Source organism: Cibotium barometz, chromosome 56 (assembly GCF_041138505.1).
Source record: "Cibotium barometz isolate CiBa-2024 chromosome 56, ASM4113850v1, whole genome shotgun sequence".
Lineage (NCBI taxonomy): Eukaryota > Viridiplantae > Streptophyta > Polypodiopsida > Cyatheales > Cibotiaceae > Cibotium > Cibotium barometz.
In genome coordinates, this window is record NC_141101.1 from 2,263,753 (window position 1) to 2,407,931 (window position 144,179).

The 144,179-nt window shown below is 41.7% G+C and overlaps 2 protein-coding genes and 1 pseudogene across 4 annotated transcripts; 2 read left to right on the plus strand and 1 right to left on the minus strand.

Annotated features, from left to right (window-relative positions):
- Positions 1-28,124: 28,124 nt before the first annotated feature.
- LOC147606790 (calmodulin pseudogene) lies at positions 28,125-28,536 on the plus strand (annotated as a pseudogene).
- Positions 28,537-54,372: 25,836 nt separating this feature from the next.
- LOC147606791 (exostosin family protein) lies at positions 54,373-103,760 on the plus strand. Of its 3 annotated transcripts, XM_086791450.1 has the most exons (14): positions 54,375-55,005; positions 55,239-55,332; positions 55,669-55,855; positions 67,384-67,621; positions 67,728-67,955; positions 68,036-68,122; positions 74,751-74,885; positions 75,263-75,376; positions 75,514-75,761; positions 97,057-97,137; positions 97,238-97,469; positions 98,256-98,354; positions 98,451-98,636; positions 103,409-103,760. In XM_086791450.1, the coding sequence occupies exons 1-14, from the start codon at positions 54,577-54,579 to the stop codon at positions 103,502-103,504; spliced, it is 2,454 nt and encodes an 817-aa protein (XP_086647576.1). In that variant the 5' UTR covers positions 54,375-54,576; the 3' UTR covers positions 103,505-103,760. The 3 variants fall into 3 exon arrangements, with proteins under 3 accessions (XP_086647578.1, XP_086647576.1, XP_086647577.1); XM_086791451.1 differs by lacking the exon at positions 74,751-74,885; XM_086791452.1 differs by lacking the exons at positions 98,256-98,354; positions 98,451-98,636 and having other exon boundaries at positions 54,373-55,005.
- A 21,625-nt stretch (positions 103,761-125,385) lies between these two features.
- LOC147606792 (uncharacterized) lies at positions 125,386-127,881 on the minus strand. Its single transcript, XM_086791453.1, has one exon. The coding sequence runs from the start codon at positions 126,960-126,962 to the stop codon at positions 125,496-125,498; it is 1,467 nt and encodes a 488-aa protein (XP_086647579.1). The 5' UTR covers positions 126,963-127,881; the 3' UTR covers positions 125,386-125,495.
- Positions 127,882-144,179: the final 16,298 nt, after the last annotated feature.

Below are 144,179 nucleotides of genomic sequence, written 5' to 3' on the forward strand. Positions count from 1 at the left end.
GCGTTAATGCTATCCAGATGATAATTTTGAATGTGGTTGATATGATTTTTAATTCTGTTTAAGAATTGATGAATTGATTTGGATTCTGATTGAAAAATGATGATTTTTAAATTTGGTTGAAATATAATGAATCCACAATGATGAGGAATGGGACGAGTCCCTGTGATGATATTCATAACTAGAATGATAATAATGAATTCAGCAAATCACTATGAGATTAGTGGGTTGTGCTGTCAGATTGCTACTGTTAATACTTGACCGGTAGATCAAGTTAAGGGATGTCAAATTGAGAACTTGCTTAACTGAAATTTCTGTGGAGGAATGTTCCGAAGGAAACTTTTCGATCTAATGGACCATTATCATGTTAAAGATATAAATGATATGATCTGAATAAATTATTATTTAATGATGAGTTCTATATAAGGGATATTTATCCCAGTGTTCTGTTGGGTTGACCAGAATATAAGGAACCCCAGAATAAAATTGGATCTTAAGAAAAAGAGCTGTCCTCTACCTTGCGAGATGAGGACATCTCGCACTTTTTAAGTGGGGTAGAATGTAAGATTCCTCCCCAGCCTTCGAGGTATACAGAAGTAAGAATCTTCCTTTCTGATCTTATAATTATTGCCTCTCTAAAATAAAAGAAAGTTTCTGTTTAAAAAAGGAAGACCCTTTCCCTAGAATACTTCTCAGGAGTCACGCCTGTTTTAAGGATTCAGAACAATGAATTCAGAAGTAAAAATCGGTGTTTTGGATACCAAGGTTTTGGTTTTCATTCGAGTATGACCCAAAAGAAGTTCTTTATCTCTTGGGAAGTATAAGAAGTTATCCCCCAGATATTGTGGGCCTTATATCTGAATTCAATGAAAGTAGGTGACTTAACCTACAAGCTTCTTTTACCTCCTCATCTCAAAGTTCTTAATGTATTTCATAGAAATATGTGCCAAATCCAAATCAAGGAAAGACGGTAAAACTTCAGTGGCAAGATACCGTTGGCTTCTAAGTTACGCTAGCTCCTTCCTTTATATAAGTCGTAACTTTTAACTGTCGCTCACAGTAATCTTACTTCAATCGATCTCCCTTCTTCTTAATCTCCTTCATGGCTTGGCAACAGGAATTAGTTTTATCCATGATGATTTCTCACCTTCAAGACGCAAGAGAGTCTGTGAAGAAAGATTTTATAGAACAGTATGAGCGCTCACTTTTTCCTCACTTGGGAACTTCTGTAGCACAGACCAAATGGCGGACCTATCAAGACATAACTAGGGTAACACCCTGGGGTCAACAGCACTTTCGTAACAATGTCCGCTTGGCCATGATTATTGAAGCCTTAGGTTTGGGTCCCCGATACTACTGCGTCATGAGATCAAGGCATCTTGGGTGTTCTGAGCGGGTCTTCTTACTGGCGTGTTTTCTTCCTCATGAGAAGATATGCCTTTACCCCGTTTTTGGCTTGCCTCTCAGAGGTCCTTTTGTTGGATCACCTCATACCACTGAGATAGGTGCGGCAATAACCAGCAGAATCATTCCCATAGATGAGTTACTCTATACTTGTGCTGCTTTTGTGACCTGGATATGATGGACGGGCTTATGGAAGTGTAAAGAGTTCTTTTATCTTTACTGTATAAGTTCCGAGAATAAATAAAGTTTAAATCTTGTTCTTATTTTGAATCTTGCTCTCTTTAAGACTTTTCTTGGTGGTTAATCTTGATTAAAATTTTTCTCTAAGTCTCATATTCGTGCATCTTGCGAAATTATCCCAGTTTGCGAGATGAGAACATCTCGTATTTTTTAAGTGGGGTAGAATGTAAGATTCCTCCCCCAACCCCTTTTTTTATGTCTAGTATCTTCCCCTGTAATCAATCCCTCTTCAGAAATATAAAGACCTTGTTTCTAATTGTTTTAGCCTAGAGAGAGAAAATTATTCTAGAGAGAGAATATTCAGATTATGAATATTTTTGGATAGAAAAATAACTCATCTTATTAAAATAAGTTTCACTGAAATAGAAATTCAAAAAGAATTTTTCAATGTGCAATTGAAATTAATTGGAAATAGGTATAAAGAATCTTAGTCTAAGGGTCTAGATTTTCAGAAATTTTTGGATTATGGTCCAATTAAGGTTCCTATGGGCCAATAGCATCAATCCATGTGTAGGGAGGAGATAAATCCTATTTGTAAAAGAAGATACCCAAAAATGAGTAAATGCTCACATAAGATGAAGAGTTGAAAATGTACAAGGTTTATTAGTAAAAAACTATGAGTAATATCAAAAAAATGAGATAAATTGAGTATCCAAAAATGAGTAAATGCTCACATAAGATGAAGAGTTGAAAATGTACAAGGTTTATTAGTAAAAAACTATGAGTAATATAAAAAAAATGAGATAAATTGAGTATCCAAAAATGAGTAAATGCTCACATAAGATGAAGAGTTGAAAATGTACAAGGTTTATTAGTAAAAAAAAATATGAGCAATATTAAAAATATGAGATATTTTGGATATAATCATTCCATTTTGACACATATGTAAGGAAGGGAAGTTCTTTAAAGGAGGTGCATATTTCACATGCTTGAATGAGTTTTAAACTCAAAAATAATGTGATATTTTTATCTCTCATCTCTCTTGAAGCAAACCAAATCAAAATGAAACCAAACCGAATCAAAAAGTAACTAAACTAGGTCCAAATCTAGTCTAAATTCAACCAAATTGACTTGGAAAATTCTAGAATCAGTTTGTTTGGTTAGGAGCTCAATTTTTTCTATAAATAGAAGCCTCTCCTTGTTGAAAAAAATATAGTGTCTTATGCATTGTTACTCTTCTCCACCTAAGCCAAGAACTGTGAATTCTTTAATAATTCACTAGTTTTTGACACTTCTCTCTTTCTTCAATTCCCATTGGTGGCTCCATCAACATACTAAACCAAATGATTGGTTAGGGGTCTCTACCGTGAATAAAGAATCAAGCAAATTGTAAGGTAAGTATGGTGAATTTTGATATTTTCTATAATTTCTCAATGTTTCTCTCTTCTCAACTCCTCTCAAGCTTGAGAAGCTTCATTGGTATGGTTTTTGAATGCTATTAAAGTTAATTGATTAATGATAGTAAAGAATTACATAAATTTCTATTTATGTTTAATTCTAATGGTTTTTTCTCTCTCTCACTTAAGAAATAGTCATACTCATGACCCATTCTTAATCCAAAAGAAGCTTTTCATAAAGCTTTTCCTTAATCTATGCTTAAGAATAAATTAATGGTTTTTTTAATCTATGCTTTTAGTTTATGATTATTTTTTATTTAATCCATTAAGGATTAATGATCCTATTAGGGATCATTCTAATCATTCTCTTAAAGATAAGCCTTATCTTTTAAAATAATTGAGATTTATTAGTTATAGTAGCTGAGCTATGGTAAAATTTTATAAAAATTTACACATAAAATAATTTTATTCAAAGCATGAAAAGAGGATTTCCTACCATATTCTAAGAATTATCATCCTAGATTAATTGAAAGAATTTCATAGTAATCATGAAAAAATTAAATTTTTATATTATGCATAAAAGATAAATATTTTATTATAAAAGTGTTACTTTTAGCATAATTGAAATTCATGCATAGAGGTATGCATAAAAGATGAATATTTTATTATAAAAGTGTTACTTTTAGCATAATTGAATTTTATGCATAGAGGTATGCATAAGAGATGAATAGTTTATTATAAAAGAGTTACTTTTAGCATAATTGAATTTCATACATATAGAGGTATGCATAAGAGATGACTATTTTATTATAAAAGAGTTACTTTTAACATAATTGAATTTCATGCATAGAGGTATGCATAAGAGATGAGTTAGGATGTGATAAGATGAGTTAAGAAGTGATAGGATGTGTATGGGATGAGGTAAGAAGTGTATGTGATGGGATAAGATGTATATGGGTTGTGATAGGGTGAGAATGGATGTGATGAAAAAGAATAGATGAGAAGGCGTATGGGGTTATATGAATGAGAATGAGAAAATGGATGTATGTATGTGGATGTATGGATATATGCATGTAGATGTGGATGTATGCATGTGGATGTGGATATATGTATGGATGTGAATATATGATATGTGATGTGAAGGAATCTGAAGTGATGAGATGAAAAATGATGGGATGGGATGAGTACACATATAACTGGAATGTGGAATAAGCAATGTGGATTGATGAGGGATAATGTGAAAAAATGAGAGTTAATACAGAAACTGTATTTTGTGACTGTTTGTAAATGCTGTTTGTAAATGATTGTTTTATGTCAAGAATGCTGGGAAAGCAGAGTATTCTGATAATCGTGGATTCTACAAAAAGCCAAAAAAAATAGACACCTGCCGTCAAAGAATGAGGAAGGAAAGTAACATATCATTAAAAAAAAGGAGCATGTCTACATTTTCTGCGGGTAATGAGAGAACTAAATATAGCAGCAACTTTGCGTTGTAGCACACCCTCTTTGTGCAGTAAGAACCGGAGGAAAGAAGGGAATCTACAATATATACACGATTTTGAACATCGAATGGGAGATTTGATATAACCAAGCTGCACAAGATTACATTATATTAGTTACTTTGGACAAGCAACCCACTTTACAATCATGATGATGAAAAGGACGTAGCAAACCTTAGAACTGCTATGATAATTCTATCGCTGACCTCCCTTAAAACATTGGATAAAACATCAATCTCCTCCGCATTGAAAGGAAAAAATTACGCAGTGCCTCGTACCGGAATTCTAACGTGAAACGAGGGGACAAAATAACTCAAAGCTCTCACATTCGACATGCATTTCGACTTATGCATTTCCCGAATAGCCGATTTCTTTAACCGCAATTCTTGGAGCTCCTGCATCCTGGCTTGGTCGCCAATCCTTTGTGTGTTGAGCCTTGTGTCACGTGAATGACTAGCCTCTGTCACTTCTGTGATCTTAACTTTCTTCGTCAAAAGACAAGATTTCCAAAATTCCCTTCATTCTCTTGTCACTAAGTAGGGTAGGCTCCAGCGTACGATCATATCTGAACCTGAGCAAACGAAGCGAGTTCATGTCTTTCGGCATCACAATGATTCTATGTGCATGCGCAGCAAGGACATAGCTATCCTGAAAAAACTCGACAAGCCAGTCTTCCGCAGCCTCTTACAAACATCCTAGGGCAGAGGCCTTCCAACGCATATTAATGCCAAAATTCTCGCATATAGACCGGACTACACGCTGGAATGGCAACTTCGGAACCGCGCAATGCATATGTTTCTCCACCTTTCTTAGTTCAAGAAGGACGGATCTATGTTGGGCGTATCTGCATCTCCTCATTGAGCGCAGTGCATGCATTTTCTTTTTCGAACTAGCTTCTCTACCTAATCGAGGATCATCTGTAGATGAGAGCCTTGCAGTCTTCTTCATACGCGCCATCTAAAAATAGTCATAATGTTACATGATAAGCTTCTCAATAAATACATAAGACAATAGTACAAAAACTACTAAAAAAGTTAACTTGGATAACGAATTAGCTTCAAATCACTACAACGCGATATAGGTACTTCAAACAAAATCTACATCAACTCCTCGTGTTGTATTGATTTCTCAAAGAGACCCTTTCATTTGACAAAATAACACAAGAACAATATACCTAACAACACCTATGATGATAAAATAGGTCCAAATCACTACATCGTGATAGAGGCATATCAGACCTAATCGTCATATCCTCAATGCGCTGTAGTGATTTCTTGCACATAGCATTTCATTTCACAAAGTAGGTCATGGAAATAAGTAATAGATAACATACACGACACAGAACAATGTATAGGACAAGAAAGTATGTACAAAACACTATAACGCGATATGGCTACATCAGAAAAAATCATAATTCATTCTTCGCGTCGTGGTGGTGACTTGTCAGACATTGCCTTTCATTTGACCCAATATCTAATGAACGTAGGTAAAACATGATATATATATGATTGAATATAACATTTAAGACCAGGAGTGATTGCTTGATAACTTACCAAAGAATCACGTAGGAAAAATGTTGAAGTGATTGCTTGATAACTTACCAAAGAATTACGCAGGGAAAATGTTGAAGTGATGGACGCTTGCTTGATAAATCGTTGAGATGGCGTAGATGAGGCATGGCAGAGGAATACACGCAGCTGAAGGAGGCAGAACAAAACGACGACAAAAGACAAGGACACTTGACATTTACCAAGGACGAGTACCACATTTATCGAGGATGAGTACCACATTTACCAAGGACAAGCACAACACGCGTGCGAAAGAGCATGTCCACACGTGCCAAGGAGGACGTGGGGCCGTACTCATGATGATTACGATCAATCAAATTTTAACACGTGTCATCATATGTGCGCAGAACACGTGGGACCGTACTCATGATGATTACGATCAATCAAATTTTAACACGTGTCATCATATGTGCGCAGAACACGTGGTGTGCCATCATGCATGTCTGCCACGTGTACAGACCGTTAGTTTCCGTGGATAAAGGTGACCAACATTCATTATTCGTTGCTTCTTACTCTCATGCAATTTTTCTTACAGTCATCTCATGCAATTTTTCTCGCAGTCTCATCACCTTCACCCTACTTCTTGCTTTCCTACAGTCAACCTCGTTGGTTGCTTCTTGCTCTCCTAGTGAATTTCGCAGTATGTTTTTGAATATTTTCGTGTTTCAATTTGGCCGAAGTTGTATAATTGTTTTATAAATATTCCATCAAAGATTGCTGTTTTTAGATTTTTAAGAATTTAATTTATTTTTCCAAAATATTTCATCAAATCACTACAAGGCGAAGAGGGATCTCGGTGAGAACTAACATACCCATATCGCGTTGTAGTGATTTTGCTCACAATGGTAATTTGCTTGCATAAATTTCTTGAAAGCACTACAACGCGAGAAGAGGTCTTAATGCAAACTCTCTCAAGCATAAATCACGTTATAGTGATTTGTCCTATTGTCGTTCTTTTTTTACTTTTTCAAAGATTTCATCGTTTAGATTTTTAAGAAATTAATATTTTTCTTACAAATAATTGATCAAATTACTATAGCGCGAAGAGGAGAGTCGGTGAGAACTCTCCCACCCATATCACATTATAGTGATTTATCCTACTGTCGTTCTTGTAGTGATTTTTCTTACAATCATCATTGTCTTTGAAATATTGCATCAAATCACTATAATGTGTGAAGAGAGGGCTCCTTGGAAATTCTCCCACACGTATCGTGTTGCAGTGATTTTGGCACATTTTTCCTTGCAATTTTATTTTCTCACTAATATTTCATCAAATTACTACAACTCAACTAGAGATGTTGGTGAGATTTCTCCAATGCTTATCGTGTTATACTAATCTTGGCTAATCCTTTATTATCTTACACAGAACTTTCTCTTGACATATTTCCTGGCTGGTAGATGGAACCTTTTGGGATTGACGTTGAGTCTGATGCTGGCCTTCAAGAAACCCTAGATGAAAAGTTATTCGACTTCCTGTATAAAGTTTGACATCATCATCGCCATCCTAAAATCTCACGCATGTTTAATTTCAATTTCTCCATCGAAGACATGATCGTTTTTGCTTGTTCGTATCTTGAGAAGAAAGGGCAGCAATTTCAACAGACCACTTTGAGTGGTACAGTCATCTTTGATGGCGTCCAATACGTACACGTGAATGATATCGTGCCTTCAATCACAATCCTGAGACAAAAGTTAAACTGGGATGTTTTAAAGGTGCCAGATGATAAGAAGAAGACACACAGTAAGTGTCCCATTCACAATCACAAGTGTCGTCTCGTTGCTTACGACTATGGATTTATCTACTACCTGCATGTGCTGCTTGAGGATGAAGTAGTTGCAAATGAAAAAATCGAGGAGAAGCCAAAGGAACCTCCAAGAGCAGAAGATAAAGTTCAAGAGATTGCGGAGGAGATAAACTTGGCTGCGGAGAGGGACTTAAGTGAGCAGTTGGATATTGATGTGCTCAGAAGAGAAGACACCTTAGTGGTTACAGGTGACGAGGAGCCCTCTATGATAGAGGAAGCAGGGGACATTCCAACCCTACTACTCCCCACATTTCCTATTTGGTGACAAAGAATATTTGTTAATTACAGATATTCAAGCTGTCTTTGACATAAGGAAAGACTACTGTCTGGCCATCATTGCACAGAATCTTGAGGAAGATGAAGATTTTGTGGATCCAGATTTGGATAAGTATCTCTTATTGGATTCAAATGTCAAGGACAGTGAGTTCCATTCTGCTGTCGACACATTATCCATGATGTACAAGGATGCAAAAAGCTATGAATCCAGCCTTCCCACTGAAGGGAAATTTTAGGCTATTCAGCAAAGACTTAATATTTCACACATGGGAAGGGAAGGGGCGTCCTCATCGACGGTCCAAGACACTAACTCAACAATCAATATATGGACAAATGATTTACTTGTTAATGACAAAAATCAAAAGGTGTGTTTACTTGTTAATTACTTTTTATCGTGCTGAGTAGCTTATTCTATTTGCTGTGTTGGCTCATCGACAATATTGTTTTGCAGCTGGTTGTGTTTGAGGATGAGTTTCTCGGTTGCGGAGCAGGCAAATGCGTGGGAGGACTCAGAATGGACTCAGCACTGCGAGAGTACATAAACCGATTGAAGTTTCCACAATTCATTATATTCCACAAGAAATTCTCAAAAGACAATGCAAAATTTTCTTTGTTTGTAATCAAGACATTATCGAGATACCTTGGGGCATATCCCATCAGGTGGAATGCAGACAGTCATGTTTTTGGGGAAGCAGTTAGCATTGCGAATATTTGGGCAGGGCCTTGGAGTCTATGCACTAAGGAGTAAATATTACTTAGCCTATACTGCTTATGGATTGGCGTGTGGGATTAAGGATCCGAATATGCTAAGTGATTATGGCAAAAGAGAGATTCTGAGATTCACAAAACCGTCGAGAGTTCCTCCAGTTTGCCAGTTTATAGGATGTTGCAGAGCCATCTTCAAAAAGGGCAAGGCTTCATGCACCCGCCGAGGATGTTAGTGAGCAGGTTAAGAAATAGTAGTATATTCCTATCTCTTGTAATAATATTCTCTCTCGTGTAATGTCATGACAGTTTTGCATATGATCATTTTTTAATTTGAAATGTTAATCATGGATCTATGGGTATCCAAATCTTCCCATTTCTTTGTTTTGTTACTCGTCATTTTGCATGCTTAATACTTGCATTAGATCTTCTCCATATATCTTGTTTTCTTTCTTTCTTCACAAGTTTTACTGCTTGATTAATTTGGGATGCTTTGAATTGCTGCTTCTTTTTGGCTTTGTGTACAAGCTTTCTATATGTCCACTGATGTAATTCCTCTAAACTGTTAGCTTTTTCTACTCCTCCACCATGTCTTGTATGATTGAAATACCGGAGCGTGCTTGATAATGTGTTTTCTCCATTCCTCCCTGGGTTGACCATATTGATAAACTACCATACTTCTTTACAAACCAAGGAATATGATGGTATATAATATGCTTCAAGAGAATAAAAGAATACATTAATTAGTATATTTTTTAATATATGGTATAAAAACTAGCTCAATGCATAATCAATCTAATACCATATAGTGGGTGATGTGTTGATCCGTCCATGCATCAATCATTGATCTCTTGAACTCATCTAGTAATGTTTGAAATATCTCATAGTCCTCCTTCGTCTTCGTCCACACTTTCTTGTCACAGAACTTAAGCATAGTGTCTAGAGATTTCCACACCTTGACTTTCCATGTTCTTGCTTGACCATTGTCTGCATGGTCTACTACTGCATTGTGAACGTACTTCCATCTGTTGTATTTTACGATCTACACTGATCGTCTTCTTTTACGACCTTCTGGTGTTGGTTCAAATAGAAACCTTCTTGCTTTAATACCCCCAATGGAAGGTTTCTTAGGTACATTCTGAATTGGCACCCTTTGACACATTGTGCATACATTTCAGAGTTTTAAGATCACCCGCCATATGCCACTCCACCTTATATTGTCCCATGCCTTCCACATCCAAAATTTTGCCATTTCTCTGCTCGTTAATGATCTCGGGTATCGATGTCTTTTTATGAAAGACCCAATGCAGAACATCAAAATTCTCTGATTCTACCTGCAATACATAAGAAACATAGGAATGCAACACCCATTAGTGTTTTTTATATGTAATTCTTTTTTCACAAACATATCCGAGTCTAATAAATTTTACCTCAAATGATCCCAATGACAATATATTGTTTTCAGATTGAGTACTAAACCATCTAGGATCATCTTTTAGAATATATGTACCAAGTGCCCTGTTCATCAATGTGATGGTAATCCTTTCTAACTTTCTCTCCTTCACAATTTGACACTCATCAAGCTTTAGCACAAATTTGAGGACACCATCACTTCTTCAGGAAAAACTTCAAACAACTGAATAGCATATGATTGTAAGGCCTCCAAGTCGTAGAAAATATTATTGTATCTATTGTAGACCACATCTCCTGTTGGTGTAGCATAGATGTCTTCAATATGAAATGGGATTCCTAGTGCTTGCAGTACCTCTTCGTTTACTTGTTGACGCATTTTGTTAACCAAAGAAGAATTTGGCAATAATGATCCTTTCATACTAGAATCCTTCATCTTTTCCTACAAAGTCTTATAAATGGCTGCGTACCCTCTGTGTGATATACTAGCCTCATCAAGTATTGCCTGGATGTCCTGTGGATTGAGTTGATTATCTTTGAAAAAGTTGTCTATTTGCTTTTTTGAGACCTTCTTATATTTCTTCTCGTTCATCAGTGCTTCTACATACTGGCGATCTAAAAAAAGACTTAAATGTGCGCCAGAAGGTTTTGTCTTGTTGATTCTTTATCAAGTGCAATAATGATCTGATATCATATTGAAATGCAAAAAATGATATACATGAACATATGCAATAATGATTGCTATTCATAAAATATCACAATAGAAATAATAAACCAGTTAATAGAAAGGAGCTTACTTGATTGCACATATTCTCTTCTTGATGCCACCACCTCCTAGCTTCATTTGCTCAATATCCCTTAGTTTTTTTTGTCATCTATGGAGACCTAATGAGGTTTGCTTATGTCTTAATTTAGACATTTTTTTTTCAAGCCTTGAAATGGTTTCCTTATTGCTAACTTCTGCACACAATGCTCCATGGTTTTCTTCAAATGAATGTTCTCCTTCTCAAATAAATCTCTTTTTAATTTAAGAACATTGCTTGTTGTTTCCAAATGATGTGTATATCCTAGGAGCCCATTATATCCATCTCCAACAAAGTTAAGCAGAGATGTCGTATTCCTAAATGGGGGTGTGAAGTTTGTAAAAGGGTCTTTTGGATATAACCTCCCATCAATCCATAAATCTATGTTTTTCTTCCCTTGCATCCTCAACATTTCTTTAGAAGCAGTACACAAAGTATTAGGTTTAATATCTAGCTCCTCCAAGTGTGACCGTAGTCATAGGTACGTTAAAATCCATATGGACAAGCTGACGTGCGGTGGAAACCCTAAAAGCGGCCTCCTTGTGGAAATGAATCCTGATGTTTCTTGCCTTGTCGACAACCTGAGTAGATGCCAAACATCTGAGGTAGTCGAGGCAAGCCTTCCACCATGTGGCGGGAGAAAAGAAGCTCCAATGAAGAGAAGGGAAGGAAAGATGCCCATAGCAGGGGCATGCCAAAGAGTAGTATCCTTCTCTGTAAGAAGAGCCTGATGAGAGGCTAGAAGTTGGAACAGATGAGAGTGATCAAGATTGGGTTCCCCCTTAAAACTGGTGATCTTGTAGAGACGACCATCTTGTATGCCTCGAGCAATAATTTTGTGAGAATCTTTGTGAATGATCTCTAAAACCTGATCATTGAAGTTTAAGTTGTAGCTTTTATGGGCTATCTTGGAGACTTTTTGGATAAATTTGGAACATAAAGAACATTCTCCAAGTACTGGGGCCTCCTAGAGGGAATGACTATAGGAATCTTACCCATAATCGGTGTATCAACAGGTTGATTGTTTGCAAGTCAAACCTACATAGAGATAGAGTGAGTGTCCTCCAAGATATCCTTGTTGTGAGTCATGTGAGAAGTAGCCCCAAAATCCAAAATCTAGTCCTCAAGAGAGGTAGTAGTCAGTGCCTCAGTGGAAGAGGTGCACTCTTCAACTAGAACAAAGGCCACATCTTTGTCTTTGGGTTTGGATTCTTTGCCATCGGAGTCCTCCTTTTTCTCCTCGTCTCTCTTCTTCTTGAAGTAATCCAGCCGAATATGACCATCCTTGCCACAGCAATGGCATTTCCTCTCGAGGCTCCTCCTTGGATTTGCCACCATTTTTATTACCTCCTTTGGGTTGCCACTTTGGCTTCCCTCTAGTTGAGAAAGCTAATTCAATAGGGGAAGAGTCAAAGATCTTCACATGAGATTGAGCATGTGAAGCATGCCAATCACCACATCCATTGGGGGAAGAACAGAGAGCGAAAGGCAATGGCATCCTTAATGGATTGATAAGATGGAGGAAGTTTGCCCAATAACTCAATGACAAAGTCATCATAAGGAATTTGGACTCCCAAGATGGCTTCTTGTTGATAGATCTTCTTGAGTTCTTACACTTTGTCCATGACATCATCCATCCCAATAATCTTTAGCTCATTGAGTTGAGCTTTTAAATGAAGCTTACAGTTGTAAGTGTTCCTCTAAAAATGGGCTACAAGCGCATCCCATAATTCCTTAGAGGTTTGGGCAGCTTTATCCATACCAAAAAATTCCAAGAGATATGGCTGGTTCAAGTTGTAGGAGATGATTGTGCGAGCCCAAAGATCCATGTTGGTCGAGGAATTCACAGTCTATGGTGAGTTGGTTGCGGGGTTAAGCTTTGGAGTAGAAGCATCGCGCGGTGATGAACTGCCAAAGATCAAGACCCACCAAAAGGTTAAAGATGGCATCCTTCCACCAAGGATAATTGGAGCCATTAAATTTGGATTCTTTCTCAACTGGAGAATGGTGAAAGTATTTGAAGCCATCCTTTGCATGAAAACTCCTCCTCTAAAGCGTAAGAAAACATAGCCTACAGATTTGAGAAGGTGGGAAAGAGAGAGGGTTTAGAAGCAAGATGGAGGAAAAGGGTGGGAAAAAGAATGGTAGAAGAGGCTATTCATTTAGAAAAAATATGTCTATAGATAAGAACACAGCCAAAAACCAACCACCACTAATAGCCAAGCATAAGCTGAGGAAAAAGTAGAGGGGTGAAGATGGGAGTCTCTCCTGATGCGCGATGAAGGTTGGGGGTGGGAGTGGCAACTAGAACCTAGCATTCTGTCCAAGGTGTGGATGGCTCCGTCGGCCCTCACTAGGGAGCTCACGGACTACCGACACAAACACTAGGGTTAGAGGAAAGGGAGCGTGGATCCTCTCAGGGAAGTATACCCACCAAGGATGAGTTACCCTCATTAGCTAGACATGCAAGACCTATTCTCTCTACACTATCTACCATGCTCTCTGAGACCACCGCCTAGCGCCGCAGTATCCCTACAAGCCTCTCACTCACACCACACCCACCATTGACCGCTCACTCACCTCATGCACACACACATATAGACAAAACACCATAAGAGCATAACATTATATACCAAAATTCTGAAAAGAATGATATACAAGAGAGATTGTTCTCCAACAGAGAGAATGTCATACGCCAAAGAATGTGCTAAAGAGAATGCCCTCTCCGAGAGAATGTGGTACACAAGAGAGAATGTGCTACATGGTGGAGAGAGTGCTCCCCTTAACTCCTTGGGTGTCCCCCTCCTCGAGGTCCCAACCCTCATCATGTTGTGAAGATCTTTTGGCAAAAGGAAGATGGTGCTTAAAGAGGATCTCACCCTGCCTTGGGAAAGGGAGAGGGGTGTTGGGGATGTCAGAGGACACCAGTGGCGGCGCGGTGACAGCACTCAAAGATGGGCAGAGGCCACCTGTGGTGATGACGGTCAGAGTGGTCGAAGGTGTCGAAGGGCATCGGTGGTGACGGCGATCGGAGTGGTTGAAGGTGATCGTGGGAGGCTCTCGGCAAAGTGTGGAGGACCTGGCTTCTTGTCCACAGGTCGCCCACTACTCCTTAATTCACCGTGTCGGTGAATGCCACAGAAAAGCCAAGTGACTCTCTGGCAAGCTAGAATCCGAGAAAAACATCTAGCGGCGGGCTCCTAGGCATACCACATACGATGATCTTTCCAGGCAAACCTTCTGGAGAGATATGCAAATAATAAAAACAATTGAACTGGACTCCTAGAGGCAACTTTATCTGGCAAGCTAGCTGCGAAAAAAATAATTGAATTGAGAGCTCTTGGACACTTATCCAACGAGAGATTGTGGGTTCGTGTCCCATTGCGATCGTCAAATTTCGCCTTAGATGTGGATGACTCCGTCATCCCTCACTAGGGAGCTCACGGACTACTGACACAAACACTAGGGTTGGGGGAAAGGGAGCGTGAATCCTCTCAGGGAAGTATACCCACCAAGGATGAATCGACCTCTTTGGCTAAGTGTTGAGATTCAAGCTCGATGTCAGTGTGTGGTGCCAGCTGTGCTATGTGCTGGCATGTTAGGTAGGAACATGTGTGAGACATAAATGACTGCGTCCAGCTGGTCATAGTGTGTGGACATTAGCTAGGGTTAGATGTGTGTGGACACAACTCATAGTGTGTTGTGTGTATTATGGATTATGGCTTTATGCATTGTGTGAGAAGGGAGATGGCTTCCCTCTATGGTTAGGGTTTGCAATATACATTAGGGTTTGCTCCTATGTGTGTGTCTCCTCTCCCTCTACCTGTTTTTCAACATGGTATCAGAGCCTGGTGCTCTCTATTAGGGTTTATGAGTGAGTGAAGAGGGAGAAGAAGCTGTGAAGAAAAGCTGTGAAGCTTGCCATTGATGCTGTGAAGCTTGGAGCACACCGATTTCTATCAGATCTGAGAGCTTGGCCTACCGAGTAAGGTATTCTAAACATCCTTGAGTGGATTCCAGGTGATTCACGTAGAAACAAAGCAAATTAGGGCAACCCAAAGCAAAAGAAAATTCTGTGTTTTTGGAAGCTTTCCATTAAAGCTTGGAAGCGGTGATTTTGGAGCAATTTTGATGCAATTGAATGTGTGAAATTTACTGGTTTTTGAGCTCTCACAAAACAGAGAAAAGGAAGTCAAATTTTGATGAATTTGGAGCAAGTTTTTGGCAAAAATCAACTCATTGATGGATTGCACACATGCCTAGGTGTGTTGGGTACTTAATTACATCATCAATTAACACTACAAACACTCCTAAATCCCTCTACAGTAGGCGACGCAGGCTGGATAGAGAAACAGAGTATTTTTTTAATTTTTTGATAAGTGGAGGACTCAAATCCACTGATGTGACTAGTTAACTTCACAATTGACTTAGCAATTGGTTGCTACATACACTTGAGAAGGAGGCTATATGATTGGATTGAGCAATTATCATCTATGGAGCTAGAAATGAGCTGATTAAGTAGGCTATCTACTGGTTGCAGAGAAACAGAGTGTGATTATAGATGCTCCAAAATCAGCAAAATGCTAACTGAAATCTAAAATTTAGAATCCTCCTCAAGTACCAAACTGTCTCCAAAGCCACAATCCAAACAAGAAACCCCCTCTGCAAGTGATATGTGTCCACTGGAGAAGAAAATGCAGCCAAACAAGGGCTACAAACTTGAAAATTTAGGCCAACCAGTGTCCACACCTCCTATGAGGAAAAACACTGAAGAGAAGGTACCTTTGGGTCCAACAGATGAAGAGCCCATGTGAAGGTAGAGCTACTAGCAAGATCAGTTCAAAAAAACGTAGCAACCATGGCTACAAATCTGAAAACGCAGAGGTATAAGGGGCTGTAGAATAGGCTGAATATGGAAATGCTAAAGCCTCAGATCAAGAACTGTTATAGAGAACAATCGGGGGGCGGGGGGGCTAGAGAGCTCCAAAAACAAGGCTAGGGAAAGCAAGCCCAAACATGCCAAAAATGCAACCTATTTGGGACAACTATGTTGCTATCCAGACTTGAAAAAAAACGCCTGAGAACCTTGGAAGGTGCCGCCAAGAAAGGGCAGGTATGCTGTCCAGAAAAACACACCCCTGTCAGGCTACCTAGAGGCTACCAATTGACATCCTGATGAGGAGGAATTGCAACCCACTAAAAGAGGGATGAATCAGCCCTTGAAAAGCTTCAAAGCAAAAAATGCAAATCTGTCCATAGGTAGAAAAATGCAAATTTGAAGAGCTAGAGGAGGGAGCATCCTATTGAGATTCAAGCTCGATATCAGCTTGTCCTCGTTGCACTATGTGCTCGCATGTTAGGTAGTAACATGTGTGACATAAATGACAGCGTCCAGCTGGTCATAGTGTGTGGACATTAGCTAGGGTTAGCAGTGTGTGGACACAACACATAAAGTATGTTGTAGCTTATGGTGGATTATGGCTTTATGCATTGTGTGAGAAGGTACATGGCTTCCCTCGATGGTTAGGGTTTGATTAATACATTAGGGTTTGCTCTTGTGTGTGCGTCTCCTCTCCCTCTACCTATTTTTCATCTTGGTATCAGAGCCTGGTGCTCTCTATTAGGGTTTATAAGTGAGTGAGAGAAGAGGGAGAAGAAGCTATGAAGCTTGCCATTGGAGCTGTGAAGCTTGCAGCACACCGATTTTCATCAAATCTGAGAGCTTGGCCTACCGGGTAAGGAATACTAAACATCCTTGAGCGGATTGCAGGTGCAAAAACACAAACAACATCAGATTTGAGTTGCCCAAAGCAAAGGAAAATTTTTTGTTTTGCAAGCTCTCCATTGAAGCTTGAGTGTGGTGAATGTATGAGGCAAATAGTTGTAAATCTGACAAAGAATCATGTATCTAGCAAATGGGAATGTGTTGGCAACTCATGTGCAAGCCCTACAATGAACTTGCAGCAAGTTTGATGCATTTGAGTGATTGAAAAATTACTGTTTTGAAGTCCTCACAAAAATAGAGAAGAGAGGTCCATTTTTTATGCAATTGAAGCTGGTCTTTTGCAAAAATCAACACATTGGTGGATTGTGTGCATGCTTAGGAGTGTTGGGAACCTACATATGCCTTCAATAGCCACTTAGCAAAAGGAGAAATTTGAGTACTTCCATACTATGTTGGGAGTACATGGGATGAGCTTGAGGGGGAGTGTTGCGAGCTTTGATAGCCCAAGCTCATCCACATCTTCATCTATGGCAGTACATCATGAGCTTGAGAGGGGTTGTTGAGATTCAAGCTCGATGTTAGCTTGTGCCAGTTGCACTATGTGCTGGCATGTTAGGTAGCAACATGTGTGAGACATAAATGACCGCGTCCAGCTGGTCATAGTGTGTGGACATTAGCTAGGGTTAGCAGTGTGTTGTAGCTTATGGATTATGGCTTTATGCATTGTGTAAGAAGGGACATGGCTTTCCTCGATAATTAGGGTTTAATTAATACATTAGGGTTTGCTCCTATGTGTGTGTCTCCTCTCTCTCTAATAAGTGTCGCTTAGTTGTAAAGGGTAACAGAAATAGCAAGTTGTTTACTTTGGATGTGAACATGCATGAGATAAAGGCAACCATGTTTGTGCATGGAACAAGTGTCATTCCAGATATTGACATATGGTACAAGCACATTGGTCATGTGAATGTACAGCGACTGAAGTCTATGCAGGCCTAAAATATTGTTGCAGAGGTTTGCCAAAGTTTAAGGTTGACGGTACGCATAAGATATGTGAAGTATGCCAACTTAGTAAACATGTCAAACATGCTTTCCCACATGAAAAGCATGTCAATGCAAGGCCATTGGATGTCATACATTCAGATATATGGGGACCGACCAAGACTGCAACAATTGCAAGTTACAGGTACTATGTTACATTCATTGATGACCACACTAGGAAAGTGCGGGTTTATTTCATGAAGGAGAAAAGTGAGGTGTTTGCTCACTTTCAGAGATTTAAAGCCTTGGTCGAGAAGAAAAAAGGCATGCAAATAAAATGCCTAAGAACAGATGGTGGGGAAGAATATTTCACCAATGAGTTCAATGATTTCCTGAGAAAGCAAGGAATCAAGAGACAATTTCCTAAGAAAGCAGGGAATCAAGAGACAATTTACATGCAGGTACACTCTGTAACAGAATGGTGTTGTAGAAAGGAAAAACATGAACATTGCAGAAGTGGCACATGTCTTGATGGCTGAAAAGAATATGCCACATTACTTTTGGGTAGAAGTAGTAGCAACTGATGTGTACATTATGAACAGGACACTCACTACAACTGTTCATGATATGACTCCTGAAAAAAAGTTTACAAGCCTAAGACCGGATGTGTCTCACTTGAAAGTGTTTGGGTGTATTGCATATGTACATGTTCTTGATGAAGTGAGAATAAAGTTGGATCCAAAGGTAGAGAAATGCATCTTCATTGGTTGTGCTATGAGCAAAAAGGTTCATAATGTACATAGTAGCAACTATTGTGTACATTATGACCACAGGACACTCACTGTAACTGTTCACATGATATGACTCCTGAACAGAAGTTTACAGGCATATGTTCCGATGAAGTGAGAACAAATTTGGATCCAAAGGTAGAGAAATGCATCTTCATTAGTTATGCTATAGAGCAAAAAGGTTGTAGATGTTATAACCCTACCACTCGTGAGATGCGAGTAAGCAGAGATGTTGTCTTCGATGAGATGAGTAGATGGTATGCACCAGTAGTGAAGACAGTAGAAGATGTAGATGTAAGAAGTGTTGATGTTGCACCACATGTAAATTAGCAATCATAGGTGCTGAGTGGACCTAGGGAGTCCTCGAGCAGTGAATCCAATGTTAGCCCATGGTTAGGCAAGTTGAGAAATGATGCAGGTACACGTATCACGGGCGAAAAGGGAAGGAAAAGGTAGATCAACCTTTTGTTCTTGATCTGTTAGCACAGGTCACTCATATGTGGATGGTGACTCTAGTGGCTCTAAGCACAGCCTTGATGAGGAGCTTGGCATTCCATCTGTGGTTACTCCTAGTGTAATGAGAACGAGGGCTGTTTTGAGGACAACTGGCAGTGATCCAGGTGTACGCAAGTCTGTGAGGGTTAGATACCCTGTTGACAGGTTGAGATATGATGGATATACAACCCATCATTATGCTTACATGGTAAAAGCAATACAGGAGGTTGAGCCCACTTGTTTGAGCAAGCAATTGGAAATAAGAAATGGGAAGATGCCATGGATGAGAAGATGGCAGCATATTAGATATAAATGCAACATGGGAGTGAGTGCCTTTGCCTAAGGAAAAGAAGGCAATTGGATGTAATTGGGTGTATAAAGTCAAGCACAATGCTGATGGTTCAGTGAGCAGGTACAAGGCAAGATTGGTTGCCAAGGGCTATGCGCAGACTTATGGCATAGACTATGAGGAGACATTCAGCCCGGTTGCAAGAATGGCAACCATGAGAGCTGTCATTGCTATGGCTGCACAATGAAGGGGATGTAAAGAATGCTTTCTTACATGGTGATTTGCAAGAAGAAGTGTACATGATGTAACCACGAGGTTATGAGAGTGCTGCACATCCAGATTTTGTGTGCAGGTTACGCAAACCCTTGTATGGCTTGAAGCAAGCACCTAGAGCATGGTCAAACAAGATTGGGGAGTATCTTATTACCATTGGATTTCAGATATCTAATGCAAATTTTGCACTATATGTGAAAAAATAGATAGAGGGATCATGCTATTAGTCATCTATATGGATGACTTGATTATCATTGGTGATAGTGATGCAGACATACATGATGTCAGGATAATTTTGAAGCAGAATTTTGAGATGAAGGATTTGGGTGAGATATGGTATTTCTTGGGCATACAGGTGGTGGGATCACCTCATGGCATTTTGCTATTGCAGAGGCAGTATGGCAGCTTGGACATGTTGTCCAAGTATGGTATGACACAGGCTATAAGTCTATTTCAGTGCCATTGGAACAGAACACAAAGCTTTCCCGCAAATACAAGTGAGCTTTTGGAGGACCCCACTACAAGTTTGAGATGAAGGATTGGGTGAGCTGTGGTATTTCTTGGGCATAGAGGTGGTGGGATCACCTCATGGCATTTTACTATTGCACAGGTAGTATGGCTTGGACATGTTGTCCAAGTATGGTATGACAGGCTGTAAACCTATTTCAGTACCATTGGAGTAGAACACAAAGCTTTTCACAATTACAAGTGAGCTTTTGGAGGATCCCACTACATTCAGGTGCATAGTGGGTAGTTTAATCTACATGAACATTACAAGGCCAGACTTGAGCTATGTTGTTGGACTTGTGAGTCAGTTTATGCAGGTCCCCAAGAAGCCACACTTGGATGCAGCTAGACGGATCCTCATGTACATAAAGTCCACAGTTGATTATGGACTTTTCTATGAGGCTGGTACAGAGAAAGAGTTGCATGGGTACACAGATGTTGATTGGGCTGGTAGTATTGTAGACAGGAGATCTACCAGTGGTTTTATGTTCTCATTTGGGAGTGCTGCTGTGAGTTGGAGCAGTAAAACAAGCAGCCAACAGTTGCCTTATCGAGTACAGAGGTAGAGTACAGGGGTGTTGCTATGGTAGCTTGTGAGCTAGCTTGGTTTCATAAGCTACTTGGTGACATGGGAGAGACTGTGGATAGGGTAGTTGTCATATATTGTGACAACATGAGCAGCATACAGTTGGCCAGTAACCCAGTATATCATGCTAGAACAAAGCACATTGAGTGGCATTATCACTTTGTGAGGAAGAAGGTTCTAGTAGGAGATGTAGATCTGGTATATGTTCGCACAGAGGATCAGGTAGCGGACATCTTCACGAAGGCATTGGGCACAGAGAAGCTCCACAGGTTTAGGAGCTTACTTAGAGTGTAGTGTGTGGAGTTGAGCTTGAGGGGGAGTGTTGTGATATCGGGCTCAACTAGTGTTACGACGGACATTGATGACCCACCTGGGTGATAGCTTCCGCATCTACACCACTAGCATGGTTGGTGAGATTATGGGTGATATGCGACAAGTGAGATGACAGGCTGTGTGACAGCCATTTTGGATTACTAGAGACTGGCATAGTTATAGCGCCAGCTCATTTAGTCAGGCTCACATTATGGACCGACCCTTGTATGTTGTAGTAGTTGATTACTAACCCATATAGTGTGTACTCTTATCTTTATGTTATGTTGGTTGAGTACAAAAGAAAAAGATATAAAGAAAATTCAGCTATCCATCTCTCTCGTGTCTTGCTCTCTCTTGTGTGTGTGTGTTTGCTTGCTAGGGTTTGAAGCTCTCCCTCTCCCCCACATTATCTTTAGTCTAGGCATACAAAGATACAAAGACTACTCATAAACATCCACGGAAGTGGCCATACCAAGGGCTCTGTAGTCAAAGGGTTGAGAAGAGCTACACATGTTGTGTGCCCCCTTGAGAGTTTCTCTGCAACCTATCTCCACCCCATGCTAGAAGCTCTTTTACACATTTAGTTGACCCAGAAGAAGAAGGATAAATTTCACCCTCTCATCTTGTGTGTTCTCTTCTAGGGTTTGTGTGAGTGTGTGTGCTTGCAAGAGCACAAGCTCTCTTCCTCTCTACATCTTGTAATGGTATCAAAGCCCGATTCATGCCAAGAACCTGAGCGGAAAGCAAGAGAAGCATAGGAACCGGTATGAGGGTAAGAGCTTCACCTACCCTTCCCCCTTTATGTTTGCTACTACACCTTTGTCGGGAGCTCTTCGAGAGGCACTGGCAAAGAACTCTGATTGACCAGCTGTCTTCGTCTCGGGAGCAAAGCTGCAAGGCAACTATACTATCCTTTGGATGTATGGATGCAATATATATGCATTTGTGTCCATGCACATAGCAATAACAACTTAAATAGCAAATAACTAAGACTAATAAATTCATATTATTTTTATGGGAATAAAAATATCTGCATTATCTTAGTTTTGGTTATTTTTAGACTGTGGAACTAAAAGTAGCAATGAGCTGCCAAGGCTACGTTGGGTTGTGAAGAGAGTTCTGGGAAAAATGGATGGTATTACTATTTGGTTTTTCATATGAGATTAATTAGGGTTAATAGTATCAGAGCTTGCTATTTTTCTATGCTCTTTGAAGGCTAATGCCTACTGCAAAAACTATAATTTTGTAGTTTCCTTAAAGGTTGTTGCCTTAAAGGTTGTTGTAGTTTCCTTAAAGGTTGTTGTAAGAGTTGCCAGTTTGAAGGTTAATGGCCTACTACAAAAACTGCAATTCAATAGTTTCCTTAATGTAAAGGTTGTTATAAAAGTGTTCATTTTGAAGGTTAATGATCTGTTGCAAAAACTGCAATTTAGTAGTTTCCTTAGGTGCCATCTCTCCACAACAGTTGGCAAACATGTAACATGACTACTATATAGAAGCGTGCTTAAGGATGATTAATGCAACTCAATAATGATTAATGCTAATCACAAGCTCATGACATAGAGAAGTAGAGAGAAGGAGAAGAGGGAGACTCTTTACATAACCTACTCCTACTATATATTTCTGAATGAATGAGTAATTACAATGAGTGACATAGATCCAATGTATATCTAGACTATGAATGCATGCTTGAACTAATTCTTACTGTCCTCCTGTGTGCGTTAATGGAAAACTCTAATTTGGAGATGTACTTGGTTGATCCAAATCATTGATGTCATGCCCTTGGTTGAATGAGTAATTACAATGAGTGACATAGATCCAATGTATATCTAGACTATGAATGCATGCTTGAACTAATTCTTACTGTCCTCCTGTGTGGGTTAATGGAAAACTCTAATTTGGAGATGTACTTGGTTGATGTCATGCCCTTGGTCTTGGCTTTGCAAATTCCTATCTTTGAATGCTAAGATGACCCATGACTTGCCTTTACATAGGGATTTCTGTACCAAGTCACAATCGGGCTAGTTTTCACCTTTTAGGCCATAAAAATTCATCAAAAATGTGATAAAATGTGTTCATATCGTGCCCATAATGTGTCCCAACCATTGGTGCATGTCCTAGGCATCTCCGAGCACCTATAGAGCCACCAAAATGGTTCCAAACTGCCCATATACAACCTCTAACTTTGCCCTTAAGGCAGTTATAAGGAATAATCATGTCTACGTGGCATCGGATTAAGGTGTGCACGTAACAAAACAAGATGAGTTGTACCTAGTTCCTTATCATCTAGAGGTGGATTGGTTTACCCCTCGTCTACATACACACATTTCTCATAAAGCTCAGCAGTTTGAGTTTTAGGTTTTCAGAGGGCCACGTTCTAGTGGGATTTTATTGGTTCCCATCTTTAAGGATGTGACATGATTCTCGAGATCCAGTGGTTTAGAAAGTATGCACCAATTCCTGATTGGAGGCACAACACTTTCACTATCATTGAAGGTTTTCATGAGCCCCTCATGATTTGCAAGGATCGGAGCATTCTTGGAATTCCACTCATTTCCCACATTCAAGCCCAATGAGTCATTAAAAAAGGAGCAGACTATGCGTTACTATATGTCTGCTCTCAATCTAATGCAGTTCAAATAACACCCTCAATGGAGCAGCGAATGGCTGGTCTTTTGGCTCAATATAGCAACATCATGCTACGAGACAACCTCCCACCCAATCTCCCACCCAGTAGACCTAAAGACCATTGCATAGAGTTGGTTCTTGGTTCAGAACCTCTGAGAAAGTTCCCCTACCACCTTTCTAAGGCATTGGAGAGCGAGCTCAAGCAGTAGTTAGCCCACAACTACTCCGGTCTAGATTTATCCGACCATCCTCCACTTTTGCTGCTCCCATTTTGTTTTTCCAAAAGAAGGATAAGTCTACACACTTATATGTGGATTACATGGTGCTCAATAAGCTAATAATAATTAAGAATAGATTCCCCATGCCCAAAATAGAGTACATCCTTGAACAACTCAATGGTGCAAAAATTTTCTCTAAGATAGATCTTAAGAGTGGCTACCATCAGGTTCGGATCTTTGAGGTAGACATTCCAAAAACCGCCTTCAAGACGACCGAGCACAGCCACTATGAATTTGTGGTGATGCCCTTTGGACTCACCAACACACCAATGAAGTTCAACAAAATGATGTCTTGGGTTTTTTGGGATCTCATTGGCAAATGTGTCTTTATCTTCTTAGATGACATTCTTATCTTCTCAAGGACTACAGAGCATCATGAGCGAGATGTGGTATAAGTTTTGCAACTCTTGCAAGACAATGAGTTGTTTATCAATGCCAAGAAGAGTGAGTTTGGAGTATTGGAAATCCATTACCTACATCATCAGTCATCATCAAGTATTAGCCTTGATCTTGAAAAGGTACAGGCCATTCTCAGTTGAGATGTTCCCACTACAACCCAAGTTATCCACTCATTTGTGAGTCTTTTTCAGACCTACAGCACACGCATGGACAAGTTTTCTAACCTTGTAGCACCTCTCACTGACTTGCTCAAGGGTGTGAAGACTCACCCCTGTCAAAAAGTGTCCGTCACACGGGCAAGGCTCTAGAGGCATTCCACACAATGAAGAAAGTTGTCTCTAAGTCACCAATTTTAAAGTTGACATGATGGGACAATCCTTTCGAGGTGATTACCGATGCCAGTAACCTTGCCATTGGAGCTATTTTATAGCAAGATGGTAGGCCAATGGCTTATTATAGCTGCATATTGAATAACGTTGAAAAGAATTATTCAGCGTTTGATAAAGAGCTCTTGGAGTGATGATCGCTCTTAAGCATTAGAAGCACTTTCTTTATGGGAGTTCTTTATGGGAGGGACTTCATAGTTAAGACACATCACCATGAACTTAAATGGTTGCAAACCATGCCTAGTGCCCAAGCAATCCAGGTGGAGTTCGATATTGTTCTAATAATTTAGGGGAATGATTGAATACGTCTTGGGAAAAATAAGCCAGTTTTCGATGCTCTTAGTCGAAAGGGCACTATTTAGACATTGCAGGAGTCTAATGTGCTAGAAATTCATTGCAGTCTAATGTGCTAGAAATTCAAGGCAAAGACTTGGATAGTATGAAGGCATAGTATTGGATTTGGAAGATTTCTTTACTCAATATCAGTTGGCCCTCAATTTAGAACCACGCGTGACTACAAAATACAGGATGGTTGGTTGTTTTTCAAGAACCATCTTTGTGCACTCAAAGAAAAGCACCAAGTCCTTCTCCACAATGCCCATGATTCTCTTGTTGGAGGACATAAGGGTAAAAATAGTACCCTGGAAAGTTAGAGAGGTCATTATATTGGCCTAAGATGCAACAGGACGTTTACCAACATGTCCAATCATGCCAAATATGTCAAAAAGTGAAAGTTCATCATACCAAACAAGTAGGGTTGCTTCAGCCTTTGCCTATTCTTGAGGGATCCTTTCACGACATCAGTATGGACTTCGTAGGCCCTCTTCCCACCTCATTTGGATCTAGAAACACACACTGTATGATAATTGTTGACAGATTCAATACATTTTGCATGCTCATTCCATGCAAGCAGACAGCCACAGTCGAGGACATAGCTTTCTTGTTCATTCGGTTTCGGTACCCCATTGGTGGTTTGACATGGACTATCACATCAGATAGAGATCTAAAATTTATGTCCCATTTTTTAAGATCATTGTTTGACAATTTTGGGACTAAGTTGCAGTTGTCTAGTGCATTCCATCCTCAAACAGATGGCCAAACAGAAATATACAATCAATTGGCCTTTGACTTTCTCAAATCATACTGCCATGACCAACAATCAAAATGGGAACAATATCTTCCTTTAGTTCAAGAAGTCCTAAACAATACTCACTCATTGAGTATTGGCCGGACGCTGTATGAGGTAGTATTTGGTTTTCGATTCTCATCGACGAGACATGTGTCACCATCTCTTGAGGCCAATAAAACCTTCGAGACATTCAAAGAAATCATGGAGTCAATTAAGGAGCGCCTTGCCAAATCTTAGGAAGAATATACTTGTCAAGCCAACAAATCTAAGCAAGATGTCAACTTTAACGAAGGGAATTGGGTATATCTCCGCATCATGAAACAACGGCTAAAGCAAGTGGGCAAGCGTTGTCCTAAACTTTCATTCCGAAGTTTTGGCCCATTTCTAGTCATCCAAAAGTTAAGTGATGTCTCTTTAAAGTTAAAGTTGCTGGAAAGTTGGACTATGCACAATGTCCTCGTGAAGTGACACATCATGAGTTAGGATGGATCTATGGTTCAAAAGAGGCGTCATGATTGGGATTTGATGAACATCGTTGGATTCCCAAGTGAACTATGGTGAACTACAAGTAAACTCGGGGGTAAACTAGGGATGAACTAGGGATGAACTAGGGGTGAACTCGTGGGTAAACTCAAGGTGAACTAGGGTGTGAACTAGGTGAATTAGGGATGAACTAGGGACACATTTTCCGGTAAGAAAGTGCACTAGGGAACAAAAATACCAAGATTTGAATTTAAAAACACTCTCCACAACATGCTGGAAAGTATAGCATAGTGGTTAGTGTTGAAATATACAAGTGAATAGGGTGTGTGCAGAAACAAGCCCTTGGTTAGAGGCTATAAAAGAGAATCTGTAAATGTGAGAGAACCTATGAAAAGGTGAGAAGAATCTACTTGGAGAGAATAAAGGGTAGCATGAGAAGATTTAGGAAGTGTGGAGATATTCTGGGAGAGGTGGAGAGAATCAAGCAAAAGAGGTGGAGTGAATCAAGGAGAAATCAGTGGGATTAGATGCTTGGATGTAAACTCTATAAATTGAGGCATTGGCCTAATGAGAATTTGCTGGTTTTTGATTATCCATGCCTACATTAAGCTATTAGTTAATTACTCACTAATCACATCTTAATTATTATCTAATCACTTTGTTAATGATGTTGATTCTAGTATTTGATCCACTATAGCTCATCACATTGCTGTAATTTTAACAGTTAGATGATGAAAACTTGAGCGGCCAATTCCAAGTTCGAATCCTCTTTTGCATTGAGCTCAATCCCTCGAAATTTTTGCATTGAGCTCAATCCCTCGAAATTTTTCTAGGTCCCAAAAATCCCCATGGTATACCCTAAGTTCACCCCTAGTTCACGCCTGAGTTCACCACTAGTCCACACCTGAGTTCACCTAAGTTCAGCCCTAGTTCATGCCTGAGTTCACCACTAGTCCACACCTGAGTTCACCCCTAGTGTATGCCTAGTTCACTTGCCTGCTAATGGGAATTTGATGGTCTAGATTAGGCAAGATTAGGATGCCTCTTTTCAGCCTTAGATCCCTCTTGATTCATGATGTGTCATTTAGTCTTGTGGAACACCCACCCGCTCTCTCTCTCTCCCCCCAACTCACCGACCACACACCCCTCTCTCTCTTGGTTTGTTCGCCTACACCTCCTGTGCTACGGAACCTTAAGACGTGTATCTAGCTGCCCACATGGCCATGCTAGCTTCCCATGCACGAAGAACAAAAGGATATATAATACTGGACTCCACGACTTGGCCTCCCCACTTAGCTTCTTTGGCTTGATGGGCATCAACGGAGCCTGCAAGCAATGTGTTGGACCCATGACCTCACCCCTCTCTCACTAGGAGCTCCCCTCTCTCCCTCACCTCACCAACCATTTTCCTCTCTCACTAGGGGCTCCCCTCTCTCCCTCACCTCACCAACCATTTCCTCCCTAGCAGACCCCTTGCACCCCCCACTCTCTTGCGCAACTACCCCCTCAACCCCCTTTCACCTGCATGCCCCACCACCCCATCTCTCCCTCTCCTTCGCCACCCCACCCCTCTCACATCTCTTCCCATTTACCACACACCCGCCCCCTCTCTCTCGCCCACACACCCCCCCTCACTGTCCCCCCCATGCCCCCTCTCACCCAGCCCCCCTCATGTCACTCTCCACCGACCACCATGCCCCCTCCTCCCTTGCTTCACTCCAAACCAACCTCACCGGAACCCCCTCCCCCTCTCTCTTTAGCATGGCCCTACCTTGCAGCCTCCCCCCCGAGCTCAAGTCCTAACCCTAATTTGGAGCTCCCGCTATGGCCGAACAGCTCACAGGAGAGCAGATAACACAGTTCAAGGGAGCCTTCAATCTCTTCGATAAGGATGGCGATGGTTGTATCACCACAAAAGAACTGGAAATTGTGATACGCTCTCTTGGCCAGAAACCCACAGAAGCTAATTTGCAGGAAATGATCAACAAGGTGGACGCATATGGAAATGGGACCATTGACTTTCCTGCGTTTCTCAATCTCATGGCCCGAAAGATGGACACTAATTTTGAAGAGGAACTTAAGGAGGCTTTCAAGGTTTTTGACAAGGATCAGAATGGATTCATTTTTGCATATCAAAGCTTCATCTCACAAGATGACAAATCTTGGAGAGAAGCTTACTGATGAAGAGGTGGATGAGATGGGCTTTCACTGCTTTTGGAGAATGTGGCTATGGTGAATGCATTGATCCATCACAACCAGACACCATTGATGTTTGCTTGCAAGCATGGAAGAGTAGCTTGCATTGAGCTGTGGTGGGGAAGGGGGAGCTAATGTCCTCATATTTGATGCATCCCATGGGAGGACTTGCATGCACTACACTGTGGACACCTCCCCTACCTTCAGATAATCTTGAAGCATTCGAATTTGGGAGCATGCCTTTGCATTTTATGGCCCGAGGTATCCTCAGAACTGCCCATGTCAAAGAGGACAATGAACTATTGTTTCCGTGTAGTGCCATAGGCACGGATGAGAGCCTTTGTCTGTCCCTCAGCCTCACCCTATGGCTTATCATCAAACACCACTGGAGGCACTGAATTCAAAGTGGATAAAAGCTGAACTACATTAGAGGCTGATGTGGCAAAGATGTGGATGGGGCTACTCTACGGTTGCTACTATGGAAGTGGATGCCTTAGCAGACTTTTCAGCCTGAAACTTAGTGCAATCTTTCTTCCCGTGTCCCATAATGTGACAGAAGAAACAACAATTCTCTATCATGTACCGTGTTTGTTCATCCATCTAGAGATAATCTCTAGTGATTCCCTCCTTAGCTTTTTCCTCGAGTTTTCTTGGGCATAGAAACTTTCCTATTGCCCGATTGACCTTGAGAGGTTTTCTTTTAGTTATTTTGGTCTTTGCTGTTCTAAGCCCCCTTACCTTGGGTAGATAACTGTTGAGTAGATAACTGTTGAGAGGTTTTCTTTTAGTTATTTTGGTCTTTGCTGTTCTGAGCCCCCTTACCTTGGGTAGATAACTGTTGAGTAGATAACTGACCTTGAGAGGTTTTCTTTTAGTTATTTTGGTCTTTGCTGTTCTAAGCCCCCTTACCTTGGGTAGATAACTGTTGAGTAGATAACTGACCTTGAGAGGTTTTCTTTTAGTTATTTTGGTCTTTGCTGTTCTGAGCCCCCTTACCTTGGGTAGATAACTGTTGAGTAGATAACTGATGTTAGGGCTTAGGGGGACTGTACCTACTGAGTAGATGACTGATGTTAGGGCTTAGGGGGACTGTACCTAAAAAAACTACTGAGTAGATGACTGATGTTAGGGCTTAGGGGAAGACTGTACCTACTGAGTAGATGACTGATGTTAGGGCTTAGGGGAAGACTGTACCTACTGAGTAGATGACTAATGTTAGGGCTTAGGGGAAGACTGTACCTTCTTGGGCTTACCTCCGTTCAGCATTAGTTCTTGATTTTGAGAGAGGGTCAGTGCATGTGCATAAGTCTAAGGCTCAAAATTCCTAACTGGGTACCTAATGTTAGTGTCTAAACAACGAATGAAATGCTTGAGCTTATCTTCTTCCTATATGCCCCTATTCAGTCATTGTAATGACCTTGTTGGAATATGTCAACATAGGGGAACCACCCTGAGTGAATTTATAAAACTCATCCTCAAGATTGGTCAAGTACTGTGGTGGAAGAAAACAAACTTTGAGGTCAGCCACAAAGGGAGTCCAATGAAATTGGAATTGGCCCGTGATGGGGTCTTTGTGAAGTTGTGACCAATGCTGCCACCAAGGTAACAACTTCCATAGTGAGGTGGAGTGCTACCACATGGACTTTGTCTTATGGATCGATGATATTAAATAAACAAAAATGTTCTTCAAATTGATGACTAAATTGAGTAACAGCAGCATGATCACACTTACCATCATACTTACTAAAATTTGGAGAGGTTCGTATGACGGCATTGTTAGGGGCAATGGAGGACGAGGAATTTGGAGCCAGCTAGGGAAGGGATGCAAAAATCTATGCCATTGTTTGCTGATGCTAGATTTGCATAGCCTCTCAGTCGAGTCTTTTCTAAAACTCTCAATCGGCGATTTCTCAACGGCACTAGTCTTCCTCATATTTGTGTGTGGCTTCCTTATCTCATTGTTCCTCCGTACATCTCAGTTCTTTCTCTTCTTCTGCTTTTCTTCTTGCTTCTTCGCCTTTTCTTCTTTCTTCTTCATGTCGTTCTTTGTTTTTTCTTTTTGCTTCTTCACATCAATCTTCATCTTTTCTTTTCGCTTCTTCACATCGATCTTCGTCTTTTCTTCTTTGTTCCTCCATAGTGAGAAGGATATGTGCCAGATATGAGATGCCTTCTTTGGGTTTCTCCTTTTCTACGACAAGCTGCATCTTTAGAGAATTTATTTGCTCCATCACTATTCTCAAGAGATCTTATGTGCTTAGTGAAAGCATGCTTTCTATTTGGAAGCTTTGTGCCTCCATTACTTCTTGTTGGCTTTCTTCTTGATGTGATTTTTCTCTTGACATGGTGGAGGGTTGGATGTTTTTTTCGGACCACAGTTTTACCATCCATCGGATGCTCTCACTTCTTTAGGTAGCCGAGTTGGGTCACCAACCTGATGCTCTGATACCAATGTTACATGCACTGAGCTTGGTCATGATAACGCACAACAAGGCCTTCTTTATACCTTTATGTGGTGAGAATCTTTAACATCCAATTCAAAGCGTAGAGAGAAGAGAATGAGAATGAAGAAGATGACACATTATTGGGTCCCAAATACCCACTGAAGGGCCCCCCTGCAAGCATGAGTAAAATGCTTATATTATTCTTTAGAGAATGTTGTACAATGCTTGAGTGAACAAGTGATATGAATGCCCAACGCAAGGATGAGGAAGACCATACATTGAGTATCCACTAATCCAAGGCTCTACTGAGAGAAGACTCTTTGGGCCAGTGATACAAATCTAGATAGCTAAAGAACTGCACATATGTTGGCTGAATGATGTTGTGAAGAGGACCTTAATTGTCTACCTGGAGATGAGGAGGATGTCTGATTATTGCTTGTATTTGCTGAATACTTGAATGAATGATTGGGAGTGAAGCGCTTGCATTTATGCTGGAGGTCAGCCAGCATAAGCTATCGGTCAGCATATGGATAAAAATTAGCATCAACATAAGCTGTCGGTCAGCATATGGATAAAAATTAGCATTTAGTGCTGAAAATGCCTTGCACATGAAAGAAAATGCTAATTTTATGCTGTGTGATTGCATTCTTGCAACCCGACCGCATGCTTGGCATTGTCATGGTGGTCGACAGCCTATTGAGAGGCTATATTGTTGGAGCCAACCTATTGATCAAGGTTGGCCGACTGGAGCATGGTGCCCCCTAATGCTATCGGTTGGTCGACTGGAGCATGGTGCCCCCTAATGCTATCAGTTGGCCCTAAATGCTGTTAGGGATGTGAATAGCCCTTGGATAGGTTCTTGTGGCTATGGGCTAGCCCATAGGCAATGCAATTCTTAATGATGCATACCTAATACTAAGTCTTACTCTATATACACTTATCTGATGAATTCCCCAAGTGGGTTATGAGGACTGACCTCTAAGGCTGAAAGGCTCACCTACATAGCCCATTCTGTGATTGTCCCTAGACTAAGGGCTCACAATGGGCTCATGGCATACGATAAGTATCCCTATAAAAAGGTACTACTTCTATAAAAATGTCACATTGATGATCATGCCAGTGTGTCACTGTGTACCCTAGTGCAACGTGCACGTGAGAATGTGGAACACAGGTTCTATGCCTTCTTCTCTCTCACTGAGGGGCTTATCTAAGAGTGGGGATAAGACCTTGATTGGACAATCGAGACCTATCACTTTACTTGGGACTACATATACGATTTCTTGCTAAGGTAGTGAGCATTAGATTGTAGCCAATTTTGTAGGATGTCATTCATGATAGAATGGATTCTTACATGGAAGGAGCATCTTTGTTAGCATTTTCTCATTTTGGGAGGCAATGGAATGAGCCAAAATGAGTAATCATCCTTTAGCCATTTTGCTTTTGGATTTTGAGAAGGCTTATGATAGAGTGGATTGGGACTTCCTTGAGGGTACTCTTAGCCATATGGGTTTCTCTCAGAGATGGATCAGGGGAGTTTCATGCATGTATTGTGATGCCCACAATAGTGTAATTTCTTGCAAGGATAGAGAAGAGCGGTTTCAAATCTCTTGCCCAATAAGGTAGGGATTCCATTTAGCCCCATTATTATTTATCATAGTCGTAGCGGCCATGAGCATCTTCCTCCCTTCCATTGCTAGTATTTTTAGATTGAGGGAATCTTCATAGATGACTTGTGCCTTCCTTCACACACCATGGCCAATCGGCACAAGTCATGTGATCTTTGGGTGGCACCTAGAGATTCACGCTAGCCATTGAGGACTTTTGTCTTGCTTCATGCACCTTGATCAACTGGCATAGTCATGCAATCTTTAGTTTGGATTTGCACCAACCTCGATTTGGCACCCAATTGAGTCTTTCTAGTGGATTCCCAATGGCACCCACATCAGATATTTGTGGGATATCTCACAAGAGTAGTAGCACGCCCCCCTTCTGAGCATTTGGAAAAAGCTCCTTCACATGAGCACTACCCATCTCTCCCTCACTAGCCGCGTGATTGTGGCCAACCAAGTGCTCATGGTGGCTCCCATGTGGTACATTACCTCTTGTTGGGCATTCTCTCGAATAAGTGCAACCACTAGACTTTCTATGGGTAGGGATAAATGGCAGACTTGTGTGGAACAAAGTGGCCTGGAGGGTGATTATTCAGCCTCGTCAACTAGGGCGGTCTTAGCATCATTGATCCATCTATTCAGAGCATATCCCTATTGGGCAAGTTGGTTGTGAGCGGCCTTCAGCAAGGTGCGGATCCTTGGAAGGTTTTTTCTTCTTGCACAAATTTTGTACCCACACTCCCTCCCTGGACCCCAATGTGCAATGGATCTTTACAAAGGCCTATTCTCGTGGTCTCAGTTCCTCTTCAAACAAGGACCATTTTGTAGCCAGTTTGATCAAGCTACAGAGGAGGAGAGACTCTACCAGCCCTTGATATCAAACATCCTCTTCTGATTGCCTAGTGGCCACTCCCTAGTGCTCAATCTCACATTGCTCTCTGTAGGGGTCGAGCTAAGCCTTTGGGAGAGTATGCTAGATTTAAGAGGCTCCCCTTAGGATTAGAGGCAAAGCCCAAACTACCCTCGACATCGATTTAGCCATCTCCTCTTCGATTGGAATACCCCCCTTTAGGATCTCACCCCCCCATGTGGCTCAGAGCCTTCACTTGCCATGATATCCCCCTAGAAATCCTTGGTTTAGATGGGGGACCAATTGCTCATCTTTTAAGATGGTCCTTAGGGCCAACTGACCCTTTCCCTCACAGAGGATTTCAGTGTATCGGTGGTGGGCTGGCACATTGTGTGCGGTGCAGCCAACACCTCGAGTAGCATAGGCACTGCCTTTGAGATTGCCTTAAAGTGCAATAGGTGTAGGAAATGATTCTTCATCTCTACATGACCGAGAGATCCACACCTCATATCATCACATGGGGAGTACTTTCTTGGGTGACATTGTGACCAGCCCAATCGACTATGAGGCAACATAGGAGGGCAGGCTCTCTGACCATCACACTGCACGATCAACACGATTCCCACTCCCTCCTTGTTGGTTGAGGCTTGATGTTTAGGCACATGTCAAAGATGGGAGATCAGCAGTAGCATAGCTGCATGACATATATGGCGAGCCCATTGCAGAGAGGCCATCAAGGGCACCCCATCCCGAAGCTGAGCCTATTAGCGCTATATCGCTAGCCAAGGAGCGACTACCCTCCCCCAGATTGTCTCCTCATTTGAGGGTTATAAGATTGTACATATAGCCTTTGGTTGTTTGATCATAACTAATAGAAGGATCTTTTCTCTAGGAAAAAAAACCAAGCCTTGTAATTGCGAGATGACTAATATGCTTGACGAGGAAGAACAACATAGTAGAGGTATCTTCAAGAATCAAGATGAATGATCAAGAGAATGTCAATTTAATATTTTTATTTTTTTTCCAAGAAAGAAACTTCTATTAAGAATGAAAAAAAGCATACAACAATCACGGCTATAAGCCAAAATAGAATAGAATCACCCCAATATGTAAGGTGATCGCAACCACTGAGGAGCATCATGGTGCCATGAAAGACCTGTGGGACTAGAGGAAAAGAAAATGCCAAGGTCCCACTCCCACATCAATACGTGCTTTGCTTGCATGGAATGAGAGGACCCCTGAATACAAGAGCCATGAGAGTATGGATGATATCACCCCATATAATAGTGTTAATGCACTAAGAAAATGCCAAGGTCCCACTCCCACATCAATACGTGCTTTGCTTGCATGGAATGAGAGGACCCCTGAATACAAGCCCAAGTAGCCATGAGAGTATGGATGATATCACCCCCTATAATAGTGTTAATGGACTAAGACTCAAAAATCTAGACACCCTCAGGAGCCTTCGTGCATCTAGCTCTCCAAATCTGCCATGCTGTAATATTGGCAACAATCTCCCAACTAGTGTCAATCCCTTGTCTGGGGGGTGTATAATGTGAGTGAGGGTCATCCTACAACAAATCATGCTAGGCAATACCTCTACGAATGAAAATGGCAGTGTCTACATCACTGCTCTCATTAGAAAAGCTGCGGAGACTGGGATAGCAGCCAAGCAACTTCCCCCCAAGTAACATGCATGGCGCGACTACTCAATTTTCCCATAAGTTGGGCTATAGAACCCCAAATACGTTGTGCAGTGCTGTATCCCTATAAACAATGTTGTACAGTCTCAGAATTTACTGCACATCTCGGCAGGTGCTACACCAAAAACCGATCACTGATTTCTAGGGAGACCACCATGTAAAAATAACAAAAATAAATGAGAGATCTGGCTCCTTCTATATGAATGCCAAAGCATATGCCAATATTTGTGTTGTATCGCTAGAGAGATGTCATAACTCTCCCAATGAGGCCTGAGAGTAGGGATCCTATGCATCTGTCAAGTGATGAGAAGCCTGGCATTCGGGACCGTGAAATTGAAAAAAGAAAGGCTTTTCAATGGATCAAAGGCATCAATCCACTCCCACTCACCTGGATCCCACTGAAGATATCTAATAGGACTGCTACCATACATCCACAAACACCAAGAGCCATGAGTCACTATTTTGAGGAGAAGGATCAATAAACCAGTGCTTCCCCAAATGACTAATAATCCTCACTGGACTAAGCCTGGTATTTAGGATGATCCCCTCCATGCTACATCTCCTCTATCTCCCTCCATGCATGATAGAATAGATGATGCAATCTATAGCCTCTTGGCCTGAGAGAGCAATGACCTGCAGAGGTATGCCTATCCTCCAAAAAATTCCAAGCCATCTTGGATGATAATCTCCATGAAAGGTCCTAAAGAGCCACTCATGCGGTATATCCACATCAATCTAATCAATACATATGTGAGAGCCACTCATGCGGTATATCCACATCAATCTAATCAATACATATGTGACCCTCTTCAGAGAGGTATGTTGTGTCATCTGCAAATTCTGAGTTAAGAAGCTTCTCCTGGGACTTGATGGTGGGGAGGCAAAGGCCTTGAAGTCCAGTGACCTGAGGAGACAACAAGCTACTCATCATCTCAACTACAAAGAGGTAAGAGGGCATCCTTGATGAATTGATATGGAGATTGGAAACCTCTCCCCTCTAGCCCCCTGGCTATGGGCTATAGAATACAATGAGGACCTGGTTGCGGGTAGTGAAATACAATGTAGAAACACCTCTAGTCTAGCAGGCAAGGAACCTCATCCAAAGCATAGTGTCCTCTAAGAAACCCCAATCAACTCTATCATAGGCTTTCTCGAAATCCAAGAGAAGAATTGTCATGTTTTCTTAACGAAGATGATCTGTGGCGATCACCTCCCCAAAATGTGAAGATGTCATCCAATATGCTCCTATTCTGGATGAAGAATCAAATTTGGGATGTGGAGCTATTGAGGGGATGACTGATGGTTTGCTAAGGATTTTGTAGGCACTTCTAAGGAGGATGATGGGGTGCCACTGATGAATCTCCAAAAACTATTACCTCCCTTATTGTTGGGAGAATCAAATGAATGACTCTAGGACATCCTCTCTGGCATGTGGCTAGAGGCCATGATCTCGTTGAAGGTAGCACAAAAGTTGTTCTCCATGAGATCCCAGTGAATAACAAAGAGGGGTCAAGATGAAGTACAAAAGGAGTGAGTTCATAACCTCTTATTAAAGCTATTATAGTCAAAAAATTTGACGACGAAGATTGAAAGAATTCAATTGACTTGTGAGGTTATAGAGTCATTTATTGAAAAGGACAAAGGTTGGTTGGACGAGATAATTGGTTACTATTGTGGTGAGGCTAAACTTTAAGGAATTCCAAGTGATGGGTCGTACCATGGGTCAGGCATAGTAGAAGTGTACTAATTGAGCAACTGATTTTGTTGATTTTAGTCGACAAACGAGGCTAGCTTCACTAGCTACTTAGCTTGTCCTTGGGCTCCTCTACATTTAGTGGTTTCACAAGTTCCAGCTAGATATCGATTGGGATAGGCACACGTTTCAGATTAGCCAGAATGTGTCCAAAGCCTCAATGTGAGCCAGGAATCCCAAACTTTCCTCTCATAAGCCACTTACAAGCTAAACGACAAATAAAGAAAGGCACACACTGTACGATGATATACATCCAAACTTCCCAGATGGTGGCCAATGCTTCAAAGAAGTACCATGCTCTCCATGACAAGTTTGAAAAGATTCTTCTTCGGGACAATCTCCCTCCTCCCCAGCTCCCCCTGTCTAGACCAAAGGACCACAAGATAGACCTCCTCCTAGGCTCTGATCCCCCGAGCAAGTTTACCTACCACCTGTCTAAGGCAATGGAAACAAAGTTGAACTGCCAACTCCAAGAACTCTTGCAATCTGGCTTCATATGTCCTAGTGTGTTACCATTTGCAGCACCGATCTTGTTTGTTAGGAAGAAGGATGGGTCTTATCAATTGTGTGTTGATTATTGTGCATTCAATACGCTAACTATCAAGAGTAAGTTCCCAATGCCTCAAATAGACTATATTCTCGAGAGACTAAATGGGGCGAAGGTGTTCTCAAAACTAGACTTGAAGAGTGGGTACCACCAAGTGAGGATCGTTGAGGGGGACATCCCCAATACAGCCTTCCATACAGAATGGGCCCACTATGAATTTGTAGTCATGCCTTTTGGCTTGATGAATGCCCTAGCCACATTCAACCACATGATGATGCGTGTTTTGAGGGACTTAATAGAAAAGTGTGTGTTCATATTTCTGGATGACATACTAGTATTTTCAACTACTATTGAGCAGGTGACATTGATGTGGAGAAAGTCTTGAAGTTGCTAGAAAGCAATGAGCTCTACGTTAATAATGAGAAGAAGTTGAAATTTTATTTGTTCAAGGTTCACTGCCTTGGATACATTATCAGTGCCGAGGGCATCCAACTTGATCCAGCCAAGGTAGCAGAGATTGTCAATTGGGAAGTACCACATACTACTTATGACATTAAATCCTTTGTAGGTATATGCCAAGCATACTCCACCCACATAAACAAATTTTCTGACCTCTTGGGCAGATCTCACCGATCTGCTAAAGGGGGTCAAGAACTAGAAGGCAGTGAATCTAAATGACTCCATGAACATTGGAGGCATTCAAAAATCTCAAGGTGTCTTTGTTAGAAACACTTTGTCTAGCGCTTGCCTCGATCGCTTTTGAATCAAGTAGTTATCACACTAGGACTGATTGGGTGTATGAACAATTACAGAAGTTCAATTGCCAAGAACGACTACAAATTCTACAATCGCTTTTGGAAAGAGGAGTTGTCAGTAGAACTGATTGAGTGTATGAGCAACTACAGAAGTTTGATCACCAGCTTTAAATTCTACAATCGTTGGCATGACCAATTTGATGTATGACCAATTGCCAAAAAGTCCAATCACTAGTTGGGTCTAATATCCAATGGACGATTAGTGAAGTTCAATCAAGTCCAATTGTCTCACGAGTTCAATAGATCAATCAAACTAGTCTAATCGTTTGATTGGAGATTCCAAGGATAAAATTTCCATAACTTCTTGGACTCATTTTTATAGTTTCTCAGATCTGTGGGGAGACCAAGAACCTCCTTGAAAAACTCAAAAAATATAAAACCTTCTAAAAATATCAAAAAATCAAGGAAAATCATAAAAAGAACCTCAGCAACAAGCATTGGACTAAGTGCTTATGCATTTATGTTCATAAAAAATAAAACCTTATAGAAACTTGAAAATATTAAAAAATTAAGGAAATCATAAAAAGAACCTTAGCACAACAAGTGATTCTGGCATTTGGACCAAAAGTGTATGCATTTACATTTGGACCGAATCATTTCAACTTCATACTCCAACCTAGTGTTAGAGCACAAAACATTATCATACGCACCAATGCTAGGGTGTGGGACAGGACCAAGAGCCAATCTAACCACCTTGGTAACTCCTAATTATTCCAGTTTGATCTAACCACTGTAGTAACTCCTAATTCCAGTTCAAAAGCAAACTAGGAATCCTTCACAAAGGAGGATACCATATCAAGATTGTGGGGCATAAGCCCAATTCAATCTCCAATGACCGAATGAGACAATGGAGTCTTTAGAGGTGAGTCATGAGAAGGAGCCAAAAAACCCCAATCCGTGAGACCAAGAGAGTAGAGAAAGCACATGAGGGAACAAACAGGGGCAAGAGTTCAACATAATTGTTGCCATATATATAGGCAATGGTGTGTGTGAACACACTTAGGACCACCGGGGCACTTTTTCCCTCCTTAGGAGGTTTTTTCCCTCAGCTTGTATATACGCCCATCATTCTAGGGCTAACTTATCTTTGTACGTTGACACAATCTAATACACTGTGTGTTGTGTGCATTCTTGCTTCTTCTTCTCCAAGCTTTGTGTGATTTCTTGCAAGCCTAATTCCAACAATTGGTATTAGAGCAAGCATCGTCTCCCAGGGCTACGCCGCTAGCACCCTCTGACTCACGTTCTCCGATTGAGAAATTTCGACCGTGCAGTTTTCTACAAAACAGGCATACGTATTCTATTGTGGACCGTGCTACATAGAACGAGTTGTTTCCTGTTCAGTCTTTGCTTCATTACAGGTAGCTTTTGCATCAGCTTCAGTCAGTGGCCATGGCTGATAACAGCAATGATGTATTTCGCATGTTGTCTGCTGATGATAAATTGGATGGAGACAGCAACTACCCACTTTGGGCATACATGATGCAGCATGTTTTGGTTGCAAAAGGAGTGTGGAACATTATGCAGGGTATGGATGTACGTCCAAGTTCTATGGATGTAGGATCTGTTGAGGATGTTGCAGGTTCTAGCAGCTCTACTGTTGCTACTATTTTACCCACTGCTGAACAAGCTCGTTGGGATGGTAAAGATGCACAGGCTCATGCCTTGATTGCACTTTTTGTCAAACGTAACATCACTCAACATATTCGTTCAGCTAAAATAGCAAAACATACTTGGGATATTCTAGCTGGTTTGTATGCAGGTCGTAAAACGAGGCAAAAATCTCTTACTTACGTAAAGAGATAGAATCGAAGATTATGCAGGAAGATGATGACATGAATGTCTTTCTTGCTGAGATTAAAGATCTCAACGAACAGTTGATTTCTGTAGGTGAGATTATTCCTGATCATTCTCTTGTGCAGACTGTTCTTGATGCTTTACCTAAGTCATATCAGACTTTTCCTTCCACATGGAGACTTGTTACTGAGGACAGACCTGACGTTGTCAAGTATGATACTTTAGTCAACAAGCTCTTGTAAAAAGCACAGTCCATGCAAAACATGGCTAGGCAGCGTGCAGTTGATCAGGCATTTGTTGCTGCCCAGCAGAGAAGAAGTGGTAAGGCAGCCCCTTCTACTGTTTCTTCTCCTATTAGTAGGTCTGCAACTTCTTCTCCTTCCACGGGTAGCAACAATAGGTCTGAGAAGGCTCTTGATAAAGGCAAGAAAAAAATCAAGTGCAACTATTGTAAGGCAACTGATCATGTCATTAAGAATCGCCTTAAGCTAAAGGCTAAAGAGGCAAAGAAGAAAGAGTCAAATGCAGCCACAATAGCGGATGCTTCTACAAATGCAGATTCTGCAAATGTTGTATAGGATACAGAATAGGCGTTTAGCGTGTATTGCCAGTATGACCCATCTGTACATGATGCATGTTTGGCAATTTCTGTTGACTCTGATGTATGGTATTTTGACAGTGGTGCTACAAAGCACATTACCTCACATCGTGATATGTTCACTTGTCTTGAGGCTGTCCCTAATGGGAATACTGTCACATGTGCCAATAATGCTTCTTACCCAGTGAAGGGCGTCAGTAAAATTATGCTTACTGCTGCTACAAATGGCAGTGTTTCACACTTTCAGATGCTTTATATGTGCCAGGGATAAAGAAGAATCTATTGTCTGTCTCTGCGCTTGCTAGACTTGGACTTATAAGTCAAATTTGTGGATGACAGATATCTACTGTTCATGATTTGACTTCTGGTGATACGATTATTGCATCTGGCACCTTGTTTTGTGGGCTGTATAGGCTCACAATTCTTATGACAAGTGTGTGGAAGATTCAGCAAATGCAGTTTTTGATGAAAAGGCAATTTCAGATGCAAAACTATGGCATGCTCGTTTTGGTCATCTGAACTTTGCTAGTTTGCTGCGTTTGCATAAATTTGATATGGTTGCTTCATTGCCCCCTCTTGAGGCACCATTAAAACATGTTTGTGAAGGCTGTATTTTAGGCAAAATGCAGCGTTCTGCATTTCCAAAGGATGGTTTTGTGTGGGCCACTCGCAATTACAACTTGTACATAGTGATGTATGTGGGCCTATGCAAACTCCATCATTTGGTAAACACTTGTACTTCGTGACTTTCATTGATGATTACTCAAGGCATGCATGGGTATATCCACTGAAGGCAAAGTCCGAAGTGTTTTTGTGCTTCAAACAGTTTTTGCTTATGGTTGGAAATGTATCCAATTGTACTGTGGACACCCTCCATTCTGATCGAGGGAGGGGAGTACATGTCTAAAGAGTTTGATGCATTTCTGGCTAGTCGTGGGATAAAACACCAATGTAAAGTGTCGTATACCCCTCAGCAAAATGGTATTGCTGAGAGGAAAAATAGGTCACTTATGGAGATGGCACGATGTATGGTCAAGAGCCAAGCTTTGCCACATGCGTTTTAGCTTGAGACTATCATGTGTGCTGCATATGTACTCAACAGGTGTCCCACTAAGGCCTTGCATTCTGTTACTCCATACGAAGCTTGGCATGGCAGGAAGCCTTCTATTGGTCACTTGCGTGACTTTGGTTGCTTGGCCTATGCTTTAGTGCATGTGCAACAATGTAGAAAATTGGATGATAAGGCTATCAAATGCATTTTTGTTGGTTACAGTGCTGAGAGCAAAGGTTACAGATTGTATCATCCGCAGAGTCAAAGTGTATCTTGATTAGTCGAGATGTTGTTTTTGTGGAAGATGCTGTGTAGCCTTTCTTATCATGTACCAAAGAGACAGGTGTGAGCTCACGGGATGTATTTGATACATTGTTGCCTCTGTTTACAGGTGGAAATTCAAATGTAAGTCCTAATGAGGCAAATATTCAGCCTATGCAGATTTCAAACGACATCATAGATCAGCCTATTTCTGATGCAGATTTACAGGATGTAATTTATGATGATAGGGCTGAAAATGAGCAGGCTAGAGGTATGCCTAAATGGCTAGTGCAAACCTTGCGTGATAGTAAAATTGATGCACCTATTTCTAGTCATACTCGTTCAGGTTTTCAGCATGCCTCTTATACATCAGATTGTTATGCTTTGGCTGTCTAGTATGTGTGAAGAGGAAGAACCTCTTTCATTTGATGAGGCATAAAAATCAAAAAATTGGTTGGCTGCAATGCAAAGTGAATATGATGCTATAATGAAGAATGGTACATGGTCTTTGTGTGATTTGCCTATTGGTAAAAAGGTCATTGGATGTAAGTGGGTTTTTAAGTTGAAACGAAAGCCAGATGGCAGTGTTGATTGCTATAAGGCTAGACTTGTTACAAAGGGTTATGCTCAAGAAAAGGGCATTGATTTTGATGAGACCTTTGCTCCCACTTGTCGTATGACTACCATTCGTAGCACTTGTGCATTGGTAGCTCATAATGGTTGGAATGTACATCAGTTGGACATAAAGACTGTGTTCTTGAATGGAGATTTGCATGAGGAGGTGTATGTATCGCAGCCTCGTGGTTTTGTTCAAAGAGGGCAAGAAAACAAAGTGTGCAGGTTGAAAAAGGCTTTGTATGTATCACAGCCTCGTGGTGTATGTATCGCAGCATTTGTGCATTTGTGCATTGGTAGCTCATAATGGTTGCAGGTTGAAAAAGGCTTTGTATGTATCGCAGTCTCATGGTTTTGTTCAAAGAGGGCAGGAAAACAAAGTGTACAGGTTGAAAAAGGCTTTGTATGGTTTAAAGCAAGCTCCACGAGCTTGGTATGAAAAGATACATGCATATTTGACTACACATGGATTTCATAATAGTCCAAGAGAAAGCACTTTGTATGTTAAACGTGTGGATGATGTACATCTAATCATTGCTCTCTCTATGTCGATGACATGCTGCTCACAGGACCAAATGAGAGTCATATTGCTGATTTGAATGCCTCTTTTGAGATGTCAGATTTGGGACATTTGCATCATTATTTGGGGATACAATTTAAGCAGTGTGATGGAGGGATTGCTTTGTGTCAGACAAAGTATATTGAGACATTGTTGCAGAGATTTGGCCTTGAAGATTGCAAGCCTATTGCTACTCCAATGGAGACAGGTTTGAAGTTGAGTCTTCATGATGCTGGAGATCACTTTGATGTCACACTCTATCATCAGACAGCTGTTGGTTGCCTCATTTAGGTATGCAAGGAGAATTTTGTAGAGCTCATTCATTATGAGGTAGGAAGAATATGCAAATTGAAGAACCCCAACAAGCCATATCTTGGGATTGCACATCAAAACAAAGCCTTGAAGTTCCAGAACCCCCAATAGGCAAAGGAGAACTTTGTAGAGTGCATTCATTATGAGGTAGGAAGAATATGCAAATTGAAGAAACCCAATGAGCCATATCTTGGGACTACACATCTACTTACCCAGATTCTCTATCAGGCCACAAAGAGGTTGCCTCAACCATTGCAAAGGCCAACTGGCCTTCCAATGGAGGAACAAAATATAAGAATATGGCACATTGGAAAGAGATAGCAAGACCAAGCACAATAGACAATGCAATAGATACACAATGGAGATAATTTAAAAATTCTGATTATACTAAAGAGGTAAAAGTGATGGTGTTGTCCACCCGTGCACTCTCAAGTAGAGCTTAGATGGCGATCTAGATAAACTTTGGATAGAGGATGCACAAAGTGTAGAAGGGGGTGGGCAGTGTGGTAGACACGTATACAACGAGGGTGGTTACACTACATAGACACACTCACCACCCGCGTATCAAGAACGCGGCCCACATACCACCGCCCACTAGTGATGGACATAGTATCTGAGGGAATATTCCTCATACCCGAGCCCCTGCTAACACTCGTATCCCTGACCATCTCCTAACCATCATCAATGGCCAACAATAATGACCCCATCAGCCAAGGTTCCCACTAAAGACATATGCACCATGGCTACTCCTCATAATGGGGGCCTAACAAATGTGCATTATACATCAAAGAAGTGAGATACATGCTGAGAGACGGGCATTGAGTGTATACTAACACCCCCCCACAACGTCCTGAACTAGGTTTTTGGCCCAATGCCCAACAGAGCTAGCCCTTCCCACCAAGAGCCTTGGTGAAGATATCAACGTAGTTTTGCTTTGCAGCAGACACATAAATCCTACAGCAAACACTGTAGCAACCACACTCACACCAATTAATAGATCGTCATTCCATTGCCTTCGTCCCGAGGCCAAGTACTGCACCCGCTGCCTCTCCAAATGGCTAGCTGACCTTTGAAAGCCCAGATCCTCTTCCATGTTTGCCATTTTTGTATAATTCAACGTCGCTAGACTCTGTTGCCTTGGTTTTGAGACAAGCTGCTTTTCTCGGCCAGCTGACCTTTGAAAGCCCAGATCCTCTTCCATGTTTGCCATTTTTCTATAATTCAACGTTGCTAGACTCTGTTGCCTTTGTTTTGAGACAAGCTTCTTTTCTTGGCAGAAAAGCAGCGCTGTTGTCATCCATTGATCAAATGCCATCCTTGCCTTATCCTCTATGAAGCTCTCAATAACCCCTGCCACATTCCAAAACAAGAGAATGAGCAGAACGCCTTCCCATTAATGCACAAGTTAATAGATTTCGATTTTACCTAATGCACAAGTTAATAGATTCAAAGCAATACTCTAGATCCACTATCTCATCCTCTTTCAGCTCTCGAACATAACGATACTGAATCTCAATGTGTTTAGTATGAGCATGAAACATAGGGTTCTTAGAGATAGCCATGCAACTTTAATTGTCACACCACAAGACTGTAGCCTCCTTGCTTTGAACTCCCATGTCAACCAAGATTCTCCTCAGCCATACTACCTCACATGCAACAAAGCAAGTTGCCTTATACTCAACCTCTGTGGAAGAAAGTGCCACTATAGATTACTTTTTGCTAGTCCAAGCGAAAGCACTAGAACCAAGCGAAAAACAATATCCAGAAATTAATTTCCTAGAATCACAATCTCTTGCCCAATCTAAGTCACAATAACCTGTAAAAGTGTCACCCATGCTGCAAGTGATGCCTATTAAAACCCTAAGATCTCTCTAGATAATCATCATGCATAAACATGCATAAACCAGGCATAAACTCATCCACCCAACCACCCCCGAGCCCAAGGGATGCACATATGAATTACAATAAAGTACCTCATACCTTAACCTTAATGTCCCATACCACCAAGAGGTATGACTCCAATCCAGTAGCACTCAGCTCTAGTATGAAATGGCAAGAGAGTAGATACAATCCTCTACACAAGAGAACATCCCTTGAGTGTGCCCCATGCCCCTATTATATAGGAGGGCCCTTAAGTGACTCTTGACTCTCAATTTCCCATGTATGACCCTTGGATGCTTGACCCTAACCTCAACCCTTAAGGTTAGCCCTAACCCATGCTCCACTAGAGCTTGTTCCCATGCTCCCATGCTCACAAGCGTAATGTGGGTTAGCCTCCTAGTATATGCACATATAATGTGCACATAACAATGCCATACTCAAGAGTACCCTCTGATGTACCTAAGTACCCTCATCCCTTCCTTCCAATGACTCTCTCATGGCTTGTTGGAAAACCTGCTCAACACACCAACTATGAAGCTGATATCAGGTCTAGTATTAATGAGAAAAATCAAACTCCCCACTAGCTTCTTGTACTTCCTGCTGTCAACAAGTGATGAAGAATCCTCTGCAAAAAGCTTCACGTTCACTTCCATTTGGCGTAGACACATGCTTGCAATTTGTCAAATGCTTTGAGAATCTCCCAAGCATACTTATGTTGCAAAATGAAGATTTTACCTTACTCTTGCCAGACCTCAATCCCCAAACAAAAATGTATAAGACCCAAGTATGTTATCTTAAACTTATGTCTCAGCATATCCATTGCCTGTTGGATCATACAAGTTAGCATCAGAAGTTAGGAAGTTAGCATCAAAAGCACTTCTTATAAACCCAATCTTTTTGAAAAATTGGTCTATCATGTGATACCATGACCGTGGGGCATGTTTGAGCTCGTACAATGCCTTATTAAGCCTACAAACTTTGTTTTCTAATTCGGGCATCTCAAAACCTAGTGGTTGAGCTACATATACCTCCTCCTTGAGATGGCCGTTCAGAAATGCTGATTTGACATCCATGTGAAAGACTGGCCACTTTTTGTGAGCAGCCAAGGCAAGTACCATTTTGATAGTTATCATACGAGCTATGGGAGCAAAGGTTTCATCAAAGTCAAAACCCTCTACCTATGAGAATCCCTATGCAACCAACCTAGCTTTATATTTTTCAAGTGAGCCGTCAGGTACCAATTACCTTTCTGTTTGGTGGTCAGTCAACTAGCTCCCAGCAGGTGTTGTTCTATGGATGTTGTCATACTCAGACTATATCACGGCTTTTCACTTTGGATTTGTTAAGGCTTCATCCAAGGTGGCTGGCTCCTTCATAGTTCCCATTATCTCAACCACCATCAAGGCCATATTGACAATGAGATCAGATGCTCTTCTCTACTCCTCTATTCTTCTTGATCTGTGTGGTCCATCTACTGAAGATTCTGGCTTCTTAGGCACTGGATTCTTAGTTCCCATTATCTCAACCACCATCAAGGCCATATTGACAATGAGATCAAATGCTCTTCTCTACTCCTCTATTCTCCTTGATCTGTGTGGTCCATCTACTGAAGATTTTGGCTTCTTAGGTACTGGATTATGCTCATCAAAGAGTTGTTGTGCCCACTTTGGAAGTGGCTTTCCTTGTGGTGCAGTAGCAGGCTTGCAGTAGCAGGCTATTATGATGTGTGAGATTATTCATCCTCTAAAAACTCCTCCTCCGAAATCCGACTCGTGGGTTGGGCTCATGGTGGGGTGGACTATTTCTCCGAGTGATGATAGAGTGGACAGACCTCCTTTCTCCACTTAGTGTGACTGTTCTACAAATATCACATCTCGGATGGCCACAATCTTCTATGCCTCTGTATCATAGAGCTAATATACCTTTGACTCTTGACTATATCCAAGAAAGATACACTTCCTTGAGAGGAAATCTGACTCATGGGTTGGGCTCATGGTGGACTATTTCTCCGGGTGATGATAAAGCGGACGGACCTCCTTTCTCCACTGAGTGTGGTTGTTCTACAAATACCACATCTCGGCTGGCCACAATCTTCTTTGCCTCTGTATCATAGAGCCAATATGCCTTTGACTCTTGACTATATCCAAGAAAGATACAGTTCTTACTTTTGGCATCTAGCTTGGTCCTGGATGCATGTGGAATATGCACATAACATTCACAGCCAAATGTTCTGAAATGAGAAACTGAAGGTTTCTTACCAAAGCAGGCCTCTTGAGGTGTAACATCCTTGAGTGCCTTTGTGTCGCTTTGATTAAGGACATAAACTGTTATGTTGATTGCTTCAACCCAAAATGTATTGGGCAAACCCTTTGCCCAATACATGCATTGAGCCATCTCCACCATGATAGTTCGATTGTGGCGTTCTACAATACCATTTTGCTGAGATGTGTGAGCAGTGGGGTGAGTTGGAGCTCGATACTGTCAAATTCCGTTGAAAGGAATTCTCCTCCTTGATTTGTACGAAACATCTTTACCTTCTTTCCTGTCTCGTTTTCCACAAGCTTAGGCAACTGCTTGAACTTGCCAAAAGCTTCAACCTTATCCCGAAAGAAATAAACCCACATCTTCCTACTGTAATTGTCAACTAACAGCATAAAGTAAAAATATCCTCCTAATGTAGTAGTAGACATTTTACCACACAAAGATCAACATGTATGAGCTCTAGATAAGTCTTCTCGATTGCTGCTTTCCTGTGGAAATTGCTCATCATGCAAGCTTCACATGGTTCCTAAAATTCTGAAAATGTAGGCAAATCAGCTAACCATGCCCTTTTTCTGCATCTCCTTTAGCACTGCAAATTTATCCTTTAGCACTGCAAATTTAATGTAACCAAATCACTTGTGCCAAAGCTTGCTTGTGCTTTTATCTACAGATATTGTAATAAGGGAACTCAGCTTATAGAGATTGTTGCGCCTTACTCCTTTGCTGACTACCTTGCTAACAGCATCTAGAATTTTTGCTTCTGTTTTCTTGAAGTGTCCTTCAAGCCCACGATCTGTCATTGTGCGACGGCAACTAATAGTAGATTTCTCTATATTTGGGGTACATAGAGTACCCTTCGGCTGGATATTAGCATTACACTAATGGGTTCCTATAGAGGCTTCTAGAAACTATACCAGCCCTTCTTACTGGTCATGTGTTGGGATGCTCCACTATCCAAAATCCATGAATCATCAACCACTGGAACCTGAGCAAATGACCATACCTCTGCGATGGCAACCCAAAGTTTAAACTTGGTCTCGACATTCTTAACTGACTCCTTTCCCTTCCATGAAGACTTCAAGGTGCCGTTCTTCTCGTCAACCTTCTTCTTTCTACAGTCTTTGACAACATGACCCTTCTTGTCATAGTAATAGCAGCTCCCTTGAAACTTCTTCTTCTTCTCATCAGAAGATGTCGCACCTTCGCCTTTGGCATTGGCTGAAAATGCAACATCACCACCATCGCGGGTCTTTAGCCGCATCTCCTCCTGAAGTAACATAGCACTAAATTCTTCAAATGATAAAGATGGTACTCTAGTGATGTAGCCAAGCCATCATACTTTTATGGAAGAATTCGAATGCACCTCCAAGCCAACTCCTCACTAGTGTGTGTAATCCCTAGAGCAGCCATTTGATCTTGCAAATTTGCAATCTGCGAGATAAATACTTCAGCAGCTTCTCCTTTAACAAACTTTTCAGCAACAAGCTGATTCTCCAGGTTAAAAATCCTAGTCTGATTGCGAGTCTCGTACTAATTTCTCAGTATGATCTAAGCCTCTGCAGCCTTGGTAGGATGTTGAATCAGAGTGAGAATGGAATCACTTACGCTGGTGATGATGGTATAAAGTGCGTCAGCATTGCACCTACTCCATGCCCAAAGAAGTGTAGTATCTGGCAGAAGCATGTTTGCAGGGTTGTTGGGGTCGGGACTTCCCACTAGTTTTGCATCTATTCCCATAACAGTTTCTAGGACCTCATAAGAGTCTAGAATGGCATTGATTTTGAATTTCTAGAGAGTGTAGTTCGTCCCATCAAGCTTGCCTTCCGTGGAAGGCAGGTGGACAAATGCGTAAGAATGGTGCAGTAGCAGCAATAGGTAACAGAGATAAAAGCCATCACTCCTGGGATTCTATGTAAAGAAAGAGTAAACTTTATGCACTATTCCTGCTAAGAGCACTTAAGCTTTAATAACATATAAGAATATGGCACATCGAAAAGAGATAGCAAGACCAAGCACAATAGACAATGTAGTAGATACACAATGGAAAGAATTTAAAATTTCTAATTATACCAAAGAGCTACAAAGTGATGGTGCTTTCCACCCGTGCGCTCTCAAGTAGAGCTTAGATGGCGATCTAGATAGACTTTGGATGGAGGATGGACGAAGTGTAGAAGGGGACAAGCATTGGATGCCTTAGCTTATGGCAACCATGTCCATCTATAGTACTGTAGGTGGTGTGGTAGATGTGTATACAACGAGGACGGTTACACTGCATAGACATGGTCACCACCCACGTAGGTGGTGTGGTAGATGCGTATACAACGAGGACGGTTACACTGAATAGACACAGTCATCGCCTACTTATCAAGAACGTGGCCTACTGACCACCACCCACTAATGATGGATCTAGTACCCGAGGAGGGAATATTCTAAGAAATATTCCTCATACCATCGTTAGCTATGGAGTCTTAATGAGTTGCTTATTTACATGTGTAAGTGCTTGTGTGTGAGTGTGAGTGTGTGTGTGTGTGCGCGCACGCTTGAGGTAAGCTTGCTTAATTCTTGCTTGTGTGTGTGTGTGTGTCCACGCTTGAGGTAAGCTTGCTTGATTCTTACTTGTGATTTAGTAGGTGTGGAGTGTGAGGAGAGAGAGAGAGAGAGAGGAGCGAGAGAGAGAGAGAGGAGAGAGAGAGAATAGAGGAAGCTTGCTAGCTTCTCTCTCATGAGATTGGGCTACGAAGGTCTAAGCATTAGATTGGTAGAGCTTGAGTGCTTAACCACCCTTGAGGTTTCCATTCCCACATTTAATGTGTTTTCATGCTCTAGACGGGTTGTATGCCTTGGTGAAGACAAATACTTGTGAAGCTACAACTTCCCTGAACAACACCATTCATATAAGATAAGGAGAGTGAAGCCATCTACCAAGGTTAAATAGAGGATATATGTTTGAACTGCAATTAGTAATGACTTGAAAGGAAGAAGGCAATGTGGGCCATTCATTAAAGATGAGGGAAGTGAAGTTAGCTACCAAGGATGTATAGATGAAGAGACAAATGATATGGTTTTGTGGTGATAGCATAGATGACATGTGTGATGCAAGCATGTTTTAGAGTACATGTTCTAGCATGGTGTTACTTTAGTAGGCACCTGAATGTAGTTGGATAAGATTGAAAATGGTAATCTAGAGGTTTTATATTGGAGAAGTACTAGTTGCTGTAAACAAGACAAAGAGTAGACCATATAACCAAGATATGAGATTGCATTTAATGTACCCAAGTATACTCAAAGGATATACACGTAGGTTGGATCAAAAGATTAATGCCTTTGATGATGGCTTGGAAAGTGAAAGGGTAAGGTAAAGGGACGAAATGGAAAGGCCTCTAGGGGGTTTCGTGCACTTAGGTTAAATTGGACATTATTGAATACAATATGAATAGCTAAATATACCTAAGAATGAGCAAACATTTAGCTTTGTTATGGGAATATATTTTAAGCTCTCCTAAAAATATTATTCTACCATCTTAGATAATTCAGGGACGCTTGGAGTTTCTGTGTTAAGCCAAATCATATTAATATGATGGGTGATGCCATTATAAATATTAATACGTTTGGTATACATTGACATATGGTTGGGACCTCCAATATTTGTTACAGTTTAATTTATATGGAAGGCTGATTCCTAGGTAACTTATGCCTAGCAAACATGTGTGTGGTTAAGGTTTGTATACTTATAAAATATATGTTTACCAATTCATTGTTGGTTATTTTATAGGTAAAGAGGATTCAAACAATTGAGGAGAATTCACACATTATTATTGCTTGGCGCACATTTTTGTAAACAAGTTTTGTATATACATGTGTTAGCTTGTGAATATTTTGATTTATTTTGGAAATCAAGCTTAGACTTGAACTTTAATATTTTGTAAAGAGTGATATACTTTAACCCTAATCTCAATTTATGGACACTCTATTTTGAGTATAAGAGGGTGTATACTCATGTGTGGAGAGAGGCTACACACATGAGGGGGGATGATTACACCCAATGTTTGAGTAGTGATTTGGAGCTAAGTAGTTTATTTGTTATTCACTCAAATCTTCAATATGTTGAATTTGTGGTTTTTTGATGAGATATTTGGTTTAAGTTCCTATTTTCTCTATTTTCCTAGAATTAGATTTGTGTCGGTACAAGATTTTATGGACCTTTTAAGGTGATTCACAAAATTAATGATGTTGCTTACGGACTTGAATTATCTTCTCATTAGCAGATTGATAACTCATTTCATGTGGGTTTATTAAAACCTTTTAGGGGATCACTTCCCACTCATCATGTGTATGAAGAACCACCTCGTATTAAGAGTGAGCAAATAAGTTTTACTTCTAGATACTATCATTGATCATCATATTACATCAACTCATACTGGAAATCAATATATCTTTGTAACTTTCTAAAATCATCCTTGTGAAGATACAAGATGGGTGCCTAAGAAATACTTTCGTGCCTTCCTTGAAATCCTCCGTTCTTTTCAACAAACCTGCAATTGAGGGCAATTGTAAACTCAAACAAGAGGGAATGTTATGGGAATATATTTTAAGCTCTCTTAAAAATATTATTCTACCCTCTTAGATAATTCAGGGACGTTTGGATTATCTTTGCGCTAAGCCAAATCATGTTAATATCATGGGTGATGCTAAGTATAAATATTATACGTTTGGTATACATTGACGTTTGGTTGGGGCCTCCATTGTTTATTAGAGTTTGGTTTTTATGGTGGGTGATCCTTGGGCTACTTACACCTAGCAAACACGTGTGTGGTTATGGTTTGTATACTTATAAAATATTTGTTTACCAATTCATTGTTGGTAGGTAAAGAGGATTCAAAAGATTGAGAAGAATTTGCACATTATTATTACTTTGCACACATTTTTGTAAACAAACTTTGTATATACATGTGCTAGCTTGTGCATATTTTGATTTATTTTGGAAAGTCTTGGTTTATGAAACTTAGACTTAAACTTTAATATTTTGTAAAGCGTGATATGGTTTAAACTTAGCCTCAATTTATGGACACTCTATTTTGAGTATAAGAGGGTGTCATGCAAGTAAAAGTACCTTTTTTTATTTTTGGAGACTATGACCTATTTTGGAATAAAGTATTATATAAATACTCATGTGTGGGGAGAGGCCACACATGAGAGGGGATATTAATATTATTGGGTGATGCCATTATAAATATTAATACGTTTGGTGTACATTGATGTATGGTTGGGGCCTCTAATGTTTATTAGAGTTTGGTTTGTATGGAGGGTGATTCTTGGGCTACTTACACCTAACAAACATGTGTGTCGTTATGGTTTGTATACTTATGAAATATTTGTTTACCAGTTTATTGTTCGTTATTTTATAGGTGAAGAGGATTCAGAAGATTGAGGAGAATTTGCACATTATTATTTTATAGGTGAAGAGGATTTAGAAGATTGAGGAGAATTTGCACATTATTATTACTTTGCACACATTTTTGTAAATAAGCTTTGTATATATATGTGCTAGCTTGTGCATATTTTGATTTATTTTGGAAAGCCTTGGTTTATTAAGCTTAGACTTGAACTTTAATATTTTGTAAAGCGTGATATGGTTTAAACTTTGCCTCAATTTATGGACGCTCTCTTTTGAGTATAAGAGGGTGTAGTGCAAGTAAAACAACCTTTTTGTATTTTCTGAGACTATGGTCTATTTTGGAATAAAGTATTATGTAAATACTCATGTGTGGGGAGATACATGAGGGGAGATGATTGCACCCAATGTTTGAGTCTTGATTTGGAGCTAAGTATTTTATTTATTATTCACTCAAATCTTGAATATGTTGAATTTGTGGTCTTTTGATTAGTTATTTGGTTTGAATTTCTCTATTTTCTTAGAATTAGATGTGTGGCTTTTGTAGATGGGTATGTCTTCGACAAGCATTCATGTAATTTTTATTGATGTTGGTGTGCAAAGACATTTTCTTGGGATATTTGCTCAATAGGTAATCTCATTGGTGAATGCAAGAGTTTTGACCAATTGTCTCAAATCATGTGGAATTTTTGAAAAGGAAGTTCCCCTAAGTAGATCCTTGTATTATTGTTTCGTATTAATACTAATGCTTTCTTGCAAATTCAAACAAGTATGCACTGAAAACATATGATTTTGTGCCTACCTATCCTTGAAACAAGTGGAGCTCTTCCTGAATTTCAATTGTTTATACACTTCTTCGTGCCGAGAGTTTTCCACATTCTAGTTAGCAGCAGTCACCTATTGGGGGAGTTCGCTTGGAAATTACTTGGGTGGGCACTTTTCAACCACTTAGAATTGTTTTCTCTTGTTGGGAGAGTTCGATGCCTGGCAGCTACAAGGCGAATGTCACGCTTGTTGAGCTGATGGACTAGATGCACCCTTTATGCCACCGTGGTGGTAGCTATCGATATCCAGTGCTTCACTTTGCCTATCCCGCACTTCCTGTCTTTTATGATGAACGGGTCTAGAAGTTGAATGGACACCCACGAGTTCTACCAACTCAACTACACGTGCGAAGGCTTCAGAATTGTGTTGTAATGCGTAAACAATTTTTGGATCATCAAATATATAACCAAAAGAAAGAGTCTGGACATATCTTCGTTTTGGTGCAGAGGGAATGTGTAAAGGTATGGAAGGATGTGCAGCCGGGCCAGCCCCACACGGTGGGCGGTCAGAATTGGGCGGGGGTGTGATGTGTGAACCTCTTGATTAGGTCAAGCTCGTGTAAAGTTTGTGACATTGAATCTCGTGAGAGAATCCTTATAAAAGGCAGACCGCAGTCAATTGAGGAAGCATTTCGGAGAGGATGAAAGCGAACCTGCGCTGGTGGTGGTGGATCGATCCCTTTCAAGCAGATCGTTCACTTTGGAGAGGATGAAGCGAGCCTGCGCCGGCGGTGCAACCTCTTCTGGCGGTGGATCGATCACTTGCAAGCAGATTGTTTACACCCAGACAAGCTCCCTGCTTCAGAATGGTGAAGATGCTAGTGCCTACAACATGGTGGAGTTCCTCCTCAGGCAGCAGCTGCCGCATTGCAGTCATTGCCCTCCTCTTCACCTCTCTCTTCCTTGTCTACTCCTTCTTTCTACCCCTCTTCCCATTCTCCTCCTCCACTCCCTTCAACTTCAACGTCTCTTCCTCTCTCTCTTCTCCTCTCTCCCGCCGTCCTCCTCCTCCTCTTCTTCCCCCCCTTCCCTCTCCTTCTCCTACGCCTTCTCCTTCTCCTCTACCCAGCTACAATTCTCCCCTGTTTGAAAACCCTCTGTCAAGCCACAATTCTACCATTTTCGAAAACCTTACCGGCACCTCAGTTGTGTTCAGAAATGCCCCTTGGAAAACCCATGTTGGCCAGTGGCTCTCCCAATGCTACGACAACTCCCTCCCCCTCTCCATATCCGAGGTTAGTTCCCTCTCTCTCTCTCTCTCTCTCACACACACACACACACGCACACACGCACGCACGCACGCACATTACAGGTCCTTTTGTTCAATTTTTTTAAATCATTTATTTCTTTTTGGGTCACAAACCCTCCTCGTCTTTCCCAATTTTTAACAGAACATTTATAACTGTGTTTTTTAATTATCCCTCTGAGACTCTGGCTTGGGATGCCGTTTGGCTTGATTTTCCTGTAGACCATTGCCGATAGGCCATGCCCAAACCAGTGCAGTCAACAAGGCACCTGCAACCATGCAGATGGACAATGCCGATGTTTCCATGGATTCGGGGGTGAGCACTGATGCCTTTGCTCAATAATTATCACCATGACATTTACTCTTTTAAATGCAGAAGAAACATAGAAAGATCTTAATATATGAAATTCAGTCTTTTTATTGCATAAGCATTGCGGGGAAAGTTCTTGATTTCTAAGGCTGGTTACACACATGCCTTGGCTCATCACGGGGGACCATGGTAGCCCTCAAAGGCTATGGATTCTGTGATTGCTATGTCTTTACATCATGTGATTTCATGAGAAGAGGTTATGTGATTTGATGATCGCAGGACATCTTGGATTTTTCATAAAAAGGTGTTATGTGGTTTGATGATCCACATGGATGCATGCAGGACCGGGCTGTCAGGACGTCTTGAATTTGGAGTGCAATCTGAACGCATCAGCAGATTGGCCGTATGGTCCATGGGTGGTGTCCATCTGCTCTGCACATTGCGACAAGAGAAGGGCAATGTGCTTCTGTGGGAGTGGTACAAAATACCCTGAGCGCCCGGTAGCAGAAGCGTGTGGCTTCACTGTCAAGTATCTCTTTTCCTTCTACCTGTTTCCGTGATGCTGACCTCATAACTATTTGCTTTGTGCACAAAGTTATGTTGAGTGTTTTGGCCTTTCTCTTCTTCTTGGCTGTGTTATGGCTGTCTAGGGCTGGATATGGGCCGGTTTCGAACCACTGTAGGCTGGTAAGCTGAGCACTAGAATGCTGAAGGTGTGCATGCTGTAGCTGGGTATGGGGCCCAAACACCCTCGTATGCTGCTTTACTGACACTTCTATTCACTCACACCAACAACAGTCTCTACCAACTCAACTATCTTGCCTTCAATCACAATTTCTATATAATCCCATAGCCATAGACTCAATTGCTATAACACGGCTTGACCAGTAAGGTGCAAAGCATAGTCAACCCTTCTTGCTTTCACCCATAGATCCACACATGCTATAATCCCAAGGCATTTATCTGTCCTAAACATTGAAAATGCAGCTGTACTGATCATCCAGAACTCCTTCAACCTCGTTCATTAACCATACATAATGGGGCCTACACACATGGTTCCATACCTCCCTAATGGGCTGCCATGCTGATGTAGATGTTGATGATGACTTTGATGATGTAGGCAATGCTGCTACACTGATGATGATGCTTCGGTTACTGATGCTGACACTATATGCTGTCCTAACTGCTACACTGATTAGGGATTAAGAGTGTTCCTGCAGCGCAGGGTTAGCCATGGCACGGGCGTGCACGTGACATCCAGAGTGCTCTTCACACTTGCACAAGTGAACCCAAATTCCACATAGATTCATACAGCCCTCTTAGGTCTTATTAGAGTCTTTAAAAAATGCCAAATCAGCTCTTAAGCTCTTAGAGATTGCACCCCAAAAGCTGTCACATACACAATTTAATCCAATGTCATGTAGGCATGATTATTTCTTGCAACTGCCTTTTAGGCAAAGTTAAAAGAAGATTATGGGCAGATTGGAGCCATTTTGGCAGACTAATGGGTAGCCGAGGCCCTGGACATGCACCAATGGTTGGGACATATTTTGGGCATAATATAAACACAATTTTTGACATTTTTGATGACTTTTGGTGACCTAAAAAGGGCTAGCCAACCAACATACGACTTGATATCAAAATCCTTATATAAAGGGAGGTCAAGGGGTCATTCATGAGCATATTCAGAGACCTAGGATGCAGAGCCAAGACCAAGGGCATACAGTCACAACAACATCTGGATCGGTAGAGAATACTGTTAGCATTATTCATCTCCTGGTAGTGTGCCCAAGTTGTGTATCAGGGGTGCCCAGATTTATCCCGGGCACTTTTTTTTTCCTCATGTTTAGGCCCTTGGTTGTAGGGTTGGCCACCCATTATCACATGTTTATTTTTTGTCCAGTCGTGAGACTTTTCTGGAGCAAGTCGGCCAGCTTATCTTGGGGCTATATAAGGCTTGCCTCCTCCTCATTTGTACTCACTCTGACAGGGGCTTCCAGACCCGGGTCCTCCCTTAGGGGAGTAGTTCATCATGCCCACACATACAGGGACCACCCCTTGCACAGGGCTGATTGTATCATTGCTTCTTCATCATTATGCAGATTTGTTTTCCTTCTCTTTGTGCCTATGTCTCATGCTTTCCGTTGCACACTTTTTACATGGTATCAGAGCACTGGGTTGAGGCTCTTCTACAGAAGGTGTTCTGGCGTTTTTTTTAGAGAGAAGGATTTCTGCGTTTTTCTATACTGCTGGTTGCAGAGGAGGAGGGAGCGTTTTGGCCTTGTCTAGGCGGCTGAAGGAGGTACATGGCAGTCCCTACTGGCTGCGTTTTCTGTAGATATGGGGCAGCAAGCAGGGCAGACAGCCTGGCTGCGTTTTCTGCAGATATGGGGCAGCAAGCAGGGGAGACACCATGGCTGCGTTTTCTGTAGATATGGGGCAGCAAGCAGGGCAGACAGCCTGGCTGCGTTTTCTGCAGATATGGGGCAGCAAGCAGGGGAGACACCCTGGCTGCGTTTTCTGCAGATATGGGGCAGCCAAAGGAGGTGCTGAAGTTGCTGTGTTTTCCTCTTCCCTTTCTTCTTCTTGGTACACGTGCTGCCAGCTGTTTACAGCAGCGTTTTTTTGCATTAACTCATCTGTGTTCTTGGAGGCAGTGGAGGCAGGTGTTCTTTTTAGGAATGGTGCCTTCCCACATGGCCTTGAGCCCTTGCTCGGCCAGTCTTTGTTTTGTCAGAGTTTTCAGACTCATGGGTGCACACTTGGATTCTCATCCTTGAGGTGTGTGTGGAAGACAGTTAGCCTTTCTCGATAGCAGAGGGGATCTATGAGTTTGTGCCAGTTCAGCATAGTTTTGCTGGTGTACGGGTGTTTCCTTTAGGTTCTCAGGGTGTTCACCCTTGAGAGGGGGATGTGGTTACTTGGCAGTGAGCCACTCCTATTCCCTAGGCAGATGGCCTTCTGGATTATTACAGGGTACAGGCACATGAGTCTTCATCCCTAGGATAAGCATTGATTTGGGAGCTTGGTGTACAGGGTGATATCGGCATTCATGCAATTGCAGGCTAGGTCACTTGGTGACGAAAGCTGTTGTCGAGGTTCACAGGTACTTGCTTAGTTGCAGGATGGGTACAGGATGCATGGCAGGTGAACAGGTTCATTGGGTGCAAGTAGGTACCAGTGGAGCAGCAGTTTGGAGCAGATGATTGACATCAGATTGTGCTTTGGGATGATGAGTTGTGGATGGTTGGTTCCACATGGACACGTGACTAGTTGGTTGGGAGCTTGCCAGCTGGGGGTGTCAGGTTTTGACAGGAGAGCTTTCTTGAGCTCACTGCCATAGTTAAAACACCAAAGAGCTCAGGGGGTGTTGCCATGTGATTGGGTGACTCATAGGGGTGTGTGAGAAGTAGTCCCATCACGCGACGGCGAGTTATGGATACAGGTTTTAAAGGTCAGGTGCCAGCAGGATTGTCAGCTACAGTGTTGGAGGTATGTTTCTTCCACTTGGAGTGTTAGCAGGACAGAGAGGCATTCTTGGACCGAGGGATACATGGAGATCCGGAAACCTTGTATTTGGAGATTGGTGCTCAACAAGCTCAGAGTTGGAGGCTTGAGTACCAGGGCTGATGTAGACATTGTGGGCCGGTGTCTAGAGGGGGTGCCAATAGGGAGACAGTTTGGCGGTGTTCTCCAAGGAGCAGATTTTTTTTTGTTGGAGGTAGAGTCAGGCGACATCCTTTCTTGGGCTGAAGAGGGAGCACATTGTGTGACAGGTGTGATATAGATTGGGTTGGAGATATGGACATCTGGTGGTTCATTCTTTGGATTTTGTTGGCCTTCTGGATCGGGAGCAATTTCTTGGAGCAAGTGGCAGAGGCGGGAGCAGATCGACTTTTAGACTTGCTTTGGAGGTTTCCTTTTCTAGCTCCTTGGACCGGTTTAACTCCCAGGATCTGAGAGGGGGTGTTAGCATTATTCATCTCCTGGTAGTGTGCCCAAGTTATGTATCAGGGGTGCCCAGATTTATCCCGGGCACTTATTTTTTCCTCATGTTTAGGCCCTTGGTTGTAGGGTTGGCCACCCATTATCACATGTTTATTTTTTGTCCAGTCGTGAGACTTTTCTGGAGCAAGTCGGCCAGCTTATCTTGGGGCTATAGAAGGCTTGCCTCCTCCTCATTTGTACTCACTCTGACAGGGGCTTCCAGACCCGGGTCCTCCCTTAGGGGAGTAGTTCATCATGCCAACACATACAGGGACCACCCCTTGCACAGGGCTGATTGTATCATTGCTTCTTCATCATTATGCAAATTTGTTTTCCTTCTCTCTGTGCCTATGTCTCATGCTTTCCGCTGCGCACTTTTTACAAATACCTCCATATATCAATGTTTTTCATTAACGCACAGAGGAGGACAAGAACCATTAGTTTATTCATGTACATCATTGAGGGGTCAGATTTGATTTGGATCTTTGCTAATCATTGTTAATGCTTATTCATTCAGTAATACAGTAGGAGTAGGTTCTCATTCTCTCCACTTCTTTGTGTCATCATCTTAGTGAATGTGATTAGTGTTAATCTTCATTTACTATCTTCCGCATAGTTAGCATGTTACAAAAACATAGGATGTGCCTTCTTTGAGATTTCAAGTCTTATGCATAAACATGTGCTCACAACAACCCTTTTCGAGAATACACAAATGCATTTGTAATTATTAATTGATTTGTGTGTCAAAATGACAATATCTAGAAACACATCAAGGAATCCTTATGCCATTGATAAACCCAATTTTTGTTTATACGTAGTCCTTTGGTAAAACTTCAAAAGGGCTCAAAATAGCCTTCAAACTTGTCCCAAAATTCACTTGGAAACAAAAGAAATCCACTTCACTTAGAAGGCTAAGGTTTTCTTGCAGTGTCTTAGGAGGCCGTTGCATCACCTCCCTTTAAATGGGATTTATCCACATACCTTGCAAAATGTTGGGGCCTCCAAGAATATCATCAAGAAGCCGCCACATTGCGTGTGCACTGAGCCCGTACTACTGCGTGTTGCCATTTGCATGGCCATCACTTGTAGCGGCAGGTGTAATCTCCTCGTGCACTTCGTACTCCTTGGCTGTTGCCCATAGAAGGCTCATGTGCCAAACCTTTTACAGCAAGGACTCTCTTGAAAATCAGCAGTGATGAGCTCTCCTCTCCTTTCCACACGACCTCCTCCACTCCAGTCATGCCAAGCTGCCATTTATCTAGCACAGAGTTGATCTTTTTGTGCCCTTAAACACACATAACCATGCCTTAATTATCTTATTAATGCTAACAGAACACATCTCCTAAGAGCTGGTTCTTATGTCAAATCGTGTAATGGCCACATCTTGCTGTCAGAATGCGCAGTGGAAATGAAGACAACTGCTGTAGAGAGCAAGACACAGATGAAAGAGAGAGAGAGAGAAGCTGTGTAACTCTGCTATATACACCAAAGAAAATCCTGGAGACTACAACATGGAGTGTGGGGGCAAGGGGACCATTTTATATGGCCCCAGGCTGTTGGTCGGCCAGCCTAAAGCAGGCCGACAACAGCCCTTGCTCACGACCAGCATCTGGACAGGTCACGACCAGCAGCAGAGACCTAGTCGGCCAAATGCATGCAGTTGACCAGGACTGCAATTAAGAGTCGGTCAGCAAAATCACAATCGGCCAGCATTTGGGGGCAGTCGACAGTCCAACCACTCCTCTAGAAAATAGGGAAAAATACATGGAGAGAGAGAAAAAAATGGGAAAACACTAAAGTGAGCGGGCACACCCACAACAGAGAGGCCTTGACAAGTGTACAGACAGGAGATGACTGCTAACCCCCTCTCAACTCCTGGATGTGGAACCAACCCCAGTGAGCTGGAGTGCCGTCGGAGCATAGCCTGAGGTAGAGACTTCGTGAAGATGTCCACCGCATTGTCCTCCGTTGAACAATAAAGAAGCAAAATCTTTCGTACCCTGCAGATACCGCAAGATCTGCAATCCTGCGTTCCAATGAGACTTCAACGGCATCTGCACAAACGAGCTCAACAGTCCCACAGGAAAGCTCAAGTCCAATCTGGTGTTCAGCAACCAAATCAATGAACCAACCAGCTTCCGGTACAGAGAGGCATCAACTGGCTCACAATGATCATTAACTGTAAGTTTTGTGTTTGGGTCTATCGGTGACGTGATAGACTTGCAGTTCTCGATCCCAAAGGCCTCAAGCAACTCATGGACATACCACTGCTGAGAGACAAAGAACCCCCTCTGGGTCTGCTAGATCTCCAATCCCAAGAAGAAGTGGAGGAAGCCTAAATCGGTCATCTCAAACTCCTTTGACAAGGTAGCCTTCATCACTGCAATGTGCTCCACATGACCGCCAGCGCGAACGAGGTCATCCACATAAAGGATGATCAACGTGACCATGCCTTGTTCTCGAAAGTTAGGATCTGCAATTGATCTCTGAAATCCAGTCTGAAGAAAGAAGGAATCAATCTTCTGATTCTAAGCCCTGGGAGCCTGCTTAAGACCATACAAGGCCTTCCGCAACTTGTAAACCATTCCTTTTGATTCTGGAACCTCAAAGCCTGGAGGTTGCTCAACATACACCTCCTGCAGGTCACCATTAAGGAACACAGATTTCACATCCATCTGAAATACAGGCCACCATTGAGAAGAAGCAAGGGCAAGAACGGTCCGAATCGTGGTCCCATCTAACATATACTTGGTCTTAAGTCCCACTTGACACCAATGACAGACCGTTTTGACGGCCTCGGAACCAACTCCCAAGTTTTATTCTTCTCTATGGCATCGAGTTCCACCTGCATGGCTTTTCTCCAAGTATCCTGTGCAAGGGCTTCCTTGGCAGAAGTGGGATCTTTGTCTCGCATGATACGAGACATCAAAGCATAGTTTACCTGTAGTAAGAGCTCCGCTGAATGACTTGTCTCGAACTCTATGCAATCTTCGAGGTCCATCCTTTGTGGTCCATTCGGAGGGAAGCTCCGTAACACCTGACTCCCGAAGGGTGTCTAACAACCACTTGGGTACTCGAACAGAAGGCGGAGCCTCCTGCTGCTGTGCGGGGGCTCATCTCCAACCGCGGGCTCAACCTCCTCAACTAATTGAGGCTGTCTAGCTGGAACGATTGACTCGGAATCATCATCAGAATCATCTGGGTCTCCAAGAAGTGGCGGCTCATCAACAATGGAAACTGGAACATACTCATCAAAAACCACATCTCTGTTGACAACGACCTCATTCCTCTCGGGATCATACAACCTGTATCCCTTGGAAAGAGAGTTATATCCCCCAAAACAAGCTTTTGGGACTTTGAGTCAAGCTTCCCTCTCAGCTTCTTTGGAATGTGAACATATGCATCACTCCCAAACACACGGAAATGGGAGACATCTGGTTTCTTGCCAAAATACGCCTCAAAGGGAGTCATGTTCGGTACTGAAGTCGTCGGAGAACGGTTGAGGATATGGACAGTCGTAGCCATAGCCTCTTCCCAAAGTGGACGAGGAAGATCACAATGCTCCAGCATCGTCCTCGCCATCTCCACCACAGTCCTGTTCTTACGCTCAACTACTCCATTCTCTGAAAGCGAACCTATATTGGCCAGCTCCCGCTTGATGCCATGTTCTGCACAAAACCGCACAAATGCACTGGAAGAAAACTCTCCTCCTTTGTCAGCCCGAAGAGTCTTTATGTGCAAGCCAGACTCTTTCTCTACCATCACATGCCACTCTTTGAACCGAGCAAAAGCTTGGTCCTTTTGGGAAAGGAAATAAACCCAAGTGAATCTACTACAATCATCAACAAGCAGCATGAAATACAAAGAACCTCCCAAGGATGGCAGCTGCATAGGTCCACACAAGTTAGTGTGTACCAACTCCAAAGGTTTTGAAGCCCGCTTGGAAGCCTGCTTCGGAAAAGATTCCATGTGTTGCTTACCACGAATGCAAGAACTACAGCGGCCCTGCCTACTGCCAACATCTGGCAAGCCAACCACCATTTGGTCCCGGAAAGCTCACCGCCGCAGCGCATCCACATTCAAGTGGCCAAACCGAAAGTGCCACAAGTCACCAATCTGTGAGCGTGTAAGTGAGGAGAGTGTTGAGAGTTTGTATATACCGTTCTCTACTCCGCCTTTCCAAACAACCTGGCCTATCTCTCTATCCCGGAGAGCAACAGAGTGCTCCTTAAACACCACCCGGAAGCCAGTCTTGCAAACCTCATGCACTGGCAACAGATGAAAACCAAGTGCGGGGACGTAAAGAACACGAGAGGAATGCTTTTTCCCTCTGCCATCGGGAATGATCTCCATTTGGCCCTCACTGTGAATCGGTATGGTGGAATTGTCGCCAATGAAAATGCGACCTGAATGTCGTTTAAGATCTTGTAAGAAATCACGGGAAGGAGTCATGTGCCTGGAAGCACCACTATCAAGAATTCATTCCCGAGTATCCCTGGCGGTGAAGCCAAGTGCCTCCTCGCTCGAAGAAGATGAAGCATCGGTGTCCAAAATCTCCAAGTGCACCAAAGGCTGGAGTCTTTGCAGTTGAAGTTGAAGAATCAGCACTCTTCCCGTTATTCTGCTTGGGACACTTCCTTCAATAGTGGCCTTTCTCGCCACAATCGTTACAGGTTTGCTTGGCCTTCAGTTTCTTACGGTCTGAATCGGGCTTCTTCTTAGAAGACTTCCCTTTGTCCTTGTTGTTATTGTTATGGCCTTTCGACCGTTGGCGAGTCAAGGCCTCAGAACCTTTGCCCTGTGGAGGGTTCGTGAATCGCTCTTCCTGGTCCAAGACCATTGGCACAAGCTCCTCCCACGTGATGGTGCTGAGCCTGCCACTGGTAATCAAAGAGGAGTAAAATGCTGAGTACTGAGAGGGCAAATGAGACAACAACGTGATGGCCATATCCTCTGACGATATCTTTTTCCCCGCTTGGAGAACCTCATGTTGAAGAGCCTGCAACTTGTTGATGTGCTTCCGCATCATCGACGACTTTGCAAGATTCATCACCCGCATCTGAACTTCCAAGGAGATCCTCTTCATGGGTGTTACCCTGTTGTACAGAGAAGCCAAATGTTGCCAAATCCCTCTGGCCAGCGTCATATGCTTTATGTGATTGATCACCTGTGGTGTGCAATTTAGGAAGATGAAAGAACGGACGTGGGCATTAACACGATCCCATAACTGTGCCTGTGCCTCCCATTCCTTCCGTATAGAGGGTAAATCCCCATCTTCCAACTCCGGCCGTGGAACCCCAACAACAATGAAATCAGCCAAGTCATAAGACTCCAAAACAGACTCCATCATTACTTTCCATATGCCGTATTTGTTCCCGTCCAGTTGTCGGTCCACCAGGAACGTGGGGAGTGTTGGGATCTTCACGTGCTTCTCAGTCATCTCAAGCAAGTCTGCCATCTTAAGGGTTCACAAGGTCTTGTGAAGGGAGGGTGGGTGGGAAAAAAGAAGAAGAAGAGGCTGCAAATAATATGCAAGGTGGCTGTCCAACGGTGATTGCCGCCTTTTACCCGATCTCCAAGTCCCATACAGCCCAAACAGTCTCCAATCAGCACCTCAAATCAGCAAACCCTCGACATCCCACTGTCTCCAAGCTTCAAGCCACTTGGGGCTCTGATACCATGTCAGAATGCACAGCAGAAATGAAGACAACTTTTGTAGAGAGCAAGACACAGATGAAAGAGAGAAAGAGAAGCTGTGTAACTCTGCTATATACATTAAAGAAAATCCCGGAGACTACAACATGGAGTGTGGGGGCAAGGGGCCATTTTATATGGCCCCAGGCTGCTGGTCGGCCAGCCTAAAGCAGGCCGACAGCAGCCCATACTCACGACCAGCAGAGACCTGGTCAGCCAGATGTATGCAGTCGGCCAGGACTGCAGAATAAGAGTTGGGCAGAAAAATCACAGTCGGCCAGCATCTGGGGGCAGCCGACAGCCCAACCACTCCTCCGGAAAATAGGGAAAAATACATGGAGAGAGAGAAAAAATGGGAAAACACTAAAACGGGCGGGCACACCCACAACAAAGGCCCTGACATAGTGTAGAGACAAGAGATGACTGCTAACACTTGTGCACCGGGCTTCCAATAGAGACATCGCCTGGCCTGGTGAGATCATCCACACTTCTAGCGTCCCTTCCACTTCCATGGGCCTTGAGCTAACCTAGATGGCTTGCTTGTTTTAATGCTGCCCCCGATTGAGAGGTGGACATTCATGTGCACCCATCAATCTGGCTTTTGCACTGCTTGTTGTACTACGACTCCTGAAACTTAGAGAACCTCGTTAGCCACCATCACATCAACCATTTGAATGGAAACCTCCTGGCTCCAAGCTACATCATGCATGCTATCACTATTAATGTCTAGCATCAACTTAAATGCTCAAACCAATTTGTTTACCCTCCTTCACGAGAACAATCACATCATCATCATAACCCAAAGGATCCCACATCCATATATCTTCGTGACCATAGACAAAACAGCCATTACTTGACCTTGCGTCTTTTTCTCGAACCTTGAGTCTTTGAGCATCCATCTGTGATCACCTTCTACCTTCACCTCCCCATATTGCTGCAAATGTCACCTCTTCCTCCAATGTCTTCACATCTTTGCTCACAAAGTCTTCGTCCCCTTCATCAACAAGTACTTGTTTGTTAAGAAAACTAGAGCTTTTTCCAAGCGCTCTCATTAGCACATAAAATTGAGAAGACATCATCATCAAAGTCAAAATCTATATCCGATCTACGACTGTGGGGAGTTGTTGGGCTGCCAGGGCTGGAATGGAGCAATTTGGGTTTGAACAGAGCATTTGGGTCCAATAGCTGCAGCAGCAGTAAGCTATGGAAAGCTTCCACGGCTAAGACCTCAGCCCATTGGCTGGGTGGTGGGGATACGTCCAGCTAAGAGAAACTAAAACAAAATCCCAATCTACAAAGGGAGAGAGATCGATCTTTTGACGTTCGATCTCTCGACGTCTAAAAAAAAGACCAAAGGGTCTAGGAGACCAAAAGTGTTACAATGTGTCCATGTCATGGAGAAGACATGATAAGAAAACCCAACTCCAGTTGAGAGAGAAATCAAAACAAAATCCCAATCTACAAAGGGAAAGAGATCTCTTTTGACGTTCGATCTCTCGACGTATAAAAAAAAGACCAAAGGGTCTGTGAGACCAAAAGTGTTACAATGTGTCCATGTCATGGAGAAAACATGATAAGAAAACCCAACTCCAGTTGAGAGAAAAAACAGCTGCTTTGTAAGTGCCAATGGTACAATGATACAATGTGAGGAGACCAAAGTAGATCGTTGACATCTATGAGATTGTATAGAGGCTCAGCAGCTTTGTAAGTGCAAATGGTACAATGATACAATGTGAGGAGACCAAAGTAGATCCTCGACATCTATGAGATTGTATAGAGGCTCTCCACATTCACTGTGGAGGGGCACTCCTGTGTATCTCCAGAGGATCTTTCTGGTGAGAGAGAGAGAGAGAGAAAAAACAGCAGCTTTGTAAATGCCAACGGTACAATGATACAATGTGAGGAAACCAAAGTAGATCCTCGACATCTATGCGATAGAGAGGCTTTCCACATTCACTGATTGTGGAGGGGCACTCCTGTGTATCTCTAGAGGATCTTTCTGGTGAGAGAGAGAGAGAAAGAAAGAAAGAAAGAAAGAAAGAAAGAAAGATTTTATTAACGTCTTCCAAAAGACCGATCTCGGCCTATGAGACAAATCGGTGTACCTGTATGGGGGGTATCCTCTGTCATCCCAACAAAATGAAAAAGTATTGAACTAAAAAGCTGAATCTGGGTGTGCCATAAGTACAATGAGTGGGGGAGGGGATGGAGCTCTACTACTAGGAGAATGCCAAGCTATATGCATGGAGTATACAATCATGATATGCAGCCTAGCTAGCTCCATCCTGGACCATACTGGGGGTATAAAATGGTATACATCAATGAAGAGAGAGAGAGAGAGAGAGAGAGATATTAATAGATTGGTTTTTATTTTAGAGGTACAATGGTGGATTGGGCAAAGCCAGATTGGGACAATATTTTCACGAATGATAGTGAAAAGAATGGCTGGTGCAATGTGGATCCCGTTGATGGCTATGGCAGGAAGTCAAGTTTCAAAGAGCAATGTGATTGCAAGTATGATTGCACTTGGGGAAGGTTTTGCGAGACTGCAACTCAATGTGTTTGCATCAACCAATGTTGTGGAAATGGGCTTTGTAGAGGTGGCTTCTGCCAGGTTTTGGCTTGATATGCTTGCATCTTTTAGTGCAACTTTGAGTTTCTTCAGGTTTCACTTAACCACAACCTTTGCATGACTTTCAGACGTGGTATTTTCTTTCCAGTGTGGAGAAGGTTGGTATGGTGCTGATTGTAGCATACCTTCGCCTCAAATAGCTTCAAGTAGTTGGCCAAAGTGGCTAAGTCCAGAAACATTACCTGTTCCTGAAGGGGGAGAGTCAGCTTTTAAGCATGAAGGTTCTTCGCAAGACATTATTGCAGTTGTACAGAAACAACACCCACTTATCTATGTTTATGATCTACCTCCAGAGTTTAACAGTCATCTTCTCGAGGTAAAGTGATGAAACCTTTGATTTACTACCAAGTCAAAGTGGAGGGATTAAAGGGTATCAATCTTTTTTGCTACATGCAGGGTCGGCATTGGAAGTATGAATGTGTAAACAGGATTTACGACCCTGACAATGCTACGGTTTGGACAGAGCAACTTTATGGAGCTGAGGTCGTGTTCCTGTTTAGAACTCTTTAACCCAATCAAGGGTTGCTGTATGCTATCTACCTTCTCCTGTCCTCTGTGCTTTCTATTTGCAAAGGGAATAAAGGCAAGGTTATTGGTTTTCATGTTGAAAAGAATATAACTTCTTGCAAGGCAAGGCATGGTGTGACACATGAAATGCTTTCAAAACATTTCTTGTCGGAAATGTTTTGAAACAGGCAAAATGAACGAAAGAAAGGTCCATTTTGTCTAAAGTGATGTGGTCAAAAATTTTAGGTCACTTGGCACATTGACTTTCAATCTGCATCTCAAGATTTGTGCACCTCGAATCAAGCAAGATTGCTATCAGATTGCAACTTTGATCAAGTTTGTCAATAATTTGTCTACAGCTGTGCCTGTGGGCTCTAGTCTGAGTGGTTATTAGAACTGGGACTGTCGACATGCAGATCCCAGGTTCAAACCTTGGCACCATACCCTACAAACACTCACAGATTTGTTTTTTTTTGTCTACAACTGTGCAACTTGTACACATGATATACCCTACAGCCTGCACCTTCTTCTAGTGTTTTCAAGATTAACCTCAAACTTTGAATTTCTCAAATTCCAAATGGAAACAAAAACGAGGTCTTAGACTTACTACTGAATTTGTCCCCTCTTTACATCTCATACCTTCTTGTCATTCCTCTGATGGATGTGATGTATGGATAGATTCTTTTCTCATGTTGTGAGTATGGATGTGATGTTTAAATCGATTCTTTTTGCATCTTGTTGCGTATATCACCCATGTGAGTGCCACGCGGACTTGCTTCCCACTTGCAGTTACCTTCTAGGCATGGTCTCACCACGAAACGCGTTTCAGCAGCCCTGAAACGTGAAACGTCTGAAACGCCTTAAACGTTTCGATGTTTCACTGAAACACTCGCCTGAAATGTGTAGTTGAAACAGCTAAATAATTTTGGGTTTTTTTTTCCTAGTATTTATATCTCTTGATTATATATAGATATATAGGTGTTTCGGTCTTGTGTTTCAGTCCGTACTTGTCTCGGGCTGAAACGTTTCCGGTTGAAACTGTGCCTTCCTTCCTCTCAAATCATCTGCATCACACACATACTTGATTGACTGATGGTCAGTCAATACCACAAACTTGGAGCCATATAAATAATGTCTCCAAACCTTGAGAGCATGAATCACAGCATAAAGCTCCTTCTCAAGGGTTGGCCAATGAGATTGAGTGTCGTCTAGCTTTTTACTTTCAAAAGTAACAGGTCTACCATCTTGAAATAGGGCAGCCGCGATGGCATAGTCACTGGCATTAGTTTCAAGAACATAAGGCCGACTAGGATCGGGTAATGCTAAGATAGGTGCTTCCTTGACTTTATCTTTCAAAAGTCTGAAGGCCATATCCAAATCGTTATTTCAAGTGATAGGCTGATTTGACTTACGTCCACGACCTTTCAACAAGTCGGTCATCGATAGTGTGAGCTGAGAGTACTTCCACGCAGATTTCCGAAGAAAAACAACAAAACCGAGAAAATAACGAAGTTGTTTCACTGTTCGTGGTATAGGCCAGTCCAGAACCTTCTGAACTCGGTTATACTCAATGCTCAATCCATCTCTAGTGATCTTGTGTCCCAAGTAAATGATTTCTGTCATAAAGAACTCACATTTACTTAATTTAGCATATAGTCGATTCTGTCTTAAAATAGATAAGACAATCGTGAGGTGTCTAACATGATCCTCAAGAGTACGACTATATATGAAAATATCATCCAGGAACACCACCACAAATTTTCCCAAATGTTCAGTAATGGCCATACCTAGTCCGAAAGGCTGTTCTTTCGACATGCCTTTCATGAATACGTATCTGGTGATAGCCAGTACGTAAATCTATCTTTGTGAAATATTTCGCTCCTGCTAACCGGTCAATCAGGTCATTTGATCTAGGGAGAGGATAACGATTCTTAATCGTCAGCTTGTTCAATCTCTTGTAATCTATGCACATTCTCCAGGAGTTGTCCTTCTTCTTTCTCCTAAGCAACACAGGTGCACCCCAAGGTGATTTACTTGGACGGATCTGGTCCATCCTCAAATGGTCTTCGAGTTGTTTAGCCAACTCATCTTCCTCAGCTTGGCTCATCCTATAAGGTGGAATACTAACAGGATGAGCACTAGGGATCAGGTCAATACGATGATCTACTACCCTTTCAGGTGATAAGCGCGATGGCAGTTCCTTAGGAAATACATCTTGAAATGAATCAATTATCTTCTGTAATTCTTTGCTTTCAAATACACTTAATTCATTGACATCCATAGAAGGTATGAGAAATGAAGAAAGTGGAATCAATACACAATTGAAAGCGGTATACAAAGAAGAATTCATTATATCTCCAAAATCAACTGTATTTACAAGAGGTCCTTGAGAGGGATGCATAGTTGATTCCGTACGTCGCACGACTGAAACCGTACGCACCTGCCGTACCGTACGGATTCGTACGATACCGTACAAAAATGAGTTTGTTTGTTTGTTTGTTTGTTTTTTTTGGGTATGCGTGGAGCAATTTCAGTCTTCTAGAGAGCCATTCATCGCCCTTTGCAGCCTATAGGGAGCTGTTTGTCAGGAGCGTGTGCACTTGCCATTGCCATATTAGGCAAGCGATCATATTGCCTGATGATGAGGAGGAGGCAATCTTCATGGAACTCTATAGTGAGCTTGTGGCAGCGGATACTCGCAGCACCAGGAGTCAGCATGGACGGGGCCGAGCAGTTGGAGTTCATAGGCCTCCGCCTTCGACATCGGCAAAGGGTGGCCTTCTCACATATGTGAGGCGGGAATCCTCGAGCTCCAATCCCCGCCTTCATGATGATATTCCATTGCCTCCTCATGATGATACCCCACTGCCTAGAGAGCTCTTGTTTGATGATGATGGCAACCTACTTAGCGAGAATGATCCCCAGAGTGTCTCGTCCACCTTCGAAGAGTCCTCTTCAGAGAACTCTCTTGATGGACACTCTAGTAGTGATCATGTTGATGATCATGCAGATGTTGGTGATGATGTAGACTTTTGATATGTTATAGCTCTCTAGGCATTGGGCATCTATCTCCTTCTAGCCCATCGATGATGTATTGTAGTATGTAGTATCATGTATGTACGCATGTTGGCGGTCGCCCATGCCATGAGTTTTTGGCCTATCCTTTTGTAGCAATTTTGTACTCTAATGGCATGATGACATTATGTTCATGGTTCTACTATTTTGTAACTTCTTGTCTACAATTTTTAAGTTTAGGAAGTATTTAAAAAAAAAAACGTACTAATATCGTACCGTACCTCAAAATTTTAAGGTACCAATTAGTATCGTATTTTATCGTACCGTACCGTACCGTACCTTTCGTACTAACTAACCATGGAGGGATGTATACAATCACCTAAGATACTATACTGGGTGTTCTTATGTCGAAAAGAAAAAATATGACTAGACCAATCTATTTGGACTTGAAGAGTCTTAAACCACTCATCTCTAATAACAAGTCTACAAGTTCTAGATGCATAATATAGCATTCCATAGTATCTTTGTAGTCTTGAATCCGGATTGGTAGCATCTCCACCTTTCGATCCCATATTGCCGACCCGAGGTAGGCGTACCTCATAGGTATGATCGCCTGGGGTGTCGTATCAAGACCCAATTTCTGCACAAGTTTGTAGTTAACAAAGTTGTGTGAGCTGCCAGGGTCTAGAAGAATGTGGATTCTATGGCCATTCACTTCTCCATAAACTCGGAGAAGAACAAGCAAGCCAAATACTTTAGAGTTGAATAGACAATCAGAACATGTACTAGGGCGAGAAAGTACAGTAACTGACGTACCTGTCAAAGACAACTGGTTAGCTTCCTTTTGCTTGGGTCCTGCGTTGGTCTTTGCACCCTTTTGCTTCGGACACTCGTTACGCATGTGTCCTTTTTCTTCGCAGATGAAACAACGTCTCTCCTTCTTGAGCTTCAAAGCCTGAAGGAGTCGTTTCTTCTTCGCTAGTGTTGAACTTGAATTCTTCGAAGGCTGGTCCGAAGACTTTCCTTCAGTCGTGTTAGCCATAGGTGCAGAGAACTTTCTTTTATGCTTGTTCCCCTGCTCGGTAACGGGTTTAGACTTCGAAGAGACCATTGTATCATCATAGATACGAGCTGAATGAATGGCCTCGTCCAATGTTTTGCATTTGTTATTTTTAACCTGTAAATGGTATGAGTCTGGTAAACCAGCTACGAAGAACCCCAAAAGAGTAGTGGGATCCATCTTTGTAGCTTTCATCTGCAAGTCCCTAAACTTCTGGAGGTAGACCTCATAAGTGAGGTGTTGCGGGGTCATGGTCAAAGCTCTAAATCGGGCAACAACATTATAATCATCCTCTTTCTTGAGGAATTCCTTCTTGAAGACGTCTTCGAATTGTGCCCAAGTTGTTGGCTTAGGGTTGAGTTCCTTCCACCAAAGCAAAGCTTTGCCTGAGAGGAAACCTGTTGCTAACTGGATCTTTTTTCCATCATCATATGGATGAAACTGAAAATGGACCTGCCACTTATGTAGCCAAGTGTCCACAATCTCCTTAGTACGTTGCTTTTGTTCGCTCCCGAACGGTTCCGGAGTAATGTTGGGGCCTAAAGCAGAGGCCAAGGTATCCATACCCGAAAGAGTAGAGAGGATAGTGATCAAGAGAGAGATGGAGTTTTGCAAGGCTTGCATCTGGGCGGCAATTTGGGCCTGACGTTCCGAAGAAGAAGCTTCGAGAGCAACTTTGAACTCTTGGAAATCTGATTTTGACACATAATCGTCAAAAAGATCGGCATCGGTATCTTCCGTAGCCGGCAAGCCTTCGCGTTCGACAAGTGGCTCCAACTCCGATTCTTGGGTCGACATCGTGAAGAGAGCAAGTGGAGAGAAAATTCGATATTGCACAAGAAAAGTGTGAGAGAACTTGAGAGCTTGAAAACTTGAGAGATGTGTGGCAAGAAGCCCACTTAAGGGGTTTATATGATCTTCCCCAAAAGCAACTTGAGCTTTTGCTTTTGTGTTTATATATATATATATATATATATATATATATATATATTCTGGTTTCTTTAAAAAAACACACCTTTAAACCTTAGAGGGGCCTTTAAACTCTTTAAAAAAAAAGTTTAATCTAAAAAAAAAAACGAAAGCACTCAAATCGGCGAATGCTTTTTCTGGTTTTCCCCCCTCGAATTAGAGCCGCTGCTGGAAAAATAGTGTAGACACGAGAATAGCCACCAACAGGAGATGATATATACTAACACAATGCGCCTAGTTGGCCAGTAGTAGCTGTCGGCTAGCTGTACCCGACTGCCACATCACCATTGCCACATGGCAGTGCCACGTGTCACATGCGATGTCCAATCTTGCTGCTGATTTTCCATTATTCCTTATTGTTCATGAAGTGTGGAGAGGCCAAACAAGTTAGGGCATAAGTCAATAACAAAGCTGATGAGAGGGACTGGGGGAGGCTTCTCAATAGTCCTAGTTATACACCTTTTCACAACCTGCCTGTATCTGATGGAGGCTGCCCACGAATAAATATAAAAAATAACACATGACAACCGACGAAATGTTTTCGTGATTATGGTTGTGAATGAAAACCGGGATGCTTACTTGTGAGTTTGATATAGGTGTTGGGTTATTTCTAGTGAGAGAAATCTGCATGGTGCTAGGAAGTTGTCAGATGCATCAACCCTGGCATGTACAGGGTAGTTTAGGAGAGAAAAACCATTATGAGCCCTATTGATACATTTAGTGATAGGGAGGATTAGGGTTTGCACAAAGATAGTGTAGGATGCACGCCTGTGAAGGGATATTCAGGGCCTGGAGGCATCGGTCTATGAGAATGAACAGACTGGACGGAAGACGGAAGTTGGACACTGAAGGCAAGGCACAATCAGCATAAGAGCAGGTGGGAACAGATGTAGGGCAGTTTGGGCAGCTACAAGGTACTCTGGCCATGCCCTTTGCGTCCTGCCAGAGGCTGAGCATGTGAAAGCTTTTTGAAAGGGGGAAATAGGGGAATTCTCCCCGTAGTCGGCCCCTGGCAGCTAGCGGGGACAGCCCAACGAGCAGCTAGGGGGTGGAAAATTCCCTATACAAAGATCTCTCGTCCCCCTCATTTTCCTTTTTCTCCACTTAAGGCCTCAGAGCACCCAATCAGCTCTCAGCAGCACTCTTCACCAGCCCAGATCTAGCCTGGAGCAGCAGCAAAGGAGGCAATCTCTTCAGCACCTGCAATGTCAGAAAAATGTAGCTGTAGGAGTTGAAGAAAAAGGGCAGATAAAATTTTCAGAACCTGGTCTGTTTATACAGAGAGCATGATGAGGTGATTCTTCAACTGCATGAAATAGTAAATCTAAGGGAAACTGTATTCTGCATTGATTGTACATTATGCCTGCCTTTTATGCTTGTATTCAAGTTTATTCAGAGGGCTCTAGTTCATGGTAATCCCTTGAAAAGAGGCGGCACACACTAAGAGGTACCCCCGTGCCCCCCTCCTTCCCCCCACCAAAAAAATAAAATAAAAAATAAAAATAAAAAAATCTCAAGATTAGATGTTCTCTGACTGCTATATTTTTTCGTGTTATACAGATTGCCTTATACGAAAGCTTGTTAGCTAGTCCATATCGCACAACTAATGGTGAGGAGGCTGATTTCTTCTACGTGCCAGTTTTGGGTGCATGCCTTATCACACGTGCTCATGATGCTCCTCACCTGTCCATGCAGGTCTTCTTTTCCCTTGTCTTCTGTGAATGAAGGTCTCAGTATGGGGTTTCTTGGTCATTGTTTTGGTCTGTCAGCTGAGTCACAAATCAATGTGGGAACCTTGAGAACCTTTTTGATTGTTTCACAGCTTTCACATTTGATTTAATTGGATTTCTTTTTTTGTCTCTCTTTGCCAAAGGAAGGCCTTGGTGGCATTTGAGTTTCTAGCTAAGAAACAAAACAAAGGGATCATAAATTTAGTAAAATCTTTTGTATTATTATTCAATGGGGAGCCTTGCATTTATGGCGATTCTCTTTTTCTTTTTAGCATGGAGGATAGAGGTTCTATTGGTTCTTTACAGCTCCAGATTTTCTCACAATATATTTTACCTTGGCAGAATTTCATGGGCTTGAGGAGCTACTTCACTCTCGACTTGTATAGGCTGGCCTATATTCACATCAGTCAGAGCTATCCCTATTGGAATCGGACAGCCGGTCGTGATCATATTTGGGTATTGTAAATTTTGTCATGCTACATGAAAAATTTGAAAGCATCTTCACGCCTGTTTTAGTAGTAGTGCTCTGTTTTAGGTGTTTTTTAAATTCTAGTAACTAACAGTTTTTTACATTCATGGTATTAATTTCACAGTTCTTTTCTTGGGATGAGGGAGCATGCTTTGCACCAAAAGAGATATGGAAAAGTATGATGCTTGTACACTGGGGAAACACGAATGCTAAGTACAACTACTCAACAACAGGCTACTATCCTGATAATTGGAACCACATTCCAATTGCAGAGAGAGGAAACCATGCCTGCTTTGACCCTGAAAAGGATCTTGTTTTGCCTGCATGGAAGGTTCCGGATGCTGGCCTCATCTTGGCAAGATTATGGGAAAGGTAAAAAAATTGGTACGTTGTGCTTTGCTATATTTAGCTGCTTCTTGCATTATGATCCAAAGCAGGAGCATATTTGGTAACAACTCTTTCAGTATTAAGCATACAGTAGACAGCTGGTAGGAGAAGGCGAAGAAGGAAACAGGGGCTGAGGGCAGGCAACACTAGGATAGGAGAAGGCTGAGGAACACAGCAAGGGGCAGGAAAAGTGATGGCAACTATGTAGGGAGAGATGGTGGAAGGAGCACAAAGAGGAGAAAGGGGTACCTTTTCTCCTTGCTCTTTCAAGGTTCTCCTTCTTCCGCTTGTTGCCAGCAGCAGCACTTTGCTGGATTCTCCACTTGCATGGCATGTATTGTGAGTCTCCCAATATCTTTAATATTTGTACATGCAACTATTGTAATCATATGCATGCCACATGGACATGGTGATCCTAGATTTTCCACAAGTATGGCAGCAGATTTAGGTCTTTTTCAGGCTCAGATGGAGCTGGACAGCAGTTTGCAGGAGGGCAGATTCACATGTGAGAAGGTCGGCAGCGTTTTCCATGCATATCGGGAAGTTGGCAGCAATTACATGTATTTCTGGTGTCCTCCAACTGGCTGACAGCTGGTCGGCCAGCTCCATGGGCAGCAAGAGATACTATATAAGTAGAGCCTTTCATTTTCTTTTATTCATCAGTTTTCCCCACACTTTTGGGGCTGGTTGTTACATGCGCGTTAGCGCTATGTCTTCTTTCAGCCCTAAACACTGAGATAGGAACATCCTGATGCAAAACGCAAAGAAGAGACAGAGAGAAGAGAGAGAGAGAGCAGTATTTTCAGTATATTATATAGTACATAAAAGTTGTACAAAACCTGTGGCCTTTGGCCTTCCTAAAGGAGACTGTAGACCTCAAGGGTCCTATCCATGACCAAACCCCCGAGTAGGAGTGAGATCATCTACAAATGAGCTCTACTAGGCCTTGGAACACTAAATGACCTGCCCGACTGCTGGTCGGTGAGGTCCTCCGCTTGGATTTGTTCCGGTGCCTGACAAGATCCTAATCATGTCCTAAATCTTTGTTTATCAGCTACCCCCTTCAAGAATTAGCTGGGATCAGCCATGTCCATGTGTGTGCACACGACATCCTCTCGTGCTAAACTTGATTATGGGATTCCAACCTTTGACCTTGGATGATTGTCATCATACCTCTGTCTCCTCATGGATGATGGGAGAATTAGGGTTAAGAGTTATGTGGGAGACATACACAGAGAAGCACAAGGGAGAGAGAGAGAGAGAGTTGTGGGGATAAGTCAACTCATGAGGCATGAGTGTGTGACTCCCCTATCACACATGTATATTGCACTAGTACACATAGTGCACTTAGTACATTAAAAGTACTAAGTGTACTATGTACTATAACTTATGGGCTTACACTCTATAAGGGTGGGCATAACGCCTTTACCCCAACAACCTCCCACTTAAAGGCAAAGTGCCCTTAAGTAAAGGAAAAGAAAAATCAGCATGTACATGATAATATACAAGGCCATATCAAGGCTGAAACTGGCCTCATCCAATGCCCATCAAGTGTCTGCAATGAGCAAACCGCTCCGGAGGCAAACTCTTTGTCAACAGATCAGCCGGGTTGTCATCCGTATGAACCTTAACAAGCTGAATTTGCTTGTTCTCTATCACCTCTCTGATGAAGTGATACTTCACATCCACATGCTTCGTCTTTGCATGAAAGACAGGGTTCTTTGCCAACTGGATGGCACTCTGACTGTCACAATGCAACAATGGAATATCCCCTGTATAACCCAAATCAACCACTAACCGAGATAGCCATAATGCCTCCTTGCAAGCCTCTGTGGCTGCAATATACTCGGCCTCTGTAGTAGATAAGGCTGTGCACTTCTGCATCCTGGATATCCATGACACAGCACCTCCTGTGAATGTAAATACATAACCGGTAGTAGACTTGGTTATCTGGATGACCGGCATAATCCGAATCCGTGTAACCATGCACTAATGCATCCTGTTTGCCAAAGCAAATGCACATATCCTGTGTGCCCTTCAGGTATCTCATGACACCTTTCACTGCTTCCCAATGCTTCTTGCCAGGGTTGGCCATGTATCTAGAAACCACTCCCACTGCAAATGCAATGTCCGGCCTAGTAGCAACCATGGCATACATGAGACTGCCACAAGCTGAAGCATACGGAATCTTGGCCATATCAGCCCTGTCTCTATCTGACTGTGGGCTGTCCATAGCACTGAGTTTCACATATGGAGGCAAAGGAGTACTAGCTTTCTTCCCCCCGTCCATATTGAACCTCTGTAAGACTTTGCCAATGTATTCCTTCTGAGACAAATACAACACATGCTGATTTCTGTCCCGAAGTATCCGCATACCCAAGATGTGATTTGCATCACCCAAATCCTTCATATCAAAGGTTTGATGCAGCCTCTGCTTCAAGGCATCCATCTCCTTACGAGATTTCCCGGCAATCAACATATCATCAACATACAAGATGAGGATCAATAGACTGCCATCCAAAGCTTTCTTGGTGCACAAGCAGTGATCTATGTCACTTCTCCTGAATTTCTGAGATTTCATGAATGTATCAAATTTATGATACCATTCTCTTGGTGCCTGTTTGAGCCCATAAAGACTCTTTTTCAGCTTGCATACAAGCTTCTCCTTTCCACTCACTGCATAACCCTCTGGCTGCTGCATATATATCTCCTCATGGAGATCACCGTGAAGAAAAGCAGTCTTCACATCCATCTGAATCAAGTCCAGATCATCATGCGCAACCAAAGCCAACACAGCTCTAAGTGTGGTCATTTTGACCACTGGAGAGAAGATCTCATCAAAGTCCACACCATATTCCTGCTTAAAGCCCTTAGCCACTAACCTGGCTTTGTATCTTGGCTTTGCATCGGGTGCAACTTTGAGCCTGTAAACCCACTTGCATGGCAAAACCTTCTTGCCTGCAGGCAAATGCACCAACTTCCATGTTCCATTTTTGTGCAGAGAATCCATCTTTGACTTCATGGCACGCTCCCATAGAGCCTTGTCTGCCCTCTGTAAAGCCTCTTTATAACATGAGGGCTCCCCACAGTCAGTGAGCATCAAGTAGTCAACCCTTGGAACAAACCTGTCAGGGGCTCTGGAGGGTCTTGTGGACCTCCGTACCCAATGACCATCATTTGCAGGTTGCTGTCCAGCCTGCATATCACCCATTGGTGGTTCCTGTTCCATGCCATAAGGCTGAAAAATCATGCCCGGTATCTCCTCTAACTGTGGTATATCCATAGGGATATCTTCTGCCATCTCTGGCTGTCCATTTGGACCATTTTCAGCACCATTTAAGGGCTGGTTTTCCTGCTGTAATGGCTGATTTACAGCCCTTTGTTGTTGTCCATGATGTCCATCATCATCAAAGATGACTCTGCCAGGCTCCTTATACATGCATGTTTCATCAAAAATGACATCATTGCTGCGTATGATCTTTCTATTCATGGGATCCCAAAGTCTATACCCCATTTCACCTCTGTCACCATATCCTAGGAATATGCATTTGTGAGACTTAGGATCAAGTTTGGTGCGCATTTCCCTGCGTATGTGCACGTACGCAACGCAACCAAACACTCTCAAGTGCTTGTATGACGGAGGCTTCCCTGTCCATACTTCCTCTGGCACTTTCCCACCAAGCCTCGTGTTAGGTGACCTGTTTATAAGGTGAACGGCTGTCATAACAGCTTCAGCCCAAAAACCATGAGGTAATGCAGCATGTGACAACATAGAACGGACCTTCTCCTGTATGGTCCTGTTCATCCTCTCTGCTGTTCCGTTTTGTGGAGGATCATAAGGAGTAGAGAGCTCCCTCTTGATGCCTTTAGCATCACAAAAGTCCTGAAACTGTTTGGACATATACTCTCCACCATTGTCGGAACGCAAAGCCTTCAGTGTTTTGCCAGTTTGATTCTCAACAAGAGCAACAAACTTCTCAAACACTGAGAATGTATCACTCTTCAAACGAAGAGGATAAACCCACACCTTGCGTGTGGCATCATCAATAAAAGACACAAAATATTTTGCCCCTCCCAAAGAAAGCTGAGGCATCTCACATACATCTGTATGCACAAGCTCTAACTGAGCATCTTTCTGTCCAAGAGCTTTCTTGTGGGGGCACTGCAGTTGCCTGCCATATATACAATGCTCACAAAACTGAAAACTTGAAAACTTTAGAGAAGGCAAGTAACCCAAACGAGACAATTGCTCCATTCCCTTGACACTCATGTGTCCCAACCGGCTATGCCACATAGAGATTTCCGGCAGCTCGGTTGCATTTACATTAGCATGGTGACAAACACCTGCATGCATAAAGTAAAGAGTGTCCACCTTAGAGCCTCTGGCAACAACCAGTGAGCCCTTACTAATTTTCCACTTTCCACTACCAAATGTGGTAACATAATCAGCATCATCAAGCTGTCCAGTAGAAAGCAGATTCTTCTTGATCTCAGGCACATGCCTGACATCATGGAGCATAAGCTGTGAGCCATCTGAAAATACAAGCCTCACATCACCTCTGCCAAGAATCTTGCATGCATGGTTATCACCCAAATAAACCACTCCTTCACTGCCAGCAGTATACCTGACAAACAAGTCTCTGCAACCTGTGACATGAAAGGAGGCACCTGAATCAATGATCCATGAGTGCATACCATGACCACCTGTAAGAAGTGAATGGGCATCAAGTGAAGACGTAAAGAGGACCTCATCCTCACTGCCACCTGCATGTGACACATTGATTTCTTCAATCTTGACTTCACTTTTGCCCTTTGGCTTTACATCTTTGGCTTCATCCTTCTCTTTGTCTTTGCCTTTTCCCTTTTCTTTTTGATCATTTTTCCATTTGTAGCATTGCTTTTTGATGTGTCCCTTCTTGCCACAATAATGGCATTCCAAATCCTTTTTGGAGCGAGACTTGCTCCTTCCCCTTTCTTGGCTTTTTCCCCTTTGCTGGGATCTCCCACGTGCATTCATTGCATTGGACTTTCCAACAGAGTTGTTTTTCCTGTTCATCTCTTCTTGAAGAAGAGCACCCTCAACATCTGCATATGACAGCATAGCATGCGAATTGCTAGTGGCTGTCCTGAATGTGTCCCAACTCTCTGGCAAAGTGCATAACAAAAAGGTGGCTTTGAACTCATCGTCCATTGCCAACTTTTGATTTATAACTTGGCTGACAATACCATTAAACTCATTTAGATGGGCTGTCATAGACGCCCCTTCCTTCATCTGAAGACCTATGAGTTTCTTCAACCAATACACTTTGCTTGAGGCACTTTGTTGGGCATACAAGTCCTGCAATCTCTGCCACATTCCCCAAGCTGTCTTCTCTTCACGAATGCTGAAAAGTAATGAGTCTGACACAGACAACATGATAGTAGATCTTGCCAGCTCATCCATATCTTCCCACTCTTCAGCAGTAAGAGAAGCGGGCATCACACCCCTTTCTTTGATAGGCTTGTGCTGCTTTTTCTGGAGCAACACATTATAGCACTGGGTTTGCCAAATATCATAGTTATGTGAGCCTTCAAGCTTCTTGATGTGAAGCAATGAAGAGCTCTCACCTGTGGTTGCCATAGCAATATGCAACCTGTCAATGCCTGACTCCCTGCAAAATGTGCAAACACTGCACCAAAAGCACACAAAGTGCTCACAGTTGTTCTCCCAAGCTTTATCTCCCACTGCGGAAGCACAAATGCAACTTTTCTCCCACTTTATGTGATGAAAACACCAAAATCTGGTTGCTGCAGATTTTGGACAGCACCTTAAATGTGCTCTTTTGCCCTTCCAAAGTACTGTACAGCAGTACTAAGTGCTCACCTGTAATGTACCAAACCTGTCCCGGCAAGTGCAGCAGCTGAAATTGAACCTTTTGGTCCTTAAAACAGTGTACAGCCATGCCAAAACTTGCACAAAGCTGTGCCAAATCTGTACCAACAGGTACAGTAGCAATAAATGCTCTCCTGGCTGTCCAAATGAGTAAAAATCAGACTTTTACAGTCCCGAACACTGCATAAAACAGTCCCGAACAGAAATTGGGCAAAAGCCCCTTGACTGCAAGCTGATTTTTGAGGATGCAAGGCATAAATGTCTTGCCTGCTGTTTTGCCAAGCTCAACAAGCATACAAACTTGAAAAGCCCCTTGATTTGAGATCAATTTCTGATCATACATGGTACATTGACGCACATGAAGGCATCCAGAGTGTTCACGATGCTTCCCCCTGGCCACATATACATCCAAATAATGAAAGCCCCTTGATTTACAGGCACATTGAGTGCTTGTAAGGCATCAACACATTATCCACAGCATCAAATGCGATTGCCTGCATGCAAATCAACCAAATCGGCACAAAAACCCCTTGATTTGCACTGCAATTTGCTGCAATTTGTTGCAATTTTGCCCAAATGTGCGATTTTTCACATCATACAGCATGTATGAGTGCTTAATTGCACAATTACATCAAAAGCCCCAAATTTCGACATCCAATTTCCTGCAAATTGATCCTGATTGTGACCAATGTCACCCAATTTTGCCAATTTTGCTCAAAATTGAGCCATTCGGCACCTGCACCTGCTCAATTGCAAATCCCAAAAAAAAATTGAGGAAAATACCTTGTAATTTTCTGATTTTTTCTCTGATTTGCAGGCGGGTTGATGAATTTGGTGCTGATGCAGAAATTTGATGCTCTGTTGCAGAAGGGGGTGATTACACTGCTACAGCTTGTGAATCCATGCTCCAGGGTGTTGGCTCTTCTCTGCTGTGCGCTGGAACTCCATGCGAGTATGCTGCCTTGCTTCAGGGTGAGCTTATTGAGGTAGCTTCACAACATAGGAGGTCTTCCTTCTCTGCTTTCGCTTAGCGTATGAACGCCCAGCGCTAGCCTCCTCGCTGCCTCAGCCACGCTACACGATTAGCGTATGTTGACGTATTCGCTCGCTTTGCTGCCTTCGTTCACGCCCAGCCTGCGACCTTCCACGCTTACGGCTGCTGCCTTCGCCACTCGCCTAGGTGGCCAGCCGACACGTGTTCACGTAGAACTCCTCCACCTGCGCCTTGCGCAGCAGGCCGCCCGTGCTGCCCCCGAAGATTGGTGACGGCGTGTCTGGCTTCAGCTGCGGAGGTGTGAAACCCGCCGGGGCCTAATCTGCTGAAGCTTGCGTGGAAGGAGCAGTGCCTGGCCAGACCTCGTGGCTGTTGGGCAGCCCACGCTACTGGCTGGGGCTGGCTGGGCAGCCCACGCTGGTTGGCTGGGCAGAGAAAGGCGACCAAAAACAAAGAACAAGGCGACCCTCAGATCAGAATTCAGCACGACCAGTACGACTGCTCCAGGGCTCTGATACCAGTTGATGGGAGAATTAGGGTTAAGAGTTATGTGGGAGACATACACAGAGAAGCACAAGGGAGAGTGAGAGAGAGAGAGTTGTGGGGATAAGTCAACTCATGAGGCATGAGTGTGTGACTCCCCTATCACACATGTATATTGCACTAGCACACATAGTGCACTTAGTACATTAAAAGTACTAAGTGTACTATGTACTATAACTTATGGGCTTGTACACACTATAAGGGTGGGCATAACGCCTTTACCCCAACAATGGATTCCCATTGTCATCTTTTCTTGTCACGTGCACGCCCGTGCCATGGCTAATCATCTGCATGAACAGTCTTAATCCCTGGTTAAACATCAGTTAAGTCAGTCTTAGTCAGTCATCAGTAGCAGCATTATCTACAGCATAAGAATCAGCCCCACCGAGCCATGAGCTGAGCTGACTAGCAAGACATACCGACCAGTCTCTACCCCGTGACGTCCCATACCGCCACGGAGCTACCCTCGCGGGCCTCAAGACTGTTGCCGGCCCCGGTTGCATAAAGCAGGTGCACGTCTGCACTAGATCCAGGCTCCTGACCATAGAACTCTCACAAAGACAAGCGAGACTCTATGAACTATTGACTAACCTTGGCCACCCTTTTATAGGCTCTTGGCTAGTCACCGGGCGTCCACAGTTGGGCGCCTGCCCGTCCATACTTGGGTGCCCGCCTGTCTGTCTATCCCTAGCCCAGCTCTCCAATCAGCCCGCCTAGCTCCAAGCTTCCCCAAGCCTCGAAGCTAATCTTGTGTGCGTGTGGCACACGGTAGATACACTCTGTGCACATGACATGCTCCCCTTCCTCTAAGAGCTCACTCCTGAGCTCAGTAAAAACCCAAGGTAATCCCTCTGAAGGGTAGTCAATGTCTCCCATGTAGCGTCCTCCTCAACATGATCCTTCCACTGGATCTTGTATTCCGTGAGAAGTGTATTTTGCAATCATCTTTTACGAAATCCAAGAATCTTTTCCGGTTCGTGTGTTGAACAAATGTAATAGCCTGGACATCTCGGTGAACGACAAAGTATTCACCTCTCTAATCCGACTAAACGCATCTGCGACACTATTCGTGGACCCCTTTCGATAACGGATCTCTGATACCTTTGTCAAAACCCCAAGGATCCCCTCGTAGAACGCTCTTGATACAAGACTCGAAACCTGAAAAACAAAGCCAAGCAACGTGAAGGGGGTGTAGGCCTGACTCACCTCTCAACCTTGACAGCCGTGGGTACAACCCACAAGTCTTGGCTGTCTCCACCGAGCCACGAGCTGAGCTGACTAGCAAGACGTACCGACCAGTCTCTACCCCGTGACGTCCCATACCGCCACGGAGCTACCCTTGCGGGCCTCAAGATTGCTGCCGGCCTCGGTTGCATAAAGCAAGTGCACGTTTGCACTAGATTCAGGCTCCTCACCATAGAGCTCTCACAAAGACACGTGAGACTCTATGAACTATTGACTAACCTTGGCCACCCTTTTATAGGCTCTTGGCCGGTCACCAGTTGGGCGCCTGCCCGTCCATACTTGGATGCCCGCCCGTCAGTCTACTATCCCTAGCCCAGCTCGCCAATCAGCCTGCCTAGCTTCAAGCTTCCCCAAGCCTCGAAACTAGTCTTGTGTGCGTGTGGCACACGGTAGATACACTCTGTGCACATGACACTCGATGAGTGGCCTCCTCTGGAAATGCATCTCGATGATGCTTGCCCATCATGCAGGATGAGCAGATGTGTGAGAGAGACCGGAGCTGAGGTAGTCCGCTGACAACCTGCTTAGAATGGAACTTCTGTAAGGCAGCAATGGGTACATGACCGAAGCGAGAATGCCACAAAGAAGTATCTGCCTCAGAAACCAAAGCCAATGCGGGTGAGAAAAGCCGATGAATATGGGAATCAGTGTGAGGGATCTGGGAAGAAAAATTGGTGATCTTGTAGAGACGGGGATCATGGACTCCATTGGCAACAATCGAGAGAGTCTTCCTGTCGATTACTTCGATGACCTCATCATCAAAGTACACACCAAGTCCCTTTTGAGAAGCTTTGTATACTGAAAACAGATTTTTGGAAATTCGTGGTACACGCAGAACATCATGTAAGGTGGTAGAGGAACCCAAAGAAACATTACCAACACCGGTGACAGTAAGCGAAGAGTTGTCGCCGATACGAACTGAAGAAGAGATAATCTGGTAGTCCTCCAAGATATGGGCCTGATTGGTCATGTGGGCAGAAGCACTACTATCACCAACCCATTCCACCGCTTCACGTGTGACACTAACCTCTTCAGGAGAAGTCATATCTGTTATCACGAGGAATGAATCCTTTGAAGAAATGGATGAATCTCTGACTGCCATGTATGCAACTTTGGCAGATTCCTCCTCTGAACTTTGCCTTTGTCTTTGGTGTTGTCCTTGTTAGATGCTTTAGAAGCATCCTGGGCTTTATACTTGGCTTTTGCTACTCGAGAATCATCATGACGAGCCTCAGTATGACCTGTCCTGCCACAATAATCACATTCATTGCTTTTGTCCTTGGATTCCTTAGAATCCTGTTTACCCTTGCCTTTGCCTTTGTTTCTGCTACTGCTGCTGCTGTTGTTGGAGTTCCCTTTTCTGCCTTTGGCTTTGCCCTTGTCAGAGACAACAAAAGCAGACTCCGACTTGCCTTTTCCGCGAAGCATGCACTTGTCATGGAGATAACTCACAACTTCCTCAAAAGGAGGGAGAGGATCACGGAAATAAATATTATCCCTGGAAGAATCAAAGGAACCAGGCAACTTACCAAGAAGTTTATGGATGGGATTGTTGATGGTGCTCCCATACTCCTCAAGTTGCAGCTTGATATACGGGAAAACTCTCCAATCTTCTCAATCAGGTTATTTGACTCAGTGATGGTAAGCTTCCATATCTGACTCCAATTTGGCAATCTTCACTGTCGAAACTCTCCCATACCTCCTCTGGATCTTTGTCCACATCTGATGAGCATTACTTCGGGAGGAGACAAACTGTGCCTGTATGGATGGAGTCATGCAATGGATGATGATAAGACAAGCCCGAGCATCCAATATGCTTCTCAAAGCAGGGTCCACCAATTGAGGTGTGGAGATAGCCATCCACACACCGGCTCCTTCCAGCAACAATTGAGTGTAGAAAGACCAAGTATGATAGTTGGTTGCGGTAAGCTTCATGGAGTCACTGTGTAATATGCAACGGAATTCTTTGTATTGGAAGATCCTGTCACACAAATGCTCACACCGTCCTCTCTATCCTGAGTTTCGTGAGTTTAGCAATCCGCTTTAATACTTCAAACTTTAAAGAGATATGAGAGAGATATACGAGAACTGTACACCAGATTGGGTCCTGAATTGTCCACTGAAGGGCCCCCTATCCCGATAACGAGACAGTATTTGCTTTATTACTTTAGAGAGAATGACTGTGGACTGTAGATAAGCCAAACACAAGATCTCGGAGGATCGGAAGCCTGGCTGAACTGTACATGGCTGTAGAAACACCTCAATGAACTGATCTCGAGCCTATGCACTCTTCCCAAGGGCACGAGGAAGGGCTGCACACTTGAGGCTGAGAAAGGACTGCGGTGGACTGTTCTAAGCTATGTAAATATGCTGTAAATGCTTATGAATGATATGTTACCTTCACTAGATGACTGTAGCATGTATGGATGATGCATAGAGGGCAGAATACTGTTGTAGAACTGATGCTGGACTGAAACGCAGACTGTAGACTGAAACGCAATGCTGGAAACTGCTGTAGATCTGCAAACGCAGGACTGAACTGTCCAGAATACTTTCTGGCTGTGATCTATGCTCAAACGCAGAGGGAACCTGCTGTACTGGGGCCTGGCAGGGTGGTGTATGCAGGCGCCTATGGGCTGAAGGGACAGAACTGCTGCATTAGGGTACAGATGGCTGCGCCTGATGGCTGTAGGGACTGTGGAGCTGCTGGCTGCTGAATGGACTGCAAGAAGGGCTGCGCCTGATGATTGTGGAGCTGTGGGCTGCTTAAGGGGACTGCAAGAAGGCTGAAGCACAGCTGCACAACACAAACTTCAGAAGGGCCAGTCTAGGCTGAAGGCAGGGAATGCTCCTAGTGCTGAGGAAGAAGGTGCCTAGCTCACTGAAGACTGAATGGGAGAACTAAGCCCTATGCAAGCCTATTTATACTAACTAGGGGCTGGTCAAGTTGGCTGGTCTTTATAAATGACATTAAATGCTAAATAAATACCATAAAATATGGGAAAAATACCAGATAAATCCTAGTAAATTCCCTAAGGCTTTTGGGGTGTTCTAAATGATGCTCAGGCATATGAATGCATATTATGTAGGATACAGAGTGCTTTCTGATGCAAACCCTAAGGCTTCTACTGACTCTACATGCATGAATGATTCTCTCCAAGTGGGTTAAGGGACTTGACTGACTGACTGACCCGCTAAGGCTGAGGAATGACCTACGTAGCTCGTGCCTGACTTATCCTGGATTGAGGATGTACAATGGGGTCACGACGTACGACAAATATCATCCTACTGGATTCTAATAATATACAAATGTTGCACTGCTGATGATGAGCCAGTTTGTCACCATGCACTGAGTGCAGAGTGCATGTGACATTCCCTCCTTCTTAGCTAGGTTCATGGCTTCCAAGTAGTCCGCCAACAACTGGGGGTACTCCTGGAAGAACTCCTGGTCTAGCCATACGGCTTTGTGGGTACCTCGATCTCGGAATTTCGTATAGAATTGACGTATCCGTCGACCGGAACCATGCTTCCAACGATGAAGAAGGATCTGCTCGGGCTCATTAACTTCTGCTTCGTCTACCACGTCTGGCTGCTGTTCATCTAAAACATCAAACACTTTTGGACCAACATATGGTTTTAGCCAAGAAACATGGAAAACATCATGCATTGTCCAACTGGTAGGCAATTTTAACTTCATGGAGACATCACTTAACTTTTTGACTATTGGAAAAGGGCCAAAACTATGGAATGAAAGCTTGGGACAATGTTTGCCCACTTGTTTCAATCTTTGTTTCATGATGCATTGAGAGACCCAATCCCCTTCCTTGAAGTGGATATCTCGTCTAAACTTACATGCCTGTCTGTGAACTGAATAATGGCCAGACTCAAAATTGAGGGCCAAACTGGGTTGAGTACCAAACTCTGCGGAATCGACATACTGATGTTCTAAGTCTTTTCTAGAGATGTTGAGAATGGTAGACTCCTGACTGGTCTGGATGCTGGTCTTTCTACTAAGAACATCTGCTACTGGGTTATGCTGACCAGGGATGTACTTAATCATTCCTCCAACCTGTTGGAAGAGCTGACCCTGTCTAGTGTGCTGAGCACTCCACTGGGCACTTGGCATCGTCAGGAGCCATTTAAGTGCTTGGTGGTCTGTGATGACTGTGAAAATGCATCCATAAGGAACATATTTCAAATGTTTGCGAACTGACTGCTATTCTAGCATGTCCATGAAAGTCTTGGAAAGACAAGAGGGAAACTTGCTAGGAGGTAGGAGGTTCTGCTAACTGTGGGATACTGGGTGGGAGATCATTCTTAAAAATGTCTGAATGAGAAAGGAGATCTACCAACTGAGGATCTGAAGATGATGAGTCAGTGGTTATCGATGAGATAGAAGCCGTCTGAGCATAAATCAATGCTCCTTCTGCTCCCTTGCACATAGCTCATCGGGCCTGGAGATGAGAAATCATAGGAACGCCAAGAATGCTCCTATCCCCCCGAATCATGATAGGCTCAGGAAAATCTTTAGAGATAATAAAGGTGTCTTGCCCCCAATTGGGAATATGTTCATACTGACGAAACCACTGGATTCCTAAGATCATGTCACATCCCAAAAGAGGAGAGACAATGAAATCTCGCTTGAATGAGGCCTTTTGAACTTGAAAAGAAAACTGCTGTGCCTGTTGAGATACGTGGGTGCGGAGACCAGGTGTAAACTCGTCTACCTCCAAATGATAGGGCACTAAGGTACAGCTCATGTTGGTAGCCAACTGGGGAGAGATGGCGTCCTCATTATAAAACAGATGTAGGCCCAGGTACAAGACGTGTAAATGCTGGAAATTGATGTTTATTGCTGAAATCTGAGCACGAGGGAAGCCCGTAGGTGCTGTACAATGGTGAGAAGCAGAAGAGTTGCTAATGACCTCAACTGAATACTAAAAAATGAGATGAACTGGGGGAAAGGGAACCAGCCCTTATATATTCCCCTAGGATGCTGGTTGGCTAGCTGTAGCAGGTCGACAGCATGCAAGTAGCATAAAATGCTACAAAAAATGCCTAAAAATACCAAAAATGGTAGAAAAATGATGAATAATCTCTGCTAAGATATGCCAATGCAAGTCCTCATAAATGGCCAATAGAAGCATGAAAAAAGGTGATGTAGACCCTCTGGAGATGATATAATCCAACATGCTCAGTTCTTAAGCAAGACTCGGAAGTGGAAATCAGGAGCGGTGTTCAGACAAAAATACAATTCAATAGAAGGTCAAAGTCGGTAGCACTCTAGCGAGGAAGGATAACAGTGTCCACCCCATCATCAAGTTTAGCAAAAGGGAATGTCACATGCACGCATGTGCCATGACAAATCATCTACATGAACAGTCTTAATCCCTGGTTAAACATTAGTTAAGTGAGTCTAAGTCGATCATCAGTAGTAGCATTATCTACAACATCAGAATCAGCATCAGCAGCTTCATCATCATCAACATCAACATTAGTAGCATCATCATGGGATGGTATAGGGGCTTGTTGCCTGGCAGCCAGTATGCTCTTGGCTGGCAAAAGGACCTTGTACAGCAGGCAGCAAGGTGCTCATACAATGGGCAGCAGGTGTGGCAAGAAGAACAAGGCAAAAGCACAACATTTCAGCATTTTTATGTGAATTATTGTCCACACAAGAGGCTGACGGCATTAGCAGTTGGCCGACTGCATCCCTCACATATATATAAGCAAAAAAGGCATAATTCAGTTATCATCAAGTCATCATTCATTCATCTAAAGTCTAGTCCTCAGTAGAAGATATGTAGAAGGGGCCAGGGGTCACCCCTATGGGGTTGACCATAGTTGTCTCCGTATGACGTACGACAGCATATCATACGGAATACCGTATGGTACGATACTGTACGGACTTCAACAGATTTTTTTTGATTTTTTTTTTGAAATGTTTTTCCCCAAAAATTACTTTTTTGGCAGTAATGGTCTTGTTTTTGCTTGTCCATGGCTGTTTGAGCTTTCCTCTATACTATGATGCTTCCCTCCTTTTTAAAATACTCCATATCTCGACATTGGAAATACCTAAGTTTACAAGTAATTTTTTAAAACACACGATGAGGTTTCGGTAGTTCTTCCTCTGCTCTTGCAAATGAGGACGCTCCGATTGCCTTGTCACAGGAGCTTATAGAGCCTGAGTTTGATGACGAGGGCAACATCCTTAGCGAGTGTGACTTCTGATAGGCACTCTTCTGATGGAGATGATCCTAGCGAGAGCTCTGATTTTGATTGTGATCACTTCTCCATCTAGATTCTAGCCCCAACCCTCTAGCCTCCCTTTTTTGTGCATCACTTTTTGTACTTACTACTACGGCTACATGCCCCTAGAGCGCCTCACATTGTATGACTTAGGCTTTAGCCTAACATCTATGTATGTTTTCAACTTGGTTTTAATGGAATTTTGGTTTGAGTCATCATCATGTGACAACTTGTCTTCTCTTTGAAATTGAAAATACTAAAGTTGTAAGTATTTTTTTTAAAGACCATACGATAAGATTTTTTTTAAAATATCATACTGTATTTTTCCGTACAGTATCGTATTGTACAAACCGTACAGTATGGTACCTGACTATGGGGTTGACCAAGGCCTAAAGCATGTACAAGCATTTAAGCCACTTTTTTGTACCATATAAAAATACAAGAAAACCTTGACACCGATCTCTCTCTTCGTCTCTCTCCTCTGTTGTTTAAATCAGCATCTTGTTCTTAATCAGGCTTAGGGCTGTGGATCAGTACAGCAAGGCTTCCGTGCATGCAACATTTCTTCTTGGCAACCTTTTCATTGAAAACCTTGCCTTACTTGTGATTCCACTCCAAATCTGATGTAGAGATCTTCCACTTGTCCCCTTGCCTTCTTGCCCTATCCCTGAACACAAACATGAATCCTTCTTCTTGAAATTGATCATGAAACCCTCGGCTCCACCCCTTGGATGATCTTCATCCCTTGGAGTTGCTCGATAAAAGCCTTCCTTGGCAGCCCCAAATGGCTACCGACTGTCATGAAACCCTTCCCTTGGGTTTGCTTGACACCAACTAGCTTGTGGGGGTCTTGACACACGCCGAGTTACCCTCCTTGGACCTGTGCACTTCTTCTGGGACACTTCTAGCACTTGGCCTTGTTAAGCTTGATGATGATACAATGTTGCATGGTTACGACACCATCTTAAGATCAAGACACGGGCTATGGTTTATCCATGCTCGATGCAGTAAAGGGTGGTTGGGACATGGGCAGCAACAGTCAGAACCAGCTTGAAGCTCTGATACCAATGTTACATGCGCAGAAGCTCTCTGTCTTCTTTCAGCCCTAAACATTGAGATAGGAACATCTTGATGCAAAACACAAAGAAGAGATGGAGAAGAGAGAGAAGTATTTTCAGTATATTATGTAGTACGTAAAAGTTGTATAAAACTTGTGGCCTTTGGCCTTCCAAAAGGAGACTATAGAGCTACTCTATACCTCAAGGATCCTATCCATGACCAAACCAACAAGTGGGAGTGAGATCATCTACAAATGAGCTGTACTTGGCCTTATATAGGCCTTGGAACACTAAATGACCTGGCCAACTGCTGGTCGGCCGGGTCCTTTTTGGACAAAGAAATGCCGAAAAGCTGCCGACCACGAGTATAAGGTTCTCCACACCTGGCCGACTTGATACATGTCCACTTGGATCTGCTTGACAAGACCCTAATCATGAATCTGTGTTTATCTTCTGCCCACTTCAGGAATTAGCTTGGATCAGCCATGTCCATAGGTGTGAACATAACACTGCTCAAGACACCTCTTTGGGAAGGCTTCAGTCTTCCAGATCTGTACAGTTATACATACATTTTGGTACGATAATAATACATTAGATTAGGACTGACAACTTGCTACCTCTCTCTTCTCTTTGCGTATTGCATCTATATGTTCCTATGAAAGGCATTTAGGGCTGAAAGAAGATGCAGAGCTTCCGCACATGTGACAACTATCTATCATGATCCACATAATTCATATTCATAACACATCCATAAACATCTTGACATGCTCATGCCGGCCTCTTTACATCAAACACTCCAATCAATTTTGTGATAGGATCCTCCTCCATTGGGCTAATCTTGGAGCTATTATCCGTAAATGGTCAATGTAAGAACCTTTTATTCATGTTGGGATATCCATTACTCAATATCTTATGTCCTATGTCCGGACATAACGATGCTAGCATGAGGCCGGACAAATTACTTAGTGTGAATTGGATTATGGCTCATTATTGAGAGTTCCTATATGGGACTCAGACCTTGGAAGAGGGGAATCCCAAGGGCCTAGCTACTGGTTAGCCCACTGGCTAGTTGCATCACTAATAGTCGTGTGAAGACTAGGGTGCAAGGTATAGAACGTGCATGCCTTGAAAGTTGAGGGTGCTGACTGGGCCGAGGTTGTGTGGTCTCTAGCTTGGGGGTGGCCTCCCGTTGTATTTGGTTTGGAGCCTACCATTTGGTAGCGAATGCTAGCCAAACCCACCTATTGTCCTCTTGGTATCGATGATGTGTTGGTGACCAAGGCATCTCACTAGGTGGTCTTGATTTTCCAGCTGACTTGTACTTTATTCACTCTCCTAGTCCTATATAAAGGAGAGATGGGCGTGAGTCTTTTACCATCTTACAACGTACAGTTCTGAGGCACAGGTGTGGGCGTGGTTGTGATTGTAGGCTCCATGTCTTGATGGAATCCTTTTTCCGTCTATAATTTCTCTCCTTTGCGTTTATGCTGCCGTCCACTGGAGTACCTGCGTTTTTGGCCCGCAGCTCGACCTCACTACCTTGGCGACTCCTCCTTGGGTTGTAGTGGATGTTTGGAGGCTGCTGCTTGGCCTCGGCAGTTCCCTGTGGCATCTCTCTTGCTGTCCACTACAGTAAGGTTTGATCCGTGTGTTGCGTCTGCACGTTGTTTTTTCTTGCATAGACTGAGAGAGCGTTTTTGCGTTTGTATGTCAGCTTATTGTTTACACAAGTAGGAAGTTGGAACCAAGGTTGTGTCACACCACCTTCTTGTGCTCTTGCGTTTGCTTGAGTGACAGAACTGTGTCAGTGTGGTAGAGGGGAAGAGGGCACATCTCTTGTTCCACAAGCGTGTGTCGTTTGTGTTTGTGTTTTGTGCTAACCTAATTTTCTATTTGTCTCTTGCTGAGTTGTTTCGTGGCTTCAACCGTCCATCGTGTGCTTCTTGGCTCCAGCTCAGGTAACTTTGTATGCTTGCTTTTCTTGTTGTACATCATCATTATGGTACCCCTGTGCACTGGATCTGATGAGAAACTTAAGAGACCTAACTATGCTCATTGGAAGCTGTGCATGAGAGCTTGGTTTGTCCAGAAGGATCTGTGGTCTGTGACTACAGGTGACTCCCTGAAGCCTGTCAAGCCACGGAATACTTCGCATTGGACTTCACTGCAGGAGGATGCTTATCTTGAGGCACTACTTGATTGGGAAGAGAAGGATTGTAAGGCCTTTGCCACTTTGGTGCATTCCGTTGCAAAGGAGGTCTCACCGGCCATTCAGACGTGTGAGACGGTTGCAAGGGTATGGATGAAGCTGCAAGAGCTTTATGAGAGGTAGTCCTCTATGAGGGCTGTCACACTTCAGGGTCAGCTCTACACTCTCCAGTTTACTCGGGGAGAATCCATGCAGGTGTTCCTCTTGAGAGTTAAATCCATCCATGATCAGCTACTTACCTTGTTTGCTGCTTTGTCTACCTGTGCGCTTTTGTGCTTACAAAGCTTCCTCCGGACTATGATATGGTGGCAAAGGCATTGCGGTGCCAAGTGTCGTCATGGGCTTGGGGCTTTGATGACTTGAACCTCTTTGCTCCTTGAGGAGTCGTCAATATTGCAGGCTCAGGGCAATCTTTCGTTTATGACGATTGGTGATGGTGGAGAGGGAGCATTGGTCTCGGTTCCAAAGGAGAAGAAGGTGCAAGGATGATTCCAGTTCCTCGTCTGACTCCAACTTGGATCCGAGAGGGACTAGTGACAGGGTGATGCGGGCATGGTAATGCCCCACATTATATGGTGCAATGGACCTTGCGTTTGCGTTCACCCGCATCATCTGGCGTATATAAAATCCCTGAAACTTGGTATAGCTTTCAGGTCCATCGTGGGTGTTTTGACATTGAGCCGGTGTGGTTCATTGTCTTGTTCCCTCATGGGGGGACACTTCAGGCATAATAGTTATGCTCAAGTGAGGGATTCTATGGTGTCGTGGCAAGCTATCCATTGAGCTATGCGTGACCTCGGCATGCAGCATGACATCTTCATGTGTTCAGGGGAGTGCGAGCTTTGGCTTCTTGATGCTTGCGTATCCAGTATTCGTGATGTTGGAGTATTCATGGTGCATCTCGTGCTGATCACCTATGAGCTGAGAGAGGGTGTTGGAGTTATTTATTGCATCTCACTAGGTGTTCTTTATTTTCCAGCCGACTTGAGCTTTACTCACTCTCCTAGTCCTATGTAAAGAAGGGGTGGGCGTGAGCCTTCATCATCTTACAATGTACATTTCTGAGCGCTGGCTGTGGAGGCACACGTGTGGGCGTGGTTGTGATTGTACTCTCGCATGTCTTAATGGAATCTGTTTCCCGTCTATGATCTCTCTCCTTTGCGTTTATGCTGTGTATGGTTGTCTTGCATCTTGCTTCCACTCATGCACTATTCTAACAGACATGTAGGTAAGTTTGACTCTTGTTTTGGGATGTTTCATTTGGTATTACAACTTATTTTTATTGGAGCTTGTCAATAGGTATTGATATTGGAGTTCGATCCTTGTTGGCCACCTGTTGGCTCACAATACCAACAGGTAGCCAGCGAGGATTGAACTCAGGATATAAGCCTGCATTGTTGGGCTACAGGCCCGTTGTCGAGGTGGGAAAGTTTACTTGGTTTAAATTGGATTATGGGCTATATAGTGACTCGTTATTGGGAGTTCCTCCGTGGTACTCAGACCTTGGGAGACGGGTCTCCCAAGGGCCTAGCTATTAGTTAGCCCACTGGCTAGTTGCATCAGTGATAGTCGTGAGGACTAGGGGTGCATGGTATAGAATGTGCATGCCTTGAAAGTTGAGGGTGTTGACTGGGCCAGGGTTGTGTGGTCTCTAGCTCGGGGTTGGTGACCAAGGAATACAAGTACTTGCCTAGCTTCATGGATATGGTTATGTGTGTGTGGATCTTGGATGGCTAGGTAAGTGTGACTCTTGTTTTGGGATGTTTCATTTCGTATCAGAGCTTATTTTTATTGGAGCTTGTCAATAGGTATTGATATTGGAGTTTGATCCCCATTGGCCACCCGTTGGCTCACAATACCAATGGGTGTCCAGCGAGGATTGAACTCAGGATATCCCCCTTCCGAATTTAAACCCACACCATTGGGCTATGGGCCCGTTGGCAAGGCTGGAAATTTTACTTGGGTTATGGGCCATATAGCTTGGGTAGTCGCTTATTATTGGGAGTTTCTCCGTGGGACTTAGACCTTGGGAGACGGGCCTCCCAAAGGCCCAGCTACTAGTAAGTCTATTGGCTAGTTGCATCAGTGATAGTTGTGAGGATTGGGGATGCATGGTATGGAACGTGCACGCCTTGAGGGTAGAGATTGGGCCGGAGTTGTGTGGTCTCTAGCTTGGGGTGGCTTCCCAATGTATTTGGTTTGGAGCCTGTGGTTTGGGTGGCAAGCACTAGCAGAGCCCACCTATTGTCCTCTTGGTATTGTTGATGCATTGGTGACTATGGAATACAGGTACTTGGATAGCTTCATGGACATGCTTATGTGTGTGTGGATCTTGGGCAGACATTGAGGCAAGCATGACTCTTGTTTTGATGTGTTTCACAATATCTACACTCCAACATGGAGTTCGATTGGTCATAGTCCCTCATCATCAAGTACCATGGAAAATGTCCTCCCCACGATCATCATGCGCACAATTATGCCTAGTTCTAGATCCTTAAGTGTAAAATAGTAGGGTCCTTTGTGAAGCTTAAAGTCTACAAACAAAGTCTTTTTTTAAGAAACATATGATGAACATTTCCTTGCAAGGGGCCTGCCCATCTGTCTGTCTGGGGCACCCACAGCATGAAGTCATCAAGAATCCTGTAGCAGCGACCTGATTCAAGGCACTGCTATGTTGTAACGACCAGGAAAAGCTGCTTTTTGTGTCTTCCAAGGCATATAACATTTCTGCGAACATATGTTGCATGTCCTGCAACAGCCCGTTGCTGCATTCTACTTTGCACCCTCATCTTTTCATGTGTTCTGTTGATTTCAAGGGTTTTCCCTTGCTTTTGCTTGCCTTTGCTCCTCCTTGATGTCTTCAATACACACCGCTTGTTTCACATGTGAAGGATTCAGCACCAAGATGTAGGCGTGATCTCCTCACAACAATAGGATGCCATGATGCGGTCTAAAGCAGCGTGCCTAGGTGGTATAGGATGCTTGAATGCATGTGTGTGTAAGCTGAGAAGTATGCAGATCAAGTACTTGTAGGTGGAAACCATGATGGTGCAAATAATTGGCCCTTTTTTGCTATCAAGTTGGTGAAATTCATTAGGGGATGAATGCAGGCCAAGCAGCAAACGAAAAACACTGTTCTATTTCAATGGTAACTTGGGCAATGATTATGAACATGGCCGTCCAGAGTCAAGGTATGCCTCTTGTGACTCCTTTGCATGTATTTCAATGATGTATACTTACAATACACTCTTTCGTGTACTTATACTTGGGAGTGCTTGCTTTCTTACACAGTTACAGTATGGGAATCAGACAAAAGCTAGCTCTAGAGTTCAGCTCATCACCAAATAAAGATGGAGCTTTGGGAAAACAAGCTACTAAAGAGGTGATCGTGACAAATGTCCGGAGCTTTCGGTACTCAGATGAGTTGGCAAGCTCGAAATTCTGTGGAGTACTTCCTGGTGATGGCTGGAGTGGACGCATGGAGGATAGCATTTTGCATGGCTGCATTCCTGTAATCATCCAGGCAAGATTGTCATGGTTTAGTCTTTTTTTTTGTTGAACTTATTCGTGGCTTGGTCCATGTGCCCTGCTCCTTCCCATTGAGGTATCTGCTGTTCCCTAGAATACAAGCTAGTTTACAGTGCTTTTTTGTGTGAATTCGCAAGGACTTTGCCAAGTTTCAGACTTCTGGTGTAAGTCAAACAAATACAAGAACACTCACACAATGACCATCACCTTGGAATTGGGCTTGGATAAACTGTCCTTGGCCACACATGCTCCACCATGGTTGGTATCTTGCACATAAACATGCATAGAAACAAGCTCTCTATCCTCAACGGGTGTTCTTCCACGCTGGCAGAGGTGCTCACTTTGATCAGCTCCTACAAGGCCCAAATGTAAACATCAATCTGTCCACGGACCACACTGAAAACAAGCCTGCAAACAAGCCATGCTATACCCCATTCTCTGATGTATGGGCCTTGAGTGTGTGATCTTGATGCAATATGTACAGCTCTGATAAAGCCCAAACATCCATGTTAACAGCCCACAATCAGCCTAAATCAGCCTGGGGAGTCCTAAAACAGCTAGCTTACATCTTTTACATCCCTGAAGAAGCCATGCAACCATCTGTACAGCTACTAGCACATGTAAGAAGCCAGTGGGTGTGCTGAGGAAAACAGGGGCTCAGGGTACCCACAAACAGATGCTGGTTTGCAATATCCGTGTGTGACATAGAAGCTGCAACTTAGTAGTAGAGATGGATTGTGAAACCAGAAGTAACATTATAATGTAACGGATCTATGTGCAGGATGGAATACAGCTAATATATGAGAATGTTTTGGAACACAAAGATTTTGCCATACGCATCAGAGAGGACGAAATACCCCAACTTGTCAACATTTTACGGGTAAAGTCATAGGAGTTTCATGATAGATAGCATTGGAAATTAAATATCCATCCGAAGCTAATGTTTTCACCCCGTGCTTTGTGAAACCATGACCAGGCTGTGAATGAGACAGAGCTAGAGTCCAAGCTTGCTGTTATTCAAAACATTTGGCAGAGATTTATTTATCGTGACTCCATACTTCTGGAGGCTCAGAGGCAGCAAGAGAAATTCAATAAAACTAGTGAATGGGCAAAAAGGTTTGCAACTCTAGTGGATGATGATGCCTTCTCAACCTTTATACAGGTTGGATCTCCCTTGCTCTTTATTTTGAGTATAGTGAAGGGTTGTTATATGCAGTCGGTTTCAAGGGTACTTCAGTAGATACGATGTCTATGAGCATGGTGTTTTTGAAGCCTTTTTGGGTTTGATCTGTGTCATGATTGAGGGAGAGTGGAGAAAGGCAGGGGAAGAAAGAAAGACGTGGGAGTGGGGCGACTCCTCAAGTGGGTAGCTTGCCCCTGGAGGAGGCTGCCCTCTTGCAGCCTGGAAGTGGCTCTTACATGGTTGGTTCTCAGAAAACTGACTTACCTGAGAATCTAGGTAGCCTTTGTTTCAAGAGAAAGGGCATTACATTCTTCGTATTCTCTCTTTGAACTGATGCAAATGGTCTGCTCCAAAACCAACGTCTCGTATAGGCTAAATTATCTACCAACTTTGGCTCATCTTCAATTCAAGGGGAAACCAAATACAGCCCATGAGCATCGGCCTGGTATGAAAAAACAGGTGTATGCACCAGTGATTCACTAACTCCAGTTTGAAGACCACATCGCTGAGCTTGGGGATATTAGTTTATCTAAGTTCAGGTGGTCATGTGCCTAAATTGGAGGGCATCACACTCCAGAGGATAGCATCCTTGGAATGGTCAATTCCACTCACATCGTGGAGGCAAATGTGATGTAGATGTATGTACTAGCTAATTTTTGGATATGGTTGTGTTGCTTTGAGGAGGTATCTCACCTAAATGCCCAGTGCAAATCACTTGTGGATGTGTTGCTTTGATTGCCCATTCTCTCCTCCAGATGGTACAGTGGTGAACCTTTTGAAAAAAAAGCATGTTGTGTGTCTAGAATTCTTTCCTTCTGGTATGTTGCTTACAGCAATGGACCACACATACTCAAATGATTTTATGAAGTGATCTGAAGTCCTCTTTATAAAGGTAGACAGCCCGTCCTCAATCTCAGTACAAGTTGTGCAATAGAGCATTGCACACTTCTCTGTATTAATTTGCTGAGATGGGTTTTAGCCAACGCAAAGCTACTCACCTTCATCCTTTCATAACCGTGATGTTATGGTCTCCCGCATGCTTTTGAATTCCCTACAGCCATTGTTACCAGGAAACGGGAATGTTTTGAACCCCCGGAATGGGAACGGGAACGGGGAATACCACATCAGCAAACAAAACTAATGGAATTCTGAAAAATGTCATTTTAAATGATGAATTTTAAGTAGGATAGGCTAAAACTTTGAAAATTTATGTTATGTATGCATAGTTGAGTGGAAAAAATAGGGGAAAATTGCTTTTTAAAAGACATTTTCCTCTTTTTTTTTTTTTTTTTGGTTCCACCTCTTGGTCCTAGGCAAACACCTCCACCACTTGAGCTATCACCTCATTGGCCATTTTCCCCTTTTTTAAAGGGTTTTTGGGCTTGTTATAAGGGGGGACGTTTTGGAACGTGGGGGAACGTTTCGGAACGTGGCGGAACGTTTCCCCCCTGGCCATTCCTTGTGGCAGAACGTTCCGAAATGTTCCCCCATGTTTCGGAACGTCCAGGACTAGGATTGGGAATGGCGTTCCCCCATTCTTTAGAGGAGGAACGGCGTTCCCTAGTAGTAACTATGCCCATGGCATCTAGTAAACATCCCCCCTCCCCCCCCATCCTTCTATTAGTTAAAGAGAAGCCTGCCTAGAAGGCAGAATACAAAATATTGGAGCAGCAGTAAAAGAAGCACAACAGGGTGCTTCCTCTATGGCTGTCTGCTCTCAAAGGAAGGCTACATTGCTGATACAAAAGTTGAAAAGGGGAGGGAGCACATGGGGCTGAAAAAAAGGAGGGGGGCTGCAAACTTCGAGCATAATTTTTTTAAATTGAGTGGATTCTGATGAATGAGCAAATTCATCATTTTATAGCCCAAGAGCATGTTAAGGAGCGAAATATGTAGATGACAAACCTATGGAGTAATAGAAAAACCATTATGGTAACAAACAAAGCTATATTTTATGAATTGAAAATGAACTAGCAAGTACATGCTACAAGCCTCCCCCTCAATCCTACCATATCTTAGTCCACAATTCTCTGAACAATTCTAAATTGGTGGTTATCCTCTTGTATGTGTGTGTGTAGTATAGTTATACTCCTTTGAGCCCCTTAACAGGTATGGACTGAATTCCTTTGTTTACCAAGTAAGAGTCTAGGGAGAGAAGATCAACCTAGAGAGAATAATTGAGTTTTGAAAAATTGTCGAAATAGGAAGTTCCCTTTTGGTTCTGGAAGGCAAGCAGTTCGTTGAGCAAGTGCCAAATAAGTGAAATTTTTTAGAGTTCAAGTGTGTTGTGTAGCATCAGATTAAGACTAATGGAAGCATCAGATTGGGTAAATGTGACCCTCAACATGTACGTGTAATTTTAGGGTAGAGTAAAAAAATCTCCTTTTTAGTATAGACGGGCATTTAATGAATGCCTGCTTGGGGTAGGGTCTACTTCTGAGAAGGCCAAAAGGTAGTCATAAGAGGTGAGCGATAAAGGTCCTGCATCAAAAGTAGACACCTGGACACCCTGGACCTCAACCATGTGTAAGCAGATGCTATTTAAAGGCTACCCATGTAAAAAACAGAGATAGCATCCATATGCATGTGAACACCCTCTTGTCAAATAAAGGCCTCAAACGGGTGGTTTGTATACTTGGACCTGGAGCCCCTGAGCCCAAGAAATCGGAGAAGCAAACCCCATTGTAACTGTAGAGATATATTAAGGTTAAAGGGTCCCAAATATTAACAAACAAAGCATTAGCATGTCCAAACCTTAATAACTGGCAAAAGACTTAATATATATTTGGGCAAAAATGGTAAAAAAATATCTCAAAAAACAACTCATGTGATTCAAATGTACAAGAGGCCATGTGATTGAGTTTATCAACACATTTGAGATCAAACACTTATATGCACAGCCATCATGGTTAACAATACAACCCATTCCTTTGTATTTTTCACCTTTTCCTCATTTTCCACACGATTGCTGCAAGCTTCATGCTTTTCCCATCAACCTCCTCTAGCCCATTTGCTTGAAGGTAAGCCACATTTGAAGCATCATATTATTGCTAAACCCTTTTAGGCCTAATCTAGATGATAGTGAATCAAATCTCCCTCCCAATAAAAAGAAAACACTGAAAATTGGCGCCCATACACATGGGGAGTAGCTTGGCTTGGCATTTGAGTGTTGAGTAATCATATTAAGCTTGTGAATGATGCCTACTTGAGGCTAAATGACCCATCCATGGGTGGTTGAGAGCCGTTGAGAGCCTCCAAAGTATGCTCATTTTGCTCTCTTTTTGCATATTTAATCACGAATGGGTTGTGATGAGGCTAAAACCTCCATTTACATGCTTGTATGAGGTTCAAGTGAGTATGAAGCTTTCATGGAAAGCTTGCTAGGTGACTAATCATGTTGCTATGACATAGTTGAGTTTATTTGTTAATCTCTTGGTTGAACCAGATTTTTGGCTTATGAAGGTAACTAATCTCATGCTTTGTCTAGGTTTTCACTAATCATTGGATTAATCTTGTTACTAAGCTTATGTTAATAAACATTAGCGATGTATAATCTAGATTAGTGATATTTTATCTAGATTAGTGAGTATTACTTGCTCATCATATAAAAAGGCATTAATTTTTGATTTAGATTATTGCTAATCTTGTTTTTTTTGAAGGAGATTAGCTTGTTGCCTCATCTTGTTAAGCAAGTTTTCACGACTAAGCTAACACACGGGGATTAGTGATGATTAACCCTCATTAAGGAATATGCCCATGCTTTGAGATTATGCCTATATGTTTAAGAGATGCTAACCCTACTCTTGTTAGCTTACGCGTCATCATGTTTATCAAACCCTCTTGATAGGTGTGGCTAACCATTCACTTAAGGATATGCTTATGTGTTTATGTGAATCTACATTAGTGTTGTTTATAAAGGAATTGGTTGAAACTGAGGAGGAAAAGATGAAAAATATAAAGGAATGGGTTGTATTTATAACCCATGAAGGCTTTGCATAACTGTCTAATCGCCAATATGTTTTTTTGAGTTATAAACTCAATCACATGGCCTCTTGTTCATTTGCATCACATGAGATGTTTTTGAGGTATTTTTACATCATTTTTGCCCAAATATATTAAGACTTTAAGGTTTGGACATGCTAATGCTTGGATGTTGATTTCTCACCGATTTAATTCTATCTGAGTCTACAACCACACATTAGCTTTCTTAGTTCCTCACTAGTATGTTGCCATTACTAGTATAGTAAACCAAATTGATGTTGATTTCTGACCGATTTAATGCTATGTCAGTCTTCATCATCTCCTTATGTTTATAATAACCCCTGCCCTCTTTGAGTATAAAACAACATCCATTTTAGGTGAGGAAAGATCTAAGCACCTATGACACAGGCATTGCATATGCCCATTATCTCTCCCAGCTACCTGCATTAAAGTCATCTTTGATACCTTATACACGTTTCCTTCCGTGACACCAAAGTGGTGGCAGAGAGGCCCCATGTTAAGTGTGTTGTGACATAATCATGCCAACAATCTTCTACTCACGGAAAGACTAAGTGCATAAATATTGTGAAAGAAAGCCATTGCAGCGGTTGTCTGTGTCTCCCTCGAATGTATGCGACCCATTGATTGAAATGAGGCATCTGTGTGAGTGGGGCTGGCTGCAAATACTGTATTTTGGCAATGCCCATGTTTGTTAGTCACCTTTTGGATATTTCATGGAGAGTGTAAATTTGTGCTCTTTTTCTAAAAAGGTGTTGCATTACAAACTGTACAACGATGCTTGGAGGCTGCAAGCTTTGGATCAAAGAAGAAAGCAAAGTACTCTGCCACAAGTTTGTAAACTTTAAAAAAGCAGGTTGTACAGTGTTTTTGGAATTTATTTGGGGGGGGGGAGGGGGGGGGGGGGTCTGGGAACACCCACTTTTTCAAAGTAAATTTGTATTATTATGCTTAATGTGGGAGCTTCATATAAGCACCATATTCACATTCTTTGTGAAAACAGCTTACATAGAGAACATTTCACATGCCGTCATCAACCTTGCATGGGGCTTGAAGACAAGACGTTTAAGGCATCCGTTCTACAGTTCTTTTATTTTGCAATTTGATTTTGGCTTTTCTGGTAAAATTAATTGTGTGTGGTGTTTTGGTCTTGCTAATACAAATGAAATATTCTACATAATATCAAGTACTGCCAAAATTCAAAATTCAAACCTGCTACTACAAAAATAAATAGAAAATCATCAAAGCCATTCCACATTGCTTGAAAGCATTTCCGAATTGTGTTTGAAATAATTCAAAGGTTCATGGAAATAAGGGTGGTCTTTGGGCCTTGCTAATACGTATGTTATATTCTACATAATATCAAGCATTGCCAAAATTTAAAAAAGAGGTATAAGTTGAGAATAATAGCAAGAACTGAAAGTGAAGTCTGCATCCCTAAGTAGCGAGTACTATTTTTGCAACGTGTAGTAGTTGTCAATAGGATGAAAAAGATGTGTGTCTAAAATATATCTTTAAGATGAGCACCTTTTTTGAGCATCAACATTGTTGACTGATTAGTAGGATCTGTATCCAAGGAAAAGAAAAAGAGAGTCCAAGGGCGCCAAGAAGCTTGTAGTTACCACTTAGGATGATTAGTCATGAGAGGAGGAGACATGAGAGATGTGAAGTCACTAGGGGGAAGTTTGGGATGAGCTAGCTCAAATTGTTACTAGTAGCACCAAATTGACAAGACTCGAATCAGAGATTGGTGTTAAATTAGACAAGTGTGTAAAGAGAGATACTAAATTAAGCAATATGCTCAAACAACACAAGGTAGTTTGTAATAAAACTCATAAGACATGCAATGTAGTACAAAAAGCTTGTGGTACTTGTGTTATGCTTTTTGGTATTTGCCTTACGGACGTTAGCTCTCTTTGAATCCTAGTCTCTTCATCATCTTGCCTATCCTTGAAATGATTGTTCCACTTTTCTCACTCCTTAGAGGTTCTCAATTCTTGCATGTGTGCCTTGTGTCCTTGGGCTTTGATTATCACTTCTCTTGGGATTGTCTTTGCATTTGTCTCTAAGGTTCATCATTATCTCCTTTGGTAGTGTTGGCACGTAGGCGTTAGCGTGAGAGTTTGGACAGTAATGGAAGGCCTCACATGCGCATAGAGGAAGCAAGCTAGAGAGAGCAAGAGCGAGAGTCCTTGAAATGATTGTTCCACCCACTTTTCTCTTGCACTTCTCAATGGTTCTCAATTCGTGCATTTGTGCCTTGTTTCCTTGGGCCTTGATTATCACTTCTCTTGGGGTTGTCTTTGCATTTGCCTCCAAGGTTCATCATTATCTCCTTTGGTAGTGTTGGCACGTAGGTGTTAGCATGAGAGTTTGGACAGTAATGGAAGCCCTCGCATGCACATGGAGGAAGCAAGCTAGAGAGAGCAAGAGTGAGTCCTTCAAATGATTGTTCCACTTTTCTCTTGTGCTGCTTGATGGTTCTCAATTCTTGCATTTGTGCCTTGTTTCTTTGGGCCTTGATTATCACTTCTCTTGGGGTTGTCTTTGCATTTTTTCTTCAAGGTTCATCATTATCTCCTTTGGTAGTGTTGGCACGTGGGTGTTAGTGTGAGAGTTTGGACACTAATGGAAGCCCTCACATGCACACAGAGGAAGCAAGCTAGAGAGAGCAAGAGTGAGAGTCCTTGAAATGATTGTTCCACTTTTCTCTTGCACTCCTCAATGGTTCTCAATTCCTACATTAGTGCCTTGTTTCCTTGGGCCTTAATTATCACTTCTCTTGGGGTTGTCTTTGCATTGTCTCCAAGGTTCATCATTATCTCCTATGGTAGTGTTGGCACATAGGTGTTAGCGTGAGAGTTTGGACAATAATGGAAGCCCTCACATGCACACAGAGGAAGCAGGCTAGAAAGAGCAAGCGCGAGAGTACTTGCATGTATATTCACACAATAATGATAAGTAATACAAGTGCTAATAATACATCTAGCTAGGTTTCCTTTCATATGGGATGTCCAAGGGAAAAAACTTGTAGACTAAGCAAATGTCTTCAACCCCTCTTGTAGTGGTGATGTGAACTTGTACAAGGTAGTAGAACACTCTTTGTAGGAGAGTAAGCTTAAAGCTTTATGGAAAGCTTCGACTTCTCTTGAAGCAATGCCTTGGTAAATAGATCTTCAGTATTGTCCTATGTAGAGCAGTAGGTTAATGCGATCTCCTTTGCATGAAGCCTCTTCCTAACGTAGTGATAATGAATCTCTATGTGCTTGGTACGTGAATGGAAAATTCAATTTCATGTCTACTAACACTCACGAAGATTTGCAAGTAACGTCTGTAGGTATACAGAATCTATCGTAGTTGTGAAAACTGCTAGAGGTGGCAAGAGTGGGTTTCTGTTGCTTAACTAAGATATGCATGATTTACCCATAAAAAAAACAGTTTCCATTGGTGGATTTTCGAGACTAAAAGCATGTACATGTAGGTTACCCTCCATGGGACAAAACAATCCAAGATCAAGGGTGCTTTGATGATAGCCAAATGTACGCTTTACAGGTTGCTCATGCTTTGTTCCTGGAATGTGCATAAACTTGCTGGCTTGGGAAACACCATATTGAGTATCTGGTCTCATGTTACACAAATCAATAAGACACTCAACTCCTTGACTATACAAGCTCATATCAAAGGCTTCACTTGCATCATACATGCTCATCTTAAGCTTGAGTTCTATAGGTGTAGAAATAGGCTTACAATCTTGAAAGGGGAAGTTATGTAGGAACCTCTGTATGTATTTAGATCGAAGCAATACAACATGCTCATCTGTTTGTATAAAGTGTATTCCCAACTAATAGTGCAGGACACCAAGATTTGACATTTCAAAAGAAGCTTGCAAATCAGCCTTGAATGTTGAAATTTTAGCTTCATTGTTCCCAATCAACAACATATCGTCCACATTAAGTAAGAGCTTTAACAAAATTCCATGATTCTCTTTCATACAGAGGGTGGTCTTAGTTGGAATGTTCTTGAAACCTCGACTGGTCAAGTAAGAGTGTATCTTCTCATACCAAGCTCTGGGAGCTTGTTTTTGAGACCATAAAGAAAGAGCCTTGCGGAGCTTGCATACCTTGCCGTCTTGACCAAGTATAACAAAACCAATGGGATCATTTGCATAAACTTCTTTGTGCAAATCCCCATTGAGAAAAGTTATTTTAATGTCCAACATATGCACTTTCTATCCATGATGGGTAGCAAATGCAACATCACAACGAATAGTAGTGGTCATATGAGAAGTGGGGTTAAAAGTTTCATCATAATCTATGCCTTTTTGTGGGGCATAGCCTTTGGCTATAAGTCTAGCCTTGTATGTGTCAATGTACCATGTGGTTTTCTTTGAGCCTTATACACCCACTTAGTGCTAAAAGGCCCCTTACCAGGTGGTAAGTCCACTAAATCCCAAGGGCCATTTTTATGAATGGCGTCCATCTCGTGCTGCATGGCTGTCTCATCACTGCTCATCATCTTGAGCCTCCTCAAAAGAGTTTGCATATAGACTACTCATGTAGGCCACATCTACATGTTCTGTGGCATTATGAGAACAAATCCTTATCCTACTGTATGAAGAGGAGTTTAAAGTTTACTTTCCATCAAAATATGAACCATCCAACGAGGCATGGTTCTAGCCTCTTGCAAAGCTCTTCTCTCTTCATGTACCACATCCTCCATATCACGGGCTGCAATGGATTGATTTTTATCACCTATATGCTCTCCATTAGGCATGTTTTATGGTTGATCTGGCCTTAGATCAATGCCCAATGAGAGTAATCCCTCAAATGCATTCTTTGATCCATCATGTGGCTGTTACCAAATTTGGCCCATGGTTATGATGAATTTCCAGCAAATACCATGTCTCTACTCTCAAAAATCCTTTGAGTGGAAGGATTGTAGATCTGGTAACCTTTACTACCACTACTATAGCCCACCAAAATATATTTTATAGCCTTGTCATCTAGTTAAAACCCTGAAGGTAATCAACTGTGGGTTTTACCTCATACAAGGCCTTGCTTTTGTAGGGCATCTATTCAAAACATGTGTAGCACACATGATGTCCTCCATCCAAACTTTGTGAGGAAAGATCTTAACCTTCACCATACATTTTTCCATCTCCATCAATGACTTGTTTTTCCTCTCAGCAACACCATGTTGCTGTGTTGTATATGGTAATGCACACTCATGTTTTATGCCCTTTTCTGCCAAGAATGCTTTGAAAACATCAGACATGTATTCCCCCTTTGATATGAGTGGAGTGTTTGCACTCTGTAACCTGACTCATTTTTTGCTCTGCCGCCCCACAAAGTGCTGAAAACACATAAACACATTAGATTTGGCCTTGAGTGGATACACCCAAGCAAATATGGAATAATCAACAATGAAGGTTAGAAAATATAGATGCTCCCGAAGAGATGGTGTCTTTATAGGACTACACACATCAATGTGTATGAGCTGTAATTTTTTAACAGGCCTTATAGATCCATCTTTCTCAAGAAGGCATTTTTGTGCCTTTGCCCAAAACACATCCTTCACATACATGTCTTGGTTGCAACTCCACATGAGGCAGATTCTATGCCATTTGATGCCTTTGTCAAATTCCATAATTGACATGCTCATACCTTGCATGCCATAACTCCACCTCGTGCATGGCAAGAGTATGAGAGGTAACCAAACAAGCATTTCGTGTCCTCTTCTCAAAGGAATCCAAGTGACACAAGCGTTGGTACAAAGCCCCAGAAGTAATAATGACATGGTCTTTATCTCTATTCGTGTGATTGTGCATCTATCATCCTCAAAATGAACTACATATCCTCTTTTGGGGCAAAGGAGGAAACCGACATGTTTTTCTTAATTCTTGGCATGAAAAGCACATCATACAAGCATAGGTCTGAACCATCTGTTGTTGCCTGTGAGCATCACCTCACCGATGCCTTTTACAAGATAAGAATAGTTATTAGCACAAATTCATTCATGCTTAATACAAGGGCCACGATAATAGGTAATCAAGTCGGCATGAGGTTAGTGCATACCTAGAGTGAGAAAGAGGAGAGATGACTTGATTGGGTGGAGGAGAAGGAACCAGGGTGAAAAATAAGACACAAGTATAGATGGGTTGACGAATGTTTTTATATATGAACCTAAAACTTTAGAGAGCGATTTTTCGCAGATAGTAGTCTACTCCTTGGCTATTTCTCTCATTGGCACTTATCGACAATAGCAAAAAATATATCACCCTTTTGTAGCAAATCTATTAGCTCATCAAACCATTTGACCTAACGTGAAAAAACAATCTGGTTTTCTATGATGGTTTTCCATCTATTCCTCTATGTACTGACATATACTAAATCTACATCACCTGGCAGTTAGAACCTACTCCCTCACAGTGATAATACACCTCAATTTGCTTCGTCTTAGTATGGTATATTGGGTTATTTGTGGCCAGTTGTATGCTACTCATGTTGTCACAATAAATGACACCTAATCTCGCTTTAATCAACTCTAATAGTTATGAAGAATTATGATTAAGAATTAATCAAAATTAGCTCCCTTGCTAATTTTCTCTCTTTTTTGTGGCTAATACTTGGGCTTAAATTAATTATGAATCAATTAACATAACTAAGCACATTATTAGATTTCTTACGTGATTGGCTAAACCATGTGCATGGTTTAAGGTGTAACCAATTCACTAATCTAAGATTGATTTTGGTTTGATTTATTACTCTTTCCTCTTGTGTGCAATAAGAAAAAGAGAGCAAAAATCCCTAGATTGATGGAGTAATTGGTGTAATTGGATGTTTTCATATATCTAGACCCACTTAAAACACTCAAAAACATCAATTTTGAATACCCACATAATCAAATTGGTCATGAAAAACCAAAATTTCTAAATTTTTTAAATCTTACAAATTATTGATCACCTCCTTAATTAAAAAATGAGTCTATTAAGGGAAATTAATGAAAATCAAGAGTTTTCTAGATTTTATTTCGTGGATTAAGCTACCTAAGATCTATGTTGACATCTAATCACTAACTTACAACAAAAAACTCGTGTGTAAGGAGCCAAAATAAAGCAAAATAGCTCTATGTTAAACTTTTAAAGAGAACAAAAAAAATCATCTAATATGCATTTTCTAATGCATATTTTGATGCAATCTAAACCTAACAATGTTACGTGCAAGCTATAGGAACACTAAAACCTACTCTATAAGTAATTAAAACAATAAATTAAACAAAATATTAAGCTATCAAGCATTCTCTTATGCACAAAAAGAGAGAAAAATCACTGAAACTGACACAAAAAATTAAGCTACCAAGAACTCTTTTATGCATAAAAGGGAGAAAAATATCACTAAAACTCACACAAATCTCCATTAGAACTAGTTGTTTTTTTTGCTAATGCACCACTCAAAAATGGGTTATGTGTAGATTTGGAGAACAAACAACGGAAAGCCAAAGGGGTAATGACCCCATAAATATTATTACTCACTTTAACCTCTCCTAGTAGAAAGTAAGCTAGAACCGTCATGTGGGGATCTTTCCAATGGTTGCGCTCAAGCACACTGCTTTAAGAGCTCCACACCCCATGCAATGACACGAGATCTCTCTAAATGCTCTCGGTAGTCTGGCTATCATGCCTCTAACCGCATAAAGGATACCACTAGTATATGGGTATGGGTGCGGAGCGTAGGATAGGTAGACTGTGTAGCCATGTTGTTGGCGGGGCGACAGATATTGTCTGGTGGTGTTGGAGTCTAGGCTGCACCTCCAGCTAGGGTGCCCTGCATGTTCTCTATGTCAGCCAAAGGAATGGCTATGCTTCCTTTCATGTAAAGACAGTGAGTAGCAATTTCTGTCATTGTCTCCTGTCGAGCGTTGTGAGACAGTCATCCTCATCCCTCCTCTCATCTTAAATCATTCATACACACTCATTAGATTGCATTAGGAAAGGTAATTAACAAGAGGGCTAGCAAGAGCAAAACTCAATTGCACAATGATAGAGTATGTTACATTATGAGAGAAAACCGACTTATACAAGGCCATAAGTGTTTACATACACTTAAACTATGGCTAGTTGAGCGCCCAAGGCTCATAACTGGCCTTTGGCTTATACAATGCTTAATCTCATAATACATTTGTGAAGTGTATTCACATGGAATCCATTCTAGCTTGTTACCACATGCTCTTGGAGAGAGGAATTGCCATATGTATTCCATTGGGGCGTATGTCCAAGGTGTAGGTTTAGATACCGTTGCTTCATAGATTAATCATCATACATGCTTGTGGCGGTGTTTCCATCTTTACTATTTGATGTAAAATTATAGTAGTAACTCTTGTTGATCCCATAATGGGTTAAAAGCTCCATGGCTATGGGGGTGATGAAAGAAGAGCTTCCTTTGCCTAGATGGATGCAAGAAGGAGATAGCCTATGTTGTGGTTCTCTCTCTCACAAAAGGTGGACAAAAGAGAAGCTAATCAGGGGGAGAAACCTAGAAGCAATTCATCCACCATGAAAGAAGAGCTTTATTTGCCTAGCTGGAGGCAAGAAGGAGATAGCTTACGCTGTGGTTCTCTCTCACAAAAGGTGGACAAAGAAGAAGCTAATGAGGGGGAGAAACCTCGGGGCAGCCCTTCAAGTATCCGTCTAGCATGCAAGAACCCAATAGCATACATGCAAGCAAGAGCAAAGAAGAGAAGAGCTCATAAGTATTCTATGCAAGGGAATGAATGTGTATTTCTTATTGTCAAAATTGACTTTCATATAAGTGACTAATTGTTTTTCACACTAGACTGATCAATACTTAAAATGGTCCGGCCCTTATTACTAGTCTTAAGCAAGTATATACATGAAGTTCCCGGCTTGGTTATATTCCTCATCTCATGAGGTTCTCTCTCACAAAAGGTGGACAAAGAAGAAGCTAATGAGGGGGAGAAAGCTATAAGCAACTCTTCAAGCAATCCATCTAGCATGCAAGAACCCAATAGCATACATGCAAGCAAGAGTAGAGAAGAGAAGAGCTCATAAGTATTCTGCAAGGGAATGAATGTGTATTGCTTATTGTCAAAATTGGCTTTCATATAAGTGACTAATTGTTTTTCACACTAGGCTAACCAATACTTAAAATGGTCCAGCCCTTATTACTAGTCTTAATCAAGTATATACATGAAGTTCCCGGCTTGGTTATACTCCTCATCTCATGAGCTCTGTATGTTGGAGGAGCTCTTTTTGCTTTTGTCCACTTGGCCATGGCTTGGTTATACTCCTCATCATGGAATTTGTTTAGGGCTTTGGTTGCCTCTCTGTTTGCTATGTGAGGGCATCTTCACACTCTTTTGTAAACTAGTTAGCCACATGGATGGCTTGGGCTTTCTTGACCTTTAGGATTTGGTCCTTGTGGGTTTCATGTGCTTGGGTTGCCACATTCTTGGCTGCTTTCAAGTTTTTGGTATTATAGTCGGAGGGCCTCCATGTACTTCTTTTGAGTGCTGGTGAGATCCTCCTGGATGGAGTTGGCAATAGTAAGCTCGTTATGAAGCCTACAGACTTCTCTTTTTGCTTTTTTGAGTTGGGCTTCTACATTGAAAATCTTGTCATTTATGGCTTGATAGTAGTTGTTGGGAGGAGCTTCTAGCACTCCTCTTGGATAAACCTATCCCTCGACAGTTGAGTTCATGTTGTGGATGTGGCCTTTTAGATACCTTGGCCACATGGCCATAAGCTAGGCCCACCAGTGAATGTTGATTTCTACAGTGCTTGGGGGAGCTAGAAGTTCACTAGGGTCTACATCTTGCGGGATAAGATGTTCTGCAAGAGACCACTTGATGACATCCTTGAGAGTCTCGCATAGGTGGTCATGGGATGGTCAAGATGGTGGAAGGCCACAACCAAAGGCAGATGTTGTAGATGTTGGTATGACGTAGGAATGGATGATGGATTTATGGAGGGTGGGGGGAGGCTGCTCATGTGTCACTTACTCGCTTGTTGGGGCATCTTCATCTTAGGCTCCATGCATCACTCCATTGCTCCTTGGTGTGATTCCTATGTGAAGAACTCCTGTGGATAAAACATATCACACTTCTCGAGGTGACACGATCTTTTTCCTGAGTAAGGATTGAGGATTACAAACTATGGCTTTTTGAGGAATATAGACTATGGCTTCTTGAGGCAACTATTGGGGTTTCTCTTGGGCAAGAGGCTCATGGGTTGATAGTTGAATGATCCTCCATGGGTGGGGAGACGGAGAGGCTTTGGGATGTTTCCAGCTTTTATCTCTTCACGGAAGATGAGGCTTAGGGTTGTCAAGCTACTACTTCATAAGATGGGATAAGGCTAGGTGAGGCATATGGGTTGGGAGTTCTTGCTGATGGCATGACAAAGGACTTTTATGAGTATATGGACATAGTGTATCTTGCCTTCCGGATTCTTGCATGAGCCTTTGTGTTTCTTGGTAAAGGCTCCAGCCTAATTTACCGTTGTTGGTAGCAACTTGTTAGATAGAATGGTATATGATGCCTTGTTGTGTTAGTCCCTAGCCTTTTGATGAGTGATAAGGAAAGTGAGCACTTTGTTTGGGGCACCAGTTTAGGGACTATGATGTCTTCAAACTTGGTCCCATTGGAGTTGAGCCCATGGATCCTTTTCCAATGTGGTTTTTTTTAAAGATGATTGGGAGATGTAGAAACTCTTCCTTGGTGAAAGTGATCTAATGTTGGGACCCATCCAACATCTCCACCTCCCCTGAATTTTTGTGTTGTGTAGGACTCATTGAAGTGCAAGGAGGTTCAGGCCCTATGATGGTTGGTTTTGGAAGGTCGTGTGAGGCCGACCTTGTTGAGGTCGGCCTCACACAACCTTGTTGAGGTAGGCTACTACTTCATGCAGTTAAAAGATGACATGACATTTTGCCAATGAATAGGTGACCCTAGAGTGATTCCCTGTCTTGACTTGGGCATAAATGAGGGTTCCTTTTATTTTGCAGAGCATGTTGGGATCACGAGGGAGCAGGAATAGTCCCTAACCATTTTGGTGGTAAATAGATCAAGGAGATCTAAAGGCCTAGGTTCCTGATGATGGAGGGAGGAGGTGCAAGTTGCATCGTGCTTGCTCTTGATGTTTGCTCTTGATATTCCTTTTGCAAGGATTAAGTCCTTAGTTTATATATATATATATATACATACATACATACATACATACATACATACATACATACATACATACATACATACATATATATATATATATATATATATATATATATATATATATATATATAATCAATTTATGTATGCACTATGTATGTGCTCGAAAATGTGTCCGTTGTGTAGATTGGAATCAATGATGTGTGTAGGATTCTTGGACTTTTTAGTTAGATGCTTGTGGACTTTCTGGGGTATGCCATTGGACTATCTAGGTGTGTATATCTGGGTGTGTAACGATCCTGGTTGTACCAATTCTACCCTCCATGGGAAGTGCTTTACCCACATAGTGGGGAGCCAAAGTAAGCAGTTGAATGAGAGTTGAGAAAACTATATGTCACTTACCCATTTGTTAAGGAGACGGTTGATGATAGTGGCCAGTGTGTTGCTTCAAAGTGTGCTTATTGGAAGCAAATTTGGTATTGCTTGTCCTATTGTCATGGATGTGCCCACACTCTAACTTTCCTCTTGGTTCTCTTCTTGGTCTGTCGGGTCTTCGCTTGCTTTGCCGATTGCTTGTTCAGTGTGTCCCTTCTTCTTGGGCTTCCCTCTCTATTTCTCTCTCTCTTGCCCTTTCTCTCTTTTACACTCTCTTTTCCTTTCACTCTTCCTCTCACACACACCCTTTGTCTCTTTTACACTATGTTTTTCCCTTTTACACTTCCTCTCACACCCTTTCTCTCTCCATCTCACACCCTTTACGCTGACATCATAAAGGAGAAAAAACTAATAGAAAACAATTGTGTACCTTGTCCCCCCTTGGGCACTACCTATGAGGTGGGATTTCTCCGAAGAAGGGACTTGGTGCCTTGAGGGTATGCTAGCCCGCCCCGAATATATTGCATCTATATGGGAAGGAGGTGCAAGGAGAGGCAAAGCATGGACCCATGGTAGGCACCCTAGGAAACGCACTCACGCACCAGCGGGTAGGCACGTTAATCCGAAGGGACTTGGTGCCTTGAGGGTATGCTAGCCCGCCCCGAATATATTGCATCTATATGGGGAGGAGGTGCAAGGAGAGGCAAAGCACGGACCCATGGTAGGCACCCTAGCAAATGCACTCACGCACCCTGGAAGGCACGCCTATGCTTTAGTGCCCGTGCAACAACGTAGAAAATTGGATGATAAGGCTGTCAAATGCATTTTTGTTGGTTACAGTGCTGAGAGCAAGGGTTACAGATTGTATCATCCGCAGTCAAAGCGTATCTTGATTAGTCGAGATGTTGTTTTTGTGGAAGATGCTGTGCAGTCTTTGTTATCATGTACCAAAGAGACAGGTGTGAGCTCACTGTATGTATTTGATACGTTGTTGCCTCTGTTTACATTATGGAATCCCTTGCATCAATTGTTGTTTTTGTTGATGATGATGATAAGGTGGAAGTGTGTCTACGTGGTCTCGGGCCACAACACAAGGCATTCAAGATGTCTATTCAGACTTGGGAGAACATTCCCAACTTCACAGATTTGGTGTCAATGATGATCATTGAAGTGAAGAACTTGGTTGAAGATCAATAATCTTCACAAAACAAAAACAATTTAGAGCAGCATGCCTTCTACACAAGTGCAGGTAGAGGACGAGGTAGAGGTTGTGGACGTGGCCAAGGTGGTCGCTGAACAGGCAATCAGAATTATGGTCAGCCAACAACAGTCCCCCAAGATTCGCAACAACAACACAGAGGTGGAAGAGGCCAGTTTAGAGGGGGGGAGCCAACGAGGTCAGGGTAATTGGCAAAGACAACATAATGATACACGAGGCCGTTTTTAGTATGGTAAGCCTGGGCATGTGCGAGCAGATTGCTATGAGAAGCAGAGTGACATGCAAAATGAAAAAGTGTAGCAAAATAACTATGCATCCTCTAGCAGAAATAATGAGGATAATGAGAGGTTGTTTGTTATACAACATGTGGTTAATGATGTGTTTGGAAATGATGTAGTAACATATAAGGATGATGTATGGTATGTTGATTCAAGTGAACCACATGATAAGTCATGGTGAGTGGTTCAAGGAAATGAAGAGTCTTAAAAGATCGGGTTTTGTTGAAACAGGGGATGACATTGCTCATCCGATTGCCCATGTTGGAGATGTGCCATTGTCTATGCATGATGGTAAAGTGAAGTACCTTGTAGATGTACTTTATGTTCCGAACATTACAAAGAATCTGGTTTCTGTTGGCCAGATGATTGAGCAGGGTTTGCAAGTCCGATTTAACCCTAATATGGCTGTTATGTAGAAGATTTTAAAGATAAGTGCAGGTTGGTTGCAAAAGGCAATAGAGTGGGCAGAATGTTCACATTGAATGTAAATATGCCTGAAGTGAGTGCTACAATGTATGGGTTCAAGAGTTGTTTTGCAGATACAAATATTTGGAAGAGAATTGGGCATGTGAATGTGCAAAGAATGAAGTCTATGCAGACTAAAGAAATTATGATAGGGCTGTCTAAGGAGATTTCTCACCCTCTTCTCAAGAATTACATTAAGAGATAGAAGAAGCATTCAACCTTATGACGACACTATCACTTGTCCTTCTTGGCTACTTTTGACATGTGTTGTCTTGACTTCTACAAGGATTCTTCATACTTCTGCAATCCTCCACATGCCTCCACAAAATCTTGGAATGTGTTATATATCTTGTTTTACTAAAATTACCATTCCATGTAGACATAAGGCCCACTCCTATTTTATGCCTCATCACACCCATTCTATATACATTTAACACTTTAACCTATACCAATGTATTTATAAATTATACACATGGTATTACATGTCCCTAATAGGTGTCACTTTGCCACGCATCACTACTGCACATAGTATCCATATATAGTATCCATATAAGAGGATGTTCCCACACAAAATACTTATACACACTAGTGATTGTTCACACACATTGGAACCACTTTATTTAAGGCCTAAATATAGTGTTAGTTTACAAAACCACCTAGGACTTTCTCACATTAATCCACTATTAATGTTTAGCATTGAAAATATGGCTAGAAAGCCTAATCATCTTTGACTAGGCTTGATTTTTTGTCTAGCTATAGCTTCTTGTCATCAGAGGTAGAAGTAGCAGAATTTGCAAAGTCTTCATCAGCTTTCATCTTTTCTAGCCTCTTTTGGCACTCTTCGATGTAGTGCCCTTGTTTGTGGCAATAATGAAACTTTGCTTTCTTCTTCTTGGTGTCACCTTGTGTGGTGAGTCCACTTTGCCTTTGTCCTCACCTTGTGTGGTGAGTCCACTTTGCCTTTGTCCCCCTAGAGAAGAAGGCTTGGCCTTCTCCTCTCATAGAGAGATTCAAAGTAGTATGGAAACTCTGATAAGACCCAGGTAAGGAGTTAAAAATGGTGGTGACAATTTTTTTTATCAACTATCTCATCTATATTCAATAGATATTCTTTTAGGTTTATTACCTTGATAAGGTGATCTATAATAGAATCGTATGCCTGTTTTGCAGAAAATTGCACTGTCAAAATTTCTGCACAAAATGACGAAAACACCTGTGCAGAACTTGTAATGCAAAAACGGAGCCCGAAACGACCTCAGATGCAATTTCTGAGAACGCAAAGCCCTACGAGCATGCCTTTGTTTGAGCAGGTGGAGAAGTATTGTTATAGGCTGTCCAAGGAAGTGCGTGACTATTGCATAAAGACTCGAGTAACAAACATGCCGCAGATGATAGAGAATGCTATGACGGCAAACGCGTTACTCACTGGAGTCTCATCTGGATTTAAAGGAAGTAAAAGCTCAAGCAAGAAATCGAAAAAGTTAGGACATGCTTCGTGTGATGCAAAAGGGTCTACAGAGAAGCATTATAAGAAGTTACCAATGCCCAAGAGAACTCCTGAGGAGAGATAGGCTTTGATGGATGCTCGGAAGTGCTTTTACTGTACAGAGGAGGGACATAGGTCTTTTTAACTGTCCCAAGCGTAAGTCCCAAAAGGACTCTGACACTAAAGGGGAGCCCAAGTCTAAGAAATCAAAACCTTCTATAGGGTTAGTTCCTGATCTTGTTGGGGAACAGCCAGGTGGTGAAGAGACTAAGTTGTGCAGGGCATGGGGCAAAGTGAGAGATCAAAATGCCTTGATTTTCTTTTACACAGGTGCTAGAGCCAACTTTATTTCATCGGATTTGGCTGGCCGATCGGGGAGGAGATGGGGCCTTTGTATGAGGCTAATATGGCTTGTCCCTGGGTATGCAGAACCTGTTACTCCTATTATTGGGAAGCTCAGACTTCATGTGCAGGGTTATGTGGACAGTGAGGAGTTCTACATCATGCCACTTGATGGATGTGATGTTTTGTTGGGTATGCCATGGTGCCATAGAGTACATGCGGTGGTGGATACATACAACAGGAAGATTACTTTGACTCATATAGGGAAAGAGCATATTTTGGATGTAAAGCTTAAAGGGGAATCTGTTCCTATTGTATCAGCTTCGGCAATTTCATCAATAATGAAAAAGCATCTTTTCGCGTACTTGATTTTTGTAAAGGATGCAAAAGATGATGAGTCTAAATCTAATTTGTCTATGTTAGATAAAGACAGGACTGATTTCTTACGTGAGTTCCAAGATTGTTTTTCCGAGTCATTGCTAGGAGAACTTCCTCCGAAAAGGCCAGAAGATCATGCTATTGATCTAATGCCGGGGAGTACCCCACCAAATAGACCGCCGTACCATGTTAGTGCAACCCAACAAGAAGAAATTATGAGTCAGGTACAGGAGTTGTTGAATAAAGGGTTGATCCAGCCTAGCTCATCACCCTTTTGGCTCTGGCTCTGGGCCCCATTTGGTTGGCCCTAAGGAAACTCAGGCATCTCTTCCTTAAAAAAATAAGTATTATATTTAGTGGTGGGAGGGGGGATAATTACTTTTTGACTGGTGTCCTGCCTATTTTTGAGCATTTTAGCTGAGGAGACCTTGAGTTGTGCAAACCCAAAACAAACCCATAGAGCGTGCCTAACACTATTGCCAAGGCAACACCCCACATATAGCTAATCATGCCAAACTTGAGCCCCACGCTAGTTAAGTTGCTCGATTTGCCAAGTCATCACTCCCACACCCACCTCCTTCACAAGCATCCAATTGCAACAATTCGTGCACAGTGTGTGGTTGAATGGGGTGCGTCTATGTATGTGTTTATTAATGTGCATGTGTGTGATTTTAGGTCTATTTCTTTTGTGTTAGCATTTGAGACTGTCTATATGCTATTTGGAGAAAGAAATCTAAAATAATAATATATGATAATGGTCTCTCATTGTACGGATTGTTCTATGTGTGCTACTGTAGTGTCTATGTGTATGGCTACATATGAATGTGTGTGTGTGTGTGTGTTTTTACTATATTAGTGTTTATGTGCATGTCTACATATGAATGTGTGTGGTTGTGAGTCTATTTCTTTCGTGTCAATGTTTACTAATTTATTGTTTCAATTTAGTAAGAATCATGCCTGATATTATTATCCATGTTAGATATGCAAGAGTGTAATGTTCCATGTTAATATTTTTATATTTACTTTTTCTATTTATTCAAGCTAAAATTACTTTTGAAACATGCATTACATAACTTGGTTTTCTATAGAGCCACCACTTTGGTGTGCACTTTTTCCTCACACATATCATTGGCATCATGATTCACGAAAGCCATAAAGATGGGTAGGCAAACTATATATAAATCATGTGAACATATGGATGTTTATACATTTTGTTATATATGTTCCATTGGTTGATAAATTTATGGTGAAACCCATTGATTATAGGCCATTCAGCTATATAGGGTTATTTCTCATGAGGTTGAGTATGGTGTCTACTTATTTTAAAAGGAGTTCATTTTTGGGACTGTCAATGACCATAAGACTTGTGTTGCCTCTTTTAAGGGTTACTTGATTAAATATGATTGGATCCGACATAGCTCATACACCATATTTAGGTTTTGCTATACATTTTATATAGCATCCACACCTTTGACAAAGTCTCCTTTTGTTTATGGTAAGGTTAATCATCATGTATGTTCCTTAATGTTTATGTTATATCTTTTTACTAATACTTATGGGTTTATGTGTAGGTGCACAAAAGAACTTCTTAAGAAAGAAAAATATGTCTACATTACCTACTAAATGTGAGTGAATGTGATGGAGATGCATAACCATGTTATGTAATGATGCATTGCCATTAGTTGAGTGATCTTGAAAGAGCAAACTAGATTATGCTTATGAGTTAGATTAATACTTTTATGTCTTAGGTTATTGACCATTTACCTCTTTTATTTTTTGGACTATTGATTATTTTTGTTTTGGCTTCGAGGTATGAAGTGGAGTGCTTTCAAAAGTGCAAACTACATTATGCTATTGGAAATTAGATTGATCCTTTCATAAGTTAGAACATCGACTACTTAGCTCTTTTGTTTGTTTATAAGGCAAAAGAATATGTCATGAGCTTGATTTGTTTTTTTATAAGGCAAAGATCATGTTATGAGCTTTCTTTGAATAAGATGCTCTTTATCATTATTTTTGCTAGAAGATATTATTGACGGGTACATGTTCTTATGAGAGATAAAGTGTGTGTGTGCGTTGAGATTCAAGAGACACATTTTATTGGTGTGCAATTTTTAGCGCGAAGAGCGCTTTTTGATTTAAGGCGAGTGGTTTCTCTCTCTACTCTATTTTCATCATCGGCAATCTCTCTCTCTCTCTCTCTCTCTCTCTCTCTCTCTCTCTCTCTCTCTCTCTCTCTGTGTATACCAAAGAAATGATGAATTTGATGATTGCCTTTAATCTCAATTAGATTCTTGCTTTGTGTCATAGACATATAATTGTGGCAAAACATGGGCACTCTTCTCATCCTCCATTAGGAAATAAATTTCCAACACGATGATATACACTACCATGAACTCTATTACCTGAATACATACCTGAATACAAAAGATATATATACATCTATTACCTGAATACAAAAGTTATATATATATTACCTGAATACAAAAGCTAGGAATCCTGTATGTTATTTCTAATCTAGAACCATTACCATGCACTAGGATTCTTGGAAACTCGAGTGGTTCCTCTAATGGAAATGACACATGCTCAACTTTATAACAATGATTTTCCACAACTTGACGTAAAGCTATTTTTGTGTCAACAGTTGAGTACGACAAAAACTATAAAAATGATTCAAAGGTCCTAGTGAGTGAAAAGGAGTACAAAACACCAATGGGTACATAGGTGGGTGTTATATATCCTCAAACACCAATGGGTACACCCCTCTACTTGTCACCGCACCCTTGGTTCATAAAATGTGTTCTCTTGTAGTTGAATAGCGTAACGAGAAGCCATGGTTCCATCCAATTGAACCCTTCTACTGCTAATTGGAGTGTCTATTACATTTATTTATCTAGAAGTATCTCGCCGCACATACATTCTTGGTCATTACGTTCTTGTGTCTGATATTGCTCCCCAGAATGACTTATTTCTATGCTAATAAATTCCACCTTTACTTCTATATTTCTATTTAGCTATTTTTTAAATATTATCCTTTTTCTAGCAATATTATGTCATACTTTACATGTTAAATTCTAGTGGCTTCTTTGATCAAGATGTGCCAAATGCAAAACATTACTCGCTTCCAATAGTCTATTTTTGCTCCATCTAACCATCTTCACATTATAAACATGACTAAGTCTGAAAGTCTTTAAGCTCATAATATATATACATATATGTATATATATATATATATATATATATATATACATACATACATACATACATACATACATACATACATACATACATATATATATATATATATATATATATATATATGTGTGTGTGTGTGTGTGTGTGTGTGTATACATACATACAAACATACATACATACATACATACATACATACATACATATATATATATATATATATATCAGCAAATATCCATTAGTGTTAATATCACGATAATCTACTACTTATCTATTTATAAATTTGGAGTGCACATATACACATTTTCTCGTTTTTTTCTATTTTTGCACAATCTACTATTCACAAAGTGACACACACACATACACAGATATACACCAACTTACACATTATTCCAATCATCAAAATATAATTTTATATAAATTTAAATTGTGAGGAAGGTCTACGTCTTCTTCATTCTGCAAGTTAGTTTTAAGTTGTGCTAAATAACATTTTTGCCTAACGGATATTACATAATATTGTTTTCATGATAAAAATGTCAATATCCATGAGTGGATTATCACAGAAGTCATTCAAGTTCTGATCAAAAAAGAACAAGTCATCTAACCATAGTGTGCCCAACAACTATAGTATAAAGATAGCAAAAAAAATTTGACTCTTATCATGTGTTTACATGATAAGGAGTCATTATTTATCATGTATTTACAAGTCTTATTTGATTCATTGGCATGTGTGGAATGTCAAGTCTTATTTGATTCATTGTCAAGAGAAAACGGTGTGGAATGTCAAGTCTTATTTGATTCATTGTCATGTAAATACATGATAAGGAGTCAAATTTGTCTTATTTGATTCATTGTCAAGAGAAAACGGTGTGGAATGTCAAGTCTTATTTGATTCATTGTCATGTAAATACATGATAAGGAGTCAAAAAAATTTGACTCCTTATCATGTATTTACATGACAATGAATCAAATAAGACTTGACATTCCACACCGTTTTCTCTTGACAATGAATCAAATAAGACTTGACATTCCACACATGACAATGAATCAAATAAGACTTGACATTCCACACCGTTTTCTATTCTCTTATTCCATCCTTGATCTAAGAATTCTAAATCTAGAGGCTTGCATATAAACATTGCCTTTGTAATTTGAATATTTGAATCTGAGAATAAGTCGACAAAAAGCTTCATGTAAGTATTAAAAGATACACCTATGCAAAATACATTTTAAAAAAAAGAAATATTCTTACAATTGGAGAGGAAGTTCTTTGTGTTTTTTTGGCAAGCGAAGTTCTTTGTGCATGTACACATGCTCTATAAGAACTTCTTTGATAGACTTTTTATTTTGCTCAAGTCTAAAATCTTTTATCCTTTCCTTCCATGATGAGGTAAGCTCATTTGAACTTGATCTTCAAGACTTACACTTTTGTAGAAGAACCTAGCTTTCTTTTCTAATCGTTGTGGGTATCGAGTTGTTATCTTCATCTAGTGTATATTTGATATAGATGTAGAAGTAATCGACAAAGAAAGGTGACGAGAATGCAACATTGTTTGTAATAATGTATTAGAAAATGATAAACATACAAATAAGGGATACCCAGATACTAGAAGATAATGAAGAAAGGTAATAGAAGACAAAGAAGAAGATAGTATTGAATGTACTTGTTTTTAATGAATAGTATATCTTGTACGAGATGTTATATGTAATAAATGAGTTTTCAATAAAGATTTTAAGTAGAATCAATATCATTTAGAAGTACTATTGAGATATTTTAGGATATTTATATATTATACTTTTATAGTAAGAAATAATAAGCGACATGTTACAAATGCCTTTCTCTTATTGGTCTAGGACCCTTTTCTCTCTAGAATGAAACGGCCTAAAAATAACCTCTTAAATCTCCTAATAAGTAACAGATATCAAATATAGCTTTGAAAAAAATTATTACAATATATAATTCCAATTATTTTAACCTGCCAATAGACACATTGGTTGCATTAGGGTCTAAATATATAACCAAGGCAAGGTTAAGTGCGTCTTCTTTTGAAGCCTCTTGGCTTAGCATCCTCCACGCCATAGGATACTAGTTATCATCGAAAGATCCATTTACCAAATGCACAATTCATTTACTTACATGCATTATTATATAAGTTTTGTAGACTCCACTCTATTTATTCCATGACGTATGAAGCATTGTACATGACATCTATCATATTACACATCACATGTGATAGATAACACATGACATATGACATAGTACATGACATAATGTATGATGTTTTGGGGCTTGTACTTGATTTTCTACATTAAGCACATTAATCACATGCCCTTGCTAGAAGTTAAGGTTTTTTCTTCATATGCTATAACATACGGCACATAATACATGAGTCATGACATATGACACAAGGTATTAGTAGTGTGTTACAAGGAATTGTCATGAGATAATACATGGGTCATGACATATGACGTACGACACAAGGTATTAGCAGTGTGTTACAAGTGTCATCCACACTAAAGTTTCATATAGTCTATCAATGTAATCCATGTATGCCAAACAATGTGAAACAAATTTACAAGATATAGAGGTCAATTTTGCTATGTCGGTGGCATGTATTATAATACAAGACATTACCATAATGGCTTCCAGAGATGTCATGGACACACTCGTTTTTAGTAGCACGTGTTGTTCCCAATCTTACTCATCACTATTAGTGCAACTTGAGCTCCTAACTCATGCCACTTGGTTGTGAACCCTTTTGCCATCCACTAACTCTATGCTAACAGTGAAACTGTTGGATTTGTGGATGTGGCTAACATGAATATGTTTTTGCTCTCCTTCCAACTACCATGTAGCTAAATATGCATTACTTTTAATTCCCACTGCACTAACAAAAGCATGCAAGAGGCTAGTCATGAGGGTTTTTACTATCCCCAGTGTCTATGTAAAGACCAAGATGAGAAACGAGAGTTATACAGAGGCACATTAACTGTTTTGCTTTTTGAACCATTGATAACTAGTATACGATGCACAATTGAAGCATTGACAAAAAGAATTCAGCAATAAAGAAAGTGCACAAGGATATTAACCCTAAACCTTGAAATTACACAAGGGTTAAAGAACATGCACAATGGTTGACTTTTCAAGTGTTGCAACCAGCAACCAGTAGGCAATGGTGGACACACCACCTTCCAAGGGCACATGAACATGGTGTAGCTACAGAAAACAAAACCACTAACAAATCCACCTTGCAAGGCAACCAAATCTCTCCACAAAACAATCACCAAGAATAAATACCAAACCTATCCACTAAACGATCACCAAGAATAAATACCTTAGGTATTAGGCACATTGGCATGCACTAAACTTCACCCCATGACACCAGTCCCTAGCATCAGACCTTAGATACAGTTGGGCTTCATGGCATCAGCAAGTAACTAAAACATTGATGTGCCATGATGGGGATTTCGCAAATAGAAAATCGAAAAATATGCAAATTCTATTAGTCTTGACAACACATGAATCGTGCTGATGATCAAGACTCAACCTTTCTCCTTTCAAGCTTGACACCACAATGATGCATCAGACATTATTAATGATGCAACAAGTATAAAAGGCATGCAAACATGACAACATCTGACAAAACAGCATTTGATATTTTTTGAGGATGTATTGAATAGGAAATATATTTTAAAGCATTCAAAATTTTGGAAACACATCCCAAAGCAACTGCACTCCCAAGAAACGAAGACTTGGGTGTGAAGAAGGCTACCTTCACAGAGCAGACACCACAATACAAGCATTCAAATGACAAGTTAAATATACCTATGATATAAGAATCATAATAAAACACAAATCCACATGGAGTTCTACATGTCAGAGTCACTTCAGTAGCCACAAGGGTTTGTAAGTGCTTGTATAATTACAGAAGTAAAACCTCACTCTTTCCTAGCTGAGGGGGCAGAAACACTCTCACTTCTCTCTCCTCTGAGAAATGAGAATGCTTGGGGACCATGATCTCCAGACCTGCACTCGCCTCCACATAGAACGCCTTCAATTCAGCATTTTCAGGTATCCGCGTTGCTAGAGGGATCTCACGAATATACTCACCTTGAGGACAATGCTCTGGGTTCTGATCTGTGAGCTTGAATGTCCTGTCACCCCTAGTAACTACTGGAACTCGTGCTGTGCTGATACCGTGAATTTTAATGACACCATGTGTTGCCCTGTTCAGCCACGAAACCCTCAACCTTGTCATGTCTGTAAATGGCAAACTGACCATTATGAGGTAGCCCTTCTCATCCTCATATATGCTCTTTGCCCCCGTAACAGGACCAGATGCATCCAGTATGACTCCAAAAGAATCTGAAAGCCATAGCGGCTGGTCACCTTGCTGGATTTCTTCACCCAATATCTCACCTGAATGGCTTCCGTTAGGAGCACAGCATTCTTCATCATTATTACCACGAGTCACTTCAGGTTTGCGTTTCCTCTTCTGCAACGATGAGCTGCTGAAGCTATTCCCTCCTAATTGGCCAATCAGCTTGCACGAAAGGTCCAAAGTAGAGCCACCAAACTCGCCTTCACCAGATTTAGGGGATTGTTGCTTTTTAACTGAGGATCCATTGGAGCACTTGCTCAATGAGCACACATCAGACCGGTCAAAATCCAAATCCGTGCATGGCAGAGTCCGCCAAGCTGAGAAGTCCCCTGCCTCTGCTGGCAGTGTGAAGTTCAAATCTCTACCAGTAAGCTCTACCCATCTCTTTTTAGCCTCCTCACTCTGAAGAGACAAGTTGGGGTTTCTAACAACCTCAATGCCATGGACACATTGGGGATTTGACAGCCCTCTGTACTGCTTTCTCTGCATCCTGTGAGATCGAGTGAACCCTTTCTCAACACTGAAGGGGAACTGAGGCTCTCCAAATCTAGCATGCCCATTCATGTAACTCCGCAGTTGCATTTTGCCGAGAGCATTCTCGGGCCTGTCACGAAAGATCCACATGTACATGTTCTCCATATCATGCTGCACCATGAACTGGTCAAGCCTGAGCCCCAACTTGTCTGTGCGAATGGGCCTGAAATAGTGTTGGAAAAAGAACCATGCTCCCCAGATGCAGTCTCCTCTCCTGACTAATCTCTTGCCCTTGGAAGGCGTGATGGAGCGTGGGTCTTGGATCTGAGTGCCAAGGCTCACATCCAAGATATCAGGAGACTTGGATGAAGAAGGCCAGGATGAAGGGGTGCCCATGTCTACAGAAAGTGGCAGGTTAATGTCAGGAGGGCGGCTTACAGCTGCTTGCCGGATGAGATCAGGTTCGTTGGTGTCCATGGACAGCAAGATAGAAGGACTTTCCATGGACAGCAAGGTGAGCAGGGCTTCGGTCATTGTAATGCCTTTTCTCACATGATTTTGAAAGAGCCACTAGTCCCTTTTCTGATGCTAAAAGGAACCCTGATTTCCTTCTAATTTGAAGACCTTAATTCAGCTTCTCCAATTCGTCAAAGACTCTTCTGATACCAAGGAAAAAACCTAAGATTGCCCCCACTTAAATGATCTTCTGATCCCAGTAAGTCCTGATGCTTTTTCTAATATCCCCTTTCTGATGCCAAAAAGCCCCCTCTAACAGATCTCAAGTCGAAAACCCTAAAGGCCCCTCTCACATGATCTTCTGAATCCAGGAAAGCTGATTCCTCATCTCACATCACCCTAATGCCCCGATCTGATGTATTGCCAAGAAAATGCGTGAAAGAAATGAAGCTAAATGAGAAAAATCAAGATACCTGGCCATGGTGGCATCATTTCCGTGCTCCCTTCATCTTGAAGAAGGCATTGAGGCGGCGGAGGGGGGCGGAGAAGGTAGCAGAGGGGACGAGGGAGGAGGGCAGGCGGCAGACCTTGATGGAGAGCATGGGGGCGAGCCTCCTGTTGCTGCAGTTAGGGGGGTGTTGGTGACGGGGATCCGGAGGAAACATTAGCAGGCTTGTTAAGTGAATTCTGCTTATCAAAGACTGTCTGCTGCAGCAAGGTAAGAGAAGAAATGAAGAGATTGCGTGTGGATATGGGGGTGCATTGTACGCTGCTGTGTGAAGGGGAGAGAGAGAGAGTGTGTGTGTGCGTGAGAGGTAATGCAAAAGAGAGAGAGAGAGAGAGAGAGAGAGTGTGTAGGGCACCTAGACCATTTTGTTTGACCTTGAGGGTGTGTACACATTTTAAATGACAAACGAGAAGCATATGGAATGGTTATTACAAAATCAAAAGGATATTATGTTTACATCGGTGGGGTTCTCTAGCTCTTTGTGTTTGTGCTATCGTCTCTTTTTGGGTTTACCTCTATGGTTGTAACTGGGTTTTGAACTTGGGTCTATACTTCTGTACAGTTACCTATTGATTTTGTACCAAAAAGGATATTATGTTTTTCTTTTTTCTTTTTTGGGATCTTTGTGCTCATGTGCATGTATGCTTTTCATGCCGCCGTCAATAGCCAGCAGGTTTTGAACCCAGCACCTCATGCATGGGACTTCAACACCTTACCTCTAGGCTATGTCTCCATTGGCAAGATATTATGTTTTTCTACTACCATGAGCCTCATGCTTTTCTTATCATTTATTAAACAACCAAGCTTTTTTGCAATTTCAGAGCAATCCATCTACTCTAGTCTCTTCACAATGGATTGCCTCACCACAACCAATGGCACTAAACACAACTCCCTACAATGTTCATTGCCCCACCACTCATAACACTTTTCGTAACATAACGATCTTGTCAATTGTGAGTGCATTGATGCAAAGTTGGAATGGACTTTGAAGAAAAGGAAAAGCACTAACAATTGTCATGGCAACCATATGCTGTCAGAAACAAAGCACAATCCACCAAATAACGGAGGACTGTCACTCAACGGTATTTTGAAGAGGATTAAAAATATTTGAGGAATTAGATAACAACTCAAAATATCTTTTAAGGTTTTAGGACTCCGTATTATAGCAAAAAACTGTAGGGTGATCTTCTTCTTTAGGCATGTATCATTTTCATGTATGTGTCGGTCTTAAACGCTCTCTCAACTACCATGCATTGTCAGTCTTAAATGCTCTCTCAACTACCATTGTGTGGGCTCTTATTGTTGCATACCTTGTGGTATTGTCGTCTGCTTGCTAGGCTTGCCCTAAGTTGTAATGGCTCCCTCTATGCACTAAGATGTAATGTCTCCCTAAGAGTCTGGTTGACATGATGGTAATCTTTTGCTTCCTATGACTTTTGAAAGGTATGACTTTGGGCAAGACTTGTGTGCGTGTCCTCCAATACAATGCAAAGGGCAAGGCGATCATTTTGGACAAGGGGTTTCTAGTTTTGAACAACCATATCCAACACACAAAAACACATACACCACATAACCTAGAGAAAGCAATTATGGTGTTGTTGAGAAGAATGCAAGGGAGAGGATGAGCTTGAGCTCCTTGTAAGCAAACACACACACACAAGAGTAGATAAGCACACAAGAGAGATGGGTGTCAGAATTTTCTTCCATACCTCTTCTCTTCTCTACAATCATAACATAAATAGAAAAGAGTACATACTATAAGGGAAAGTACTCTCCTACTATAACATACAAAGGTCGGTCCATAGTGTGACCCTAACTACATGAGCTAGCACTCACGATGCCATAACTTTAGTACAGCAAAGTGGTTGTGTCACACACCACTAGTGGCATATCGCCCATAATCTCACCAACCTAGCTAGTGGCATAAGTGCGGAAGCTATCACCCATGTGGTTTATCAATGTCCATATAGCACTAGTTGAGCTCGTTGATATCCCAACAGTTGTACTAGATAGGAAGTTAGTGAAAGCAATTGTGCTGTTGTCCATAGCACTAGTTGAGCTCGTCGATATCTCAACAGTTGTACTAGTTAGGAAGCTAGAGAAAGCAATTGTGGTGTTGTGCATAAAAATACATTCGAAGAGAGTTTTGGGAGTGGACTTGGAGTGAACTGTGATTGCTAATGGTAGTCACCCAAGCCACATTTCAGACTAGACAACCTTTTTAGTTGGCTTGGACATGGCATCATGAGGGTGGCCAAAGGGTGGGGTGGTGTTGGGCATCTATAGTCTTTCGTGCACCTCTTTCTCATGTGGGAGTTGTGGGAGTGGACTAGGAGTGAACTATGATTGCTAGTGGTAGTCATCCAAACCACATTCCTGACTAGACAAGATTTTTAGTTAGCTTGGTAAGGGAATCATGAGATTGGCCCAAGGGTGGGGTGGTGTTGGGCATCTATAGTCTTTCATGCACCTCTTTCTCATGACATTATAAAATATTTTACATTTTTCTAGCTTTTGTGTACTTCATCCTGGCCAAATATTATTGGCTCTAGCTGCATGCTAGGGATTGTTAGTCTTGCCTGTGAAATGTGCCATTAGTTGATCTATAGAAATGTAACAAGTCGTTATTCAAGAGAGGCAATGAAACACCCTCAGTTAGATCCTCTTACCGTGTATATCCTTTGCCCAAGATTGATACCCACGATTGAATGCCCTAAGAAGCACGTCCAAACCACTGCAAACACGCACATCCAACAACACATGAACAAAGGAACATAAAAGGGTTCAGCTAACACTCACCACCAATTCATAGGCTCCAAACCACACACACTATGCACACTATGACCCCTGACCTAGAGGTCAAGGCAACCCTGGAAATCTCGCACCCTCAAGGCATGTGCATCCCATACCATGCACCTCTCACGATTGTTCATAGGTGTGACCAGCCAACGGGGCAACACAAACTGGGTTCCTTGGGAGACCCCCCTCCCAAGTCCCAAGGCAAAGATTCCACATGAGAACTCCACATAAAAGAACGACAAACCCAGCTATATAGCCCTATGACATGTTCATATTGCAACATCAGAACCATGTTAATACTAGCCATGTTATATCCAAGCTTGAGACATAACATTCTCCCCCTACTATGACATGTTCGCACTACAACATAAGAACCATGTTCATACTACAACATAAGATCCATGTTAATACTAGCCATGTTATATCCAACGTGAGACATGACATTCTCCCCCTACTAAATGAGAGGAAGACTGGGTGACAAAATCTGGATATTGGTGTTGGAGCGAAGCAACATTCTCCCAAGTGTTGTCTTCATTTGTAGAATCCATCCATCTATCAACCATTCAAGAATAATTATATTCCTAAGGGTACGATTCCTATGATCCACAATAGCCACTCGCTCATGAGGAACATAGATAGAGAAATCCTTAAGTTGTGAGTTCCTGATCAGAAACCAAGTTATCTCCTACACTCATAACACCTCTTTCAATCTGTTAACATGTAAGGCAAGATGTGCACATACTGCATTGAAGAGACATAACCTATAAATAAGGTCTAGCAAATCTTGGAGACAACTTATAGACTTTTCCAATCTATATTACTTGAGAATCTTTTGGAATTCTCAAAGTAAAGCCATTGACCTTCTTAGTTGATCACTTTTGGTTAGCATAAAATAGTGCTCCTCTGTGCTCTGTCTCTTACAAACTTTTTATGCTCTTTCTTGCAAATTAGAACATCTCTTGATGTTGTTTCTAGTAGTCAACCACAACACCTATTCAAACTTTCTCTACTCCAAACATCCACGTGGCTCAATTAATGGCCATAAATTTACATAAAAGGACTTAATTTTGTAATAGAATGCTTAACACTATTGTCATAGGCGAACTTTACTAATGGACAACAGTATATTCTCCATAGTCTAATGTTTTATCTCCCCATTAGACTCGAGATGGTCAAATAATAGCTTAGTGTTCGATTTTTTTGAACACCTCATGCTAGAAAAGCCTAGTGAACGGTTTTGCATAGGTCGAGGGGTTCGATTTTTAGGAGATATTCACCCCCATAGCAAGATTGACTTACTATTTGCATAGTACTAGCCTTGCCACTCATGGGAAGTGGCCAGTATTGTAAATGGATGTGAAGTTAGTATTTCTAAATGGCCATCTCAAATAAGAGGTTTATGTGGCATAGCCACCTAGGTTTGCACTATCCAATTCAAAAAACAATATTATATGGGCTGAAATAGGCCCCTTAGTCATGGTACTAGTAGATAGATGCTTACTTTAAAAGTGTTGGTCTTTCTAAAAGCCCATCAGATGTGAATTTATATATTTTCTCTAAGTAGGGCAGGTAAAGTTCATTATCCTATATGTGGATAACCTCATCATGATAGGGAACCATGACCTCATCTCATGACAGGGAACCATGAAGAGAAGATCTGACATACACAAGAGATGTTGATTCTAGAGTTATAAATGATAGACCTTGGGAGGAGGTTTATCTAGTGCCGCCACCTAGGGTTGAGATACCCAGTTTAGAAAACAAACTTGTACAAGCTGAAATAGTCCCCTTGGGCATGGTACTAGTAGTAGAGCAAATAGATGCTTTCTTTATAAGTGTTGGTCTTTCTAAAAGCCCATTAGATGTAAATTTGTATATTTTCTCAGAGGCGGGTTAGGTACAAGTTCATCATCCTCATCATGATAGGGAACCATAAAAATAAGATCTAACATACAAAGGAAATGTTGAGTTCAGAGTTTAAAATGATGGACCTTAGGTTTATGCATTTCTATTTGGGGATTGAGGTCTAGCAAGAGTCAGGTGGAATCTTCATTTCTCAGTAAAAGTATGCAAGAGAAATTTTGAAGGCATTTGGCATGGCTGAGTGCTAGACTTATGGAGGTTGAAGCAAAGCTTTCTATAGAAGATGCTTCTCCACTTATGGATATGAAGTAGTATAGGAAGTTAGTGGGGAGTTTAATCTTTCTATATATTACATAGCTTGACATTAGTTTTACAATTGGTCTCCTTTAGCAGGTTCTCAAATCAACCTCGAGTGAACCATTGGAAGGAAGTGTGGAAGGTGAAAGGGTATATATAGTCCAAAGGGACCCCTCCTATCTTCAACTCCCTCAAGCCTGGTTTTTATGGAAGATTGGAGTGTTGGTTAGGCAGAGTGGGGACCTGCCTTAGCATGCCAGAGCCTCCACATGCTTGTTCACGAACAAAAAAAGCATGCTAGGCACATATATTTTGCCAGCCATCTATGTCGTTCATGGTGTGGTATCATGACACATCATGGGTGGCAACTCTATCTTGGTTTTCAAGATGGTATCAGAGCCACGATTCATGGTCCTATGATGCCACTTCCCTCCTTACTCAATTGGAAGGGGGGTGTTAGAGGTGCAAACCTTGCATGGATAGTGGGGATTACAAGATGGGAAAAGGGATGCCAAGTAATCCCACATGCAAGGTAGGGTGGAAGGTGAAAGGTTATATATAGTCCAAAGGGACCCCTCCTATTTTCAATTCCCCCAACCTTATCTTTTATGGAAGATTGTGGAGAGTTGGTTAGGTAGAGTCAGGACTTACTTTGGCATGCTAGAGCCTCTACAAGCCCATGCATATATGTGTGCCTCCAGGAGTGCTATCGGCCCCCTTGTTTTGCTGGAAGGGGTACACTGGGGGCACATATGTTGGCCAGCCATCTATGTCATTTGTGGTGTGGTATCATGACACACCATGGGCAACATGGCAACTCTTGGTTTCTAAGATGGTATCAAAGCCATGATTCATGGTCCTCGGCCACTTCCCCCTACTTAGCTGGAGGGAGTGTTGAAGGTGAAAATCTCTCATGGGTAGTGGGGGCTACAAAATGGGAAAAGGGATGCCAAGTTATCTCACATGCAAAGGCATTATGGAAGGTGAAAGATTATATATAGTCTAAAGATACCCCTTCTATCTTCCGCTTTCCTTTCATGGAAGACTAGAGGGCTAATTAGGTAGAGTGGGCACCTACCTTATCATACCAGACCCTCCACAGGCCTGCAGATATGTGTATGCCTCTAGGAGTGCGCACCCCCTTGTGGACGGGGTAACTATTTATGTCATTCATGTGTAGTATCATCGGGCCCACCATGGGTGACATAGTAACTCGGTTTCCATGATGGTATTCCCGCTTCATGATCCTAGGCCACTTCCCTCCCTGTTTGGTTGTAGGGGGGTGTTGGAGGTGCAAATATCGCATGGGTAATGGGGTCACAAAAACATGGGAAAAGGGATGCCAAGTAATTCCAAGAAACCAAGAGTTGTTATGTCGCCCATGGTGTGTTATGATACCACACCACGAATGACATAGATGACTAGCCAACATATGTGCCTAACGTACCCCTTCCAACCACGAGGGCTGCTAGCATCCCTAGAGGTACACACACCTGCATGGCCCTACAAAGGCTCTAGTGTGCTAAGGCAACATGTCCCCCCTCTACCTAACAAACCCTTTAGTCTTCCACAAAAGATAAGCTTGCGGGAGTTGAAGATACTTTGGACTAAATAAAATATTTTATCTTCCACACTATCTTTGCATCTGGGATTAATTCGGCATCCCTTTTTCAAAATTGCAATCTTTTATGTGAGATTTAAACCTCCAACATCCCCTCCTCCAATCGAGAAAGGAGGAAAGCGGCATGGGACCATGAATCGGGGCTCCAATACCATCTTGGAAACGAAGAGTTGCCATAATGTCCATGGTGTGCCATGATACCGCACCATAAATGACATATATGGCTAGCCAACATAAGTCCCTAGTGTGCCCCTTTTGCGAGACAGCCACTAGCACCCTTAGAGTTACACTCATCTACATGGGCCTATGGAGGATCTTTCATGCTAAGATAGGCATTCCCCTTCCTGCTGTGGTGGGCGAGGGCTGCTAGCATCCTTGGTGGAGCAACACTCATCTACATGGTATTGTGGAGGATCTGGCATGCTAAGGTAGGTCCCCACTCTACCTAATTAGCCCTCCAATCTTCCTCAAAAGACAAGCCTGGGGGAGTTGAAGATAGGAGGACTATATATATACCCTTTTATCTTCCACACTACCTTTGCATGTGGGATTACTTGGCATCCCTTTTCCTATCTTGAAATCCCCACCACCCATGTAATATTTGCACCTCCACTAGGGTTCTCACTATGGACCAACCATTTTTTATAGTAGGAGAGTACCCATGTGATATTTACACCTTCAATAGGGTTCACACTATGGACCAACCATTTTTGTATGTTATAGTAGAAGAGTGCTTTATCTTATAGTACATGCTCTTATCTTTATGTTATGGTTTTAGAAAAGGAGGGTACTTTATTGTATAGTATGTGCTCTTATCTTTATGTTATGGTTATAGAGACAAAGATTACTTTATCTTATAGTATGCACTCTTATATTTATGTTATGGTTATAGAGAAAGAGAGTACTTTACCTTATAGTATGCACTCTTATATTTATGTTATGGTTATAGAGAAAGAGAGTACTTTACCTTATAGTATGTACTCTCATCTTTATGTTATGATTGTAGAGAAGAGAAGAGAATAGAAGAAAATTTAGCCATCTATTTTGTGTGCTTATCCAGTCTTGTGTGTGTGTGTGTTTGCCTACAAGGAGCTCAAGCTCACCCTTGTATGTGTGTGTATGTGTGTTTGCCTACAAGGAGCTCAAGCTCACACTCTTTCTTGCATTTTTCTCATAGTATCAATGCATTAGTTTGCATGAAGAGATCAAAAGGCAAGTAAAGAAAGGGGATACACGGGTAAGGGTAACTCCATCTCTTTCCTTTTGATTTGGGAATAAATCACTCTAGGTAGTTAGGAAAGATCAGTAGGTAGGTATAATATCAAGGTGCATTATCACAGCTTGAGCTGCCCTTCACAAGTGAAGCAAAGGGGCATTGTAATGTGTGGAAATAGTTTATAGAACCTGCATGATTTCAAAATTTGGATTTGAGGCCATTTTAGGCCTTGTTTTGGCTCTACAAGTTTTTCACGGGGCACTCTGTGAAAGTGGTGATTTTGATTGTGTGTGTATGCCCAATTTTTTATTCGGTGCATAGTTGCACATAAATTTGATTATAAGACAGTCTATGCAGAGAAGTTGAGATTTGCAGGTTGCTGGTAAGTGTGCATTTATGTGACTCGTTCACAAAAACATAACAAGTTTAAAATATCACAAGAGGTGAGTAGGTTGGTGATTGTAGGTTTACTATAGTTTTTAACAAGCATTGTTCAGTAAGTTGTGTAGGTAATCATGTCTAACAGTCTATCCCAGATTATGAGCAAGAAGTTGGATAAGAACAACTTAAAAGCATGGAAGTTCAAGATAATAAACTTCCTCGTGTGAAAAGGATAGTGGGATATTTCAAGTGACAAGGAGTCAGAGCTTCGAGAAGAAAATTTCACTCCTCAACTTTAAGTCGTGACATGAGAGAGCTAACAAAGTGATGCATTAGCTATCTGTCAATGTGTTTGATGCTATGATCGGACATATACATAGGATGTAACGACACCTAAGGATGTACAGGATACCTTGTTTAAGCTGTATAGCATTAGCACCAAGGTAAAAAAAGTTATAATTAAAGCAAGAGTTGCATAATTTGTAGAGTGTTAAGAATGCAAGCTCAATGAATGATGGTTGTTGATAGGTAGTGGTGGGATGACAAGCACACCGCCATGAGCATAGTCATGTTGCATAATTTGTAGAGTGTTAAGAATGCAAGCTCAATGAATGATGGTTGTTGATAGGTAGCGGTGGGATGACAAGCACACCGCCATGAGCATAGTCATGTGGCATTAATAGATGTCAGTTGTGTTTAGTAGATGTGCATGCACGTAGAAGCAATAAATGGTCACCACATGGCCAAAGTGTGAATGCACGAGTAGGTGTGAAGCCACATGTGAATGTGGGCTTGTAGGTGAAGTGTGCTTAAAGCAAAAATAGGATCTAGAAGATAGAGAAAAACATTTTTAATTAGGGAGTTGATTAGTAGACATCATTGCACCAAATGAAGTGAAGAAAAGCATTATCCCATGCCCTATTATGTTCCAAACATAATTGTCAAGTGATTTGAGTTGATTAAGTGTGTTAATTGAGCTAATAAAGTGATAAATATTTAGCTATGAAACTACCATGGAAGCTGCAAAATAGAGTTTGAACTTGGTATCAGAGTGGAGGTTTCAGAGTTCCATTCAACTTAAGGTTTGGTATAGGTACCGTTCATTACCTAACCCATAATTTATATAGTTCATATGTGGTATGTGTGAAGCTAGGCAAGAACTCTAAAAAAGCAATAGCAAGTTGGTGGCATATTTTCCAACAAGAGGCTCTATAAATTAAAGAATTTGATTGATGTAGATCTCAAATTGATGCCAAGGCTCTTAGCCACATGTTTAGTAATGTATTAAGATAAATCTTGAGTAAGAAATCCATTGGATTTGCACTCAAATTTAGGAGGAATCAAGCTAAAAAGAAGCTATAGTTTTACATTAAAACATAGCATTATAGTTTTATGTTACACTTTTGAGGTGGTAATTTAAAGGCCTTACTCAAGGTCTTTTCAAGATTCCTCTTGTATAAGGTTCATCCTTTGAATAGGCTATGGATGTGAAGATATCTCAGTAAAAGGTTGAAGCATGTGTGATTGGTACAAAAAATAGGTTGTAGGAATCTCTTGACCATTTCATGTATGTGATGAATGGTGTCAATGTATGTGATGTATGCTTAATGTGTGAGAGCTTGGTGATTTGCTGACATCACAAGAGAGTTACATAGTTCTTTTCAAGATCCCTCTTATATGAGGTTCAGCCTTTGAATAGGCTAAGTGGATGTGAAGATAGCTCAGTGAAAGTTTGAAGCATGTGTGAGTGATACTTACTCAAAGTTGGAACAGAAAATAGGTTGTAGGTAGCTCTTGACCATTCCATGTATGTGATGAATGGTATCAATGTCTATGATATATGCTTAATGTATGTGATCTTGGTGATTTGTTAACATCACAAGAGTGTTACAGAGGTTAATAAGTCTTGGGATTGGTGTTGCATGCATATTGTCTAGAATCTTAAAGGTTGGCTCCTAGGACTTGCTGTTGCATATTGTCTACGTGTCCTGAAAGTATTGCATACACCAAGTTTGGATCCACATAGGCTAGTGAGCTCATCCTTGCTTGAGAAGTACATTTTGGAGATACATGGCAGGCTCACCCTCTCTTTGTAATAGACCACATATTATAGAATAGGGTGTTGGAACCCTATCCCATGTTGGAACCCACTCTTGGGAATATACCACATGTGTTGGAACCCACCACTGATAGGGCAAGTAAGTAAGATGTTGTTCTTGAAGTGAAAGATACCACATAGTTCCCCACTAAAAGTGACCAATGTTCTTGTATCTTCGTAAACTACTTCACAACAGAAGTAGTATTCCACAATATCATACCCCCAATATTCCTAGAGGAAGGACTCCTACATTATGGACAGGTTTGCCCAAAGTGAATGTATGGTTGCCTATGTGTTGGCATTGGATTTGTGAATGCCATTGGTGGTTTGTGGAGGTTATTTGAATCTTGAAAGAGTGTTTTGGCCCTAATTTACAGAGGTTATTTAGTTTTGGAAACTCACTTAAAGTGAGCTCAAGAAGGTAGTCTCGTGTTTACATATTGCAAGCACTTTATGCAGGTGTTATGCAATCATGGGAGACTATAACTTGTCTCAAATTACTTGTGAAAATCTTGATAAAAACAATTTTCAAGCTTGGAAGTTTTGAATGAAAATCACTTATGGGAAAAGGAATGTGGGATTCGATCATAGACAATGACAATGAGTTGGGTGAGAAGGCACTCGCAATGGAACATAAGGCATGGGAAGAGGGAGCACATAATGTGCTTCATTGGATCTATCACTGAGCATTAGTGCCATATAATTTTGTATACATATAGGATGCAAATAACGCAAAGGTTGTATGGGATACTCTTGTGGTTCTCTATGAGACAAACACAAGCGAAGAAGATGAAGTTAAAGCATGAATTGCATGGGCTTAAAAAGAACTCTATGTCCATTAATGATTGCATGGGCTTAAAAAGAAATCTATGTCCATTAATGTGATTGTGTGCTAAAGATAAAAATGCTACAAATGCTTTGGGTACTATAATTTCTCCAATAGTCTAGATGATGATGGCTTAGTTCCAGCTACATTAGCAAGTCTTGGGAAAGAGTACAAGTCTTTGATTCCTCAATTAGTGTTCGAGAGAATTATCTAGATTTTGTTGAATTGGTGGCTCTTCTTATGAGTGATGAGGAGATGAAGTTGAAAGGACCTAGTCATGCAAGCATAGGTGAACATGCCTTCACTGAGGTAGAGGAAGCAAGGGGAGAGGCTCTTCTCATAACTAGAGATAAAGGCCAATGGTAATAACTCCAACAACAACAATCTACATGAGGTGGGAGAGGCGGTAGTGTTCATAGTTACTCTAGAGGTAGGAGTACCTCTAGAGAAAGAGGTTCTTAGCACAACCAGCTAAGAAATCAAGATTCTAAATAGTTTTACTATGGAAATAAGGGCCACATGCAAAAGGATTTGTTAGAATAAGCAAGAGGATGCCAAGAATGGAAAAGTGCGAGGTAATTGTGCATCAACAAGAAAATATAGGCTAAAGGCTAAGGTTCACATTACTATGGTTACTTAGTGGTACCATGGTCATGTAGGTCAACCCAAGCATTGATGGCACCTCTCTTGGGTAGAGGGCACACTTTATGGACTATAAGACTAATGTGAGTCACTTGAAAGTGTTTAGTTGTGTGGCTTATGTACATGTTCTAGTTGTGAAGAGCTCAAAGCTTAAACCTAAAGCTATGGAATGTGTGTTGGTTGGCTACATTTGTTGAAAGAAAGGTTTATAGATGCTATAACCCAATCAAAAAGAAGTTTGGATGTAGTATTTGATGAACTGAGGGGTTGGTATGCACCCAAGAATGATGATGCATGGGCTGATTTGGATGTGAATGTGGCTGGTCATAGAGACACATAAAGTACAGGTACTTTATCAAGACCACATGATTCAAATGGTGGGATCAACTTCTACTTCACCACATGGACAAGTAGACTTCAGCAATCTAGCCCATATATGATGCCTAGGCATGATTGTTAATGCGATAAAAATACCCTTAAGTTCTCATGATGTAACAAGATCAAGTGTCAATATTGGTGACATCTTTAGTGGGTTCGATGAAGATTTGGATGAAGAGTTTGGGATGCATTTGGTGTTACAGAAGGTGTAAGGAAGACAAGGTCTAATGACCACTCCAAGGAGTGATCAAATGGGTGTAAGGAGATCATTGAGATTCAGGTGTCCAATTTCAAAAACTCACTTATGATGGTATGAGTGCTATGCACTATGCATATATGATGTAAGTTATACAACAAGTTGACCTCTGTGTCTGGAAGAAGCTATGAAACATGTGTCCAATTTTAAAGACTCACTTATGATGGTATGAGTGCTATGAACTATGCATATATACATATATGATGTAGGTTATATAGAAAGTTGAGCCTATGCATCTAGAAGAGGCTATGGATAATCAAAACATAAGCATTGGGTAGGAAGACCAAGGATGGATATATAAATGCACTAGATAAAAATGGCACTTGGGATTTGGTTCTATTGCTTGAGGGAAAGAAATCTATTGGTTACAAATGGGTATACAAAAATAAATCATAACTCAGATGTGTCAGTGAGCAGAAGGCAAGTCTAGTTGCCAAAGGATTTGCTCAAACATATGGGATAGATCATGAGGAGACATTGCCAAAATGGCAATAGTTAGATTATGAGAAGACATTTAGCCATGTTGTTGCCAAAGATGGCAACAATTAGATGCATGGTTGCATTGGCAACATCTAACATCTGTAGAGGATGGACTCTACATCAAATGGATGTCAAGAATGTGTTCTTGAATGGTAATTTGTAGGAAGAAGTATACGTGATGCAACCACTTGGTTATAAGTGCCCAAGACACCCAGGTTATGTTTGCAAGTTAAAGAAATATTTATATGGTTTGAAACATGCTCCTTGAGCATGGACTAATAAGATCAACTGGTATTTGGTTACTATGGGGTTTTCCATTGCCAATGCAGATCACTCACTTTATGTGAGAAAGAAAGACTATGGGATCAACCGTGATTTTGCTATGCATTATGCATATATGACGTCTTTGGTGATGTCATATATGTGGATGACTTGATAGTCACAAAAGACATTAAGGACGAAATTGCTCATATGAAGCACATGTTGATGAGAAAATTTGAGACGAAAGATTTTGGAGAACTAAGGTATTTCCTTGGCATTGAGGTGTTAAAAATAAAAGCAGGTGTATGGCTTATCGAGTAGTAGTATGGCTTGGATATGTTATCCAAGTATGGGATGACAAATTGCAAACCTATTGTGACATTCTTGGAGAAAAATGTGAAGCTCAAAGTTCATGTGGGGGAGCTTCTTGAGGATCCTAACATGTATAGATGACTTCTTGATTTATATGACCATTATGAGACCCATCAACCTTAGTTATGGGACTCATGAGTTAGTTTATGTAGGTACCATGGAATTCTCTCACTTGGATGCCATGAGGAGGATTATGAGATTAGTTCATTGATGAGTTCTACTAGTGGCTAGGTATTTAGCTTTGGGAGTTTAGCTATTTCATGGAGTTCAAAGAAGCAACCCTCTTGTTACTCTTTTTAGCCATTAGGAGAAATATGGACTCTCCATTTTGCCCCTTTAGGAGTGAATAAAAAAACAATGTTTATGTTTTGTCTTGATGTGAGTAATAATCATAAGTTTAAGGTTTGTTTGTGTTTATTTTCCAAGAGCAAGGGTGTGAGCAACAAGGTTGTGAAAATCAAAGTAATATCTAATATTTCTTATTGTTTTAATCTTTATTTGTTGCTTACAATCTTTATTTCTTACTGCTATAGATATTTAGTAATCATAAAGGCTAACTTTATTAACTTGGTGTTTTTTAATTGTAGATGTCTTTTCGAGAATGAAGAATATCAATAATATAGCTATCTTGATCTGAAGTGACATCTCTTGTGGACTAAGTCCTAGGAGTAATGATCATTTATATTTAATTTCATTGGTTTAGGGTTTTTTATTTATTTTTTCATAATGTGTTACTACTTATTTTCATAGAAGAAAGGTTGAGAGCAACAAGGTTGTGTTAATATCAAAGCAGTGGGGTTATAGAAGATGATATATCTTGTTGTTTATAATCTTTATTTGTTGCTTACAATCTTTATTTCTTACTGCTCTATAACACATATATTTATTAATCATATAATCTAGCTTTGTTAACTTGGTGTTTTTTTGTTATTATAAATGTCTTCAAGAAGAAGGAAAGTCAGTAATATTCACACAATGGAGGTGTTTAATCAGAGAGATGATGGAGGTCACTGGAAGTATGATCAGTACCATAAGTTAGATTGGATTTTAATGCGACCAAGTACTCATGGGAGTTTCAAGATCAAGATCAAAGATGTAACAGATTGTTATGGCTTGCCCAAACCCTCGTCAAAACACATCCAACAAGAAGATTACCTGGCGAACCGCAACTATTATAGGGATCTTTCTGATGGCCAAGTTTGTAACCCTTGAGGTCTCCAGCTCCACCACTCTCCCATTGTGCAATTGACGGTGGCTCTTGCTAATCTCTCTCTAATGCATTCTAGTAAGTGTGTGTGAGCGAAGTGAGGTGAGAGGAAGGGTGAGTGCACGTAGTGCAAATGCAGTGGTGTAACAATGCACGCAGGAGGCTACGTTGAAATTGCTACTCAAGGAGTGGTGGAGCTTGGAGACCTCAAGGGTTACGAGCTCGGTCATCAAAAAGATCCCTACACGACAGTTGCGGTTCACCAAGTAATCTTCTTGTTGGATGTGTTTTGACGAGGATTTGGGTGAGCCATAACATTTTTGGTGCCGCTGCCAGGGAGCCATCCCTTGGCTTTGTCCATTGCATTTTTGGTGCCGCTGCTAGGGAGCCATCCCTTAGCTTTGTCCATTGCATTTCTCTAATCTACGCATTATCCATTGCCCATTGTCTTTAGTAATGTTTTACCATTAAAAAGATGTGGTTTTGATGGTCATTTGTGTGTGATTTGGTGAGGAATAGTTCTCTTTTTTTGTTTTGTAAAGAATGCCTTTTTGCTTAAGTTTTAGCTTAAATCGTTGTTTTTGTTATTGTTAATTTGGTATTTAATGTTTCTAGGTCTTGCACATAGAGTATATTAGGCTTTTTTTGCTTCCATTGCATTAAAAAATGTAGTAGATTGCATTTTTTGCTCTCTTTTTTAGTTTAACAGAGTGAAAATCGTTAATTTTTGCTTAATTTTCATGTTTTTTATTAGATTTGCTTGCGTAAGTGTGTTAGCAACCAATTAGGGTAGCTTAATATATCAAAAAAATTCTCAAAAACATTTAAAAATCTTGGAATTGACTAATCTTCACTAATGGACTGGTTTTTCTTATTTAGGAGAGATTAATCCATTCTAAGAGTTAAAAAATTCATAAATACGTTGTTTGGAGTCCATTTCGATCATATAAGAGGTCGAAATTAGTGTTCTTAAATGTTTTGAGAGCATCTAGATGCATCAAAACACCTAATTGCATCAATTTCTTCATTAATTGAAGGAATTCACTCTCTTCTGCTTAATTTTGCATAAGAGAAGAGACTAAAATTAAAAGTTTAATTAATCTCTAATTATAGATTAATTACACATTAGTTTAAACACATCCAATAAGAAGATTACCTGGCGAACCACAACTATCATGGGGATCTTTTTGATGGCCGAGATTATAACCCTTGAGGTCTCCAAGGTCCACCACTCCTTGAGTAACAATTCCGGCATAGCCTCCCGCGTGCGTTGTCACACCACCACGTTGCACTACATGCACTCATCCCTCCTCTCACCTTACTTCACTCACACACACTCACTAGCATGCATTAGACAGAGATAAGCAAGAGGATTAGCAAGAGCCACCCTTAATTGCACAATGGGAAGAGTTCTTTGTATTATGAGAGATTTTCACTTATATACATGTTAATACCATTTTGATTAACACCATGATCCTCAATTGAGGATATTAATAAGTGTTATGTAAAGGCATCCATGGAAGAAGGGCTGAGATACACTGGGTTTGGGGAAGGTGACAAACCACACTCTCCAACTAAGTTTAGTGGGATCATTAATATAGCCCGGGGATTTTTTGGTCTCCAAACCAGTCACGATGAAGAAGGACAATCTGCGGGCATGGGTCCGTCAACTAGCGCTGGACTCGGTCCAAGACAAGAAGGGCCATTCCAAACGTTGAATTCTAGGCTGTCAAATACTGGCACCCCTCGAATTAGACAAGATATGGAAAGTGCAGTTAGGACGGGTCAAATATTCTTTCCCACCACCAAGGAAATGGAATTAGACTTCCAACGAAGTGAGGTGGAACGACAACTCCGAGAATCGAGCTTAAGAAAACAAGAGCTTGATACTCGTAGGACAAGAGCTAAGATAAAGGAGACGGATAATGTTAACTATCTCCAATCATGAGGAAAGGAATCTAAAACAGGTAGAGGCGATGGGGATATTCCGAACCTGGAACCCATCAATGAGGAATCCAGAATGGAGGAAGGGATTACAATCAAAGAAGAAGAGGGTAACATAGCCAACTTGGCTGTAGAAGTTGAGGACT

Bases quoted from the DNA above. Each gene is read 5' to 3' on its own strand.
- LOC147606791 (XM_086791450.1), top strand. From the start codon at position 54,577: ATGGTGAAGATGCTAGTGCCTACAACATGGTGGAGTTCCTCCTCAGGC. The intron at 68,123-74,750 runs GTCGTGTTCCTG...CGTGTTATACAG, and splicing joins AGCAACTTTATGGAGCTGAG to ATTGCCTTATACGAAAGCTT. The intron at 75,762-97,056 runs GTAAAAAAATTG...GGATGAATGCAG, and splicing joins TTGGCAAGATTATGGGAAAG to GCCAAGCAGCAAACGAAAAA.
- LOC147606792 (XM_086791453.1), bottom strand. From the start codon at position 126,962: ATGACCGAAGCCCTGCTCACCTTGCTGTCCATGGAAAGTCCTTCTATC.